This window comes from Bufo gargarizans, chromosome 3, assembly GCF_014858855.1.
Source record: "Bufo gargarizans isolate SCDJY-AF-19 chromosome 3, ASM1485885v1, whole genome shotgun sequence".
NCBI classification, from domain to species: domain Eukaryota; kingdom Metazoa; phylum Chordata; class Amphibia; order Anura; family Bufonidae; genus Bufo; species Bufo gargarizans.
In genome coordinates this window covers 497498620-497642798 of record NC_058082.1, presented here as the reverse complement: position 1 = coordinate 497642798, position 144179 = coordinate 497498620, and the positions used below count along the sequence as shown (strand labels likewise).

At 44.1% G+C, this 144179-nt stretch overlaps 2 protein-coding genes across 2 annotated transcripts; both read left to right on the top strand.

Moving 5' to 3' along the window:
* The first annotated feature begins 37599 nt into the window (after window positions 1–37599).
* Window positions 37600–63784, top strand: PRPF8 (pre-mRNA processing factor 8). Its single transcript, XM_044283872.1, has 43 exons — window positions 37600–37727; window positions 42790–42900; window positions 42996–43164; window positions 43280–43444; window positions 46002–46220; window positions 46500–46712; window positions 46805–46930; window positions 47016–47121; window positions 47828–48018; window positions 48110–48229; window positions 48327–48516; window positions 48606–48725; window positions 48856–48990; window positions 49084–49213; window positions 50241–50437; window positions 50576–50782; window positions 51213–51376; window positions 51473–51599; window positions 52132–52324; window positions 52465–52652; window positions 52778–53016; window positions 53098–53244; window positions 53344–53554; window positions 53634–53750; window positions 54744–54991; window positions 55436–55615; window positions 55698–55833; window positions 55917–56086; window positions 56736–56865; window positions 56954–57100; window positions 57536–57696; window positions 57887–58078; window positions 58198–58435; window positions 58547–58675; window positions 58842–58955; window positions 59363–59536; window positions 59663–59856; window positions 60379–60618; window positions 61623–61764; window positions 62494–62634; window positions 62731–62870; window positions 63085–63287; window positions 63377–63784. Exons 2-43 carry the CDS (start codon window positions 42801–42803, stop codon window positions 63529–63531), a joined length of 7008 nt encoding a protein of 2335 aa, XP_044139807.1. The 5' UTR covers window positions 37600–37727; window positions 42790–42800; the 3' UTR covers window positions 63532–63784.
* Window positions 63785–95284: 31500 nt separating this feature from the next.
* Window positions 95285–143051, top strand: LOC122932522 (Rab interacting lysosomal protein). The gene is made up of 8 exons (XM_044286988.1): window positions 95285–95601; window positions 111694–111817; window positions 113286–113407; window positions 122166–122360; window positions 133800–133960; window positions 135588–135710; window positions 139970–140050; window positions 141137–143051. Exons 1-8 carry the CDS (start codon window positions 95326–95328, stop codon window positions 141246–141248), a joined length of 1194 nt encoding a protein of 397 aa, XP_044142923.1. The 5' UTR covers window positions 95285–95325; the 3' UTR covers window positions 141249–143051.
* The last annotated feature ends 1128 nt before the right edge of the window (window positions 143052–144179 follow it).

Here is a 144179-nt window from a genome sequence, read left to right as displayed (position 1 = left end):
GTAGTCGACGATACAATCGGGCTTGAGGACCGTTGCCGCGGTACCTCGCACAGGGACTGGGGTGGTGCCGTTACCGTGGATTGTGGACAGCATAAGGACATCCCTCTTGTCCTTATACCTGACCAGCAACAGGTTTCCACTGGTAAGTGCACGGGTCTCACCCCTGGGGATAGGTACCTGGAGGGGGTAGGCAGGGAGGCCGCGCTGATTTTTCCGCACGGTCCCACAAGCGAACGTAGATCTGGCGGCAAGGGACCTGAACAAGGGAATGCTGGTATAAAAGTTATCCACGTACAAGTGGTAACCATTATCCAGCAGTGGGTACATAAGGTCCCACACGAGTTTCCCGCTAACACCCAGAGTGGGGGGACATTCTGGGGGTTGAATACGGGAATCTCGCCCCTCGTACACACGAAATTTGTAAGTGTACCCTGAGGTACTCTCACAAATTTTGTATAGCTTCACGCCATACCTCGCTCGCTTTGTGGGAATATATTGGCGGAAACTGAGTCTCCCCTTGAACGCAATGAGCGACTCATCAACCGCGACCTCCCTTCCAGGTACGTAGGCCTGCTGAAATGTGGCCCCAAAGTGATCGATGACAGGCCGTATCTTATACAGCCGGTCATAGGCAGGATCACCTCGGGGTGGACATGCTGCATTATCGGAATAATGCAGACATTTCCAGATGGCCTCAAACCGGGAGCGTGTCATGACCATACTGTACAGTGGGGTCTGGTACAGGACGTCCCCACTCCAGTATTGCCTGACACTGGGTTTTTGGACTAGACCCATATGCAGCACGAGGCCCCAAAATGTCCTCATTTCGGCTGCACTGACCGGCGTCCAGCCACCGGGTCTAGCCAAAACTGAGCCTGGGTTTTGAGCGACGAACTGTTGGGCGTACAGATTCGTCTGCTCCACCATCAAATTCACCAGTGGGTTACTGAAAAAAAAACTAAAATAGTCAATTTCAGTAAACCCCACTGTGGGAATCTGGATTCCAGGATTGCCAGCGAAATCCGGAATCTCAGGCTCAAAGTCCACTGGGGGACACCAGCTAAGTTCATCAGCAGGGGTCTCCGGTGAACTTATTTGGTGGGCCGGGAAACCAGTACGAACCCCAGGGCGGCTCGTACTAGGGTGGGCCACAGGATCCCTAGCATGTGCGGCCCCTGGCTCCGCCTGGCGGCGTCTCCGCCGCCTTGGTGGCTCATCGTCATCCGATGATGATGAGGAGGATGCTGATGATAAGAGGAATGTGGGGTCATCCTCATCCTCACTGGGGCTCTCGGAGTCGGAGGCAATCTGGGCATATGCCTCCTCGGCCGAGAACACCCGGCGGGCCATGGGTGTGTGTGCGTGTAGGTGTGCGTGTGTGTAAAACTTTATTATATGTGCGTGTGTGTGGGGGCAACGGGTGTTCGCGTACTAAAAAAAGGAAAAAAGGGCAAGTGTTAGGAAAAAAAAAAAGTTGCTGATTAGCGGTACAACGCTGATCAGCGGTGGGGCAGGCGATGCGCTAACAGTGGACGGACGCTAAAAAGTGCCGACCAGTCAGCGAACGCAGAAAAAAAAGTGGTGGTGAGGGGGCTAGTGGTGGTGGTGGGGGGGGGGGGGTTGGGGGGAGTGGTGGGGGGATGGGTGGAGGGGGTGGGGGGGCTGGTGGTGGTGGGGGGCTGGTAGGGGGGGGCAAGTGGCAGGGGGGGTCTGGGGTCTGATAGATGGATCAAAAAAAGTTTTGTGTAAAAGTTAAAAGTTTTTTTTTTTGTTTTTTTTTTCCTAACTAACTTTTCCCTTCTTTCCCTGCCTAACGATGCCTCTCCCTCACTGACCCTAACCTACCTGGGTGGCGATGGGTGCAGGAGGGTGATGGATGGCGATTAGGGGGACACAGGAGCTGGTGCTGGACGATGCTGCCGGGTGCTCGTGCAGAACAGGAAGAGGAGGGGAGAGAGGAGCGCAGGAAGTTTGAATCTCGCGCCTCTCTCCCCTGCACCAATCAGCACCCTGGACAGCAGTGTTCAGCACCAGGGCCAGCACCGCCTCCTCAAATCCTCGGACTGCGATTGGTGGTGTATAATTACGCCACCGATCGCAGTCTTTTTCCGGTTCATCGGGTCACCGGACACCCGAATGGACTGGAAACGCAGAAAACCGCAGGTCTGAATTGACCTGCGGTTTTCTGCGATCGCCGATACGGGGGGGTCAAATGACCCCCCCCTGCGTTGTTACGGGATGCCGGCTGAATGATTTCAGCCGAAATCCCGTTCCGATTAACCCCCGCGGCGCCGGAATGCCGATTTTAAGTCAGGACGTACCGGTACGCCCTTGGTCCTTAAGGACTCGGGAAATAGGGCGTACCGGTACGCCCTGTGTCCTTAAGGGGTTAAACCACACATGTAATATAAAAAAAATAGACTTTAATACACATAATCATATCAAAACAATATATCACAGAGGCACATCATAAAATCCGCAGGTGAGAACTGTAGAGCCAAAATCCCGCCACACACAGATACTATCAGCCTATATTGCATGTACAACATATAATCACAGTTGCAAGCCAGTGTGTGTCAGGCCCACACAGACTGTATTGTGGCCACTGGCTAGTGGCTAGGCCTCCGCTCATACCGTTACAGGGTGTCACTCACTCAAATACATTGCAAATAAAAAAAATTATATTTAATATTTTTCTGTGATATAATCACAGTTGGAAAGCCCGTGTGTGTCAGACCCACACAGACTGTATTGTGGCCAGTGGCTAGGCCTCCACTCATACCGTTAGAGGGTGTCGGTACAACTGCTTTGCGAAGGCACATGATCTCACATCACAAACGCCAATGGGATCAACACATGAGTACAAGCAGCACACAAACTCAAAGTCACCATCCTCCTCCTGGTCCAGCATCTTCAGCCACGTCAACCACTGCTGTCCTCCTTGCCCCCTCTCAACCACCCGCCACTCCGCCTCTCACCTTCAGCAGTTCCATCTCATCTGCCCACAGTCAGGAGTCTGTAAAGGAAATGTTTGAGCATAAGAAGCCAATGTCACAGAGTCACCCCCTTGCCTTGCGTCTGAAAGCTGGCTTGACAGAACTCTTAGCCCACCAGCTTTTACCATACTAGCTGGTGGAGTCTGAGGCCTTCAAAAAATTTGTCGCTATTGGGACACCACAGTGGAAGGTACCCGGGTGAATTTTTTTTTCAAAAAAGGCAATCCCAAACCTCTACTCAGTGATTGAAAAGGAAGTCATGGCATCTCTGGCATACAGTGTTGGGGCAAGGGTCCATCTGACCACTGATACCTGGTCTGCAAAGCACGGTCAGGGCAGGTATATCACCTACACTGCGCATTGGGTCAACCTGCTGACGGCTGCCAAGCATGGAATGCGTGGCTCTGCAGCAGAGTTGGTGACACCGCCACGACTTGCAGGCAGGCCTACTGCCACCTCCTCTACTCTTCCTACTCCATCCTCTTCCATAACCTCCTCGGCTGAGTCCTCTTCTGCTGCGGCGTCTGGCTGCACATCAACTGAATCCCCCCAGCAACCCAGGGGCTATTCCACATCCCGGATATGACAGTGTCACGTTGTCTTGGGGTTGACTTGCCTGAAAGCAGAGAGCCACACCGGACCAGCACTCCTGTCCGCCCTTAACACACAGGTGGATCAGTGGCTGACCCCGCACCAACTGGAGATCGGCAAAGTGGTGTGTGACAATGGAAGCAATTTGTTGGCGGCATTGAATTTGGGCAAGTTGTCACATGTGCCGTGCATGGCACATGTCTTGAATCTCATCGTACAACACTTTGTGTCTAAGTACCCAGGCTTACAGAACATCCTCAAGCAGGCCAGGAAGGTGTGTGGCCATTTCAGGCGTTCCTACACGACCATGGCGCACTTTTCAGACAGTCAGCGCCGAAACAACATGCCAGTTAGGCGCTTGAATTGCGACAGCCCGACACGTCGGAATTCAACACTCCTAATGTTCGACCGCCTGCTCCAACAAGAAAAAGCCGTCAACGAGTATTTGTATGACCGGGGTGCTAGGACAGCCTCTGCGGAGCTGGGAATTTTTTTGCCACGTTACTGAACGCTCATGCGCAATACCTGTAGGCTCATGCGTCCTTTTGAGGAGGTGACAAACCTAGTCAGTCGCACCGAAGGCACTATCAGCGACCTCATCCAATTTGTTTTCTTCCTGGAGCGTGCCCTGCAAAGAGTGCTGGATCAGGCTGTAGATGAGCGTGAAGAGGAAGAGTTGTGGTCACCATCACCACCAGAAACAGCCTTGTCATCATCGCTTGCCGGACCTGCGGCAACGCTGGAAGAGGAGTATGAGGAAGAGGAGTCAGAGGAGGAATGTGGCTTTGAGGAGGAGGAAGACCAACCACAGCAGGCATCCCAGGGTGCTCGTTGTTGTCACCTATCTGGCACCCGTGGTGTTGTACGTGGCTGGGGGAAGAACAGACCATCAATGACATCAGTGAGGATGAGGAACGGGAAATGAGTAGCTCGGCATCCAACCTTGTGCAAATGGGGTCTTTTTATGCTGTCATGTCTGTTGAGGGACCCTCGTATAAAAAGGATGAAGGAGAACGACCTGTACTGGGTGGCCACGGATGTCACAGCACAACGGGAATCTAACAGGGGAAGAGGTGAAAGTAATCCTCTGCCTACCACGACCACGGCGGCAAGGACAGGACGCTTTACAGATGTGTTGTTGATGGAGGACATGCAGAGCTTTTTCAGTCCTACACATCGCCACAGCCTTTCTGGATACAGCCTTAGAGAACGACTCGACCGACAGGTAGCAGACTACCTCGCCTTAACTACAGATATCGACACTCTGAGGAGCGATGAACCCCTTGACTACTGGGTGTGCAGGCTTGACCTGTGGCCTGAACTATCCCAGTTTGCGATAGAACCTCTGGCCTGCCCCACTTCAAGTGTCCTGTCAGAAAGGACCTTCAGTGCAGCAGGAGGCATTGTCACTGACAAAAGAAGTCGCCTTGGTCAAAAAAGTGTTGATTGCCTCACCTTCATTAAGATGAATGAGGCATGGATCCCGAAGGGACTGACAGTGGGGGATACGTTTGACTAACAAAAGGCCTGATGACATGCCTTGGCCTCAAAATGGTCCCCAGGCTGCTGTATCTAATGTCTGCATACCGGATGAGAATTCTCCGCCACAAACTAGGGTTCAAGTCGCAATGTTTTAGTCACCGTTCTGCCTTGAAAACATGAATTTTTCCGGCCGCTGCTACAACAGCGGCTGCAACAATGACATTATTTTTCAGGCATGTGTACATGCTTAATTTTTCTGGCCTCTGGTGCTACACTGTGGCTGCAACAAAAAAAAAAGGCACATACAAGTGTCAATTCCCCTTCATGATCGTTACCTTGTTGTGGTGAAGGGGCTTGCGTATCACAATGAAGCGATCATCACCTCTATGAGTGTGTTGGCAATGTTGCCACACCCCAGATGATAAGGCCGTTGCTTCATTATGATCAGACCAAAAGCGATCGGCTGGATAATTTTTTATAGAAAAAACATTAATTTTTTTTTTTTTTTTTTTTTAAGTGGTATGGGTTTTTAATAAATAAAATAAAAAAATCATAATAAAGTCTCTTAATAGTTTATTAGAAATAATGCAGACAATTAAAAAAATCCCCATCAATTCCAATACAAAGCAAGTACAGAGCTCAGAACTAAATTATTTCAGGATGTCGTAATGGTTCGTTAATTCGACAATGGTTAATCAATTCGACACACGTCCCCGGATAGGGGATGTAACAGGGATTAAACCGATAGGAATAGTACTAGTTAAGACACCACTCATATAGGGTGTCACAGCACATTGCTCCGTGCACGCGCAGTGCCCCAACTTGGGAGTAAGAGGACCGACCAAGCTGCTTTTTCCATTTCCCGGTTCCTAAAATCAATTCAGTTTGGCGTATCAGAGTTTAGTCCGTCACTGTGAAGGCAGTCGAAGGTACCCGGCCTTTTTTTTTTTTTTTTCACAAAAGGCAATCCCTGATATGGGACGTAACAGGATTAAACCGATGAGAATAGTACTACAGAAAATACCACTCATATCGGGTGTGACAGTAAATTGCATGGCGCAGACGCAGTGACCGTGGATTCAAACAAAGGGGAGGGAGCCAGCGTTTTTTTAACCATCTCCCCGTTCGAAAAATCTATTTAATAAATGGATCCCAGATTGGGGACCATACAGAGATTAAACTGATGAGAATAGTACTACAGAAAATACCACTTATATCGGGTGTGACAGTAAATTGCACGGCGCAGACGCAGTGACCGTGGCGTGGATTCAAACAAAGGGGAGGGAGCCAGCAGTTTTTTAACCATCTCCCCGTTAAAAAAATCAATTCAATTCACCTTTAGGGGACCCTTGGTGTTGTACGTGGCTGGGTGAAAGAAGAAACCTTCAATAACATCAACGGGACATGGCTAGCTTGGTATCCAACCTTGTGCAAATGGGGAGTTTCCGGTTGGACAAATGGACTGTTTGCGGTTGTTTGCGGTGCATTAAAAGGGGAGTTTGGTCTGTCAATGTCTGTGAAGCGGGCGTAACCCTTACACTATCTCACACGAATAAATACTAATGTGTACGTTCACTGTATATATAATAATTACTGCCTGAAGAACGTATTTAAAAGAAAATAATAAATTATTTATTAGTCTCAGGTTAAAACGGAAAAATCTGTATATCACTTTACGTGACTATCAGGCTCCAGACTAAACCAGCTAGTACGTAGGTGCCAGTAATTACTGGAAAGGGAGTCAGGATACGGTTCTTATATTTGAACCAGGCACAGGTATATAGTTAGAGCAGTCCTGCCTAGCATGAATTATAGAATAGCTATGAGTGAGTAATGAGCTGGGTGCCAGGGCAAACCAGCATGAAGCATCCACCCGGTATAATAAGAATAGTGGACGCTCACTCAGCCGCCTATAACAGCCTACCCAATCGTGCAGTATAACACTGGGTCTCGGTATCAGACCGCATTCACACTAGCAAGTCAGCAGTAGTGCTGCTTGGCATTGAATCTACACCCTGCCTGAGGAACCGTGTCCTAATTCAAGATCAACGGCTCAACGCGTTTCAATGTGGAACCATACGCCACATATCATCAGGAGCGATAATCTCTAAGTAGAGGTAGCCTGTAGAGCAGAGGTACGTAGCCTCACACTTTTGCGTGTCAAGGCTCCGGCGCTGTGATGGCCGTACACGACCGCTCAAACGCCGGGATGATATCAGGTAAGCTCCGCCTATGCAAGGGGGGTGTGTGCTGGTTCTGCGCGAATCATCAGGAGGCGCGTCATCCAACATACGCCCCCTGTTCCGCCCAGAACCCACGTCATAACACACGCCTCCCTACATGTATAGGGGGAATTGAAGATTGCGGCTCAAGTTATGTCACATAAACGCCTCATTCCGGTGTCAATATAATCGGGGATCAAGACAGGTGACAAAATAGTATATGTGCACATGTGTGTCAATCGTAAAACCATATATAGGAAAAAGCACAAGCCCGAAATAGACGCTATGTCTCCATTTTATTGCAAGTCGATCACAAAACCTGTACATTGTAGCTGATACCAAACACAATGACCAAAGTGAGGTTAAGGGAAAGACAAGCAAAGAAGAACAACAGTGCCCGTTCAGTATATGTATGAAACTCAAAATCCGTGGACATATCTGTAGATATGAAATATATCTGGTCTAAATGAAGCACGCATATGAAATCGCCTCATTCAAGCCTTTAGGCTGGATAGTTTGTAGCTTAAAGATCCACATAGCTTCTTTGCGGAGTAGTGGTGCATCCACGTCTCCGCCACGTGTGGATCTATTGTGTAAGACAATCCCTTGAACCCGCAACAACACATCTGGGTTACCGTCATGTGTCTCACGCACATGACGAGATAGCGTAGTATCCCGTGCGTTGCGGATATCTGATAGATGTTCGCCAAATCTCCTCCTGAGTTCACGTTTGGTCTTGCCAACGTATTGTAGGCCACATTTGCAGGTGATCAGATAGACCAGACCCACCGAGGTACATCTAAAAAAAGGACCGGATATTATATTTCTCTCCAGTAGAAGAACTGGTAAAGAAGGCTCCTTTATTGATGTACTTACAAATAATGCAAGAACCACAGGGGAAATTGCCTTTTGCTGTATTTTTCAACCAAGTTTCAGGCGTAGGGCGTGTGTATAGACTGTGCACCAATCGATCATGTAGATTGGAGCCACGTCTGTACGTAACTGATGGACGATCATGTATAGATGATCCAATATCTGGATCCGACTGGAGAATGGACCAATGGTTTTCCAGGATTTCACGGACCAGGCGGTGGGCCTTGTCAAAATTAGCTAGGATACGTGGGGCCGAATCAATATTAGTCCTGATTTTAGGGACCAGTAGATCGCCCCGATTCGCACTCATGGCATGATGATATGCCTTCTTCAAAGTATGTGCTGGGTATCCTCTATTTTTGAACCTGCATTTTAGATCTGATGCTGCGGCCTTGAATTCACCAAGTTCAGAACAATTCCTCCTGGCCCTGAGGTATTGTCCCTTCGAAATACCGCTTCTCAAGGCCAGGGGGTGTCCACTCTCCCAATGTAGGAGACTATTAGTGGAGGTTTGTTTTCTGAAGAGTTTGGTGGTAATTCTCCTGTCCCTACCTATAGAGATGGTCAGGTCAAGAAACGTAATCTGGCTCTCTTGCATTTCCGATGTAAAAAAGAGGCCGACCATATTGGTATTGAGGGTCTCCACAAATTCCAGAAATCCAGTTTTGGTACCATTCCACAGTATCAATACATCATCCAGATATCTAATCCATAACTGGATACAGGATGTGTATTGTTCCATCATACCATTTCCCTCTCCCACCAGCCCAGGAAGAGGTTTGGGGCACAGGGACTGCCCATCGCAACCCCCCTGAGCTGGTGGTATGACGCCCGTGTGAAAGAGGCCTTAGGATTTCACAGGCCATTGTTTACAGATTTTGATTTCAAACTACTTTGCACGCATTTGGGCCCCTAAAATGCCAGGGCAGTATAACTACCCCACAAGTGACCCCATTTTGGAAAGAAGACACCCCAAGGTATTCCGTGAGGGGCATGGCGAGTTCCTAGAATTTTGTATTTTTTGTCACAAGTTAGCGGAAAATGATGCTTTTTTTTTCTTCTTAAAGTCTCATATTCCACTAACTTGTGACAAAAAATAAAAACTTCCATGAACTCACTCTGCCCATCACAAAATACCTTGGGGTGTCTTCTTTCCAAAATGGGGTCACTTGTGGGGTAGTTATACTGCCCTAGCATTTTAGGGGCCCAAATGCGTGCAAAGTAGTTTGAAATCAAAATCTGTAAAAAAAAATGGCCTGTGAAATCCAAAAGGTGCTCTTTGGAATGTGGGCCCCTTTGCCCACCTAGGCTGCAAAAAAGTGTCACACATGTGGTATTGCCGTACTCAGAAGAAGTTGGGGAATGCGTTTTGGGGTGTCATTTTACATATACCCATGCTGGGTGAGATAAATATCTTGGTCAAATGCCAACTTTGTATAAAAAATGGGAAAAGTTGTGTTTTGCCAAGATATTTATCTCACCCAGCATGGATATATGTAAAATGACACCCCAAAACACATTCTCCAACTTCTCCTGAGTACGGCGATACCACATGTGTGACACTTTTTTGCAGCGTAGGTGGGCAAAGGGGCCCACATTCCAAAGAGCACCTTTCGGATTTCACAGTCCATTTTTTACAGATTTTGATTTCAAACTACTTCGCATGCATTTGGGCCCCTAAAATGCTAGGGCAGTATAACTACCCCACAAGTGACCCCATTTTGGAAAGAAGACACCCCAAGGTATTTCATGATTGGCATAGTGAGTTCATGGAAGTTTTTATTTTTTGTCACAAGTTAGTGGAATATGAGACTTTGTAAGGAAAAAATAAATAAAAAATTCATCATTTTCCGCTAACTTGTGACAAAAAAAAAAGTTCTATGAACTCACTATGCCCATCAGCGAATACCTTAGGTTGTCTACTTTCCGAAATGGGGTCATTTGTGGGGGTTTTCTACTGTCTGGGCATTCTAGAACCTCAGGAAACATGACAGGTGCTCAGAAAGTCAGAGCTGCTTCAAAAAGCGGAAATTCACATTTTTGTACCATAGTTTGTAAACGCTATAACTTTTACCCAAACCAATTTTCTTTTTTACCCAAACATTTTTTTTTTTTTATCAAAGACATGTAGAACAATAAATTTAGAGAAAAATGTATATATAGATGTCTTTTTTAAAAATAACTAAGGGCAACGTAAATAAGTGACTGATTCGCTTAGCACAATGATGGGTCACTTTCTTTAACCCCTTAAGGACACATGACGTACCGGTACGGCATGTTTCCCGAGTCCTTAAGGACACATGACGTACCGGTACGTCATGGCTTTAAATAGCGATGCCGGCGCCGCGGGGGTTAATCGGAACGGGATGCCGGCTGAAATCATTCAGCCGGCATCCTGTAACAATGCAGGGGGGGGGGGGTCATTTGACCCCCCCGCATCGACGATCGCAGAAAACCGCAGGTCAAATCAGACCTGCGGTTTTCTGCGTTTCCGGTCCATTCGGGTGTCCTGTGACCCGATGAACCGGAAAAAGACTGCGATCGGTGGCGTAATTTTACACCACCAATCGCAGTCCGAGGATTTGCAGAGGCGGAGCTGGCCCTGGTGCTGAACGCCGCTGTCCAGGGTGCTGATTGGTGCAGGGGAGAGAGGCGCGAGATTCAAACTTCCTGCGCTCCTCTCTCCCCTCCTCTTCCTGTCCAGCACCCTGACCGTGCAGCATCGTCCAGCACCAGCTCCTGTGTCCCCCTAATCGGCATCCATCACCCTCCTGCACCCATCGCCACCCAGGTAGGTTAGGGTCAGTGAGGGAGAGGCACCTTTAGGCAGGGATAGAAGGGAAAAGTTAAAAAAAAAAAAAAAAAAGCACATTTATTCCAAACTTTTTTTTTTTCAGCTACCAGACCCCAGACCCCCCTGCCACTTGCCCCCCCCCGCATCCCCCCCACCACCAGCCCCCCCCCCTCACCACCAGCCCCCCCCCCCCCACCAGACCCTTCCCCCACCACCACTTTTTTTTTTTTCTGCGTGCGCTGACTGGCCGGCACTTTTTAGCGTCCGTCCACTGTTAGCGCATCGCCCGCCCCACCACCCCACCGACCGCTGATCAGTGTTGAACCGCTGATCAGCAAGTTTGAACTTTTTTTTTTTTTTTCTAACACTTGCCCATTTTTTTTGCCTGGAATTTTTAGTACGTGAACACCCGTGCCCCCACACACACGCACATAGAATAAAGGTTTACACGCACGCACATACACACGCACACACACACACCCATGGCCCGCCCCAGTGAGGATGAGGATGACCCCACGTTCCTTTTGTCATCCGCATCCTCCTCATCATCATCGGATGACGATGAGCCACCAAGGCAGCGGAGACGCCGCCAGGCGGAGCCAGGGGCCACACATGCTAGGGATCCTGTGGCCCACCCTAGTACGAGCCGCCCTGGGGTTCGTACTGGTTTCCCGGCCCACCAAATAAGTTCACCGGAGCCCCCTGCCGATGAACTTAGCTGGTGTCCCCCAGTGGACTTTGAGCCTGAGATTCCGGATTTCGCTGGCAATCCTGGAATCCAGATTCCCACAGTGGGGTTTACTGAAATAGACTTTTTTACTTTTTTTTTCAGTAACCCACTGGTGAATCTGATGGTGGAGCAGACGAATCTGTACGCCCAACAGTTCGTCACTCAAAACCCGGGCTCATTTTTGGCTAGACCCGGTGGCTGGACGCCGGTCAGTGCAGCCGAGATGAGGACATTTTGGGGCCTCGTGCTGCATATGGGTCTAGTGCAAAAACCCAGTGTCAGGCTGTACTGGAGTGGGGACGTCCTATACCAGACCCCACTGTACAGTACGGCCATGACACGCTCCCGGTTTGAGGCCATCCGGAAATGTCTGCATTATTCCGATAATGCAGCATGTCCCCCCCGAAGTGATCCTGCCTATGACCGGCTGTACAAGATACGGCCGGTCATCGATCACTTTGGGGCCACATTTCAGCAGGCCTACGTACCTGGAAGGGAGGTCGCGGTTGATGAGTCTCTCGTTGCGTTCAAGGGGAGACTCAGTTTCCGCCAATACATTCCCACAAAGCGGGCGAGGTATGGCGTGAAGCTATACAAAATTTGTGAGAGTACCTCAGGGTACACTTACAAATTTCGTGTGTACGAGGGGCGAGATTCCCGGATTCAACCACCAGAATGTCCCCCCACTCTGGGTGTTACCGGGAAACTCGTGTGGGACCTTATGTACCCACTGCTGGATAAGGGTTACCACTTGTACGTGGACAACTTTTATACCAGCATTCCCTTGTTCAGGTCCCTTGCCGCCAGATCCACGTTCGCTTGTGGGACCGTGCGGAAGAATCAACGCGGCCTCCCTGCCCACCCCCTCCAGGTACCTATCCCCAGGGGTGAGACCCGTGCCCTTACCAGTGGAAGCCTGTTGCTGGTCAGGTATAAGGACAAGAGGGATGTCCTTATGCTGTCCACAATCCACGGTAACAGCACCACCCCAGTCTCTGTGCGAGGTACCACGGCAACGGTCCTCAAGCCCGATTGTATCGTCGCCTACAATCGGTATATGGGAGGAGTTGATCTCTCTGATCAAGTCCTCAAGCCATATAATGCCATGCGCAAAACCCGGGCATGGTACAAAAAAGTTGCGGTCTACATGGTGCAGGTTGCCATGTACAACTCTTTTGTACTATCCCGAAGCGCTGGCAGCACAGGGACATTCCTCCAATTCTATGAGGCAGTCCTCAAAGACCTGATCTTTTCGGACCGGGAAAGAGCAGGCCGGAGTACCTCGGGAACTGGAGGCGCCCGGATCGTCCCTGGCCAACACTTTCCAGGTGTGGTCCCCCATACTGGAAAGAAGGGACGAACCCAAAAAAGATGCAGAGTGTGTCACAAGAGGGGGATACGGAAGGACACCACTACTCAGTGTGACACTTGCCCCGATCATCCGGGCCTCTGCGTTATCGATTGCTTCAGGGAGTATCACACTTCCATGGAGTACTAAATTTTTATAATCTCCAACAGTCCCCTAGAGAACATAAAACACTATGTCTCTCAGACTTTGGAGACACAGAAACCATTTTTTTTCCCCAAAAAAATATTAGTTTTAGTGCAGGCATCCTCAAACTGCGGCCCTCCAGATGTTGTAAAACTATAACTCCCAGCATGCCCAGACAACCTACAGCCATCAGCAGGGCATGGTGGGAATTGTAGTTTTACAACATCTGGAGGGCCGCAGTTTTAGGATGCCTGCTTAGTGTCTCCAAAGTCTGAGAGCCATACATATTGGGCATCGTCGCGTGCGTAAAAGTCGTCGCTATAAAAATAACATTTGACCAAACCCCTCGGATGAACGGTGTTAAAAATATAAAATAAAAACGGTGCCAAAACACCAATTTTTGGGCAAAATTTCCATTTGAATCCTTTTTTTCCAGTAATAAAGCAAGGGTTAACAGCCAAAAAAAACTCAATATTTATGGCCCTGATTCTGTAGTTTGCAGAAACACCCCATATGTGGTCGTAAATGGCTATATAGCCGCACGGCAGGGCATAGAACGAAGGGAACTCCATATGGTTTCTGGAAGGCAGATTTTGATGGACAGTTTTTTTTTTTGACACCATGTCCCATTAGAAGCCCCCCCTGATGTAGCCTAGACTAGAAACTCCAAAAAAGTGACCCCATCTAAGAAACTACACCCCTCAAGGTATTCAAAAGTTACTTTATAAACTTTGTTAACCCTTTAGGTGTTCCACAAAACTAAATAGCAAATGTAGAAAAATTTTAGAATTTTATTTTTTTGTTACCTTGCCTCAAAAAAGTGTAATATAGAGCAACCAAAAATCATATTTACCCCTAAAATAGTACCAAAACAACAACCACCTTATCCATTGTTTCCTAGATGGGGTCACTTTTATGGAGTTTCTACTCTAGGGGTGCATCAGGGGGCTTGAAAGGGTACATGGTGTAAATAAACCAGTCCAGCAAAATCTGCCTTCCAAAAACCGTATGGCGTTCCCCTTCTTCTATGTCCTGCCGTTTAGCCAAATAGTAGTTTACGACCACATTTGGGGTGTTTCTGCAAACTACAGAATCAGGGCAACCCATTTTGAGTTTTGTTTGGCTGTTAACCCATTTTTTTCAGTAATAAAGTAAGGGTTAAAATGGAAAATTTTCCAAAAAATAGAAATTTCTAAATTGTTTCTCCATCTGCCATTAACTCTTGTGGAACACCTAAAGGGTAAACAAAGTTTGTAAACCCAGTTTTGAATACCTTGAGGGGTGTACTTTCTTAGATGGAGTCACTTTTTTGAAATTTTTATTCTAGGGGTACAACAGGGGGCTTCAAATGGGACATGGTATAAACAAAACCAGTCCTGTAAAATCTGCCTTCCAAAACCCATATGGTGTTCCCCTCCTTCTATGTCCTCCCGTTCGGCCAAACAGTAGTTTACGACCACATATGGGGTGTTTTTGCAAACTACAGAATCAGGGCAACCCATTTAGAGTTTTGTTTGGCAGTTAACCCTTGTTTTACTCCTGGAAAAAATTGATTATATTGGAAAATTTTCCAAAAAATAGAAATTTCTAAATTGTTTCTCCATCTGCCAATAACTCTTGTGGAACACCTAAAGGGTTAACAAAGTTTGTAAACCCAGTTTTGAATACCTTGAGGGGTGTACTTTCTTAGATGGAGTCACTTTTTTGAAATTTCTATTCTAGGGGTGCAACAGGGGGCTTCAAATGGGACATGGTATAAACAAAACCAGTCCTGCAAAATCTGCCTTCCAAAACCCATATGGCGTTCCCCTCTTTCTACGTGCTCCCGTTTGGCCAAACAGTAGTTTACGACCACATATGGGGTGTTTCTGCAAACTACAGAATCAGGGCAACCCATTTTGAGTTTTGTTTGGCAGTTAACCCTTGTTTTTTTCCTGGAAAAAATTGATTATATTGGAAAATTTTCCAAAAAATCTAAATTCTAAAAATGTATGTCCATTTGCCATGAAGTGTTGTGGAAGACCTAAAGGGTTAACAAAGTTTGTAAAAACAGTTTTGAATACCTTGAGGGGTGTAGTTTCTAGAATGGGGTCATTTTTGGGTGGTTTCTATTATGTAAGCCTCACAAAGTGACTTCAAACCTGAACTGGTCCATAAAAAGTGGGATTTTGAAGATTTCTGAAAATTTCAAAATTTGCTTCTAAACTTCTAAGCCTTGTAACATCCCCAAAAAATAAAATATCATTCCCAAAATGCTACAAACATGAAGTAGACATATTGGGAATGTAAAGTCATCACAATTTTTGGGGGTATTACTATGTATTACAGAAGTAGAGAAACTGAAACTTTGAAATTTGCAAATTTTTCAAAATTTTTGGTAAATATGGTATTTTTTTATGCAAAAAAATTAACTTTTTTGACCCAATTTTAGCAGTGTCATGAAGTACAATATGCGACGAAAAAACAATCTCAGAACGGCCTGGGTAAGTCAAAGCGTTTTAAAGTTATCAGCACTTAAAGTGACAGTGGTCAGATTTGCAAAAAATGGCCTGGTCCTTAAGGTGAAATAGGGCTGTGTCCTTAAGGGGTTAATTGACCCAGTCTGCCAACATCATGTATTGAAAACCTCCAGCTGATAATGATGAGTCATGAATATTCATGAGCTCCTGACTCTCCCCGCCCACCTGCTGTTGAGTGACAGTTTGTTTCCATATGAACCAGCAGCAGGTGGGCAGGGGAGTGGCTATAGCTCTGAATTAAATATACGCTGGACTCAATGACATCACGCCGGACTCGAATCAGCTCATTAGCATGCGGCATGTGGCATCTTTGTGTGTATATTATGAGGTAACCATCGGTCACACCAGTAAGTGAATACATCTAAGGTACTTTTTAGTAGTTAATGATTGTATATAATTAGTTAGATTATAATCAAATATCCACATGACAGGTTCCATTTAAGGACTTGGCCATTTTTTGCAAATCTGACCAGTGTCACTTTAAGTGCTGATAACTTTAAAACACTTTGACTTATCAAGGCCATTCTGAGATTGTTTTTTCGTCACATATTGTACTTCATGACACTGGTAAAATGAAGTCAAAAAAATTAATTTTTTTGCATAATAAAATACCTAATTTACCAAAAATTTGGAAAAATGTGCAAATTTCTGAGTTTCAGTTTCTCTACTTCTGTAATACATAGTAATACCCCCAAAAATTGTGATGACTTAACATTCCCCATATGTCTACTTCATGTTTAAATTATTTTGGGAATGATATTTTATTTTTTGGGGGCTTAGAAGTTTAGAAGCAAATCTTGAAATTTTTCTGAAATTTACAAAAACCCAATTTTTAGGGACCACTACAGGTCTGAAGTCACTTTGTGAGGCTTACATAATAGAAACCGCCCAAAAATGACCCCATTCTATAAACTACACCCCTCAAGGTATTCAAAACTGATTTTACAAACTTCGTTAACCCGTTAACCCTTTAGGTGTTGCACAAGAGTTATTGGCAAATGGGGATGAAACTTGAGAATTTAATTTTTTTGCCTAATTTTCAATTTTAACCCATTTTTTCCACTAACAAAGCAAGGGTTAACAGCCAAACAAGCCCCCTGATGCACCCCTAGAGTAGAAACTCCATAAAAGTGACCCCATCTAAGAAACTACACCCTCAAGGTATTCAAAACTGATTTTACAAACTTTGTTAACCCTTTAGGTGTTCCACAAGAATTAATGGAAAATAGAGATACAATTTAAAAATTTCACTTTTTTGGCAGATTTTCCATTTTAATATTTTTTTTCCAGTTACAAAGCAAGGGTTAACAGCCAAACAAAACTCAATATTTATGGCTCTGATTCTGTAGTTTACAGAAACACCCCATATGTGGTCGTAAACTGCTGTACGGGCACATGGCAGGGCGCAGAAGGAAAGGAATGCCATACGGTATTTGGAAGCCAGATTTTGCTGGATCGGTTTTTTGACACCATGTCACATTTGAAGCCCCCCTGATGCACCCCTAGAGTAGAAACTCCAAAAAAGTGACCCCATTTTAGAAACTACGGGATAGGGTGGCAGTATTGTTTGTACTAGTTTAGGGTACATATGATTTTTGGTTGCTCTATATTACACTTTTTGTGAGGCAAAGTAACAAGAAATAGCTGTTTTGGCACTGTTTTTTTTTGGGGGGGGGGTTATTTTAGATCATGTGGTATTTTTATAGAGCAGGTTGTCACGGACGCAGCCATACCTAATATGAATACAATTTTTTTATTTATGTAAGTTTTACACAATGATTTCAATTTTGAAACAAAAAAAATTATGTTTTAGTGTCTCCCTAGTCTGAGAGCCATAGTTTTTTCAGTTTTTGGGCAATTATCTTGGGTAGGGTATGATTTTTGCTAGATGAGATGGCGGTTTGATTGGCACTATTTTGGGGTGCGTATGACTTTTTGATCGCTGACTATTACACTTTTTGTGATGTAAGGTGACAAAAAAATTGCTTTTTTAACAGTTTTTTGGGGGGGGGTTACGGTATTCCCCTGAGGGGTTAGGTCATGTGATATATTTATATAGCAGGTTATCACGGACGCGGCGTTACTTAATATGCATACTTTCTTTTTATTTATGTAAGTTTTACACAATTATTTCATTTTTGAAACAAAAAAAAATCATGTTTTAGTGTCTCCATATTCTGAGAGCCATAGTTTTTTCAGTTTTTGGGCAATATCTTAGGTAGGGTCTCACACTTAAAAAGTAGTGAAAAGAAAGCTCTGTATTCCTTTTCACTAGGACCCCAACCCTGCTAACCACTGAGCCACCATGCTGCCCATCTTCTCCTCTCCCATTGAAGAGCCGACCATCCTTACTGTCAAGACTCTTGCCAACAGAGATGTAGCTCTAGGTTTCCGAGAAAACAAACCTCTCATTCCTATGTCAGTTCTTTTACCTCCCTGATCTCCCACTACCTCTCCGGTGCGATATTTGGTACAGGTAGTATGTCATAAAATACTAATTGTGAGGCCCTTGCCCAGAGCTTACCACTCAAGTCCCTGAAATCAAGTTTGAAAACTTGCAATGTGTGTATATTCGGTACATGTATGCTGAGTATATTACATGGAGCTGCACTGCAACTTTCAAGATGCAGGTGATGTTTTTGTAATATAGTGATTAAGAAGTCACCAGGGGCCACCATGAGGCACAATTAAGTGCCTCTAAAAGGCACTTCATTGTAGCACCGTGTATGGTGGTAGGTCCGCACTCTTTGTAACATATTCTAGTTCGTTCTTGTTCTCTCAACTGTCAGGACACACAACATTGAACAGTGCTGACATCTCGACCATAAGGCGTATAGTGATCTGCTGGAGTGGTAAATCAAGGTCTCTCAATTCAAGGATTCTGTCCCTCTCGGTTTGTGACAAGTGGCTATAACTGGGACATCGACGAACAGGAGACATCACACAATCATCCTACATGACTTGATCCAATTTTTTATGTTTCCTGTGGCTGAAAAAACTTTAAATTTGGCTTTTATGCCCCTCCCACATGCCACAGATTGGAGCTAGGTGCATGAAAATTTGATCATATGTAGATAGACAGTGTGGGAATTTGCTATGGTAGACAGGGTGTGCGGACGCAGTACAAAGGCAAATTACTTGTTCTTAAATCAAACTTCTGTATTTATTCACACATTAAGCAAAAACAAATTGTCACTTTGCAGTCTTGGTGTTAGTTCACACACAATGGAAAGTCCACATAGCAAAAATCACCTTGTTTGGCAGTTCTGCATCCAGCAGCCCATAGCAGGCTTTTAGGGGGCCTGTTTCCCTTACAGACGGATCTCAGCCCTCCAGCACGGCAAATAAGGCACAAAGGATATTGATCCTGTTTGTGATGCAAATTTTAGTTGCAGTCTGCCAGTTTGCAGGGGTAAAAGCCTCAGATCCCAGCACACACACCTCCTGAACTCCACTGTCAGACTGAGGTAATCCTCCTCACCTGGCAGTGCTGGCTGGTTTTTAGGCCTGGCAAAACCCGGCCTGGAACATGGGGAGTAGTCACCCACCCAGCACTTTGACTACTCCCAGTAAGAGCCGTCCCGGATCAGCTATGCAGCCACACTTAATATAATTAAGTATTAATATAATATTAATATAATATATTAATTAATATTAATATAATATTTTTATGTCTAAGCAACTGCTGTTTAGACATAAAAACTGGTTCTTACTCCACCGAGGCCAGGAACCTCGGTGACACGTACCTATCATCCATGATGATTCCTTGTACCTTCTTACAACAGATATAGGAAAAAGAGCCATGTGGCATTGCTTGTAATAATCACCCCAGTGTTGTACCACATTATTCAGCAATTATGACGGAGCAATATAAAATAATAATCATAATCTACAGTAATTGACTGGTTTGTTTTTTACTCCAGACACTTAAGATAATTTTCTCAGAAGAAGACCTTGGAGTGTAATTAACATTAGCACAATGGACTTGTATTCAGATATCGTTTGGCATCTTTGTACAGGTTTTCTCCAGTTAGGGACCCTGACAATAGATGTTACTTGTATTCACATAGACCCTCCTCTGCTCTGTCAAGGAATTGTATAAGACTGGATTACACGGAAATTCCAGCGACATGTTCTGCATACTTGTGTGGGCCTTGATCTATTCAGAAGAGAACAGAAAACAACAGAACAATCATTGGAGGAGGCCGTCATCTAATAAGGGTGAAGCCTTATGTACTGTATGATGTACAGTATGATGGAGAAACCATCACCTTTCCATTCTTTGTGACTAGACAGCTTTTACTTTGAGGGTTGCAGTCTTTGTCATATGGGTATGTGCTGCCCCTGTGGTTATTAGGATTGCCTGCACTGGTACACAGTAACAAACTTCCAGCTGAGAGAGCAGGAATTTTTTTCAGTCTCTGAATGCAATTATGTTACTCACCTGGCCCATTTGAAGAACTGTGTTCTAGCGGGTGGCTGTGGCTCCCACTGGAAGATTAATGCTGTTGCAACCGGATGCTTTCTCTTCTCCAGGTCTTCACCATGGCCCTGATGCTTTGGATCCATGGTGGCACTGGTTTGGTAAGGCAACCAGTGCCTGAAGATGAAATCAGGCCTTGTGGCCTACTTAAAGGGGTCATCCTGCTACATCTTGCTAAATGCCAAAGGTGTTTGAGGTTCATTCCTGTCCTGGCTCCCGTTCTTTGCGCTACAATTCCTGATTTGACTTCTAAATGACCCTGATCCTGGCCTTGTTTCTGGATATTGCCTTTGTGTCATCCCTTGTATGGCTTGTCTGGTATCTGTTGTTTTAAGGTACGGCTACATGCCGACACTGGTTGCAGCCAGGATTGCAAGGGCATTACAATGTAGTGGAGATCCCTTTTTGAAATCCACTCCTGGTTTTAGCTTCCAGCACTGCATGCAGAAACCTCACCGTGTGGCCGTACCCTAACTATCTCAACCAAAACAATCAGGTGTTGGCATTAGCCCCTTCATTATCCTATTGTAGCCATATTTACCATACATAGCCATGGACACCAATAACTTTCAGAGAGGATCTATTTTAATTTAAGAAATATGTATTCACCAATGTAGCATGATAATGTTGGAACATTTGTTTGTAAAACTTTGCATATGGTTTATGCCCCTTAGTTCAGTAGTTTTCGAGGTTGACAAACCTACAGAAGTGTACTTAGTTAGCACACCACTCGTCACTGCTTATCACAAACACAAGTTTGACAGATGGGGTCCCTGCTGATCTTGAGAACGGAGGTCCTGTGTTCTCCAATTCAAATGGATCGCTGGTTTGGCAGGCTGACGAGTGCTTGTAATTAGAGATACTGTGGGCAGCTCTGAATCAGGTATTGCCGCAATTGCCTAGTATGGCCGCTAGGTGTCACCATTTCACACAGAACCTGATCAGCACACTGAAGCTTTAGGCAGAAGATATGTCATCACTAGGGTTGAGTGAACCCGAACTGTAAAGTTCGGGTTCGTACCGAACTTTAGAGTTTTTTTGTACCCGGACCCGAACATTTTCGTTAAAGTGATTTAATGGCGCTTGTTGAAAGACTGCAGGGCAGCCAATCAACAAGCGTTTAACTCGTGTGCCCATAGAAGCCATCACAGCCATGCCTACTAATGGCATGGCTGTGATTGGCCAAGTGCAGCATGTGACCCAGCCTCTATATAAGCTGGAGTCACGTAGCGCTGCACGTCACTCTGCTGTTACTAGTTGTAGGGATAGGATGCTGCTGCTGTGAGGGAGAGATTAGGAAAGACTCTGCCTTTGGTGTAAAGTCTGCGATCTACAGCGTCTGTCTGTTAGTTAGGTGGGTGTCGGCGGCCATTTTGTGCAACAGCAGTGCACCAGCACAGCAGATGTACCAGGGACAATCATTTAATCCTGTTCTTGTAGTTCAGTGGCCGACATATACCCATTTTTAAAGTGCACCTGCACTGCATATGTGCCAGGGGAAAGGAATATAATACCATCTGTGAGTTCAGGGACCCAGGGGGTGACATTTCCCCATTTCTTTTCTGTAAAGTACCCCTGTGCTGCATTTCTGAGAATGAAATATAATCAGCTAAATCCATCTGTTCCATTGTGGGGTGACATATTTTAATTTTTTGTTGTAAAGTACCTCTGAGGCCTGCACATGTGACAGGCAGGCACAAACATTCAGCAAATCCATCTGTTCCATTGTAGGGGTGACATATCCACAATTATTTAAGTAAAAAAAACTGTGCTTAATTTGTGAGATTGAAATATAATCTCAGTTAAATCCATCTGTTTCATTTATGATTAAAGAAACCCTTTTTTGGGCAATAAAGTACCTTTTTGCCATTTCTGACAGTCCAAAAAAAACGCCAAATACTGCAGTTACATTTTTTGCTGAAAAATTCTAATTTTTGTTGCTAGAAAGTACATTTGCGGCCTACGCTGTGTTCCTGTCAGTCAAATAAAACCATGAAATACTGCTGTTACATTTTTGGACTTCAAATTCCCATTTTGGGGTGTAAAGTACCTCTGAGGCCTGCACATGTGACAGGCAGGCACATAAATTCAGCAAATCCATCTGTTCCATTGTAGGGGTGACATAGCCAACATTTTTTATGTAAAAAAAACCCTGTGCTTCATTTGTGAGAGTGAAATATAATCTCAGTTAAATCCATCTGTTTCACTTAGGGTTAAGAACTTTTTGGGGTGCAATAAAGTACCTTTTTGCACTGTGCAGCATTTCTGGTAGTTACAGAAATACAGTTAAATCCATCTGTTTCATTGTGTGTGAGAAAAAAATGTTGTTTTTTTTTGCAATAAAGTACCTTTGCTGCCTGCACTGCATATTAGACCGGGCAATAAGTAAAAAAAAAACTCGTCTGTTCCATTGTTGGGTGACATTGAGCCATTTTTCCCATTAAAAAAAACCCTGCTCTGCCTATGTGACAAGGACCTAAATTTCTAAAATTCGTCTGTTCCATTGTTGGGTGGCATTAACCCATTTTGGCCGTCAAAAAAACCCTGCTCTGCATTGTTCACAAGGAACTTCATTTAATAAAAACGTCTGTTACTTCGGTGGGTGACCGCAAAAAATGAGGAGAGCGTAAAACAAGGGACGTGGCCGTGGTCATGGTGCTACTGGTGTTGGTGGAGCTCGTGTTGCAGGGATAGGACATAGTCGATCTGTGCCAGCTACACACCCAAGTGAAACACTTTCCTCAGGTGCGAGTAGGCAACTGAACCTTCAGCGTTATTTGGTAGGCCTGAATGCGGCTTTACGAATGGTGAGGCCAGAACAAGCACAGGCGTTAGTAGATTGGGTGGCTGACAGTGCCTCCAGTTCCTTCACATTTTCTCCCACCCAGTCCCCTGCTGAAAGCTCAGAGTTGGCACCTACAGCCCATGGCCATCTGTCCTTCAACTCACCCCCTTGCAAATCAGGCAAGCAGTGTGAGCCCCAAGTCATGCAGCAGTCTCTTCTGCTTTTTGATGACTCTGTAAGCAGGGTTTCCCAGGGCCATCCACCTATCCCTGCCCCAGAAGTGGAAGATATTGAGTGCGCTGATGCCCAACCACTTATGTTTCAAGAAGAGAACATGGGAGGACCATCAGAGCATGTCTCGGATGATGACGAAACACAGGTGCAAACTTCTGGGGCTTTCGAAAGTGTGCAGACCGACAAGGAGGGCAGGGGTGAAGACTGGGTGGAAGATGATGTGGAGGACGATGAGGTCCTCGACCCCATATGGAATCAAGGTCATGCGAGTGACTTGTGCAGTTTGGAGGAAGAAGTGGTGGTCACACAGAGGCACCGCACAGCAAAAGAGGGAGCAGGGTGCAAAAGCGTCTGTTACATTCTTGGGTGACATTTTACCAGTTTTGCCGTGAATAAACCCCTGCTCTGCATAGGTGACAGGGACCTAAATGTCTAAAAATCGTCTGTTAAATTGTTGGGTGACATTTTACCATTTTTGCCGTATACAAACCCCTCCTCTGCATAGGTGACAGGGACCTAAATTTCTAAAATTTGTGTGTTACATTGATGGTTGACATTAACCCATTTTTGCTGGTGAAAAACCCCTGCTCTGCATTGCTGACAGGGAACTAAATTTAGTAAAAACGCCTGTTACTGGTAGACGCGCTGCTGATGGCATTCCTACCTAACAGCGGGGGCTCAGTAGAAGCACGAAGGCTGAGGAGGAGGAAGAGGTCGCCAACGCAGCTGGGACACCGCCAGCACCTCAGAAGGCAGGGTTAGCATGGCCGAAATGTGGAACGTCTTAGCAGGAGGCAGCATTTCAGCAACATGGTGGTTTCTCATTGTTTTATTTTTTATATTTCCCAATGTTTTGGGGTCTACCCAAATTTAAACAAAAAAATAATAATAATAAAATAAAAAACAAAAAGCAGTGTAGGCTACCTCCACCGCCTCCTCAACCTCCTACTCCATATGGACCTCCTCCTCCTAGAGCAAGATTATTATTTTTTATTTTTACGTATTTTATGTTATTTTAAGTAATTTCCCTATCCACATTTGTTTGCAGAGCACTTACCATGCTCTTAACCACATTTTGCTGCCTTTTGCACCCCTTTAGCCTTTTCCATGACTTTTTAGAGCCATTTTAGTGCTCCAAAATTTTTTGCGAAGTTCGCCCGAACCCGTCGAACCCGAACTTCCAGGTGTCCGCTCAACTCTAGTCATCACTTCTAAATGCCAATTTACCTGGACAATTAGAAAATAGTCAATTCAGACATCAGTCTGCTCACCGGTATTACATGCTAAGAACCAAGTATTGTCAACCAATGTCTGTAGTTTACTCCCTGTCTTTCCTGCAGGCTAAGTACAGTAGATGACTGTTAGGGCTCATGCATAGGCTGTCCGTGGCTGTATTGCAGACCGCAATTGGCGGGTTGACTTGAATGGGTCTGCAATCTGGAAGATACGCAGTGCAGAGTGGAGGCATGTATCGGAAACCCACAGAAGCGCTTCACAGGGCTTCTGATACATATGTGCATCCACAACACAGGGCACAGATGCTCGTCTGCATGAGCCCTTATTAATATGGATCCTCAGACAACAAGCATTAAAGGGAACATGTTGACATGAAAATGCAGTGTAAGCTGCTGGCAGCATGTCATAGAGCAGGAGGAGCGGAGCAGATTGATATATAGTTTTATGGGAAAAGGTTCAGTACAACTTGTATATTAGTCATGTAAATTCCTGCTCATTCTGGGCTTTGAAGTCAAGCAGACGGTCCTATCAGTGACTGACAGCTTTCCCTCCATGACTGTGTATACAGAATAGAGCTGTTGCTATAGTATGATTATTTTAAACATAATTAAATCTTAGGTATACCTAGGGTGCAATATTTGTTATAAAATCTAGATGACTACAGAGGAGGCGTCATGTATCTAGACAAATAAATATTTATGCCTTCGTTTTCCCGCCTGGAGCATCCTAATTGCATCCAGATGCATACTATGAGGATATATACGTCACTCTTTGCTAAACCACGTCACAATCCTATTGGCTCATAAAATGTAAGATTTAGAGCATTGCAGACATGGTTAGATCCTTTGTTTAGGAATCATAAAAAAAATTCTACCATGACACTGTCAACCACTGTGATAAGACCACATCCTTGACTTCAAAGCCCAGAATGAGTAGGAATTTAAATGTATAAAAGACAAGTTATACTGAATCTTTTCCCACAGAACTATATATATATATATATATATATATATATACAATACTCACAAAAAGTTAGGGATATTTGGCTTGTGGGTGAAATTTCAGGATGAACCTAAAATGCACTCTAACCTTTACAGGTGAACTTTATGTGACCTTATCTAAACTTTTGAATGTACATGTCCAACTGTTCAGTGTTTCAGTACTTTTTGCACAACTTGCTGTTCTCTAACAAGGAGCTTAACGGCAAAATTCACAACAGGTGTTTGATCCATGAATCGCCCAATAAATTTCCTGGTTCAATTAGAATTGGTATTTATACAGTTCTCCTCATCATGCTGTTCACATTTTGACATCATGAGACCAAGACGACACCTAACAATCGATCAACAGTACCTCGCCGTTCCGAGGCTTCAAGCAGGAGGTTCTCATACAGAAGTGGCCACTGAGCTTAGAAGTGTCACAGAGTGTCATCAGATGGTTGCAACAGAGATACAGAGAGACTGGAAGAGTCACAAAAGGTATAGAAGTGGACGTCCTTTGGCCACATCCCACACTGATGACCACTTCATTGTGAACAATGTCCTGTGGAACCAGATGATGAATGCCACAGAAGGGGAGAGAGGCACCCAAGTGTCACGTCAGACCATTCAAAACCATTAACATCAGTGTGATCTGCGTGCTAGGCGACCTGCAAGGGTATCTGACCACAGGCGTCATCATCTTGCATGGGCCAGAGAGCATCTACGCTGGACAAAGGACAAGTGGGTCTCAGTGCTGTTCACTAATAAAAGTCGATTCACGCTAGGCTTGGGCGATATACCGGTATCACAATATACCGCGGTATTAAAAAAACTGTGATATGGCGATATCGCTGTTTCCTAAATACCGCAGTATTTTGTGACGTCATAGAAGCAGTCATGTGCGCTGACCGCTTCTAAATCTGCGTCCGCGGCCGCCCGCCCCAGCATGAACCGATACTGGACATTTGCAGAGTACTTGTATTCGTGCAAATGTCCCCAATACCACTGCCGATACCTGCTGGCCGCTTGCGGCGGTGCTCTCAGCAGTTCGGCCGGCGTGGGGGAAGGAATTCTGTGACTCGCATTCCTGGCACCTGACCTCTGAGAGGACGCTGTGATCCGTGCAATTAACCCCTCAGGTGTGGCACCTGAGAGGTTGATTGGGGGGATCACAGCGTCCTCTCAGAGGTCGGGTGCCGGGAATGTTCTTCAGTCTCTGCATTGGTGGCAGTGGGCAGTGCGCCCCCCCCCCTCCCTCCCCAGTATTAATCATTGGTGGCAGTGGGCAGTTCCGATCGGAGTCCCAGCAGTGTAATGCTGGGGCTCCGATCGGTTACCATGGCAGCCAGGATGCTACTGAAGTCCTGGCTGCCATGGTATGTTAGTGAGCAGCATTATACGTGGCAGTGGCCGCCGGTCGCTCCTTCTTCTCATAGGTCTGTGCGGCTCATTGCTAATGCTATAAGCATTAGCAATAGCCACACAGACAGAAGAAGGAGCGACCGGCGGCCACGGCGTACGTGAGTATAATGCTGATAAATGACATACCATGGCAGCCAGGACTTCAGTAGCGTCCTGGCTGCCATGGTAACCAATCGGAGCCCCAGCATTACACTGCTGGGACTCCGATCGGAACTGCCCACTGCTACCAATGATGGGGGGGAGGGGGACCCTGTGGCCACTGCCACCAATGATTACTGGGGGGGTTGAGTTACCAGAGGGGGCTAATAAGAGGGAGAGGCTGGGAGGCACATGAGAGGCTGATCAGAGGCTGGGGGGCTGATCAGAAGCTGGGGGCACATGAGAGGCTGGGGGGCTGATCAGAGGCTGGGGGCTGTTTTTTGGACTTTTGGTTGGTCAGTGGTCACAAAATAAATGTGTTATCGGGACATCCCTACTATAAACCACTCGTTCTGGTACAGAATTAACCCTGTAATGTTTTTGTTGTTACTAGAAGTCAATTGACTAGTTACAGATACCCGAAATGGTGAAAAATGACTTATTTAAGTATAACAATTAACGTCTCCTTGTGGCTGATGGCTGTCCCCATACAGTATAATGTCTCCTTGTGGCTGCCTCCATACAGTATAACGCCTCCTTGTGGCTGCCCCATACAGTGTAACGTCTCCTTGTGGCTGCCCCATACAGTGTAACGTCTCCTTGGGGCTGCCCCCATACAGTTGTCAACTAATATTAACCGGACAGAATGATATTAAAAAAACGGACCCCCAAGGAGTCATAAAATTCACCAAAAAATGAAGCTGACTTTCGTGTATATGAAAATCCAAAAATCTTTATTGTAAATATAAATGAACAGTACATACATGTATTATAAAACAGGCAGCACAAGGCGGGTCACACAAATGAGGAGCAGGACCCAAGGAGAGGCCGGGAAATCAGTGCACGAAAATACAGGGAGAAAGAATACTAGCTGAAAGAGCATTCCTCAGATCCTCATGGCATCAACGCCCCAAACACAATGCAAGAGAGGCAATTGTAGAGACTGAGGTTAAGATGGAAGGAACACCGAGAGATCTTTGCACCATTCAGGGTATGTTTAATTGTGTTCCTTCCATCTTAACCTCAGTCTCTACAATTGCCTCTCTTGCTGTCACGACCCTTGGTCATGGTCGTGACTCCTTGGGTGCCGCATGCTGTTGCCCGCGGTTTTCCGTTGTCAACCGCAGCTGGGAGCACTTCGTTGTTGCCTCAGGTGCGGTTGCCGCGGACAATAGGCATGTGTGGTTGCCCTTGACAACGTGTTTTTGTGTGCACTCCCTTTGTCTGTTTGTTGTGCACGAGGTGGTGTTTGTATGCACTTGGACTCCTTCCTTCACCTGCGGTTGTCCGCGGCAACGTCTGGTGATGTTTGCATGCTGTGGAAGTGTCTCGGCCCGTTGGCTGTTCTTGAGGACACGGTTGCCACGCATGCCGTTGCCGTCGGAGACAGGTGAGTGAGTTTGTGTGCTTTCCCCTTTATGTGTGTTTTCCCTTCTGTGGTGTAGGAAGGGTTAACTCCCTTCCCAGTGTGTCTGTGAGTCACTGGGTGTGTCTGACCGTGGGTGTGGCCACCTGGCCTATAAAGCCTCAGTCCCTGGCTTGGTTCAGTAGGTTGCTCTCAGCCATGCTGGCTGGAGCAGCCTCCTGTCTCCTCCATCTGCTTGGTGGGGACCATCCTTCTGTTCATACTGTCACGGCTGGCGGTGGGGGAAACCCCCAGCCGTGCGGTGCCAGGAGATGATAGGGTTACCCCTAGGAGGTGACCTGCTCCCTAACTCTGTGGTCCCGGCCAAGGGGTAACCCTATCATCTCCTGGCACCGCACGGCTGGGGGTTTCCCCCACCGCCAGCCGTGACACTTGCATTGTGTTTGGGGCGTTGATGCCATGAGGATCTGAGGTATGCTCTTTCCAGCCCTCACAGTAGCTCCACAGCCTTCTCACAGCTTTTCCTTGGCCAGTGACATCATGTTCATCGGTCCTGTGGCCAAGTCATTGGGATGGAGCTGCAATATCAAGCACGGCCACTATCAAACATATAGAGGGAGGGAAGTCTAGCTGGGTTTAATGTGACCCCAATTGAACAAATCCCAAGTCACTTATATAAGGACACCCAGTACATTAGATGTAGAGAAATGTACAGGATTTTTAAATTGAATAGTTTGAATCCCTATGGTCTTATCGAAGCATTTGAGATTAATTCATAGAAGCTAACACTTTTAAAGGGGTATTCTCATCTAAATGATCACTGTTAAATCTGTTAATGATTTAACTGAGATTATTTTTCTAAATATATTTAATTAACTAATTCCCACCCCTTAGAAGAAAATAAACATATACAGTACAGACCAAAAGTTTGCACACACCTTCTCATTCAAAGAGTTTTCTTTATTTTCATGACTATGAAAATTGTAGATTCACACTGAAGGCATCAAAACTATGAATTAACACATGTGGAATTATATACATAACAAAAAAGTGTGAAACAACTGAAAATATGTCAAATTCTAGGTTCTTCAAAGTAGCCACTTTTTGCTTTGATTACTGCTTTGCACACTCTGGGCATTCTCTTGATGAGCTTCAAGAGGTAGTCACCTGAAATGGTCTTCCAACAGTCTTGAAGGAGTTCCCAGAGATGCTTAGCACTTGTTGGCCCTTTTGCCTTCACTCTGCAGTCCAGCTCACCCCAAACCATCTCGATTGGGTTCAGGTCCGGTGACTCTCCTTCATGGTCAAATAGCCCTTACACAGCCTGGAGGTGTGTTTGGGGTCATTGGGTTGTTGAAAAATAAATGATGGTCCAACTAAACGCAAACCGGATGGAATATGATGCCGCTGCAAGATGCTGTGGTAGCCATGCTGGTTCAGTATGCCTTTAATTTTGAATAAATCCCCAACAGTGTCACCAGCAAACCTCCCCCACACCATCACACCTCCTCCATGCTTCACGGTGGGAACCAGGCATGTAGAGTTCATCCGTTCACCTTTTCTGCGTCGCACAAAGACACGGTGGTTGGAACCAAAGATCTCAAATTTGGACTCATCAGACCAAAGCACAGATTCCCACTGGTCTAATGTCCATTCCTTGTGTTCTTTAGCCCAAACAAGTCTCTTCTGCTTGTTGCCTCTCCTTAGCAGTGGTTTCCTAGCAGATATTCTACCATGAAGGCCTGATTCACACAGTCTCCTCTTAACAGTTGTTCTAGAGATGTGTCTGCTGCTAGAACTCTGGGTGGCATTGACCTGGTCTCTAATCTGAGCCGCTATTAACCTGCGATTTCTGAGGCTGGTGACTCAGATGAACTTATCCTCCGCAGCAGAGGTGAATCTTGGTCTTCCTTTCCTGGGGCGGTCCGCATGTGAGCCAGTTTCTTTGTAGCGCTTGATGGTTTTTGTGACTGCACTTGGGGACACTTTAAAAGTTTTCCCAATTTTTCGGACTGACTGACCTTCATTTCTTAAAGTAATGACGGCCACTCGTTTTTCTTTACTTAGCTGCTTTTTTCTTGCCATAATACAAATTCTAACAGTCTATTCAGTAGGACTATCGGCTGTGTATCCACCTGACTTTTCCACAATGCAACTGATGGTCCCAACCCCATTTATAAGACAAGAAATCCCACTTATTAAACCTGACAGGGCACACCTGTGAAGTGAAGACCATTTCAGGTGACTACCTCTTGAAGCTCATCAAGAGAATGCCAAGAGTGTGCAAAGCAGTAATCAAAGCAAATGGTGGCTACTTTGAAGAACCTAGAATATGACATATTTTCAGTTGTTTCACACTTTTTTGTTATGTAAATAATTCCACATGTGTTAATCCATAGTTTTGATGCCTTCAATGTGAATCTACAATTTTCATGAAAATAAAGAAAACTCTTTGAATGAGAAGGTGTGTCCAAACTTTTGGTCTGTACTGTACTTACCTGACTTGTTTTCCGTCTCCCCTGGTTACAGCCACCGCTCTTCTCAGGAATCGCGGTGGCCGCGCTTGCGCAGATGACTTCTTCTCTTCTCCCGGCCGGCCGCGCACAGTCCCAAAAGCGCACACGAGGCTGTGCACGCGCTATGGTAATTTCTTCCTGGCCAGTATAGTATAATTACCAGGAAGAAGTCACCAGGGCGCATGCCCAGCCTCGGCGTGCACGTTCAGTCCAGGGCGCGGCCCGGCCGGGAGAAGACTTCAATCAAGATGGAGCCCGCCCCTTGCCGAGTGCTGAAACCAGGAACTGGACAGCGCGCCGGGAGCAGGTAAGTATGAACTGGCGTGTTGATAATACCCCTTTAAGTCTGGATAAAATGAATATTTGATATTTTATGTATTTACTACCTCTTTTTCCAGATGTACGTTTAGTAATAATCCCAATATATTCATCGTCATAATATTTCTACAATAATTTTATGTGAATTATATGTATGTATTTGATGTATATTACATTTCCCTCTTCGTCCTCCGGCAGCACACCATGGGTTAACCCGACCTCGTTAGCTCCTTGGACCGCCCACCTAGTTAGACAATCAGAGATTAATTAGATAGACAGTACCTATATAGCCGGTCATCTAGCAGCATCCCCTTGTGTTTTTTCTTTGTCCTTCAGCGGACTGGCCGGCAGACTTGCGGCCAGTTGGACTGTTGGACTTTGCCCACCCGGTTTGAAATTCTTCTGTACGCCATGTATGATCCCTGGCGTTTTCTCCTCCATTACAGGCAGTAACGAGGGACCGACGCTGGGCGTCTGACGTCACAGGAAGTTCCGGTTTGGGCGCCAAATTTGAATTATTTGAGCTATGGTAAGCCTCTAGCTCACTGCCCTCGTGCCTGGCAGCTGAGCTTTTGCGTTCTTAGGGTAAATTGCCTGTCCTGTGTCAGGCAGCCTTCTTCCCCTGCAATTTTAAAGACTGTATTTTATTTATTTCTTTTGCAGATGTCCAGCTCCAGCAGTAAGAGGTCTAGAAAGACCAAACACAGGCTCTGCCGTTCTTGTGAACAACCCCTTCCTGATAAATGCTTGGAGGACTTGTGTGTTGACTGCTTGGAGAGCTCCCCTTTAAGGTCCGCAAAAAAACCTAAGAAACAGGTTTTATGCATTTCTTGTATCCAACAGCTCCCAGAGGATGCTTTGTCTAACATTTGCAAGAACTGTTCTCATTCTGATGAAGTATCAGATTCAGATACCAGAAAACTGATGTCCTTACTCAAGGCTTTTTTAGAGAAGTCTAGTAAGAAAAAGCAGAAGACAAAGCGTTATATTTCTCCATCTTCATCCGATCAATCTTCCCGGTCTGAAGGAGAAGTATCGTCAAATTTTTGTTTAATAAAAACAATGCTAACCTCCTTATTAAAGAGGTCAAGAACATTATGGAGTCCAAGAAAGAGAAACCCTCTGAGCAGAATGAAGAGAACCTGTTCTACTTCCCTAAAAAGAAGGCTACGGTTTTTCCCAGCCATCCAGTGCTGAACTCTATTATGCACAAGGAATGGGAACATCCTATCGGAAAGATCAACCTGGGATCCAGATTCAGGGCAGCTTATAAGACAGATCCGGCTGAATCCACAAGCTGGGAAGCCCCCGCTAGAGTAGATCCTTCCGTTACAAGGCTTGCAAAGAAGTCCTTCTTTCCCAGCGATGACTCCTCCTTACTAAAGGACCATATGGACACGAAGATAAAGAGCTGCCTCATCCTCCTCTCTGCTCTTGTCAGAGATTATGAAGGGGCACACGATCATTTCGCTTGCACAGGGAGCGCTGAACATGAGGAGGCTTGGATAATTTTGTGCTTTATCAAGGCCATCTGCATTGGAATGACAGTGATGTTTTTGATCCAGGTGCATCAAACCTTCAGCTGATGTGGAACACATATTTGATCCGGCCTTCAATACCTGTGGCTTCAGCACTGATATGAGGGCAACTTTGATACCTTTGGTTAACCTGCAACGGTGCTGTACTTGAAGCTGATTAGGGTTTATTCTGCTCTCCACTGCTATACCATGCATAGCGATTATTTGATTATCTAACCTGGTGTTGCGCCAGTATATCCTGCTACATCAGTCATTGACATATTATAAATTTATATTATACTGAACTAATATACTTACCTCCTGATGATCCCACAGTGTTAACGAGGGGGAAATGCGTTGAGGGTTGTTTGGGTGGTTGACCATACGGTTAACCCTGATTATATGTGTATATTTGTAATTTACCTTGTTTATAGCATCCAGTATCCGTGAACATATATCCCTGCATTAATCTGGGGGCATATTATATTTTATCGATACCTTAGGCTCTTAGGGATATGCAGGGCTGACATTAGCCTAGGAACATAGACAGGGGGTCCTCCCTGGGCTGAGTCTTTAAAAAAAAAGGGTAAGTGAAGGGACAACTTATTCCCCCTTCCCCACTATCATTGTGACTCACCTGGATGCTGTCAATTAGACCTATCAATATAGTAACTATTTTTTGAGTATTTTTCTTGAATATCTTAAAGGTCCTTTAAGGGTCCTTTTTTAATGAATATCAATAAAATTGTGATTTTAGGGGTTTCTTTGCTGGAACTTACATGAATTTTCAACCCCATTATATAATTGTGACAAAATTTAGCTGGAACAAATTGTCAGAGATTATGACCCTGAATACAGCTGATAAGATCTTCAGCTGAATCTCTGTGGGAATGGAGTTCATGAGGAGACATGAAGTACAGAGAGGACAAACTATGGTAATGGAGACTGCAAACGAGAGCTGCTGCTCATTGGCCACATCTGCTCATGAACTCCATTCCTACAGAGATTCAGCTAAAGTTCAGCTGTATCCAGGATCATAATCCCTGACAAGTAGAGCAGAGAGGAGGATGAGGCAGCTCTTTAGCTCAGTGTTGTGAAGTAACTTGTCCTGCTGTGTGATTAGGACAGGTTTTGTGTGCACTAATGAGACAGCGGCCATTTTGTTTCTCCTAATGATTGCTCCCTAGTCATTATGACTAATGTAAGATATTTGGGAACATATTTATAATGAAGTAATATTTAAGTATTTTCATTTTCTTAATTCCCGGAGAACCCCTTTAAAGCAAAAATGTCATGGCCAAATGTTACATACTGGTCAACAGGTATTTATAATCAAGGAGGTTGTCCTATGTATATGTCATGAATGGTCACGTTTGGTGAAGACTGGAGGAACTTTGCAGGCGATCCACTTATATGCTACTAAATAGTTTATTATACTGGGATACCACTTGAATCCTCCAGCGACAGCCCTGGTCCGTGCTTTGGTGCCACTCCAGCCCCCTTTGGGACTCAAGTGACAGCGACCTCAGACGTGCTATCGTGTTTATTTGCTATATCTGCTTTATTTAAATATATAATATACTCTATAATGCTCCGATGCAGTTCATCCATGACTCCCCCCGCCGACTTGGGGTAGCGGGTTCACTAGTGGACCCCTATTCCCACTTTGGTGGGTTTTGTCACGGAGCGGATGTGCTGTCATTTCTGGACAGAGGGGTGTATGCGGTTGGAATGGCCGTGCCGCCCCCCTGTGACAGATATCACATTTGGAGACCGGCGCTCACCCGCAGGTTCTCCGTCTGTTGACTAGCCTTATCTGCTTTATACTGCGGGCCTTGGACACTGTACATGTGTCCGGCAAAACTGTACAGGGCATCGGCCGGCCTGTATGGGCATGAGCATGCGCCTTGGTGTAAAGTCCGTCAGCGGCCATTTTTGATGTGGTTCCCCTACTCTTGGTAACTAGTATGCGTCTCACGAGAGCGCATAGGAGCGGCGCAAGCGCCGTCTGTTCTTCCAGACGCCAGAAGATTCCACCAGGTCTCCATGGTTCAACGTGATCCATTCAAAGATTTTTAAAGTTTTAATTGATTCGTGATTGTTACACACTGTGCACACTCTACCATATTTGATTGTCAATCATGTATGCTTATGGATTCTTCACTGTACAATGACGATATGTATTACACATGATCATGTTCACAAATCATATGGGATTCAACTATGGCGATAGATGAATTGTATTTTTCACCACTGTCATAGTCTTCATGCATTTGCACTTTAATGTTTATTATCAATTTGCAATTATGAAATTGTTTGCACTATATATGTATGCCAATTTGCACATGTTATTCAGCTGGACAAAGGCTCCAATGAGAGAGCTGAAACGTTGCTGTCTGATGGGTGAATAAACCGTCCACGTTCTCTTCATCACAATTTGGAGTGCTGTCTTTTTTGTAAATGAGGCTAGTAAGGAGTCCAAGGGGCTGTTACCAACGTTTCTGGAACCTAGCCACGCCCACTGTGCAGGAGCCCAGCACCACCCCACATCCTCCCAATCTCCTCATTGCTCCCCCGGCTTCACAAAGTTAGAGCGCTGTAATCTCGCAGCTAGCACATGCGCAGTTCGCTCTCTGAGGCTGATGCCAGCACAGGGAAGGAACTAGGGCTTTTTTTCTCAGAGAAAAGGTGGTGGAACTCACCACCCCTCCCCTGGCCACGCCCCTACCCACCCCTAGGACCGCCCCCAAAACCGCCCCTTTAGAGGAAGGAGCACTATGCCGGCACTGACATGCGGCGTACTCGCGCATCGCGAGATTACGGCGCTCTAATTTTGTGACGTCGGGGGAGAAAGGAGGAGATTCGGAGGATGCGGGTGATGAAACCGCCCTAAATTAGGGCATTTAAGATACACTCTGGTGTTCCAAATCAATGTACCCCCAGGGGGTTAATATCCACGCGTGGTTGAGAGACTAGACACTGACACAGAAGTTGGTCAAAGCAATCTCTAACTTTTATTACATGGGGTAAGCATATATACATCTTCAGAAGAGGGCAGTCTTTCACTGAGGCTTAAACATTGTTTCATTGGTCAAAAAGGAAGAAGAGGTAAGAGAGAGGAGATAGCACCCTGGCTTCTGCGCACTGGGTCCTACTTTGGAATGTGTACTAATGTAAACATCTGGTTACCATTGCCATTTTGTAATGGAGTTTATTCTAACAAGAATACTGCCTACGTCATATGTGACACTTCAAAGAGGTGCTTCTCTATAGGCAGTGAATAATATATACATATCATCGAGCCATATAATTGGCTTATGCACTCCTTCACAGTCTATATAGCTCCCTTGTTGGGACGCCTGTACAAGGATGAGAAAACAGACACCTCTCACAGCACAGCCCTTTGCCCCCCCTCTCTTCTCCAATCTTGAAACAAAGAGGGGGGTGGGTGGGCACTTGGAAGTAGAAAAAGTTAACTTATTACAATCCTAGATATACAAAATATTGAATAAAATTCACACATCTTTAACACGGGGCTGTGCTGGGCTCCTTCACAGTGGGCGTGGTTGGGTTCCTGAAAGGTTGGTAACAGCCCCTTGGGCTCCTTACTTGCCTTATATATATATATATATATATATATATATATAAAATCTTTTTTTTTACAAAATAAAAGCACACAGAGCTATAGGGACCGGGTATTGCGGATGTGCTAGTGGCCATGTCCTCAGCTTTATAGGCAAAACCAAGGTAACAGGTTCCCTTTAACCCTTTAAGGACACAGGGCGCCCTATTTCCCGAGTCATTAAGGACTCAAGGCGTACCGGTACGTCCTAAGTTTAAATAGTGATTCCGGCACCCCAGGAGTTAATCTGAACAGAATGCCGGCTGAAATCATTCAGCCGGCATCCTGTCACAACGTGTCGGCGATCGCAGCAAACCGCAGGTCAATTCAGACCTGTGGTTTGCTGCGCTTTTTGCAGTTTCTGACCCCAGCGGTCCCTGACCGCGGGGATCAGAAACTTTAGAGTGCCTAAAATCAAGATTTTGAACCCCCCCCTGCACCCCTGCATGATTTGATGCCGGCGGGTGGTGCGGGGGGGGGGGGGGGGTCAAAGGCGGTGAGGGCGTTGCGGGAGACCAGCCCGCCTCCCCTTGAAAATTTGTTGGCGTCTAGTGGGTATACCATGGTATCAGCACATTGCTGACACTCTGGTATAAACGACTGACATTGCGCCTGCACAGATTGAAGATAGGTACGGCCGCCAGATATTGAATGCAAACAGGCAGGGCCAGCAGAGAACGATTCCGTTCCCTGGCCCTGTCAATCACAATGGGGAGGGGGCGTCATTAGGATCGGAGGATGCGGCTGCTACCAGCAAGTAGCCGCCCTACTTGCTGGTAGCAAGGTAATTTGCATATTTTAAAAATAGCTTTTTATCAAATTCTACTGAACCAAAATGATTATTTAACTTATGTATTCAGAGCTCGCAGTATAGGGATTATTAGTAAACAAAACAAAAAACGGTTTAGTGGGCTGACAGAAGCCCTTTAAGGGGTTAAATAGAAAGGAGGACATTGTGAATCCTCCAACTAGCACCCGCCTTTTGGCCACCTCTCTGCTGTACTGTCCAGACCAGACTTCTCCAGCCTATAGCTCTCAAATTACTGCTGCTAAACTACAACTCCCAGCATGCCATGCGGATTAATTTTGCAGGACAGCCATCCCGGAAGGTCACTGGTGCAGAGACAGCCGCACAGTCAACCTACCAATAGGATTGCAGGCAGAAAATAGTACACAAATCAGACACAACCTAACCCAGAGAACACAGGCCGCGCCTCTTTCCGATTTCGTCATTTCCTGGCACGGAAGCGCGCTGTGATCCTATTGGTTGAGCAGTTGGCGTGCTGACGTCGAGTGGCTTCTTTCTACATCCGGGTCACCATACGTATCGTGTGCGCTGCGTTGTGATCCGCAGTCGTAGTTGTTCGGGTGGTGGATCTGCACGATAAGCACTGAGGAGGCGGCGGAGCAGGTTGGTGCCGCAGCAGAAAGCGCTGCCGTTTTATTCTTAGGCGATCTAAACTTTGCCGCTGTTTGTTCCTGGGCATGTGTGGGCAGAGGCTTCAGGCCTAAAGTGCGGGATTCATTGGGTGTCCGCATCCTGTCGTCCGTGCGGCTTCACAATCGCACCGTATAGTTTCCCATGGATATTCCGGCACGTACTATGTGATCGCTGCTGTATAGCGCTCTGGGCCGGGTTTCCTCACCTTCCGTTCATCAGAGTCGGAGCCGGGCGGCAGTACTCCAGCATGGCTGCTGCACAGGGTCCGTGCAATGTGTTGTTGCTGGTGGCTATAAGAAGCAGCTGATCAGAGGGGGAGGGGTGCAGGCTGTGGGATCCCCCCGACCTTATACTGAGGTCCTATCCTGGGGAGACACCATCAATATTCTAGGTGCTGGAAACCCCCTTTAAAGGTGTATCTAATCTTGGCGGTGCAAGTGGCAGTGAGGCAGTTTAAAAAAAAATACCGCTGTGATGGTTTGGCTGGGGATGAGAGAAATTTTGTTTTCAAGTTCAGCGTACAAGGTTCGGGATATCTAAGAATTCCAGTATGGATTCCGCTACCACGAACCATAAGTTATGAATCCATAACGGAATTCTTAGATATCCCGAACCTGATCCTTGTACGCCGAACCTGAAAACAGAAATAAGCTCATCCCTAGCTGTGGCCATATACCTCTGCAGCCAGTCGCTGGTCTCCGTGGTATACAGCTTGAGGCCACTGATTAGCTGCAGTGGTCCTGTGCGGCATACGGTTACCCCACTGTAAGCAGAACGTTGTCGCAGCCTGGCAGAGAAGATACAGTGCTGGGTTAGACAGATCTCTGGGAAGGGGAGTGTAACGTTGTAGTCCCATGAAGACAATTTTTATCTCCTGTCCACAGGATAGGGAATAAGTGTCTGATTGTCGGGGGGGGGGGGGGGGGGCGGCGCGCGCAGCCGATCACGAGAATTAGGGGCCTGTGTTCCTTGTTTGAATGAAGTGCCCCTTTGCTCAATTCAACTGTACAATGGCTCAGCTTTCTCCGGCAAGTCTATAGCGTGCATGACATGCCCACTGCTCCATTCATACGGGAGAACAGGCACTTGTGATCAGTGTGGGCACCAGTGGTCAGACCTTCAATGATCACATGTCCCCGTCCCCCCCTAAGAATAAGTTCTTTGTGAGGCAACCCCCTTTTAAAAAATAATAAATGTTTGTGTATAATTTAACGACCTCCCCGCTGTTTGCCCCCCCCCCCCCCCCCCCTAAAAATAATGGGAACTTGGATAACCACTTAAAGGGGTTATCCAACCCCTGAAATGCCTAGGCACCACATACAGGTTATACTCACCCAGCACCCGTGTCGCTCTTGGTGGGGGGGGTGATCAATAGCAAGATGTGACGGCTGCGAGCCTCTGCGTTGCTAGGCAGGCTCATTCCCAAAGGATAGGGCATCATTTAAAAAAATAATCTTGAAAACACTCTAACACAGCTTTAGTTAAAGGGGTACTCATGAGATATCTCCACCAGGAAGCGTGTCCAACCAGCCACTCCATTCATTGGGGGGGCACCACGTGGTATCAAGCTTCTGTTGTGATTGGTGGGGGTTTCAGCGGAAGGACCCCCGCTAATTTAATAGTTAGGGGATAACTTTATATAACCTGAATGGGGATGTGGACTAGCTGTGGGCAGATGTGGTGCTGTTCCTGGAAGTAAGCATCCGTGTTTTTCTAATCCCATGCAACTCCTTTAAGGGTAGTTTCTGAACAGCATATTCATTCTGGGAAACGGGCTCCCGACCTGAACGCTGCTCTTGTTAAGTGACCTTGCAACATTATAATTTATGATTTTGTGAATTCTAAGGCTACTTTCACACTAGCGTTCGATCGGATCCGTCTGCATTATATTGGCAAAAAAAAGCTAAGTGTGAAATTAGCCTGAGCGGATCCGTCCAGACTTTTACATTGAAAGTCAATGGGGGACGGATCAGTTTGAAGATTGAGCCATATTGTGGCATCTTCAAACGGATCCGTCCCCATTGACTTACATTGTAAGTCTGGACGGATCCGCACGGCCAGGCGGACACCCGAACGCTGCAAGCAGCGTTCAGGTGTCCACCTGCTGAGCGGAGGCTGAACGCCGCCAGACTGATGCAGTCTGAGCGGATCCGCATCCATTAAGACTGCATCAGGGCTGGACGGAAGCGTTCGGGTCCGCTCGTGAGCCCCTTCAAACGGAGCTCACGAGCGGACAGCCGAACGCTAGTGTGAAACTAGCCTAAGGCAGTGACTGCAGTTCAGTAGATCGGCGATGAGACTGAAATTAACAACATCATGAATCATTATAATGTTGGGAGATTACCTCTTAGGAGCAGCGTTCAGGTCGGTGAAATACTGCTCACAAATGGAGCCTGTTTCCTGGACATGTGAAACTAGCCTAAGGGTACTTTCACACCTGTGGCAGAGGATTCCGGCAGGCAGTTCAGTCGCCGGATCCGGCAATCTGGACACAAACAGATGCATTTGTGAGACGTTTCCGGTATTTATTTTTCTCGTTTTTAAAGGTCTGCGCAGGTCTGGATCCGTTTTGCTGGAACGCTTGGGGCTGGCTCCGGCATTAGCGCATTTCAATCTAAATCAATGCCGGATCCGGCATTCTGGCAAGTGTTCCGTTTTTTTGGACTGGAGAGAGAACTGCAGCATGCTGCGGTATTTTCTCCAGACAAAAAACGTAAAAGGGACTGAACTGATGCATCCTGAACGGATTGCTCTCCATTAGGGCTGCACGATATGGGAATTTTGTGCGATTGCGATTAGGCCCCTAAAAATTGCGATAACGGTATGCGATGCAATATTTTAAGGGAATTGTGCTAGAGGTCTATTTCAGTGTTTCCCAACCAGTGTGCCTCCAGCTGTTACAAAACTACAACTCCCAGCATGCCCACACAGCCAAAGGCTGTGTGGGCATGCTGGGAGTTGTAGTTTTGCAACAGCTGGAGGCACGCTGGTTGGGAAACACTGGTCTATTTGCTTGGATTTTCAAGGCAAAAGCACATTCAAATTACTGATAATGCTGACATGTAGTTATGCTTAACTCAAGAACTGAAATGCAAAGTGTTTTTCAAAATAAAACATCTTTTACTAAATTAAGGGCTCTTTCACACTTGCGTTGTCCGGATCCGGCGTGTACTCCATTTGCCGGATCCGGGAAAAACGCAAGTGAACTGAAAGCATTTGAAGACTGATCAGTCTTCAAAATGCGTTCAGTGTTACTATGGCATCCAGGACGCTATTAAAGTCCTGGTTGCCATAGTAGTAGTGGGGAGCAGGGGAGCAATATACTTACCGTCCGTGCGGCTCCCGGGGCGCTCCAGAATGACGTCAGAGCGCCCCATGCGCATGGATGACTTGTCCATGCGATCACGTCATGCATGCGTGTGGGGCGCCCTGACGTCACTCTGAAGCGCCCCGGGAGCCGCACGGACGGTAAGTATACTGCTCCCCCGCTCCCCACTACACTTTACCATGGCTGCCGGGACGCTAAACGTCGGATCCGGCAATGCGCCGGATCCGGATTAATGCCTTTCAATGGGCATTCATTTCGGATCCGGCGTTGCGGCAAGTCTTCAGGATTTTTGGCTGGAGCAAAAAGCGCAGCATGCTGCGGTATTTTCTCCGGCCAAAAAACGTTCCGTTCCTGAACTGAAGACATCCTGATGCATCCTGAACGGATTTCTCTCCATTCAAAATGCATTGGGATAATCCTGATCAGGATTCTTCCGGCATAGAGCCCCGACGACGGAACTCTATGCCGGAAGAAAAGAACGCAGGTGTGAAAGAGCCCTAAATAACATATTTGCATTACTGCAAAAAGTACAAAATACTAAACTTGCCATTTTCTTAATAGCACTGCACAGAACAGATAAATAGAATAAATAGAAGAACATTTGTTCATTAAAATAACGACTTGCCTCCAGCCCCTCCTCCCTTCCCGCACTGTAACTGATGTATCGCCGGCCGCGCTGTGCAGTATAGCGGCCGGCGATACATCCGTGCCAACCATGTAAAAAGTCAACCATCACTTTATAAGGCGCACTGTCTTATAAAGCGAAAAATATGGTAATATAATTGCAGCATTTTTGGGTTGGCGATTGCGATTAATTGCAATTGCTTTGGCGATATATTGTGCAGGCCTACTCTCCATTCAGAATGCATTAGGATAATGTATCAGTTTTATTACTGTATTGAGCCCCTGTGACTGAACTCAACACCGGAAAAGGAAAAACGCTAGTGTGACAGTACCCCAAGTCTAACAATTCTGTCTTCAGATATTACTCCACTTTCTATACCACTCTGCAACACATTTTGAGACTTTTTGGAGTCCCACTTGTTAATTCTGACAAATCCCTTGACAGGCTAACCACATCTACTTCCCCATCCACGTTTTTAAGAAACAGTCACTTGTGAAAAAATTAAATATAACATTTTTTTTTTTTTGCACAAATAACCCCAAAAATGTCACAATGGGCTGCACGGTGGCTCAGCGGTTAGCACTGGTATCCTGCAGCACTGGGGTCCTAGGTTTGAATCCGACCATGGACAACATCTGCATGGAGTTTGCATGTTCTGCCTGTGTTTGCGCGGGTGTTGCGGTTTCCTCCGACAAGCCAAAGACACACTGATAGGGACCTTAGCTTGTGAGCTCCATTGGGGACAGCCCGATGCTAATGTCTGTAAAGCGCTGCACAATATAGTAGCGCCATATAAGTGAGTAAAATAAATAAAGCCCTATTTTGTTACTTCCGGGATTTTGGGATAGGTCATCAGTATCTGATTGTGGGGGTCTGACACCTGGGTCCCTTCTTGAGAAGGCACTAGCACTCCTGTGAGTGCGGCTATGCTTGGTATCGTGCTCAGCCTCATTCACTTCTATGGGGCTGAGATGCACCTAGGCCATGGATAAGGATAAGTCATCGGGAAAAAAACTCCCGGAAAACCACTTTAATGCCATTCTCTTGACCTAGGTCTGTTTTTCCTTTTTGTCTTTCAGCTTGAAACACCATGGCTGGGGTGTTTCCATACAGGCCTGGGGTACCCCCAATGCCTGGCCCCCCACCAGTAGCACCCGATTACATGTCTGAAGAGAAGTTGCAGGAGAAAGGTGAGAATGAACTATTGATGGACTGTTTGTCTACTTTGGTGTGAAAAAATTTTTCCCCCTAAATCCTCTATTTCCTCCCTAATGTACTTCAATAGCCCGGAAATGGCAGCAGCTACAGGCCAAGCGTTATGCAGAGAAAAGGAAATTTGGGTTTGTGGATGCCCAGAAAGAGGACATGCCTCCGGAACATGTTCGTAAAATCATCCGTGACCATGGAGACATGACCAACAGAAAGTTCCGGCATGATAAGAGAGTCTATCTTGGGTAAGCGGGTAGCGAATGGTTAGCTAGTGTATTTGGAGAAATACCTTTTATACATTAGGAGATTTGTAATTTTGCATTATATTAATGTATGGTATGTATTTTTATTTTTTTTCAGAGCTTTGAAATACATGCCTCACGCAGTGCTGAAATTGCTGGAAAACATGCCCATGCCATGGGAGCAGATCAGAGATGTGCCAGTGCTGTATCACATTACAGGAGCCATTTCATTTGTCAATGAGATTCCTTGGGTTATTGAGCCGGTCTACATATCACAATGGGGGTAAGAAGTGGTTAGCCCTCGAGCAGCGGTTTTCTTTGGGAATGAATATGAAGGCCATAAAGCTAAATTATATACAGTATATATCTTTTGTTTGCTTTAACCACATGGTTTGCAAGGTATGACTGTTCACTTATCTCATCAGCTACATCTGCTTTCATCTCAGGCAGATCACCGTAGCATACCCTATGTATGTTGGTATCGCTCTTCCTCATGTAGAAATCTATGCTCGTTTATGGTTGTCACAATACCAGAATTTACACTTCAAAACTTTGCATTTGGTGGGTACTATCTCTCCTTGGGAAGAGCACCTTAAAGGGAACCTATCAGCGGGATTTTGTGTATAGAGCTGAGGACATGGGCTGTTAGATGGCCACTAGCACATCTGCAATACCCAGTCCCCATAGCTCTGTGTGCTTTTATTGTGTAAAAAAAACTATTTGATACATATGAAAATTAACCTGAGATGAGTCCTGTCCCTGACTCATCTCACATACAGGACTCCTCTCGGGTAATTTGCATATGTATCAAATTGTTTTTTTTACACCATAAAAGCACACAGAGCTATGGGGGGACTGGATATTGCGGATGTGCTAGTAGCGATCTAGCAACCCATGTCTTCAGCTCTATGCACAAAATCCTGGTGACGGGTTCCCTTTTAAAGAGGACCTTTCACCTCTCGACATTCCTATTTTAATAGCTACTTGCATTCCCCATGTAATAACAATTCTGGAGCATCTATTATTATGTCTCTATGTTGTACCGTTCCTTTTATTATTTCTACTAGAAGGTATGAATCAATTGGTGTTAGCCTTCAGTAAGGGTACGGGGGGGGTACCTGCACAGACTGACTCTATCCAATCCCATCCCCAACTTATCTCCCCTCTGTACCCTTACTGCAGACTGTTAGCAATTATTAATAACTTCTAGCAGGAATAATAAAGGAATGGCACAACATAGAGTAATAAGAATAGATGCTCCAGAATTGTTGTTACATGGGGAATGCATGGAGCTATTAAACAGACCTGTCAGGAGGAACATTGACTTAGCTGCCTTACATCTGGTGGTATTAGAGGCAGAGCTTGTTAAGAGCTCATTTGCATCCCTTTCTTCCCAAAACTAAGTTAACTATCACCATACTCGATACCAAATCAAAACTTTGGGGCACATTAATTAAGGCCTGCGTTTTAGACGCCATTCTTAATAAAGCCCTGACTGGCCAGCGCCTCTATGTAACTTTGGCTCCACCGCTGCTTCTAAATGTAAGACCGCTTCCTTGCTATCTTACCATTAGACCATTTTCTACACCTAAAACAGGTAAATGAGATGGCCCGGCATGCCACGCCCACTTTTTTTTGGACCTTATGCGTGTGGGGGAAAATGCATTCAGACAAGTGCTCTGGAATTTTGGGCGGAGAAAATATAGCAGCATGCTGCGGTATTTTCTCCGTCCAAAAACCTGTACGTGACTGAACTGAAGACATCCTGATGCATGCTGAACGGAATGCTCTACATTCAGAATGCATTGGGATAAAACTGATAATATATATATTATTCAGATATTGAGCCCCTAGGATGAACTCAATACCATGAAAGTACCCTAATAGTACCTCCTCACATAATGGGCAGCATGCGGTTAGTGCTGTGTGGAGTGCATGATTGGGTTACTTGCTACGAATGTAAGGCACATGGTATATCAATTTGGACCTCCCATGTGCCTCATATTAAAGGGGTTATCCAATATCATAAACGAGCCCCTGACACGGAATATACTTGCGCCACTCCTGGTTCCCGCATCGCCGCTGCTTCTCCCTGTAAACGGATGAAAACATTTGGGGGGGGGGCAGTAAATGGCAGGAGGGGACAAACACCCCCCCTCCCCCCAGCATCACCTGCGATGCTAGGGAGGCTTGTCCCCGCCTGCCATTGGCTGCTCCCCCGACACCGGATGTTTTTATCCATGTACAGGGAGAAGCAGCGACGCAAAGTGGGGTAGGTATATTCTGTGTGAGGGGGTCTGTTTGATATTGGATAACCCCTTTAGTAGTAAGTAACCTCATCAAGTAGCTCCTGTTACCTACTATGTGAGGAGGTACTTGATGGGGTCAGTTACTATTACTGTAAGGCACATGGAGGTACTAAAGTAATAATACCATGTGCCTCGCAATAAAAATTGACCTCCGTCATATGGCAACATAGGGGTTAATGAGTCCTCTATATTGCTGGCTGGTCACAGTGCGTTTCATCAGAAGCAAGAGGAACCCTCCGCTTGTGTGTCACACCATTCTCCTTCCTCAGTCCGCATTTTAATTGGTGGCAGTGGCTGGCTGTGTCACAGTGGAAAGGGAAGGATGCACTCCTTCCTTCTCCATGTGGGCTGCTGATGGGAACATGGTATGTATTTTGCGTGCCATGTTTTCTCATCTGAACTTCTACACAATAGCGCAATCAAGGTATCAAAAGTGTTCATATATTGATACCCGGTGCCACCCTATGCTAGTTACACTGGATTTTTCAGTATTTAACTTGTTGGACTATGATTTTCCTTATTTTCTCACAGGTCCATGTGGATTATGATGAGAAGAGAAAAGAGGGATAGACGGCACTTCAAACGCATGAGGTTTCCTCCTTTTGATGATGAGGAACCACCGCTGGATTATGCTGATAACATCCTCGATGTGGAGCCTCTGGAAGCCATTCAACTAGAGCTGGACAATGAAGAAGATGCTCCTGTCATGGACTGGTTCTATGATCATCAGCCACTACGGGACAACAGAAAGTAAGACTCATTCAGTCTCATCTACTGGAACTTAGAGGAGATTCCTCAAAACTGGTGTGAAGGAAAACTGGCTTAGTTACCTATTGCAACCAGATTCCACCTTTCATTTTCCAAAGTATCTAAAAAAAACATGACTGAAACAATCTAATTGGTTGCTATGGACAACTAAGCCAGTTTCCTTTACACACTGTTGATAGATCTCCCCCTTTTTAAATGTTTAATCTGAGGTTTGCAATTGTTAAATCTTAAATAATCCTTTTTTGGGGGGTTTCCTTACAGATATGTAAATGGTACAACATACCAGCGTTGGCAGTTCACTCTTCCAATGATGTCTACACTGTACCGCCTGGCCAATCAACTGCTCACAGATCTGGTAGATGATAACTACTTCTATCTGTTTGACTTGAAAGCTTTCTTCACCTCCAAGGCACTTAATATGGCGATTCCTGGTGGTCCCAAATTTGAGCCTTTGGTTCGAGACATTAACTTGCAGTAAGTGAAAGCTTGTTTACCGCTGAGGTTTTCACTTTCTGTCTTTTGCTTTTTGTACGATTGCCTGTTTGTTTTTTCCACCTAATCTTCAGGGATGAAGACTGGAATGAATTCAATGACATCAATAAAATCATTATTCGCCAGCCGATCCGCACAGAATACAAGATTGCATTCCCTTATCTGTACAACAATCTGCCTCATCACGTGCATTTGACTTGGTAAGATGCCATCCCACGTGTTATGTGACGTTTCGATCGATTCAGTGAATAAGCTGCTAACCTTGTTCTTTTGGCATACCTGCAGGTACCACACACCAAACGTGGTATTCATTAAAACAGAGGATCCTGACCTTCCAGCCTTCTACTTTGATCCCCTCATTAACCCCATTTCACACAGACACTCTGTAAAGGTAAGCCACCTCAAATGTTAATTTAAAGGGCATCTGTCAGCAGATTTGTGCCTATAAAACTGGCTGACCTGTTACATGTGCGCTTGGTTCCATGTTCCTATGTGCCTGCATTGCTGGGAAATTTTATTTTAATATATGCAGATGCGCCTCTAGGAGCAATGGAGGCATTGCCGTTACACCTCCACTTTGACAGAGCCAGGTGTGATAATTTTCTCAGTAATGCAGGCACATAAGGACATGGGACCAACACAGATGTCTTCAGCTGCCAAGTGCACATGTAACCGGTCAGCCAGTGTCATAGATACAAATCTGCTGACTGATGCCCTTTAATTTCTGATGTTTATCATAACCTGGTCATTTCAGTGAACTTGTCTTCTCAGTTATAGTTACCATGCTGCTGTTGCTGGTAAATTTTACAATTCATCTATAGTTAGGTACCTGTTATAAAGCAGACCCCCCACTGCTTTAACAATGGCAGCTTGAAACAGTTTAGCCCTGTGCCACTTAGGCTAGTAGCTCAGAAATTGTCCCCCAAGCCTTACAAAGGTCCTATATAAATGCGTGGGCTCATTGTGTTCTTGTTCTCTGGTCATTACTTTCGCTATAACTTTGGCTTTGATCAGTTTTCCGCTGTGTTTTTATAACTTTATCGCAAGTTTTTCATAATGCACATATGTTGAGCATTTATTTTTATTTTTGTCCTCAGAGCCTAGAACCTTTACCGGAGGATGACGAAGAGTTTGAGCTCCCTGAATATGTTGAGCCTTTCCTCAAAGATACACCTCTATATTCAGACAACACGGCCAATGGCATTGCATTACTTTGGGCTCCCCGTCCTTTCAATCTCCGGTCTGGTAGAACACGGCGGGCTGTTGACATCCCACTTGTAAAGAACTGGTAAGTGTGTGACGCTTGTAGGATCTGATTTGTATCTCAAAATGTTAATCATAATACATGTTATACAATAAAAATAATTATTAATCCTCAGGTATCGTGAGCATTGTCCTGCCGGCCAGCCAGTGAAGGTTAGAGTGTCTTACCAAAAACTTCTGAAATATTACGTCCTCAATGCTCTCAAGCACAGGCCACCCAAAGCGCAGAAGAAGAGGTATGCAAATCAGTTTTCTATTAATGTAATGGACTTAAATTGTTTAATTTTTATTTTATCCCTGCCCTCATCATCAATATACCAATTGTATTTTCAGGTATCTTTTCCGTTCATTCAAAGCCACAAAGTTCTTCCAGTCCACGAAACTAGACTGGGTGGAAGTCGGTCTACAGGTGTGTCGGCAGGGCTACAACATGTTAAACCTGTTGATCCACAGAAAAAACCTGAACTATCTTCATTTGGACTACAATTTCAATTTGAAACCTGTGAAAACCCTGACCACAAAGGTAGGTTCTCAAGAACTTTTTTTTTTTATCTTTAGAAGCTAGGAATAGAAGTTTTAGTTAGATTTTATTTTTATTTTTTTTCTGTATAGGAACGTAAGAAGTCTCGGTTTGGCAACGCTTTTCATTTGTGCCGAGAAGTTCTACGTCTGACCAAACTTGTTGTGGACAGCCATGTGCAATACAGGTTGGGAAATGTGGACGCATTCCAGGTAAATATTCAATTTCTGCTCATACTAATTGTTTAGCTGTGAACGCTAGAAGAGGTTTCATATAATGTTAGTAACCCATGATGGTGTCAGTCAGAATTATTATATAAAATATTTGTGCTTTTATTAACAGCTGTCAGATGGTTTGCAGTACATCTTTGCCCATGTTGGGCAGCTCACTGGCATGTACAGATACAAGTATAAACTCATGAGACAAATCCGAATGTGCAAAGACTTGAAGCATCTCATCTACTACCGGTTTAATACAGTGAGTGCTGCTCTTAAGGGGAATATTCGCCAGAATGATTTTCTATTAGTGTTAGAATTAAACTTTTTTTTTTTCTTCTTTCTCTGTGTTTAGGGCCCTGTTGGAAAAGGACCTGGTTGTGGCTTTTGGGCAGCAGGCTGGAGAGTCTGGCTGTTCTTCATGCGTGGAATCACCCCTTTGCTGGAAAGATGGCTTGGAAATCTGCTCGCCAGGCAATTTGAGGGCAAGTCATTAGGCCACCTTGTATATGTGACTTGTATTTTATGTACTTTTGCGCCACACTCAAAAGTACTAGTAAGAAATGTTATTGGCTGACCAGATAATAAAAATTGCAGGCTTTCAGGAAACTGGTAATTCATGGAGACTAGCACAACAATTAAGATGTATCTAATAAGATGATCCATCGTTTAGGTACCAAAATTAATAGAAAAAGACAGAGGGCCTCATTTATCAAAATTGTCTGGCAGAAAAATGGTCTTAGTTGCCCATAGCAACCAATCAGAGCTCCCCTTTCATTACTTAAAATGTTCTGAAAAAAATTAAAGGGGACCTCTAGTTGCTACAGGCAACTAAGACAGTTTTCCTGTTCCAAGTAGAGGGCCAATAAATGTAATTATTTAGCCCATTCACCACATTAGGCACACCCTATGCCAGGTGTTTAAAGATGGCACTTGCTCAGCATTATGAGTGGGCCCCACAGTTTTAGAGAGCAGGCACCTGTGATTAGCAATAACGCAGATCACAAACCTTTTTATCCCATCGATTGTGACCACGGCACCTTGCATCTATTTTCCGTGAGCGCTGCACTCCAGGGCCTGAACGGAGATTGAGGGAGATGTTTGGTTTCTATGGCTGCCTCGGCCTTCTGAAGGCTTGCCATAGCAAAGCTCCTAGTGAGCCTTGCTTCTGGCAGGGCTTAATAGGGAGTGCACTAAATCTTCCATAGACTGCCTCCAAATGGCTATGTGAACTTCAAAATAATAGTTATGGCTCCAGGAAGGCATGAATTAAAAAAAACTAAAGTGAAAAACCAGAAGATCACTGCAGCATGAAGGGATTAATAGTCCAAAGTTCTGAGTGAATTTTTGGCCCAAAATGGTTAAGTATATCTAATATTGTAGTGGATTATAAATCCTGGTCTGAGACTTCAGTCATTTTTGTCAGCTTGCTTTGTATGCTTGTGTGGTGTGTATTTTTTATTTTTATTTTTTTTAAATTAATTGACTTCTTTTGTGGTGGTGGTCTTTTAGGTCGACACTCTAAAGGAGTAGCAAAAACTGTGACTAAACAAAGAGTAGAGTCTCACTTTGATCTGGAACTCAGAGCAGCTGTCATGCATGACATCCTGGACATGATGCCAGAAGGCATCAAGCAGAACAAGGCTAGGACCATTTTGCAGCACTTGAGTGAAGCTTGGAGATGCTGGAAGGCAAACATTCCTTGGAAAGTGAGTGGAAAATAGTTTAAAAATAATAATTCCAGATTACTGTAAATGTGCAAAAGCCTCAATGTTCATAGTGTGTGTTTTTTCTTTTCTTACAATGGTTATGTATTTAACTGCATTTATTGATATGAATTCTTCTAGGTGCCAGGTCTACCTACACCCATTGAGAATATGATTCTGCGTTATGTGAAGGCTAAAGCTGACTGGTGGACAAATACTGCTCATTACAACAGAGAGCGCATTCGCCGTGGTGCAACTGTGGACAAAACAGTTTGCAAAAAGAATCTGGGCAGATTGACACGACTTTACCTGAAGGCAGAGCAAGAGAGGCAGCACAACTACCTGAAAGTGAGCACTTGCCCTTAATTTATAAATGTATACATTTTTCTAATGGTACTTTATTATATGTTGCTTACTGGACCCGTACTGCGCTCCTGAAGCAGTTATCTGCTTCTTGGACTTCAAGGATCATGTGCAGTACATTGTGCACGTGATCCTAGCCTAGTTACACCCTACAGCACATGCATCAGAATAAATCTCTTGCAAGCACTGTGGCGAGAGATTAAGTCTCACACATGTGATGTGGCTTGTAACCAGGCTAGTATCACATGCACAATGTACGGCTCATGATCCCTGAAGTGCAGGGAGCATATTAAAAAAAAAAAAAACGGGAGCGCATTATTTGCTCAGTAGGCAATATTTAAGTACCAATACATTTCTATTGGATAGCCCCTTTTAAATGTGTCCTGTCTTTGCTAATCTTTATCTTGCTTTGCAGGATGGGCCGTACATTACTGCAGAAGAGGCTGTAGCTGTGTACACCACAACCGTCCACTGGCTGGAGAGCAGGAGGTTTTCTCCTATTCCATTTCCTCCTCTCTCATACAAGCATGATACCAAACTGCTCATCCTGGCCTTGGAGAGGCTAAAAGAGGCATACAGGTAAATGACCATAGGGATGTATTACTTAAAAAAAATAATAATAATGTATTTGTAATTTTTGGGGGAGACTTTATAATTGCGTTCCCTCCGTGTTAGTGTGAAGTCCCGTCTCAATCAGTCCCAAAGAGAAGAACTGGGCTTAATTGAACAAGCGTATGACAATCCTCATGAAGCCTTGTCTAGGATCAAGCGTCACTTGCTTACTCAAAGAGCCTTCAAGGAGGTAATGTTAAATTTTTATTTTTAAATCATTGGGCAAAAAATATCAGCATACCAGGGTAAAATGTTGCATTTGCGCTGAACTCGCCAGCCATGTTCTTGTGCTATGAGTTTCCTGTCCTGAATCTGGTAACTGTCAACATCTTTTTGTTTGGGCAGCTAATAAATATCCCATTTTGTCTTTATTTTATCCCTTTTGTAACTGTGGAATCTAGTGTTATTCTGAAACCCAGTGGGGAAGATTTACTAATTCTGTAGGTGGGGTAAATTTAGGCTGTCTAGGCCTGCACCATATTTATTACAGTGGCTCAGGCTGTATGATAAATTTGGTGCATGGCTAGGTACTTTTTGTCTAGATTTGTGGCAATTATTTGTTGCCTTAGTTTGAGACCAAATTTGTGTCGCAATTCTGGTGCATAATATGTCCTAGCCCTTTCTTGTGAAGCCAAATCTCCTTGGCACAATAGACACAGATAATTTCTTTAAATCTAGATGTGCTATTTATGCTGAAATCATGGTAAATGTGTTCTTTCTAGGTGGGAATCGAATTCATGGATCTTTACAGTCACTTGGTTCCAGTTTATGACGTGGAGCCCCTTGAGAAGATCACAGATGCTTACCTGGATCAGTACCTCTGGTATGAAGCTGACAAAAGGCGTCTTTTCCCTCCTTGGATCAAGCCTGCTGATACAGAGCCACCTCCATTGCTTGTGTACAAATGGTGCCAAGGTATGGTAACTGCTAGTTTGCATGAGTACCTAAGAAAATAAAGTTTATTTGTTACTATTGCACTGTACATTCCAGATAATATTTTTTTTTTATTATTTCATTGCCGTAATGTTATCCTTTTATGAAACTCTGCGTTTTAGGCATTAATAACCTGCAAGATGTGTGGGATACCACTGAAGGAGAGTGCAATGTGATGCTGGAATCGCGGTTTGAGAAGATGTATGAGAAAATTGACTTGACACTGCTGAATCGTCTCCTGCGTCTGATTGTGGATCACAATATTGCTGATTACATGACTGCAAAGAATAACGTGGTGATCAATTACAAAGTAAGGCCTGAATACAGAGATCTTGCAGATTTTAATTACTTTTGTGGTCATATAGTTAAGATTAAGTAGCGTAGATTTAATCTTACAGTTTTGACATCTCGTGAATGATTGTTTGATTTGTGCAGGACATGAATCACACCAACTCCTACGGCATAATCCGTGGTCTGCAATTTGCTTCCTTTGTTGTACAATACTATGGATTGGTGATGGACCTGTTGGTTCTGGGATTGCACAGAGCCAGTGAGATGGCTGGTCCACCTCAGATGCCAAATGACTTCCTGAGCTTCCAAGACGTGGCCACAGAATCCGCTCATCCTATCCGCTTGTATTGCAGATACATTGATCGCATCCATATTTTTTTCCGGTGAGTGTGGTGTTCAGTGGTTTTAATAAGATCTGCTTAGACCTTCGTTCTTAAGTGGCTAACGTGTCCTTTTACCTCCAGGTTTTCAGCAGATGAGGCCAGAGATCTCATTCAGAGATACCTTACTGAGCATCCGGATCCCAATAATGAGAACATTGTGGGCTACAATAACAAGAAATGTTGGCCACGAGATGCCAGGATGCGTCTCATGAAGCATGATGTCAATCTGTAAGTTTTGTTGTGGGTCTTTATTTTTTTTTACATTTATTTTTTTCCTCTCTCTTTGCTGTAATTTATTCACCAAACTTTTTTGTATTTTATTTCTAGTGGTCGTGCTGTTTTCTGGGATATCAAGAACCGTTTGCCTCGCTCTGTCACAACTGTACAATGGGAAAACAGTTTTGTGTCTGTGTACAGCAAAGACAATCCTAACCTGTTGTTCAACATGTGTGGCTTTGAATGCCGAATTCTTCCCAAGTGTCGTACAAGCTATGAGGAATTCACTCATAAGGATGGGGTCTGGAATTTACAGAATGAGGTAAGCAAAGTTGTTAGGTATGAGTACAGTTGGCAGGTTTATTCTAGGAACCAATTTACTGAGGACTTTGCTTTTGTAGGTGACCAAAGAACGGACTGCCCAGTGTTTCTTGCGGGTGGATGATGAATCTATGCAGAGATTCCACAACAGAGTGCGTCAGATTCTCATGGCATCAGGTTCAACAACATTTACCAAGGTTAGTGTTTAACTGTATAAAATTTCAACTTTGCCGTTTGCAATAAGTGCTGTATGCACAAAATTCTCCCTAGCAGCTTTATTAGTTAACTGTCTAGTATACTGTCCATTACATGGGACTAGGAGAAAAGTATTCTGCTTTTATTACTCTTGTGTGTTGGAATGTCTTTGTACAGATGTCTGCATCTTAAAGGGGTTTTCCAAGTTTTTATTTTCAAATAACCTCCAGGTAGGGCAAATCATAAAATGGTAAAGGAACATTTACTCGCCTATTTTATCCTCTGCCGTGCCAGCTTCTTCCCTCCTGGCTTTGTTTGGCTACAGTGATCACATGCTATATACTTCACATACGTTATTGGAGCCACTCTGATTGCTACACCGTTGACACTTTATCCTTTGTTGCAATCATCCACATAGTTCGACACGGGACATCAATACTCCCATATATTGGTGTAACCGGACCTCTATGGGCTCCTCTGTAGAGTATCAAAAATCACACAATAGTGAGGTACCTTCGATATAGTTAAAATCAGTGATTCTATTATACTCACAAACAGAATAAAATTGCCAGCATATCATAAAATCAGTTTCTCGTCACATCCCCATGCTGGGCTTATAGAAATAGCCGAGCAGGTCATGAGCTCTGCTGTTTCTTTAACTCCCATTCTAGTGAAATGGAGCTACTTAAACAGCATAGCAGAATAGTTTACACTGCTTCTGTAACTCTCATTCACCACAATGGGAGTTAAGGAAACAGCGTAGCTCCGGCTTGCTCAACTATTTCTGTAAGCCCAGCTACCTGGGGTTGACACTTAGTCCCATCACACAGTGGAAACAGCAAAATGGGACAACCTCTCTAAACCAAATTTAATATATAGATTTTTTTTTTAATTAAATTTGGGTTCAGGTTTTACTTGGGTATTAAAATACCTGAATGTGTGGAAGTTACAAAATTTAAAATGTCTTTCACTGATCATTGCAATGTCTGTCTTAGATTGTGAACAAGTGGAACACCGCATTGATTGGTCTGATGACTTACTTCCGGGAGGCCGTGGTAAATACTCAGGAGCTGCTCGATCTTTTGGTGAAATGTGAGAACAAAATTCAAACCAGAATTAAGATTGGGCTGAACTCCAAAATGCCAAGTCGGTTCCCACCTGTGGTCTTCTACACTCCCAAGGAGCTTGGTGGTTTAGGGATGTTGTCTATGGGACACGTGCTTATCCCACAATCTGACCTCAGGTAATAAAATAATAACAAGCTATTAAAGGCTATAAACACTTTTTTTTTTTTTTTGTTATTGTATTTTACTCATTTTGGGCTAAATCATTTTTTCAATTGGTCTTTTATTAGAAATTTTGAGCCGTTCAGTCACGAAGAGTTAACTAGCTGAGTGAATCGTACTTTGTGCCGGTCATTTAAAAAAAAATTATTGCTAAAAGGTCATAAGCACTTACTTAAGCCACATTCTAAGAAATGAGCTATACCTTTTTATATATAAGTTCAGAGTAAAGAGCCCATGGGGCGAGCTGTCTGACAGAACAGAGAAAATTCTTATCCTGCTACTAGATAAACTCAAGGTTACACAAAGACAGTGGTTTAAAATTATTAATAAAGACAAATTGACAAAGATTTTTAATCCGAATCATATTCATTTTCTTTCCCTCTTTTACTTCATTTATTTAGGTGGTCAAAACAGACAGATGTTGGAATCACCCATTTCCGCTCTGGTATGAGTCATGAAGAGGATCAGCTTATCCCTAACTTGTATCGCTACATCCAGCCATGGGAGAGTGAGTTTATTGATTCTCAAAGAGTTTGGGCTGAATATGCTCTGAAGAGGCAGGAAGCCATTGCTCAGAACAGGTACTTTTTAAACCTTCCATAGTTCTACAGGCACACATTTTGTGGCTGCAGTTTGAGTTGATTTGATGTACTTTTATTTCAGGCGGCTTACCCTGGAGGACTTGGAGGATTCATGGGATAGGGGTATCCCACGTATCAACACACTTTTCCAGAAGGACAGGCACACTTTGGCTTATGACAAAGGCTGGAGAGTCCGTACGGATTTCAAACAATACCAGGTAATGTATAATGAAGTTCTCTTTATTTTGGCTGTTTTTGCATAGTGCATGCAGTCTTATCACCATGGCCCCTTCATCCTCAGGTATTGAAACAGAATCCATTCTGGTGGACACATCAAAGACACGATGGGAAACTCTGGAATCTGAATAACTACCGCACAGACATGATCCAGGCCCTTGGAGGAGTGGAAGGCATCCTGGAACATACATTGTTTAAGGGCACTTACTTCCCGACTTGGGAGGGTCTCTTCTGGTAGGAAATCTTCATTTCTTTACAAAATACTTCAAATCTATAATTGCAGTTATGCAGGAAATATATTTATTTTTTAATCAGCAGTGAAGCAACGTTCCATTCAATTTTGTCACCTCGCTAAGTGCTCAATTCCTCTACTCCTCCTTAAAGGGGGGGTTACAACATGCAAACTATTCATAGTCCGTTCTCCCTTTACTCCCTCCCTGGCTATTGAGAATGACTTCACGTTCAAACCTGAGGGCACAACTACACTGCAATATTTGTCGTGTGACATCCGAATTGGATTTTTCTGCGAGCGTCGTAGCATGTCGCAGTGCGACACCATAGACTATCATTATAATAATGGTCGCGTGACAAAATGTCGTTGTGTAGCCCTAGCCTAAATCTTCGGGGATCGATTGTTTTCCCCACAGCATCATTCTTTGACACCCAACTGCAGGGCACTGCAGCCTGCTCAATTCACCGACATGTGGTGCCCTTCTGTACAGTGGATGGCCAGGGGACTATGATTGCCTTGTAAACATAGTTCCCTTTTTGTATTTGCCAATTTTACCATTTGTATAAATGGTTAATATGCAGCTTCAGTGTCGTGTACATAAAATATTTCTGCTCTTCAGAGCCTAATGTTTTTTTATACTTCTGTTACCAGGGAAAAAGCCAGTGGCTTTGAAGAGTCGATGAAGTGGAAGAAACTGACCAATGCCCAGAGGTCTGGTCTGAATCAGATTCCCAACAGAAGATTTACTTTGTGGTGGTCACCCACAATCAACAGAGCCAATGTAAGTTTGTAAGCAATGTAATAATGAATGTTAAAGTACCCATGATTGCTGGCTTTAAGATGTTTAACAGTTTGCATCTGCGTTCTAGGTGTATGTTGGATTCCAGGTGCAATTGGATTTGACTGGCATTTTCATGCATGGCAAAATTCCAACACTAAAGATCTCGTTGATTCAGATATTCAGGGCCCACTTGTGGCAGAAGATCCATGAAAGCATTGTCATGGATCTGTGTCAGGTAAGTCAGACTAACACTTAAAGGGGTTTTCTGGGTATATAACATTGATATAAAATTTAACCATGACTGAGCAAAACCCACTCCAAAGCTCAAACAAGTCCCTGTTCCCTGCTTTGAAGGAGATCGCTATAGACAAGATTGTGGCACTTGGAGCTTTTTAAGTAGAGAACAGAAAAATGCATAATTGTAAAGGATGTCTAGTGGCAGAGCTGTGCCTGGTAAGCAATGAAGACATGCACTGCTATCCTGAGCAGCACCTACCCTGTCACTTAACTGACCGGTGTTGGTGCCGGCAGTCAGGCCCCCAAAGTTTTCTTAAGAAAGGCCAGAATCAAAGTCCTTGAAAACCCTTTTTAAGATGTCTTCTACCATTTTGTTAAATGCTCCATTGTGAAACTTACCATATTGACTTTTCCTATTACTGTTGTGTTTCAGGTATTTGATCAAGAGCTTGATGCCCTAGAAATTGAAACTGTTCAGAAGGAAACCATCCACCCCAGGAAGTCGTATAAGATGAATTCATCTTGTGCAGATATCCTGCTCTTTGCTTCCTACAAGTGGAATGTGTCTCGGCCATCTTTGCTTGCCGATTCAAAGTATGTAGTTTTTTATTTTTTTCCCTCTCGGGATGAGTGGCAATTCCACTCATCCCTTTCACTTCCATTGAGAGAAGCTGCAGTACCATAAGCAACTCATGGAACAGCGTGGTGCTGTTTCTTGAAGCAGCCATGGTTTGTTTGTTTTTGGATCCAGTACAGCCTCTTTACCTTTTGTTTGTTCTTGCAGGGATGTGATGGACAGCACCACAACACAGAAGTACTGGATTGATATCCAGTTGAGGTGGGGAGACTATGACTCTCATGATATTGAGCGATATGCTCGTGCCAAGTTCTTGGACTACACTACGGATAACATGAGTATTTACCCATCACCCACTGGTGTCCTGATTGCCATAGACCTGGCCTATAACCTCCACAGGTAAGAAAAGATTGCTGACTTTTATTTTTTATTTTTTTTATTTTCACATTTTGCACACAAACCATCCTTAAGTGTTACCGTGTGGGGGTGTAACGGAAAGATTCACTTTTTATTGCTAGTGCCTATGGAAACTGGTTCCCTGGAGGAAAACCTCTGATACAGCAAGCTATGGCCAAGATCATGAAAGCTAACCCTGCTTTGTATGTGCTGCGTGAGCGCATCCGTAAAGGACTGCAGTTGTATTCTTCAGAGCCAACTGAGCCATATTTGTCCTCCCAGAACTACGGTGAACTCTTCTCCAATCAGATCATCTGGTTTGTGGATGATACCAATGTGTACAGAGTAACCATTCACAAGGTACAGCATGTTCCACGATTCTTCTAAATTTGTATGGCCTTAGAGCTAAAGGCATGAAATAGAAAATATCTGCTGTTTTCTTAACATTGTCTATTACTGTTTCTATTTTAGACCTTTGAAGGCAACTTGACAACCAAACCTATCAATGGAGCAATTTTCATCTTTAACCCAAGGACAGGGCAGCTTTTCCTGAAGATTATTCACACATCTGTGTGGGCAGGACAGAAGCGATTGGGTCAGGTATGTCGTAAAGTAATAAACCTGGCAAAATGATGTCCCCCAAAAGTGTTTGAAAATGATCTATGCACATTGAGGTCAAAGCCCTGAATGTCTTGCTTCCCATAATACATTGTCCCATGTACTGCCATTTTAAATAAAAATTGACTTTACCATTTATCCTTTGTAGCTCGCCAAGTGGAAAACTGCAGAAGAAGTTGCTGCTTTGATCCGTTCACTGCCTGTAGAGGAGCAGCCCAAGCAAATTATTGTCACCAGGAAGGGCATGTTGGATCCTCTTGAGGTGAGACATCTGATATTTGTGGGGGGTTTTCCCCAGTACATTTTGTAAAAGTTATTAAAGGGGTTTTAAAGGATTTTAGTATTGATGACCTAACCGATGGGGGTCCGACGTCTGGCACCCCCACTGATCAGCTGTTTGAAGAGAAGCTGCCTTCCATTGTTTGTTGAGATATCGACAGCGAGCAAGAAGCCGTCCCAATCACTTCTATGGGACAGCTCCTTCCTATTTAAAGTGTATAGGAAAGATTGGCCTTCTCTTCAACAAGCTGATCGGTGCGGGTGTCGGACCCCCGCCACTCTGATATTGATGACCTATGCTGAGGAATTCATCTATTAAAATCCTAAAAAAAAAAAAAATAACGATTTGTTTGTGAACTTATCTGATGTTACTCCTTGTTTGAACCTTAGGTACATTTACTGGACTTCCCTAACATTGTCATCAAAGGATCTGAGCTGCAGTTGCCCTTCCAGGCCTGTCTGAAAGTGGAGAAGTTTGGAGACCTGATATTGAAGGCCACAGAGCCACAAATGGTTCTCTTCAATCTCTATGATGATTGGCTGAAGACAATCTCTTCATACACGGTACTTAGGACTACTTCTGTTGGCATTTATTCAAAAAGGACTGAATGTGGCAGAGAATGTCATACTGTAGCATGGGATAGTAGATGAAAGTTTTCACAGCTCTGATTCTTGTCACTTGTTTTTCAGGCATTCTCTCGGCTCATTTTGATCCTGAGAGCACTGCATGTGAATAATGACCGTGCAAAGGTGATCCTAAAGCCAGACAAGACTACAATTACTGAGCCTCACCATATCTGGCCCACACTAACTGATGAGGAATGGATTAAGGTAGAAGTTCAGCTAAAGGATCTGATCTTGGCAGACTATGGCAAGAAGAACAAGTAAGAACAATATTCTTAACATTTTTTATTTTCAAGTATGGGTTGCTGCTTGATGTCCATTCACATTGGATTAATGCCCGACGAACCTGGCTGACGGCTATCTAATGTGTATGGACAACTTTAGGTTAAGTTCACACAGTGTTTGTTAGAGGAGGATTTGAGGCAGATTTTCTTGCATGGTTTTCATCAAAGCCAGATCCAGCAGGAAGGAGAAGTCCAATTCCTTTCGAATCTGCCTCAAAACCTGCACCAAAAACTGTGTGAACTTACCCTTATATCTTATCTAAAACATAAAAGGGTTTGACACCTTTACCTGCCTCCCCTGACAGGTAAGCCATCAGATGCCTGACAATATGTACAATCCTACAATGGTATAACAATGTATAAGAACACCTGAGCATTGCTTTATTATCTGCGTCCAGATGAGTCTAAAGGAGACCTGGAATTTTACTGTTGGTTGTACTTTTGGAGTCTCTTGGATGACCTGTTTTTAACCAAAATGCATCACCCTTCTCTCTTCAGTGTAAATGTGGCCTCTTTAACACAGTCTGAAATCAGAGATATCATATTGGGTATGGAAATATCTGCCCCATCCCAGCAGAGGCAACAGATTGCAGAGATTGAGAAGCAGACAAAAGAACAATCTCAGCTCACTGCAACTCAGACGCGTACAGTGAACAAGCATGGAGATGAAATCATCACCTCTACCACCAGCAACTATGAGACCCAGACCTTCTCTTCTAAGACAGAGTGGCGTGTCAGGTAAAGATTTGTAGATCTTGTAACTTTGCATTGAAACTCTTGTAGCGGTTTTGCTTGGTTGCAGTTGTAAGTGCACTTGCCATGCTGGAATGCTGCTGGCCCTTATGTAATATAACTGTAGTGTAACAGATCTGAAAGCGGAACTAGTCTCCTCCAGTGTGACTGGACCCTGCTTTAATTGCATTTATGCATAGCTAGCGGTTTGCTTGGGGGGGGGGGGGGGGTCATATGTTTTTGATTAGTTTGGATCTGATTTTTGGTGGATATTACAAGCTCTGTCTGTTTTATATCATATAGCTGCATGTGATGATCATTTTTCTGTGTGTTTAAAAAAAAAAAAAAAAGCAGCTGACTTACAATTTCATAGACTTGGTTTTTACACTTTTTTGTTATTTATTTATTTTTGTGTTGAGTGGGCTTTATTCATAGTTTAGGTAGGATTTCCAGTACACAGAAATCCAGGCCTTATGCGGAGGTCTAGAGTGAGCTGATAAGCTGTGATATCATCTATTGTTAGATCTTGTGTTATCTTTATAGAGGTGTTATTTGTCATTGTATTTCTGCCTGTGGTGCTAATAATAATGGCTACTGGAAAGTTACCTGTACAGAACAGGAAATTGTGACCTATTAGGCCTAGTGGCCATTTTATTTTTTAACTATAGATAGTGACATGGGAAAAAAAAAGTGCCAAATATGAAAAACAACGTAAAAAAACGTGATTTAAACAATAGCTCATTTCTCATGATGTGCTTTCTTTTAAATGGAGCCCCAAGGTCCTCCACCTCGCCTGTGTCTAAGGCATTTCATCCAGCTAAACCTGAATCCTGCTTTGTACTGTTGTGAGGCAAGAACATAAACTGCTGTCTACAGGTGTCTCACCAGTTTTGGATACAAATGTGTGTCCTCCTAGGCAAACCATAGTAAATGCCTGCTTAAATATGGATCAGGCAGCCAGTACTGGTATAACAATATGGTTCTTATCTTGATTTTATTTTTTTATACAGAGCAATTTCTGCTGCAAACCTTCACCTTCGAACCAACCACATCTATGTGTCATCTGATGATATCAAGGAGACTGGTTACACTTACATCTTGCCCAAGAACGTGTTGAAGAAATTCATCTGCATTTCTGACCTGCGAGCTCAGGTACGTGCTACCACCAGATAGACTTGACTATTGAAATTGGAGCTCTTCATGTATCCTAACCAGATCATAACTTTACTTATGGGACATACCAAGGGGTTAAACAGGCTTTTATTTCTAGCAGTAGTTCATAATCAATCCATAAATAAACCTAAAATCTTTGCCTAAATGTAATCGATAGAGATTTCAAGACTGGCATCCCCATACTCCAGTCTTGTGGGCTGGAATGAGATGCACTTAATTTAAGAGGCATGTTTTTGAAACTCCTGTGTTAATGAAATAAGTGCATCTCTGGCCTTCCATGTACAAGAAAGTTAACAATCTATACCAGCTTGGGGGCTGGTGTAGACTTGAGCTGTAACTTAAAACAATTTTTGCTGTAAGTCCCGTTGGGCTTCTCCAGACTAGAAATGTGTCAAGAAGCTCAAAAAGTCGCATATTGTGGTGCAACAGTACATGTGCCGCTTGCAACTTTTTGAAGCCACAAAGTGGCAATTACGAACTCTCCAATGACTTTATTTTTTAGAGAACCATTTTATGCTTCAGTATGTTTTTGCTGTATAATGGGTGCTGTCTTTGTTGTGGCAAGTTACATAAATGTGAGTACTGGGTCAATTGTAATACAGCAGAACAGATGTCAGTCCTCCTGATTTATTTCTATAAATGATTTCTTTTGTAACTGTGTCCTGTTGTATAACTTTATATCTGTTTGGACCTTTTTATCATTTAAAGATTGCTGGCTATCTGTATGGTGTGAGCCCGCCTGATAACCCTCAAGTGAAGGAAATCCGCTGCATTGTGATGGTGCCACAGTGGGGAACTCACCAGACTGTTCACTTGCCAAATCAACTGCCTCAACATGAGTATCTAAAGGTAAATTCAAGGTTCAGGGCACTGCTTATTTTGTGTTTCTTTGGGGTTTTTCCCCCTTTTTATTAATGATTTTTCATTAATTTTGCATTTTTTCAGGAAATGGAACCATTAGGATGGGTGCACACACAACCAAATGAGTCTCCTCAGCTGTCACCACAAGATGTCACCACTCATGCTAAAGTCATGGCAGACAATCCAGCTTGGGATGGAGAGAAAACTATAATTATAACCTGCAGGTAACTAGATGTGAATTCCCTTTTTGTAGTCTTTGATACATTCAATTAATTGTGTGGGTAAATATAATATGGTTAGTCATTTTATGGAAAGGCCATTTGTAGTTTTTCCACTTGTTCTTCCTGCCCCCCCCCCTTTTTTTTTTTTTTTCCCCTGCCTTTTTGAAGCATAATAGAATTGCGGTGTTTCTGACATGACTACGCATTGTCTCCTCAGCTTCACTCCTGGATCCTGCACCTTGACCGCTTACAAGCTTACACCCAGTGGTTATGAGTGGGGAAGGCAGAACACTGATAAAGGGAACAATCCTAAAGGCTATCTACCTTCTCATTATGAAAGAGTGCAGATGCTGCTGTCTGATCGTTTCCTTGGCTTCTTCATGGTACCAGCTCAGGCATCTTGGAACTACAACTTTATGGGTAAGTTTTCGTACTTGCACGATCTTTCTGTTCAGTGGAAATGTAAGTTATTAAAGGTTTTATTCAACTTTTGTCTCTTTAACACCTAGGTGTCAGACATGATCCCAACATGAAGTATGAACTACAACTTGCTAACCCCAAGGAATTTTATCATGAGGTTCATCGCCCATCGCACTTTTTGAACTTCGCCTTGTTGCAGGAAGGAGAGGTGTACTCTGCTGACCGTGAAGACTTGTACGGATAGTCGGTACATCAGATACATCAGGACTTGGTGGCTGTTGATATTCAACATGGGACTTTTTATGCACATGTTCAGAATTCTACACCTTCAGTTTGTCTTGCAGCTCTTGTCTATTTGCTTCCATAATTGAGTCTTTGTTAGGTAGCCCGGCTGCAACTGTGTAGGAATTGTATGAACCTATATTGTCGATATCTTTGCAAAAAGTATTGTGCATTGTAGTTGACACTTGATTTAATAAAAGGTGTTTTTTTTTTTATAAATGTTTATAAAAAGCTTTCTGTACGCCATTCAGATGAAAGTCAGTGCACGAGACTTGATAAGGAAGAAGCCAGACTTTGTCGCTTTACATACCACAACAATGCATACACAAAAGACACTAACAATTCAGAACTAAAATTTCCACTTTTGGTTTTTGTCATCTCACTGGACTTCTGCAGTTTTTTGATAAATGAAAATACTTTGGAAAGTCCCATCAGTTATCTCTAATGTGTGATACACAAGGTGCAAAATATTTCATGTATTTTCAATGACGTGGATGGAGTTAAGGTAACATTTCAGTTTTCCTCACTGACATCTTCGTGAAAGCCAGTCCTATAACATGGCTGAAGAAAAATGTGATTTTGTACAGATGTTTCAACTAGGGATCGACCGATATTTATTTGATTTTTATTTTTTTGAGCCCATACCGATAACTTGTGAACTTTCTGGCCAATAGCCGATTAATTTATACCGATATTCTGTGCATTTTTCATTTTTGAAAAGAAAAAGAAAATAGTTTGGACTTTTTGGACGTGGAAATATGTGATATTTTTATTTATATATTGAAAGTCTATTGAAACGTGATGTGGTACAGATTCCCCTGTCCAGGCCCCCCACCCCTTCCTCGTCGGATAAACCGAGAAAGTACTTGTTCTCTAGTGAAGATTTAGATCCTCTCCTAACTGCCATAAGACATACAATGGCAGTTGAAGAGGAGGAACAGGCTCGTACCATACAGGATGAAATGTTTGGAGGCCTGAGAGCAAAAAAGTTAACTTTTCCCCGTAAATACTTCCATTACTAAAGATGGCTGCATCCTTCATGGCAGACTCCTCAGCTGAATCCATCCGGTTTGCAGCAAGAAATGACTCTCTAACAAGCAAGGCAGGCACTTTGGCTTAAATCGTGGACAGGAGATATGGCTTCCAAAAATAAATTGTGGCAATCCTCTTCTCTAGTTCATACCTGTTCGGTCCAGTCTTGGACTCCATCCTAGAAAGTGCAGCCGATAAGAAAAAAGACTTTCCAGAGGAGAAATCTAAAAAGACCGCTTTCGGAGGCCCTCTTAACAGTTCACAAGTACAATACCAAGAGGTAAAGGGAAGACTGGTAGATGGAGCTACCCAAAAAGAGGAAGAGGAAGGGGAAGAGGTTTCCTCTTCAACACAAATGCCGGGAAACAATGACTCCAAGCCGGTGGGAGGGAGACTCTATTTCTGGCAAACCTGGATGCGAGTCACCCAGAACCAGTGGATCATAGGTTCCATTTGAGAGGGATTCAAAAAAGAATTTTGTCCTCCTCCCTAGAAATTTCTAATCATGGAGTCTCTAACAACTTCTCAGCAATATCAACTTCTGGCAGATATTCAAAAACTGGAAGATCTAGGTGCGATAACTCGGGTACCTCACTCACAAAAATTCACAGGTTGGTGGGTAGTAGATCACAGATTCAACATGGAATCAATAAGATCAACAATCCCACTAATTGCTCCAGGGGCATTCTTACGCCCCATAGACTTGAAGGATGCATACTACCACATCCCAATACATCCTCAACACCAGCAATATCTAAGATTTTCAATCAAACAGAAGACAGAAGTTTTCCAATGCCTGCCATTTGGAATATCCTCGGCTCCACACACATTCACGAAGGTGGTCACAAAAGTTATGGCCTATCTAAGACAATACCAAATAAAAATACCGTACTCAGACTATTTCCTTCTCATCCCAGAATCAAGACAGTGTCTGGAAGACCACATTCAACAGACTTTAGCCTTGTTCAAAGACCTGGGATTGATTATAAATTACAAAAAATCTGACCTGTATCCGGACACCAAGAAAAAAAATTCTAAGGGACTTATCTAGATTCAATAGAACATTCCTTTCTTCCAGAAACAAAACGGGGAAGTATAAGAGAATAAAATCCTTCTGTCACGATGTGCTCTGTGCGTGGTTCCAGGAGGCGGGGACGTCCAAGGCGTGTTCGCGTCATCTGTGCACCAGGCGTTGCCCGTTCCTGTGGTAACCACACTGGGGCTGAGTGCCAAGCTGATTGCTCGGCTATATTGGAACTCAGGAGTTATGTGACGCTGGCCACGTCACATGACTCCACTAGCGCCCTATTTAAACTGCTGGCCACAGATTGCCTGTTATTGAGGTCCTTCCTGCGATATTACTTACCTGGTTTGTTTGTCCTGCTTCTCTTTTGATTACCTGTCTGTCTCATCCCTTGGTCTTGGCGTTTCCCCCCTGGTTCTGACTTCGGCTTCTCCTGATGATCCTCCGCTTGCTCCTCTGGTACCGTGCTGCTCTCTTGGTTTCTGACTCTGCTTGTTTGACTTCTCTGTTGCATGTATTTTATGTTTTCTCTGCACTTATCCTAGCTGAGGGCTTGTCGACCAGTTGTCCCTTGTCACTAGGACTTGCGAGGCAAGTAGGAAGGGACAGGGGTGCTGGTTGAGCTCAGTGGTCACTCACCCTGTCGTCGCCCCCCCCCCCCCCCCCCTTTCAAGAAGAAGAAAATTCATACAGTTAGAGAAACTATGTAGATCCTGGGTCTAATGACGTCTTGCATATCAATTGTGCCTTGGGCTCCATACCACTAAAGAGCCTTACAAGACGCGGTGCTCTCATCCTGGGACAGAGACCACCACTCCCTCAACTCAAAAGTAATCCTGCCAAGGAAAGTGATAAACTCCCTGTCCTGGTGGACGAACCCGGAAAACCTGAAAAAAGGGACTCCCTGGAACATGTTACCGGCCATAGTGATTACCACAGATGGGAGCCAGAGTGGCTGGGGAGCCCATCTGAAAGATCACTTCTTTCAAGGGGAATGGTTCTTTCTGGACAGTCTGAGATCCTCGAATTTAAGACAATTGAAGGAGGTACTGGAAACGGTGAAGACGGAAAATTCTTACCGGGATTTTGCTTTCCTTGAGTCCAGAGGCAGCACAGAATGGGTTAACTTCGTCGTCATCTTTTTCCAGGACCGCCCACCTAGAACATAATAAACAATCAATGAATTAACTCTCCTATAAAATGCCTACTCCCACAATGCCTCCTTGTGTTTAAAAGAATAGACTCCGACAAATAGTGGATTCCAAAAAAAAAGAATTTATTAGGGAGGGTATACTTGTGGTGCCTCCGGACTCAAGGAAAGTAAAATCCCGGTAAGAATTTTCCCTTTCCCGTTTCGTCCTCCGGCAGCACAGAATGGGATTTTTATAGATCTCAAAGGGGGGTAGTTTCAGAAAGAGCTGCCGACAACACTCCAGTGCCAAAGGCTGAGCTCCTAGCGTTGATGTCCAGACGGTAGTGTTTCACGAAGATGAGAGATGAAGACCAGGATGCCGCATTGCAAATCTCTTATATCGGAACCTGCGCCATCTCTGCCCAGGAAGTGGCTGTGGCTCTGGTGGAGTGCGCTCTGATGGGGAAAGGAGGAGGTATAGCCTTAAGAGAATAAGCTTTCAGAATCGTGGACTTTATCCATCTTGCAAGGGTATCTTTGGAAGGAGAGAGACCTTTCCTTGGGCCAGAGAAAAGAATAAACAGGTTTTCACTGCTTCTGAATTCTCCTGTTCTTTGGAGATAGATTTTTTTTTTAATGCTCTCTTCACATCCAAGGTATGGCAGAGACTCTGTTGTTCATCAAGAGGATCCGGACAGAATACAGGAAGGAATGCTTCCCTGTTTTTGTTTCCTGAAGATGGGACCTTGGGCATGAAAAATTGCATGGTGCGGAGCAGAATTCCATCTGGAAGGAAACTCAAGTATGGAAACTTGGACGACAAGGCTTGGAGTTCCCCCAGTCTCTTTGCAGAAGTGATCGCTGTGAGAAAGAGTGCTTTGTAAGAGAGCCACTTGAGGTCAGCCTCTTCCAATGGTTCAAATGGAGAAAGGGTCAGTCTTTTCAGAACCAAGGAAAGATCCCAGACCGGAAACGGATCCCTATGCGTAGGATTAAGTCTTCTGACCGCTTTAAAAAATCTCACGATCAACGGATGATGGAGGTATTTATTTTCAGTCATGGAATTAATAGCGGTCATATGTGACCTTAGGGTATTGGGCTTTAGCCCTTTCTGGAATCCATCTTGAAGAAACTGAAGGATGGAGGAAACCTTAATAAGTTTCATAGCCAGTCTCAGACATCCAGGATAAAAACCTTCTCCAGACTTTAGCATATTTTCTATTCGTAGAGTCTTTCCTTGAAGAAAGTAGAGTATTAACAACTGATTGAGAGAGGCCTTTTTTTCCTCTAATCTATTTCTTTCAGCCTCCAAGCAGTAAGGTGTAGACGGCCCAGACTCTGGTGACGCAATCCATTCTGAATCAGAAGATCCGGACGTGGAGGAAGTTTCCAGAAGTGGCCTTTGGACAGCTGAAACAGGAGAGGGAACCACGACCTCCTCGGCCAAAAAGGAGCTATAATTATGGCTTGAGGTTTCTCCTCTACTATTTTCCTCAGGACTCTCGGGATAAGGGGAACTGGAGGGAAGATGTAGACCGACAGGTGTCTCCAATTCATGGAGAATGCATCTATCACAGTGGGGTTGTCGTGACTGTTTAGAGAACAGAATCTGTCCAGCTTCTTGTTTTTTGCTGACGCCATCAGATCCCAGGTCGGTGTCCCCCATCTGGATATGATCTGTTGAAAGATGATTGGGTTGAGCTCCCAGTCGGCTTGATTGATCGTCTTCCTGCTCAGATGGTCCGCTCGAGTATTGTAGCAAGCTCTGATATGCATTACTTTTAATTACAGCAGATGTAATTCTGCCCACTTGAATATTTTTTTGCATAGCCTCAGAAGACGAGAGCTTCTTGTTCCACCTTGCTTGTTCAAATAAAATACAGTCGGCAGGTTGTCTGACCGGATCAACACAGGCTTCCCTGATACATAGGTTTTGAACCAGTGAAGGGCTAGCAGGACTGCTTTCATCTCTTTGTAGTTGGAGGATTGTTTCCTTTCCTTGGAAGACCGGAGACCCTGCACCCATTTGTCCTGGAGGTGAGCCCCCCATCCTCGACCGGAAGCATCTGTGGTGATGATCACTGGGGGTAAGAAACCAGAAATTCTTTCCTATAGTCAAATGGCTCGTGCGTAGCCATCTGAGGCTCTGGATAGTAGAGGGTCTCATCTTCATTCTTGCGTCCAATTTGAATTTGTTCCGACGCCAGGCACGTGGCATATCTTGTTGCAGCTCTCGGCTGTGAATATTCGCCCAGGGAACAGCATCTGAGACTGACGTGAGATGGCCAAATGTCTTCATCACTCTGCGGATTGATGGGGAATGAAGCGACATCAATATTTTTATTTCCTTCTTCAGAGTCCCTACTTTCCCAAGGGGGAGATAGAGCTTCATAGCCCTTGTGTCTATTGTGAATCCCAAGAAGGTCTTGGAGGTAGCTGGGACGATATCCGACTTTTCCCAATTCACTAGGAATCCCACCGATTGTAGGAGTTCTATAGTCTTCCTTAGATGCAAATGAAGTAGGACTTCCGATTCTGCTGCAATTAGCCAGTCGTCCAGGTAGGGAAATATCTGAATCCCCTGGAGGCGCAGTGTCACTGCAATTACCACAGCTATCTTCGTAAAGACTCTTGGGGCTGAGCATAGACCAAATGGCAGGGCCTTGAACTGGTAGTGGAGTGTCACCCCATTCCTCTTGATGGCCACTCTTAAGAATTTTCTCGACTCTTGACTTATCGGGACATGGAGGTACGCGTCCTTTAGGTCTAGAGACGCCATAAACAACTTTCCCCCTGAGAACGGCAGTGATGGATCTTATTGTCTCCATTTTGAAGTGAATTTTCTTCATATAATGGTTCAGGTAGCGGAGGTCTATAATCAACCGACTTTTGCCATCTCTTTTTGGAATACAGAAGATCCTGGAGTATACCCCCGAATTTTTATGAGACTTTGGAACTTCCTCCAGAACTCCTTTGCCCAGGAACTCGTTTAGTAGTAGAAAGACGTGTGGATTTTCTCCTTTGCTGAGTACAAATCTGTTTCTTGGTATATGATCGAGTTCCAGTCGATAACCTCTTCCTATAATCTCTAGGACCCAGATGTCTGAAGTGATGTGACACCAGTTCTCGTAGAAGAGAGACAACCGACCTCCTACTTTCTGCCCTCTGGCGTCAGAACTCGGATTTTGGGGGTCTGGTGTCCTCTCCCTTTCTCTTGGACTTTTCTGAGGAGGTCCAGGCTCTTCGATCAGATCTTCCCCGTCCAGACCGTCCTCTGAAGCTTGATCTTCTTGAATCTTGTCCCCTATAGGGACGAAAAAACCTGGTCTTGTCCCTGCGTCTGGGTTGCGGAAAGTTCAAGGCCTTATCTTCCTTATTAGCCTCCAGCAGTTTATCTAACTGTGATCCAAACAGCTTCCCAGGTTCAAAGGGGAGGGCACACAGGTTGTTTTTCAAAGAGGAGTCACCAGACCAAATCTTCAGCCAGAGAGATCTACGGATCGAGTTGGCTAACGCCATGTTCTTGGCACAAAATCGTATTGTGTCAACCGGGAAATCACAGAGAAATTCTGCCGCTGACTTGAGTGTAGGTAATTGCTTGAGAAGCTCTTCTCTTGATACTCCATCTTCAATATCCCTGCCCAGGTGACTGAGCCACACTCTAAGAGCTCGAGCAACAGGAACGCTCGCCATTGCTGCTTTATTAAGAGAAGCAAGATATGTATGTTGTCTTTTGAGGAGACCATCAGCCTTTTTTTCCATAGGATCCTTCAACAAGGATGAATCGTCAGAAGGAAAAAATGATCTTTTAGCCAATTTAGCTACAGCCGGGTCCACTTTAGCCGGGGTACCCCAGGAGGATGATTCCACTGGATCCGTCTTGTATACACTTCTGAATCTGGAACCTAGGTTTATTCTTCCTACCGGATGTTCCCACTCTTTAGGCATTACTGCATCCAAGACTGGGTGCCCAGGGAATACTGACTCCTTCTTTTTAGGAAAATAAAAAAGATCCTCTTCATTATGTTTTCTGCATTTTTCTTTATTGGTCTCCATAATATTCTTGACCTCTTTAATCAGCTGATTTGTGTCAGCCTTATCAAATAAAAAATTATCCTCCATAACTGGAGAATCAGAAAATGAGGAGATCTCTCCTTCGGAGCGTGATGATTTCTCGGACGAGGATGGGGAACGTGGTCTCCTCTTGGTACCTTTCTTCTTTGCCTTGGATTTTTTAAGGAAGGATTTAAAGAGGGAAACCATCTTGCTCGTCTCATCGTCAGAAGACTCATCAGCGTGAGAACATTGCTCACAGATATTGGTGGCGTGGTTATCCGGTAGGGGCTGGAGACAAGAAATACAGACGGGGGAGCTGGCTCTCAGTTTTTTTCTTGACGGGGAGGGTTCCTGGGTATCCTGATGGCACCTTATGCACAGGTCCTGAGGAAAGTCATCCGGAAGTGGCTGTTCGCATGATTGGCACATCCTTTGCCTACTCTTGCGGGAACACTTTTCCCCTCTGCCGGACGTACTGGACATCTGAATAGAAAAAAGCTGATTTATTAGGAATTTTAAATATTGAGCAGGGTAAAGGACTAGGTTTTCACATTTAACAAAAGGTTTGCCTGACAATAGGACAGGCCTATACCTTTAAAAACGCTAGAGCTCAGCTGCCAGGCACACAGGCACCGGAGCTCTGCAAAACTGCTCTTTTTAAATTCAAATTTGGCGCCAGACCAGGAGGGAGGCCGCTTCTGATGACGTCAGACGCTCTGCCTGCATCTGCGTTCCACATGCGTTCCATGAACCAGGAAGTGCGGCCATCGGAATTGTGAAGACTTCAGACCCCGATCAAGTCAGGCGCTAGCGGTCAGGTCAGGAATATATGGCTATCTCCATACTGCCATCGGAGCGCTCACTGCAGGTACTTGCGGCTCCTCTTGTTAAATTTCAAACCCCGATCAAAACCGGGCGCTAGCGGGTCAGGTATGGAGCCAGGAACACATGGCTATCCCCATACTGAGGCCTCTGAACCTTGTCACAACAAGGTATAACGGCCGGACGATAGGTGGGCTTCATCCTCAGATGAGGACAAAAAAAAACCACAAGGAGGCATTGTGGGAGTAGGCATTTTATAGGAGAGTTAATTCATTGATTAATTGTTAACTAATATGTTCTAGGTGGGCGGTCCTGGAAAAAGATGACGCCAAAATAACCCATTCTGTGCTGCCGGAGGACGAAACGGGAAAGCAGAGCATCTACTTCTCGGCCATCATATCAAAATACTATCAGACAATATGACCATGATCTGCTACATGAAGCGCCAAGGGGGAACAAGGAACCCTCTCCTTCGGAAACTGACAGATCAGATATTTTGTGGGCAGAAAAGAAGATTCTTTCCATCTCGGCCATTCATCTAAAGGGAACACTCAACTGCACGGCAGACTTCCTGAGCTGACACAGACTCAACCCAGGAGAATGGAGGCTCAGCAGGGAAGTATTTCAACCGATTTGTCACAGATGGGGCTGTCCACAAATAGACCTTTTTGCGTCGAAGGAGAATTCCCAGCTGGATTGTTTCTTCTCTCTCAATCCAAGAGACTATCCATTGGAAGTAGATGCTCTAGCTTAGGAGTGGACTATGGATCTAGGATACGCCTTTCCCCCATTACCCCTGATTCTGGCAGTTTTGAAAAAACTCAAATTTTGATAGCGCCAGACTGGCCCAAGAGAGAGAGATGAGAGAGATGTTGATTGGGGAGCCGATATCCCTTCCAAAAAGACAAGACCTTCTCCTTCAAGGTCCTCTAAAACATCCGAACCTCGGAAAATTGAAATTAACAGCCTGGATCCTGAGAGGCAGACCCTGAGAAAAAAGGGCCTCTCGGACAAGGTAATATCTACATTACGAAAGAACCGCAAACCGATAACTTCAGCATTATATAACAAAATATGGATGAAATTTTCATCATGGTTGCCCTTTTTCATCCAGAGGTCTCCTCACCTTCGATAGGCTGTATTCTGGATGTCTTTCAGAAGGGATTTGATTTGGAACTGAAACCTAGTACCCTTAAAGTCCAGATTTCTGCTCTGAGCTGTTTTCTAGACATCCCTTTGACAGATCACAGGTGGATAAAAAGATTTATTAAGGCAGTGTCTAGGATGAGACCTACTCTCAGGCAGTGTTAGCCTGGGATTTAAACATAGTTCTAAATGGCTTTTACAGCCCTCCTTTTGAACCGATCGATCAAATATCAGATAAAATGCTGTCCCTTAAAACAGTATTCCTGTTAGCCATAACTACAGCTTGCAGAATAGGTGAAATACAATCCATTTCAATTAGAGAGCCATATTTAAAAATACTGGACGATCGAATAATTCTAAACATGGATCCGTCTTTCTTACCTAAAGTTGTTTCTCCCTTCCATAGAGATCAAGAAATGATGCTGCCTTCATTTTGTGCCTCCCCCAAAAATATACAGGAGGAACAATTCCATTGTCTGGATGTGAGAAGATCAATTCTGGGCTTATCTTTAAAGGACAAGTTCATGGAGAAAATCATCTAATCTATTTGTCTCGTTTGGAGGAAGAAACAAAGGCAATAAAGTCTCGAAACAGACTCTAGCACGGTGGATCAAAGAAACCTACAGTCGGCAGAAGTTAGCCTGCCCATTATTTAGCCCACTCAACCAGGGCCATGGCAGCTTCATGGGCAGAGAAGGCTGAGGCATCAATTGATCAAATTTGCAGTGCCGCAACATGGTCTAGCTTCTTGACCTTTGTGAAACATTATAGACTAGATTATCTTACCAACCAAGACCTGGCATTCCGACGAAAGGTCCTCCAGGCGGTGGTCCCCCCTAGTTATGTGTAAGCTGGTAGTTCTCCAGTAGGTGCTGTCATGGAGGGTCATCCTGGAAACTAAGATTTAGTTTTACCGATAAATGGTTTTCCAGTAGTCTGACATGACAGCACCCTGTATAACCCCCCCTCCCCCTCCCTAATTTCTTTATGATTTGGATCTGTATTTAGTATCAATTTGATGGTAATCATTGAGTGTCCCAATAAATATGTTGGATCCTATCTGGTGTACTAAGTTGAAAAACACTGGAGAGGGGGGTGGGGAGGGGCCTTTTAACCTCTCTCGCTTCGTGTCCCTACAGGGTCCAATGGGGACATCCTCCAGTCCAGTGGGTGCTGTCATGTTGGACTCCTGGAAAACCATTTACCAGTAAGACTACCGTATTTTTCGCCGCCAAAAGTGGGGGGAAAATGCCCCTGCATCTTATGGGGCGAATGCTTCCATTTTACATCGCAGTCTGCGATGTGTGAGCGGGGAGAGAGGAGGCCCGGTGCAGTCACTGTACTCTTACACCGGGCCCCGCAGCTCACTGAAGTATTTCTAGACGGTAATCCTTAAAGGGCTTCTGTCACCCCACTAAAGTGATTATTTTTTTTTTGGGCTAGTGAAATTAGTTATATTGCGATATATGACAATATAATTGTGTTACTTACTTTGATCCAGCAGTTTCTGCAAAAAACGAAGTTTTATCATATGTAAATTCGGTCTCTACCAGCAAGTAGGGCGGCTACTTGCTGGTAGCTGCTGCAGAAATCCGCCCCCTCGTCGTGTTGATTGACAGGGCCAGCCGGGATCTCCTCCTCCGGCCAGCCCTGTCGGCATTTCAAAAATCGCGCGCCTGTGTTGATTCGGCGCAGGCGCTCTGAGATGAGGAGGCTCGTCTCCTCAGAAGTCCCTCAGTGCGCCTGCGCCGATGACATCACCGAAATAGAAGACGTCATCGGCGCAGGCCCACTGAGGGAGTGCTGAGGAGACGAGCCTCCTCATCTCAGAGCGCCTGCGCCGAATCAACACAGGCGCGCGATTTTTGAAATGCCGACAGGGCTGGCCGGAGGAGGAGATCCCGGCTGGCCCTGTCAATCAACACGACGAGGGGGCGGGTTTCTGCAGCAGCTACCAGCAAGTAGCCGCCCTACTTGCTGGTAGAGACTGAATTTACATATTATAAAACTTCGTTTTTTGCAGAAACTGCTGGATCAAAGTAAGTAACACAATTATATTGTCATATATCGCAATATAACTAATTTCACTAGCCCAAAAAAAAAAAATCACTTTAGTGGGGTGACAGAAGCCCTTTAACCTGTTAGTTAAACTTAATAACGCTGCGTTCTCCCCTGTTCCCCTGTATCAGTACAGCACTTGTAGCTGGTCTACTGGTAGTATTCCTTTCCTGGGTGTGAATATCACTTCCCGCTATTCAGACTTGTACGCGGAAAATTTTAAAAATATTCCATATAATGTTAAGGATCTTATTAAAAAAAAAAGGGGAAGAAGGGTGGGGAAAAAAAAAGGGGGGGGGAGGGGAAAGGATGGGGGGGGAAAAAGGGAAGAGAATGGCCCCAAAGCGACGGTCAGTGGATTCCTCTGTAACAAAGCTGGGGTCTAAGACTCCAGAAAATAAAATTGGTACGTTTTTGAAATCGCCCTTCCAAAATGAAAAGAACACAGTTAAAACGAAACTCTCTGGCAATTTGAAGAAATCTGTTAAAACTCCCCAAACTGATGAACTGTCCGAGGATGGATCAGCAGAGGCAGGTCAGGAGGCAGGAGAGGAAAGTCTCTCAGCTCAAACGCGAATTGAACACGACCCTTCAGTTTTGAATACAATTCTTTGTGCCATGGAAAATAACGGCACATTAGTGCAAGGGATGTCCACTCAATTGGGTTCAGTGCAGAGTGACATTTCTCTAATAAGAGAAGATCTGGTAAAGATCCGTGACCGAATCCTCAATGTTGAAAAAACAGTTGATTCTTTGCAAACCGATATGGACATGTTAAAATCCAAAACCCTGTTTCTTGCTTCAGAAAATCAATCACTACAAAATAAGCTGGAGGATCTGGAAAACAGGTCAAGGCGAAACAACGTTCGCATATCTGGTTTTCCAGAAGGAGTTGAAGGCCGACATCTAGAGGAACAACTTAAAGATGTGGTCTTGAACAACCTGGGTAGTCATTTCTCCTCTATGTTTCAAATAGAAAGAGCCCACCGAATCCCAGGAGGGAAATCTATTCCAGGGAGGCCGCCGCGTGCAATTTTAATGAAATTACTATTGTCCCTTGACAGAGATATGATATTGAGAAGAGCAAGAGAATGCACACCTATTGAATATCAGGGCACCAAATTACTCTTTTTTCCTGACTTTGCTCGGCAGACCCAGGAAAAGAGAAGAAATTTCATAGAGATAAAGAAACGCTTGGCGTCTAAGGATATCAAATACTGTCTACAGTATCCAGCGAAACTAAGAGTGATCCATAACGGGACTTCTAAATTTTTTGAAAAACCACAACAAGTGTTAGATTGGATGGAGCAAATGGGCATATGAAATTGTACAATATTATGATGGAGGGGCTAGTGTGGGGAGAACGGCCGGAGGTTAGAGGTTCGCTGACTAGACCGGGCGGATCAACGGAGAGGGGGGGGGGGGGGTGGGAGGGGATGGGGAGAGGGAACCCACCTTGCAGGTATGTTTTTTTTTTTGTCTTGTGCTTTTCTCTTTGTTGTGATTGATGTCCACTAGAATTGTATCTTGGAATGTTAGAGGGCTTGGGGAAAGGGTTAAAAGGCAAGCTATTATGGATGCATTAAAAAGATACTTTCCAGCAATTATTTGTATAGTAGAAACTCATCTTACTAAAGAAACTGTGTCCTGTCTGACAACGGGATGGTATTCTCAATCTTACCACTCCACCTTTAACGGTTCCTCTAGGGGCGTCTCAGTTCTGATTCACAACTCCGTAGACTTTAGCAATTCCCGGAGATGGAGGGCTGCGCTGGCCAGATACTTCACCTAGAAACATAAATACCTGTTTCCAGTAATCAGTGATAACTGGGCATGTCCACAGGACGTGGAGTAGGGAACCTACATTTCCACACCCCCTCCAGCACATAGGGGAAGATGTAGGGTAAATAACATGCAATCTCTCAGGCGTATAATACCAATTTAGAAGCGTTTTTACCCCAGCTTCATAATGTGTGACACACTTGAAGTTAGAGGTCAGAAAGCCTATAGCAGAAGACCATTCAGCCGTAGAATATGAGCTGCCCAACACACTCTCCCATCTCTGGAATGATTTAGATTTGACAAATTCAGACTTATCCCCCATGCAGTCATATATGCGCCCTGTCGCCCCTTTTTTCAGCAAGTTTTGGAAGCAGTAGAGTTGAATTATCCCTTTGTGCGTAGAAGGGGGTTTAGCAACGATTGATGACAAGAGATGTTTAACCCTAAGATAATTAAATATTTCGCCTGATGGAAGCTGAAACGTCTGTTGGACCGTAGCAAATGGGAGGACCCCTGCAGAGCTAATGATTTGGGAGACCTTCTCAATTCCCTGTTTCCGCCACTTCTGAAGACTTATATCTCTCAATATCCACTCCAAGGAGCAGATGTCAAAGTGGGAGAACAGGGTGTCCCTAGAATCTGTATAGGAACTATGAAAGTGCAACCAAATTCTCCCCACATGTCTCACGGTTTGTAGGGAGACATCAGGGACCTTCCTACTCCATAATATGCTAATCAACCAGTCTTTCAAGGAACCCCCTTTAATCGAATGAGATTCTATTTGATGCCAGGCTTTGTCACACTCTATATTCCACCATTCCCTGGCTAACGACAGGCCAATGGCTCTATGGTAATCGCTAATGCAAGGTAAACCCAGTCCTCCTGCTTTTTTCCGTAAGAAGAGCTGCTTTTGGGCAATCCGGGGCTTAGATGATTTCCAAACATATTTGGACAATGCTGCCTGCGCTTTGTGGAAGAACAGATCCGGGACCGGAATAGGAAGAGCTCTAAATACGTATATCAATTTAGGTAATGTCATCATCTGAAACGCTGCCACTCTACCAACCCAGGATATCTCCCTCATGGAGTATTGGGAGAAGTCAGTTGCCATGGTGTCGAGGAGAGGTTCATAGTTCAATTTGTACAAATGCACACAGGGGAACGTCAACTTAATTCCCAAGTATGGAAGCTCATTTTCCTGCCAATCTAGGGTAAAACTGGACCGTAGCAATCTATCTTCTTCTCTGGAAATATTAAGCAACAGGGCTTGGGATTTGGAATTGTTAATTTTATAGTACGAAAGAGTGCCAAAGTGTGATATCAAATCCAAAGCTGAATCTAGTGACTGAAGGGGGTCTGAGAGAGTAAGGATAATGTCATCAGCATATAGTGATATCCTGTGGTCCCTCCCTCCCACGACTACCCCCTGTATACTAGATGAGCGTCGGATATGTTGGGCTAAAGGCTCAAGAGCCAGTATAAAGAGGAGGGGTGACAACGGGCATCCCTGACGCGAGCCGTTAGTAATCTGGAAAGGAGCAGATACTACTCCATTGACCCATACGCTAGCTGAAGGGGAGGCATACAAGCTATAGAAGGCGTTCAAAATGCTACCCTTGAACCCCATTCTACCAAGGACTGAGAATGTGAATGACCAGTGAAGACGGTCAAACGCCTTCTCCGCATCCAGGGTCACTGCTACCATAGAGAGGCTATTCCGTTCAACATGTTCAAAGAGATCAATCAGTCGTCTAGTGTTATCTGACGGCACCCGGCCCTTAACAAACCCCGTCTGATCATCTTTAATTAAAGAAGGGTCCCTCACTGACCTTAGTGGAGCATTCAGTGTCCAAGCGCGGCCTCTGCTTCTGAGGGCTGCTGGAGGGTGACATCTCGCTCCGGCATGCAGCGGCGCCATCACGTGTCTCCATGTTCCCCGGAGTTCCTAGATCGCTCGGAGTTGGTGGGAGCGAGGGGAACTCTGCCTCTGTCAGGGAGAAGGCATCGGGCTCAAGCAAAGGCGACGGAGATCTGGAAGCGCTCCTGGGCGATGCGCTGCCCCGAGGAGACGATGCGCGGGTTCCGGCGCGGGAGCCTGCGCCATCTTTGGCCGGGCCCCGTTCAAAGAAACTGTCCAGATTGCCGCTGAGCAGTCTAGGCAACTGCCTTTTTGATTTCCCCATGGCTTCCTGGATAGTGTCCAGCTTCTTTGCCGGCGAGGATGCGGAAATGGCAGCGGTCCTAGCTGAAGGGAGCTGCTTTTCAGTCGCCGAGGTGCAGGAGCCGTTCGTTCAAGCGGCCATTCTTCTCAGCGGCCAAGCCACGCCCCGAGGGGGGTCTTTATAAGCTAGATTGCTGCAGCAAAGAGAACATTTAAGAAAACAGAGGAGGAACTGGCTGCACTCACAATTGAGCGATTTACCAGTCAACCCACCAAATATAATAGGGAAGAGATGCAGAAGGCTAGCTGCTCTTTGGAGAAATACGTAATCGAGAAAGCAAACCACAGAGTTTTCTTTAAGGGTTTAAAGTATTTCTTGGAGTCTGGACGCCCTGGTAAGCTCTTAGCCAGAATAATTACACAACAAGACAAGATAAACAAATCTATTCTTTCGATTCGCAACGCAGAAGGGGAAACTATAACCGATTCAGAAGGAATTAGGGATACCTTTTTACAATACTTTGTTTAGACATATAGATCCTCTCCTGGTTTGTCATCTGACCTGGCGTTGCGATTCTTGGAGAAAATTCCACTTTTGACCCTAAATGAAGCTCAAATAGAATATCTGGAAGAGGAGCTTTCTCTCTCGGAGCTGCGGGAGGCTCTGGGGTCTATCTCGGGGAACTCATCGACAGGGTTAGACGGCCTTCCATACGAATTTTACCGCAAGTACAGTGAGGTGATTCTTCCTCAGATGTTAGAGGTTTTTTCTCAAGCAATACAGGGAGGGGGTTTACCATGTTCTATGATGGAGGCTCTCATTGTCTTAATTCCTAAAAAGGATAAAGACCCGGTAGAATTGAGCTCCTATAGACCAATTTCTTTATTAAACACTGATGCTAAGTTACTATCAAAAGTTTTGGCTAGGAGGCTTTCTCGGGTTATATCCACCATCATTCACCCAGATCAAAATGGCTTTATGCCAAAAAGGGGCACTCATCACAACCTGCACAGGTTATTTATGAATATTCAGTCCCCTAGGTGCGGCGCCCGCTCCATCCTGTCGTTGGATGCTACCAAAGCCTTCGACAGGGTGGAGTGGACTTTTCTCTGGGAGGTGATGAAAAAAATTGGCTTTGGCCCAAGATTTATGGCGATGGTTCAGTTATTATACAACTCTCCAGTTGCCAGGATTAGGATCAATGATACGATGACAGAGAGTTTTACTTTAGGAAGAGGCACCCGTCAAGGCTGTCCCCTTTCCCCCCTTTTATTTAATATTTACATTGAACCTTTAGCAGCTAGTATAAGGCAGGACTCGAAGGTGGTCGGTTTTGGCATAATGGGGAAGCATGATCGTGTATCCCTCTACGCAGATGACATCCTGGTTTTTATCCATCAAACAGAAACCACTCTTCCTCGCATAATAGCCCTGGATGGTTTTTTTTCCCGATCCGTCTGGCTTGGAGATCAACTGGGAGAAGACCGTTCTCCTCCCTATAGACGAGTTGCGAGGTGATTAGGACAACCAGTTAACGATCTCTGATTCAATAAAGTACCTGGGGATAACAGTTTCTGCCAAACCTCAGGAATACCTACAACTTAATCTGATTCCCTTGCTGATAAAGTTGAGGGCTAAAACTAAGATATGGCAAAAAATTCTGCCTGCAAGAGCGGACAGAATTTCATTAATAAAAATGGTAGTGCTGCCCCAGGTTCTTTACGTCCTGCGCAACTCGCCTGTATGGATCGCAGATAAGTACTTTAGATTGATAGAGCGGATGCTTAACGATTTATTATGGGGGAGGAAGCGCGTGAGACTGAAGGTACTCTATTTCTCTATGCCCTACAATCGGGGAGGTCTTAACCTCCCCTATTTTAGGGGCTACTTTGTGGCCTCCCAACGCCTTTTTAACGACTGGGAAAATAGCCATTTCTGCAGCAAAGTGGTGAAAGACTCAGGTTTTTCAGATTTTTTTACCGTACTGGAGTCTGACTATTTACTAAACACACAGATCGGGTATACACTCTTCTGCAGAATGGTTACAAAGACTTGGCTGGCTATAAGGAGTTGGTGTGGAGTTAAGGCATCACTCATCTGCACCCCATTATGGCATAACTCAAAGCTTTTGAATTTAAATGATTTAAGTTGCCATCAGTATTGGAGGACCAAAAATGTTCAGTACCTACATCAAGTGGTCAATGGCGGACAAATTTTGCCCCTCATGGAGTTAAAGCAAAGGGCAAATCTAGGTGAGGTGGCTTGGTATGCATACTTTCAATTGAGGTCAGCACTTTCTAGCACTTCTAATAGTCACTTTTTTACTATAGATACTCCTGAATTTTTACATGATTTAATTTGTAAGAAAGTTGTCACGAGAGTTAAAGTATCACATTGCTATAGACACTTAATGAAAAAAAATTCTTGGATGTTCCCTCCCCAGGGTACTGCTTTGGAATGTCCCATGGTCTCCTGTGTCATCCAATGATTTGAGTGAGAAAATAGGATTTATTTTGTGCTTACCTGTAAAATCCTTTTCTTGCTGAGTACATTGGGGAACACAGCACCCACCCAGTAAGTACATTGCTAATTCTTTTTGGTGGGTCCCACCTGTTCTTGGTTCTGACCCATCTCCAACTCTCTTTTATACAATTAGTTTCTGCTGGCTGCTCCTACTCCATTTGTACAAACTGATTAGCTCAGTGTATGCAGGAGGGATATAGCTGAGAGAAGGAGCTGGCACTTTTTTTTGCCTTGTGTCCCCTCCTAGTGGCAGCATCAGCTATACCCATGGTCTCCTGTGTCCTCCAATGAACTTGGCGAGAAAAGGATTTTACAGGTAAGCACAAAAAAATCCTATTAGGAGGTGATGCTAAGTGTGCGCATGTGCACTGGGAATTTGTGGGGCCCTGGCATTAGACAGTGTAATTGCCTTGTTTCTCCTCTCTATTTGATTTGTTCTCCAGCCTTCCAATCGCCAGTCACAGTACAGTATTTGGATCATGGCTGGACCATGTAATGAAAGTGCACATTCTGGTGTTAGGACTACCATTAAGTGTTGTCTCTGTCACAGCTTCACAATTGTTGCATACTCCAGTCAGCCACACTGCTCTATTATACAGATGGAGTCTTCTACTCTGCACGCTATATTTGTCATGGCTGCGCCCTTATTGCATGCACCGGTCACCTTCCTTTCCCTCTTCTATATGTGAGATAATGGTGCTGTTGATCATACATTATGCTACCTTTAGTCACCAGGCCACCGCATTAGCTGAGTCAACGTCGTAGGATTATCCCTGACATGACCATTAAGCATAGTAATTCTTTGGTTTGGCCTGCAGGGCTTGTTCTCCAGTCTCCCTGTAGAATTTCTCTTTTTATTCTTCTAATGCACCTGTTTTTAGGGCGCCCAGCGCTATTCAATCTGAAGTGTCATCCACCAGCCTACTAGCGTGCAGTCTGTTCACTGATATTATGGAGCGGCGATTGGAAGTGCTATCTGCAACTCTCCTTTCCATGGTAGTGTGCTTGGGGGGTATTCGGTCATGCAGCACCCATTCTTCCCAGGATCCCCATTAGATATTCCTCCTTTCCATGGTTTTGTTTTGCCTTTGGGTTAAACGATCAGGTTATCTCTGCAGTATCTCTAGTCCTTTTTGGCATCTCTACTGCAGTCATTTCTGTTATTAATGGCCTGTTTGGTCTCTTCCATTTGACAGGCGCCTGTGGCTCACTCTCATTCATCCTAGGATGTGTTGTGAGTTCTGCTCATTCTTCTCCCAGACCTCTTGGTCTCTCGGCCTTTAGGTTGACTTTTCTTTCCGCTTTCCATGCCATGGCCAAGAGCCACTTTAAATCTGGGTGCAAAATGTGACCTACGCATTTTGTAAGTCAGTTTCCTGACTTACTGGAGTACAGGCTTAAAGGAGTCAGTTGTTCGCTACTCAAGTGAATGGAAGCAATGCTGCTTTTGTAGTGGCTTTTTAATACATTTTCATGCTCTAGTTCTGGCGCTTTTTGCAGACATTTTAATATAGACTTTTCTATGGGGAAAAAATATATGACATATATATACAGTATATATATATATATATATATTACACTCACCGGTAATCAGGTTTCCTGGAAGTCTCCATGACAGCACGTCCTAAGATTGACTTCCTCTGATAGGACAGGAAAAAACACAGAGAGGTTTAAAAACCCCACCCCTTCCCCTCATCGCCAGTGTTTTTTTACGGAACCAGGAAAAAGGGGCAGAACATAAATTAATAAAAAATTATCAACAAAAGGGTGCATGAAGGGCTCCGATATCTTCCTGACAGGAATATATTGGCAAAAGTCTCAGCCTTTAATATCTACTTGTATGACTAGCCAGTATAGTCAGTGGTATATCCGTTTGATGCAATGTTTTTGTGATATATGATTGTATTTTCATCCGCACAATGCCTTGTTGTGTATGGGATGCCTTAGTGGTGCATGTGGACCGCGCCGACATCCTCCATTGTATGCATTTTTTGCTGGGGATAGTCGTCTGCTGCGGTCCACATGCGGTGGGACTGCTCCCCCAATGTAAAACACGCTACAGTGTTCGGGGTTTGAACAGTTCCTCCATATTTGCCACGATATTTTTGTGTTTTTGTTTGATATGCAGTGTATGTGCCTTTACTTGGCACTTAAAGGGAGTCTTTCACCTAAAATGACCATTATACACCACAAACATCATGATATCCATTGCATTCCCCATATTATAATCTTACCTTTCATATTGCTGTCCGTCGCCTATTCTCTCTTAAAAACGCTTTTATTCCATATGCTAATTAGGTTCTGAAGGTGCCCAGGGGCGGCGTTTATGCGGCCGGTGCCCAGGCTCCACGGCGCTGTTCAAATCAAACCCCTCCCCTTTCACCCCTCTGGCCCGCCCTCGGTTCTTCAGATACCATCCTCCAGTCAATGACAAATCCGGCGCCTGCGCACTCCATTACCCACTAGGGCAGAGGCAGCAGAGCGTTTAATCCGCATGCGCCGGCCCGTACATCCCGATCTAGCCGGCTGAAGTAAACTGCCAAAATATCGGGATGTACGGGCCGGCACATGCGCATTAAACGCTCTGCTGCCTCTGCCCTAGTGGGTAATGGAGTGCGCAGGCGCAGGCGCCGGATTTGTCATTGACTGGAGGATGGTATCTTAAGAACCGAGGGCGGGCCAGAGGGGTGAAAGGGGAGGGGTTTGATTTGAACAGCGCCGTGGAGCCTGGGCAACGGCCGCATTTAGCCATCGAGTTCGACATATCCATCTTCGCCTTCCTCTCATACCATAGATCATAATTTTCCCTGGCCTCTCGCCACTTTAATTTAGTCTGGTCTGATGGTTTAGTCAGAAGTTCAGTATAGGCCGAACGAAGTAGTCGACTATGTCGTCAGTTCAAGCGCCACTTTCCTCTTAAGCCCCCGCGTGTAAGCCATTATGCGTCCTCTCAGTACCGCCTTCGCTGCATCCCAATATATGGACGGTGACTCCTGATATGAGCTGTTGTCTCCCTTATATTCCCAATACCAACCCCTAAGAAGGTCAGCGAAGTTCTCACCCTGATAAAGGAATGAAGGAAAGCGCCATATAATGTTGGAACCCCTGTGTTGCTGTTCCGCTATAATTATAGATATGGGGGCGTGGTCAGATATGATCAAATCATGAATTTTGGTTTCTATGATTCTATTGATTAAGTTACCCGAAGTAAGAAGGTAGTCAATTCGCGACCACGAGTCATGGGGGTTTGAGTAGAATGTGTATTCCCTACTATCTGGATTCATAAGTCGCCAGGAGTCAATCAGTGCCGTATCCTCCATAAACTTTGCCAAAACCCCCTCAGTTGTGGGTAATCGCTCACTAGATTTCCGTGAGGATTTCCTGTCTTCCCTCAGGGAGGCTACGGCATTGAGGTCTCCCCCCACCAGCTTATTGGCTGACGCGTCCTTGGCTATCAACCCAGCCAAATTGGTAAAGAAGGGCCTATTATCCCCGTTGGGGGCGTAAACATTGTAGATCATGAACTCATCTTTCCCTAGCGAGATTCTCGCTGTGCACCATCTCCCCTCGCCATCACATGACCAGTCCAGGACAGTAGAAGACAGATTCTTATGCAATAAAATCATCACCCCAGCTTTACGATTGACCGCAGCAGAACCCACTACATTGCCCACCCACGCTTTCTTCATTCTGACATAATCCTCCTCTGTCAAATGGGTCTCCTGTAGGAGGGCTATATCAGTGCGAAGATTTTTCAAGTGCCGAAGTATTTGGTTGCGCTTTTGAGGAAACTATTCTCATGGAGGTTTCCACTGGACGGTTAAGCGCAAACGAAAGCGGGGAGAGGCAGACATCCTATAATTGAGTGCAACGTTAATACTTCCCTTAATCCCTTCGGAGTAACAAAAAAAAAAAAGTAACAAGAAACATTCGGGCTCTAGGCCCTGTAAATGACCCTAAAGGCCATAGTTGGTCTCTTTGAGACTTCACTTTTTTCCCCATGTGGAAGCGAGCGATCGTGGAGTTATGATCACTACTCTCCCCAACCACCTTACAACATGAATTATAAATTCAACTTAAAACCGAGCAGAGCATATGAATAATGATGTGGCACGGCATGTCTTGTCAGCGGGTCTACCTCCCGGGGCGCCGGGAAACCGGGGCCCCAGGGATCAGAGGGAAAACTAAAATCCCTGCAGGAGCGAAGTCGCCCCCAGCCTCCCTTGCCCGAAAGGCAGACCCAAACAACCTACCAATTCTTGCAATCTGCAGTCTATGGTGACCTCTGGGCCCACGAGACTAGACACTGTAGGTAGTCACATCAGGAAGGTCTTCAACTGAGCAGAACATATGAACAATTATGTGACACGGCATGTCATGACAGCGGATCCACCTCCCAGGTCCGGGAAACCAGGGCCCCAGGGATTGGAGGAACAGCTAACATCCCTGCAGGAGCGAAATCGCCCACGGCCTCCCTTAACCAAAAGGCTGACCCCACAACATACCTGTGGAAAGTAGAAACCACCTTAGGTAGAAAATTGGGATCTAATTTGAATATGAGCTTATCTTCAAAAACTCTAAGGAAGGGCTCCTGGATTGATAAAGCCTGAAGCTCACAAATTCTTCTTGCAGAGGATATTGCCACTAAGAAAATGGTCTTAAGAGTAAGCCACTTAATAGTCAGGGAGTCTAGAGGATCCAATGGAGAATCTGACAAACCTGTAAGAACAGTATTCAGGTTCCATGGAGCGACCATATTTTTTATTCTGGGTTTCAATCTATCAGCCGCTTTTAAAAACCTAGACACCCAGGAGACCTCATAAAGACTAGTGTTATATAGGGCACCTAATGTGGAAACCTGTACCTTAAGGGTATTCGGGGAGAGACCCATATCCAAACCATTCTGGAGAAATTCCAGGATGAGAGGGATTTTGGGGGTAGATTGGTTAAACCTAACATCACACCAGAATGCAAATTTTTTCCAAACCTTAAGATATGTCATAGAGGTATTGGATATTTTACTGAGCAAAAAAGGGTATTTACAACCCTCTGTGATAGACCTAGACCTAAGAAGATGGACTGTTCAGTAACCAGGCTGACGGCTTGAGAAGACTGGGGTTCGGATCAGAGATTAGACCCTGCATTAGACCCTTCCTCGGGGAGAACAGGATTGGATCTTCCTGGCTGAGGGATTTTAACCTCTTCCGGACACAGGGCGTACTTAAGGACACAGGGCGTACATGTACACCCTGTGTATTTTCGATCACTGCCGTGCAGCTGGCGGTGGTCGCAACCCGGTGCCTGCTCAAATCATTGAGCAGGCACCTAGGCTAAATGCGTGGGGGGTCCCATGACCCCCCCATGTCAGCGATCGCAGCAAACCGCAGGTCAATTCAGACCTGCGGTTTGCTGCGCTTTCTGCAGTTTCTGATCCCCGGGGTCCCAGACATCAGACCCACTGGATCTTCAAGAGCCAAGTGGGTCTGGGTCAAAAAAAATTGAAAAAAATGTAAAAATCTAAAAACACATTTATCACTGAAAAAATGAAAAAAACTAAATTCCCTACACATGTTATATATCACCACGTCCGTAACGACCTGATCTATAAAACGGTCATGTTACTTTACTCGAACGGTGAACGCCATAAAAAAAAAAAAAACTATGAAGAAATTGAAATTTTGACCACCTTACTTCCCAAAAAAGGTAATAAAAGTGATCAAAAAAGTCATATGTACGCCAAATCAATAGTACCAATAAAACCGTCACCTCATCCCACAAAAAATGAGACCCTACCTAAGATAATCGCCTATCTTATGGCTCTCAGAATATGGAGACACTAAAACTTGATTTTTTTTGTTTCAAAAATGAAATAATTGTGTAAAACTTACATAAATAAAAAAAAGTATACATATTAGGTATCGCCACGTCTGTAATAACCTGCTCTATAAAAATATCACATGACCTAACCCCTCAGGTGAATACCGTAAAAAAAAATTCAAGATTTGCTTCTAAACTTCTAAGCCTTGTAACATCCCCCAAAAAAAAAAAAAACGGGTAAAAAGCTATTTTTGGACACCTTACTTCACAAAAAGTGTAATAGCAAACGATCAAAAAGTCATACGCACCCCAAAATAGTGCCATTAAAACCGTCATCTCATCCCGCAAAAATCATACCATACCCAAGATAATCGACCAAAAACTGAAAAAACTATGGCTCTCAGAATATGGAGACTCTAAAACTTGATTTTTTTGTTTCAAAAATGAAATCACTGTGTAAAACTTACATGAATAAAAAAAATTGTATACATATTAGGTATCGCCGCGTCCGTGACAACCTGCTCTATTAAAATATTACATGATCTAACCTGTCAGATGAATGTTGAAAATAACAAAAAATAAAAACGGTGCCAAAACAGCTATTTCTTGTTACCTTGCCTCATAAAAAGTGTAATATAGAGCAACCAAAAATCATATGTACCCTAAACTAGTACCAACAATACTGCCACCCTACCCCGTAGTTTCTAAAATGGGGTCAATTTTTTTGAGTTTCTACTCTAGGGGTGCATCAGGGGGGCTTCAAATGGGACATTGTGTCAAAAAAAAACGGTCCAGCAAAATCTGCCTTCCAAAACCGTATGGCATCCCTTTCCTTCTGCACCCTGCCGTGTGCCCGTACAGCGGTTTACGACCACATATCGGGTGTTTCTGTAAACTACAGAATCAGAGCCATAAATATTGAGTTTTGTTTGGCTGTTAACCCTTGCTTTGTAACTGAAAAAAAATATTAAAATGGAAAATCTGCCAAAAAAGTGAAATTTGGAAATTGTATCTCTATTTTTTATTAAATCTTGTGGAACACCTAAAGGGTTAACAAAGTTTGTAAAATCAGTTTGAATACCTTGAGGGGTGTAGTTTCTTAGGTGGGTCATTTTTATGGAGTTTCTACTCTAGGGGTGCATCAGGGGGCTTCAAATAGGACATGGTGTCAAAAAAACCAGTCCAGCAAAATCTGCCTTCCAAAACCATACGGCGCACCTTTCCCTCTACGCCCTACTGTGTGCCCGTACAGTAGTTTACGGCCACATATGGGGTGTTTCTGCAAACTAGAGAATCGGGGCAATAAATATAGCATTTTGTTTAGCTGTTAACCCTTGCTTTGTTACTGGAAAAAATGGATTAAAATGGAAAATTTGCCCAAAAATTGAAATTCTCAAATTTCATCTCCATTTGCCAATAACTCTTGTGCAACACCTAAAGGGTTAACAAAGTTTGTAAAATCAGTTTGGAATACCTTGAGGGGTGTAGTTTCTTAGATGGGGTCACTTTTATGGAGTTTCTAATCTAGGGGTGCATCAGGGGGGCTTCAAATGGGACATGGTGTAAAAAAAAAACTGTCTAGCAAAATCTTCCTTCCAAAAACCAAACGGCGCACCTTTCACTCTACGCCCCGCTGTGTGGCCGTACAGTAGTTTACGGACACATATGGGGTGTTTCTGTAAATGGAAGAGTCAGGGCAATAAAGATACAGTCTTGTTTGGCTGTTAACCCTTGCTTTGTTAGTGTAAAAAATGGGTTAAAATGGAAAATTAGGCAAAAAATGAAATTCTCAAATTTCATTCCCATTTGCCAATAACTCTTGTGCAACACCTAAAGGGTTAACGAAGTTTGTAAAATCAGTTTTGAATACCTTGAGGGGTGTTGTTTATAGAATGGGGTCATTTTTGGGTGGTTTCTATTATGTAAGCCTCGCAAAGTGACTTCAGACCTGTAGTTGTCCCTAAAAATAGGGTTTTTGTAAATTTCTGAAAAATTTCAAGATTTGCTTCTAAACTTCTAAGCCTTGTAGCATCCACAAAAAAATAAAATATCATTCCCAAAATAATTCAAACATGAAGTAGACATATGGGGAATGTAAAGTCATCACAATTTTTGGGGGTATTACTATGTATTACAGAAGTAGAGAAACTGAAACTTTTAGGTAAATTTGGTATTTTTTTATGCAAAAAAATTAACTTTTTTGACCCAATTTTAGCAGTGTCATGAAGTACAATATGTGACGAAAAAACAATCTCAGAATGGCCTGGGTAAGTCAAAGCGTTTTAAAGTTATCAGCACTTAAAGTGACACTGGTCAGATTTGCAATAAATGGCCTGGTCCTAAGGTATAATAAGGCTGTGTCCTTAAGGGGTTAAGAGACCGAACCAGTCCCTTCTGGGCCAAAAGGGGATGACCTGGATTAGGACACATATTTCGGATTGGAATTTCTGCAGGACCTTTGGGATCATCGGGATTGGGGGAAAGGCGTAAACGTGTCCCGATGTCCAGTCCTGAGTGAAGGTGTCTACTGCCACACAGGGATCCCTTGGATTGAGCAAGAAGTAATGCAGTACTTTGTGGTCTCTTCTTGAGGCGAACAGATCTAGACTCGGAATTCCCCATTGATTTTGGATCCTCTGAAAGGCCGACTGGGATAGGGACCATTTGCCTGGATCCAGTCTCTGACGACTGAGAAAGTCCGCCTAAAGATTGAGATTTAGAGAACCCTTCAGGTGTACCGCAGCCAGAGATTTTAGGTTCTTCTCTGCCCATAGAAAAATCTGTTTTGAGAGATTCCAAAGGTGTCCATGCCTTGTACCTCCCTGATGCTGGATGAAGGCTACAGCTGTGGAATTGTTGAGTGGACTAGTACATGACTGTTCTTGGATTGGGTCTGAGGTGCTTTGAGGCCTTCCCATATATCCCGAAGTTCTTTGTAGTTGGATGACATCCTCTCCTGAGCCCTGAGTCCCCTGAAAGGAACCTGTGGCAGTAAGGTCACCCCAGCACCAGGAACTGGTGTCCATTGTCAACAATAGCACTTGCTCCTGGCTCCAAGAGACTCCTGACTCTAGATTCCTGTCTCTGAGCCACCACTGTAAGGAGGTCTTTACCTCTTTGGTTACAGACATCCTCTGGTCTAGGGTTAACTGAGATCTGTTCCATTTACTGAGGATGAGGTCCTGTAGAGGCCTCATGTGTAATTGGGCCCAGACATCAGCTGGAATGCAAGAAGATAGACGACCTAAAACCTTAAAGGGATTCTGTCACCAGGATTAACGATATGTAGATATTTATATGTGCCCATTAGTCTTCATGCAGTGTTTACAATGATCCCTCTGTTTATGCTCTGTGTGCCTTATAGTCTTATAAAAAGAGATCATATTCATATGTAAATCACCTCTGTCAGGAGCCCAAGGGGTTGTCCCACGATCTCCTGGAGCCCAGCCGCACCCATCGATCCGGAGCCCAGCACCGCCTACTACTTAATTTATCCTGACGTCATGTAATCTCTGCTCCGTAGTCTCGCGCAGGCGCAGTGGACACTGTAGTCTGCACCAGTGTGGACTACTGGCACTGGCTTGAACTTGTCCACTGCGCATGCGCCGGCTCCCTGCGCACCCCGATCGGACCGGAAAAGACTCTTTCTCTGCGCAAGTCGGTCCTAGGCGGAGGAATCTTCTGGCAGCAATTTTGACCGACTTGCGCAGAGAAAGAAAGTATTTTCCGGTCTGATCGGGATGCGCAGGGAGCTAGCGCATGAACAGTGGAGAAGTTGAAGCTGGTGCCAGTAGTCCGCACGGGCGCAGACTACAGTGTCCACTGCGCCTGCGCGAGACTACGGAGCAGAGATTACATGACGTCAGGATAGTGCAGTGAATAAATTAAGTAGTAGGCGGTGCTGGGCTCCGGATCGATGGGCGGTGCTGGGCTCCAGGAGATCGTGGGACAACCCCTTGGGCTCCTGACAGAGGTGATTTACATATGAATAAGATCGCTTTTTATTTTTATAAGAATATAAGGCACACAGACCATAAACAGAGGGATCATTGTAAACACTGCATGAAGACTAATGGGCACAAATAAATATCTACATATTGTTAATCCTGGTGACAGAATCCCTTTAATGGCTTGTCTGATCGATCAAACGGGCTTTCTTAAGAATTGTTGGATCCCTAACTTTAGATCCTGGAGCTTCGGAGATGGAAGAAAGGATTTTTGGACAGAATCCAGGAGGATGCCTAAAAATATTCTTTGATGGTTTGGGATAAGATTGGATTTCTCCCAGTTGACTATCCAGCCAGGTTCTGAAGGTAAGAGAGGACCTCCTGAAGATGAGATTGTAGGAGATCCGACGTTTCTGCTATAACTTACAGATCATCCAGATATGGAATAATTAATATTCCCTTTTGGCTTAGAGAGGCCACTACTTCTGCCATAATCTTAGAGAAGACGCGAGGAGCAGAAGATATTCTGAAAGGGAGACAGTTGAATTGAAAGTGATGAATTTTCTCTTTTAGCTTCACTGCAAACCTCAGATATTTTCTGGATAGGGGAAGAATTGGGACATGAAAATAGGCGTCCTTAAGGTATATTGTGCCATCATAGCCCCTTTTTGATGAGTTTCACGGCGGATTTGACAGTTTTCATTTTGAACTTGCAATAGGTTATGCGTCTGTTTAGTGGCTTCGGATTTATAATGGTCCGGAATTTGCTGTTCGATTTTCGAACCAGGAACAATGAGGAATAGTGACCCTGTCACGGATGAGAATGGGGGAAACCCTCAACCGTGCAATGTCAATAGGATAAGGGTATCTGCTAGGCCAGGACCACAGGATCAGGGAGCAGGTCACCTCCTAGCGCGTCCCTAATTCTGACCCTGACTCCTAACCGTATGAGCCAACCCAGATGGTAGGGGGGCTCATACTCCGAAACCTAGGATCCCTACTACCCCTCAGGAAATCCCTGAACTAGGAGCAGGGTAAGACTAACTGTTCCTCCTAGACACTGACGAACAGGAGTCTCACTGGCCAAGGAGCAAGGAGAGGGGAAACATATACAGCATATGGATATGGCAGGTGAGTTAAACCAGTAATACACCTACCTGCCACAGGCACGCTGACTGGACCCCGTGCACAAGTACTGATGTCCACACAGGTCACAGCACACACACAAATCACACAGGTATCCAGGACACCCATAGCTGCAATAAATATAAAGAGCATGAAAACATCTTCTTAACATCATACATATATTTTTTATGACCACAAGGGCGGCCCTCACTGGATAGATGGCATAAGAGACCAGGAGGATGACTCCAGCATAAAGCATGGCTGGAGTACCCCTCAGCTACAGGCATCCAGCAGGAGCTAAATAGCCCAAGCAGCCACACCCACACACACATACTAGGAAAGGAGTTAACCCTTCCAACACCAGACAAGGTAAGTGTCACTTGAAGGGGAAATGCACACACAACTAAATCCCGTGCAAACCAAACATGGAAAGTGAACACATACAAACACACGTTGCTAGATGCAACCGCATGCCTTGACAGCGAACCGCCTGGCAACCAGCTCAGGCTGCTACACTGCCAACAACATGTTGCCAGCGGCAACCACACGTGAGACAACATACTAACTGCCCTCACCTGTGGTAGACAACAATCAGACCGCTGACAACTGCATGCGACACAAAGAGTCACGACCAAACCATAGTCGTGACAGACCCCTTCTTCTTCCCCAGTTGGGAACACTCTCTATTGCCCTTAGGCATAATAATTCCCTTATGCCTTCGGACAAAGAGGACCTCTGAGGCCAGGGGAGTTGGGTTATCATGATTTTTTGTGGGGGAAGAGAATCCAACTCTATAGCATAACAGTTTTTTACGATACTGATTATATATCATATATGGGTCTGTGATGACTTGCTCCCAGGAATTTATGAAGGAGCTGAGTCTTCCTTCAACACGAATGGCGCCATTGCTTGGAAGAGAAGGAAGGATCTCCCTTGTTGGGGTTAAAAAGAAAATGCCTTCCTTTTCCGCCCTTGGCATAGCTCCACCTTTCCGATTTCCCCTTATCTGATCTGGTATCCTGCTGTTGTTTACAAAAAAACTGCCTTCTACTTTTGGATCGGACTTCGGAAAAACCTTTCTTTTGGTCTGTAGCATTTTCTAAGATCGTATCCAGATCAGGGCCAAACACATACTGCCGTTGGAACGGTAAGGATATCAATTTGTTTTTAGAGATAATATCACTGGACCAGGCCTTCAACCACAGGACTCTTCTGATGTTGTTAGAGAGTACTGCTGTACGGCCAGAAAGTCTCACAGACTCTGCAGAGGCATCTGCCAGGAAATGAGTGGCCTTTAAGCAGGGGAAGGCTATCCAAGATCTGCTCTCTTGGGGTCTTGTTAATTAAGTGAAGCTCTAATTGCTTCAGCCACTCCCTTGCTGCAGCGCTGGCCAATCGCAGCGCACAGCTCATAGCCTGGGAGTCCCAGGCTATGAGCTGTGCTCTGCGATTGGCCAGCGCTGCAGCAAGGGACACGCCTAATACAAATCCGTCCAGTACAACAGAGGGAGCTGCAGACACCGGAGCCTATACCGGGCTGAACGGAGCGGCGCCCAGACATACTAGTAAGTGCAGGGGGACCCCTGGGCGCCGCTCTGCCCACTGATATAGTTAGTTTTTAAACTAGTGAAAGGTCCTCTTTAAACACTAGGCATGCGCCACAGTGACGTCATGACGCTAAACCATGCCACCTCGGCTTCTGACGTCATCACCCGGCGGCTGGAGGGAAGTGCGTTCTAGCGTCGCTCCAGCTGCCTTTCCACTCTGCATTAAGCCCTCCTGGACCGCCGCAGAAGGGAGCTTCGCCGTGGGGCGCCATACAATAAAGGGGCACGGGTGCAGACCACACAGCAGGAGGGAAGAGCCGGAACCGACCTCTGGTCTGCAGAGCAAGATGATCCAGGTATCGAAATAGGCTAGGAACCCAAAGAGCTCTCAGTACCTCTCTGGACTTCCTTCCTTGACAGGACAGGAAAAAAACACTGGCGATAAGGGGAAGAGGTGGGGTTTTTAAACCTCTCTGTGTTTTTCCTGTCCTATCAGAGGAAGTCAATCTCAGGATGTGCTGTCAAAAATAAATATATACCTGTATATATAGATAGATATATTATATGAAAGTCAGGTAAATCTTAAGTAGAAGAGAGGCATACAACAAAATTGCTATGCAATGCAACTGACAAAGTCAGGATAGATTCAACACATCAAAGTCTTTTGGGTTTTTACAGCCCTCTGAAGTTCCTATAATTGGACTTTACTTTCATTACTAATAAAAATAAATCAGAAAAAAATAATAATTTCATGATGCTTTTTACAAACCAACAAGAAAACGATGTTTTGCAGGAGCTTAGGATGTATGCAGACGGTGTGTATTACATACTGATTTTCCACATGGATTTTCAGCGGAATATCTGCAGTGTAAGGGCCATTCCCACAGCCGAATTTGTCTTCTGACTTTTAGTGTGGATCATGCTCCAAAATTCCAGCAATGATAATGTACACAGTGCACAAATTTTAAATGCCGAAATTTGATTTTTTATATCTGCAGAATGTCAATCATGAGGCTTTTCTGGTAAGATCTTGGGCAAATCTACGTCCAAATCGTCAACAAGATCCGGATTTGCAGATTTTAGTACAGAAAAGCAGCAAAAACTGCACAAAAACCACAAACTACAGTGCTGTGTGAATGTACCCTTATAGTATGTTCACATGTTGCTGAAACATTGCAGATTTTCTGCTGGATATCAAATGGTGCGTTTTTTTATGTTGCAGAACTGCTGCCGATTTCCCTTTTTTCATTGGAATGAAATATCTACAGCGCATCAGTTATATGTGGGTGATTTCCCACGCCATTTTTTTTAATTAAGAAACGCTGTTATAGGAACCTCTGTGACCCAGTTTCCAGCCTGCGGTAATCCCTGCTGCCAGCCTCGGCTGTACATGAAGCACTCCGGACAGGGCGCGTACTGCGCCCCCTGGTGCACTGGAGGAACAAGGCGAGAGCAAGCAGTGGGCGGGTCTGTAGTTGTGGGTGGCATCACGAGGCGTTCAGTTAGTGGGTGTCCTCGTATTTGTGGGCGGGGTTACGAGTCTGACTAGCCTCCAGCTTGACAGCTGTGGAGGCAGCAGCGGGATGGAGGCTCCAGGGCGAGTGTGGCTGCGGGCCACGGGCTCTCTGTCGCTGGACGATGTGTACAGCATGGCGAAGAGCCTGGGCTCTGAACTGCAGAAACTGACCGAGCAGTACGGGCCGGACTCGGTGTCCGGGGTGGTCCCGCAGGTGGTGCGCGTCCTGGAGCTGCTGGAGGGCTTTGCGGCAACCGAGAGGGAACGGGGCCCCCCGGAGCATGAGCTGCTGATCCGGGCCGTGCAGAGCATGCATATAGGCAGAGAGGAGCGACCTGCACCGGTAAGTCCTATGGCCTGCTGGTGCACCACCAATGGGGCAAGAGGGCGGCATCAGAGAGGCTAGGTGCACCCCTGGGGGCAACTACAAGTACCAGCAGGCAGTGCTGTCCTGGAGAATGGGAGTTGATGCTCTCAGATGCCTGATGACACTCTATAACCTCACCATTCATAGTAATCCTGCCATCAGTAACTGCTACAGTATACAAATGTCACAATGCGCCATGCGGTGATCAGTGGTTCCCTGATGATCAGACCATAGCGATTGTTATCTCCTGTGTCCCAGACATGTCATACTATGAGCTTCCCAGCCCCCTAAACTGAAAGCTGCTCCCCTGCAAATCTAAAACGGTTAGCTTTCAGTTATAGCCCCACAGATGACGGTCCCTGCCTTGTCCTGTTGTCACAGCTTGTACCATTGTGGACGGTGTGCGTCCACCGCAGCACCGGACAAGTCACTGGGCAGCTATGATGATGTCGGCCGACGACCAGCGGAGCACAGTTTGTAGCCTGTGTTCACACATAGCAGAAATGCTGCAGATTTCCCTTCCGCTTTGGCGTAGTTGTTGCAAAGTGAGATTTTACAAAACGTCATCCACGTGCCGCGTAAGATTTCTGTGTGTGGGTTATTAATCGGTGACATGTCAAATGAAATGTCCGATTTTTTTTTTTTTTTTTTTTAAATTTTTTTTAGTTTTGCAGATCACTTAATCTAGTTTGCCACATTACATAATTGTCACATTCAGACAGAACAGGGATGAAAGGGGTTATCCCTCCGAAATTATTTAGCACCTCTCCACAGGTGTTAAATATTGGAGGGGCCCAACCACGGAGTACCTGAGAACAAGAGGTCCCCCGTGTCAGTCGGCCACTCCATTCACTTAGATGAGTCATCCATACCCGACCGTCCTCTATTGGAAAATCTTGGGAAAAGAAAGCTCAGGCATGTCAGATTTCCAGCAGTGAGTAGCCTGGCCCTGGCTTATTCTCCATTGAAAACACATGCATGCTCGGCTGGGGATGCATGTTTATTGAGAAATCAGAAGGAATAGATATCTATAAAATGTATGGACAGCTGTAGTGACCGGTGTTGAGCGAACTTGTGTTTTAAGTTCGGCGTCCAAGGTTCGGGTTATCGAAGAATCCCGTTATGGATTCCGCTACCACGGACCATAACTGAATTCTATGACGGCATGCACTACGGAAGCCTATAAGATAAGAGAAGTCTATGCTGCCAATAGACTCTATTATAACGGAATGCCTCTTATAAGCTTCTGTGGGGGAATGCCATCATGGAATTCTGTTATGGTCCATGGTAGCGGAAACCATAACGGGATTCTCTGATAAATGTTTCCATGTCTAATGACTTTAGCAGGTTTGCCACTCATCCGGAAAACAGTGGCTTGTCACCATAGACGACGTTATGACGTGTGTATGCTCGTCCGTGGACTTGTCCCACTCAAAAACAGTGATGGTTCAATTAGAATTGCATTCCATATTTCCCATAGTACATATAATAGTTATCTTGTTGTCTGATATTCATGCTTAATCAGTGGTTAAGAAGAATCGTGACCTGCATGCGGGTCTTAAAGGGGTTATCTGGTAGTAGTCCAGTAAAGGGGTTGTCTCACTTCAGCATATAGCATTTATTATGTAGAGGAAGTTTAATTCAAGCGATTTACTAATGTATTGTTATTATCCATATTGCTTCCATTGCTGGCTGGATTCATTTTTCCTTCATATTATGTACTACTCGTTTCCATGGTTATGACCACCCTGCAATCCAGCAGCAGTGGCGGTGCTTGCACACTATAGGAAAAAGCACTAGCCTATGTGCGTTCCCACTGTTCAGGCCACCAGAGAGGCCAGCGGTTTTTCCTATAGTGTGCAGGCACGACCACTACTGATTGCAGGGTGGTCATAACCATGGAAACGAGCAGTGTATTATGTTATGTAAATGTAAATCCAGCCAGCAAAAGAAGCAATATGGACAATAACAATATATTAGTAATTGGCTTGTATTATAACATTTATTATGTAAAGGAAGTTATGTGGAAGCGAGACAACCCCTTTAAATTTTGTGGGACCTACAAAAACCGCTGTTTGCTCACCTGGATGCTCCTCTTCTTGAGATTGAAGATGCTATGTGCCTCTGCCTGACCTTACTTCTACAGGATCATAGTGACATAAAGCTGGGCGTGTGATCCTGTAGAAGTAAGGCCAATGCCGTGTGCTCCTGCAATCCCAGAACAGAGGATCACACTGGCACACTAGCGTGATTCCCACAATGGACTCGCCCGTGTGAAACAGTCCTAAGAGTTCTGGATCTCGTATGACTTTCACTTCTGGAGTTGCACAAGTAAGGAGGTCACAGATAAAAATGGGCTACGTGATGGAAAGTAAGAGGAAGTGAACCTAGTGCTGAACCACACGGCGTGTGTGCCATTATCCCGTCAGAATAATATCCCATTACCGAAATAAAAAGAATTGACCTATTTATATTTCCTGCCAGCTTCCCACTGATGCCAATCCTTATAATTAGCTGCCAGAGGCATCTGGAATATAGTCGGCTTGGCTTACAGTAATGTACTGACGCAGGACTGGCTCCGACACTGGAGAACAGGTGGTAAATGAGGCTGTGACCCCCACAGTCTGAGGTTCCGGTATTTAGGTGGATTTCCACGGCGCAGTTATTAGGAACTGCTCGTTCCCGCCAGTCTGCCCCTGTAAGTGTGCAGCAGATCATTCATCAGGTGAAATGATCGCTTGTGCAGGCACTTGAATGATCATTTCTGGGCAGCAGATCTTGCTGTATAAACAGCGATCTGCTGCCCAGAAACAATGCAGCTGTATGAGGACAAGCGATCGGCATGTTCTCTTACTGTGGAGGTGATCCCCACACGTAAATGGAGTGCTTCACCCGCGCTGAGCGAGTAGCCGACTGTCCGATAGGAACGCTTCCTTCATGATGATATGCTGCCCAATCCACCTGCAGATGGGGCTGAAGATTGTCGGATGGGGAAGCATTCCATCCTGGCAATCGCCTGCTAGTCAGTGGAGGAGACCGCTGCTATTACATGCAGTGATCTCTTCCACGATGTGGGGAGGAGCGATCGCTAATACCATCGCTGCCGGCAGCAGACTGTGATTAGACAGCATGATCTGCCACCAGCAAAAGATGATTTTTCAGCCTGCTTAAAAATTGCGATTCCCTGATGAAGAAGCGTTTGCTCATTCCTCAGGTATTCGGCGGCAGTATTACACAGGCAGAGCCTACGATTGCTTGTTAGCAATGATCTGCCCGATGATCTGCAGGGGTAATACAGGCCTAAGTCATTGATCTTTATGTAATGTTATTGCATTGGTAATAACCTTCAAACATATTTGATCGATTAAACAAATCCCATGTTGGCATTAAATTTGCATTGAGCGCCTATCTTTTTGGGGGTCAGTCTGTTGAGGTCTAGTAGTTCCTACTGCTTGGCTACTAAGAAATTCTAAAGTTAAAAGTCCAACTAACTGAAATCTTGCAATAGCAAAATGTATTGGAAAGTTCAGCATGTCGGTACTCTAAATGCCAGCACAGAAGTGAAAGACTGTTGAAATCAGTCACACTATGGTGCCCTCAGTAAGGGAAATCTCCTGGTGGCCTGATGCCAGGGGGTCACCTGAGCCCTCCTAAAGCTGCCGAGTATGTAACAATCTGACGCTCTCAGCATTAACGATGGGAGCATTACGTACTTATATACCCAGCCAAGTACACAGGTGCCTTCCTTAATTCAACTGTGCCACCATTATCAAGATGGTGATACGGTTAAATACTGCGGATGGCACAGGAGCGCGTGGCCTCATGCCCAACTGTTCACCCTAATAGACACTAGATATGATGCCTATACAGGACACAGACATCTTAGACCACAGGCCGGAAGAGGCAGGTGGTATGGCTGACATCACTTACTTTTGTTTGCCCCACCTTCTGTAAATCTGGATGGGCCATTTCCGGGGCTCTGTTCTCTATATAGGTGTGGGACCCGCACCTATCAGACAATGGGGGCATAACCTAGCGATATGCCCCCATTGTCTGAGATGGGAAAACTCCTTTAACACCTCATATCTGAGAGCTCTGAGGATAGCCTGCACGAATACATTGTAACAACAGTCTCTTCTGTGTAAGGCCTGTTTCACACTTGCCTTGTGGCTTTCTGGTTTTGAGATCTGGTAAAGGATCTCAAAACTGGAATTAAATTGCTCCATGCCATAATTCATCCGGATGCATCTGTTTCGGACAGATCCGGTTGTATTAAATTTAAACTGAACAATCCGGTATGAAAATCAAGTCAATCGTTGCTGGATCCATTTTTTCGCTAAAAAAAAAAAAAAACGGATCCGAAATCATTGACTTACATTGATTTTCATGCCGGATCCTGTTCCGTTTGGCAGCTTGCAGTGGTTTTGTGTCTCAAAACTGGAAAGCCACAACGCAAGTGTGAAACAGGCCTAAGCTAAGCTGGTTTGCTCAGCATCAGAATGTTTCTTCCCAAAAATAAGCAGAAATCTTAAATGATGAGGAATTGAAACCCAAAATATCATAACATTTTCAGATTTTGAATACAGAGATCAAGTGCTGGAATTATGGCCAAAACGTTCAAAGCCAACATCCCTATTCCCACAGTCAGATGATAGCCGCGGATCAGGCAACAGTCCGTGACTATGTAATGGTTGCACCAGCAGATCTCTGCTCTAATAGAAGAGGGACAATCAGATGTCTAAATGGGATATTTTAAATTTTGGATAAATGCCCCCTAATTTACATTTTATTTTATTTATAAATACCGAAACTAAAGTGGTGAAATTCTTCTCGCATGATATTTGCTTACCTGGGATTGTCGGTGACGTTAAGCATACTCGTGCACTTCACTGCTCTGTGTAAATGGACTTTATGAACTTTTATGACTGAAAAACAGAAAGTAGAAGCCAAATAGCACAAAGTTCAACAAGCACTAAATGCCGCCTTGTGGTGGGTATGTGCCAATAAAAAGATGTCCACCCTCACCACTACTGGATGTTTTGCAGAATGCTGACCACTATGTGCAGTAGGCGCCCTAGAACTTAAAGGGGTTATCCAAGAATATAAAATTCTCCCCCATATGCCCGGGCCCCCCCCACACTGAATATACTTGCGCTGCCCCTGGTCCCCGCACCGCCGCTGCTTCTCCCTGTGCGCGGATGAAAACATCCATTGTAGGGGGAGGGGGGGGGGGGAGCAGCCAATGACAAATGGGGACGAGCCTCCCTAGTGTCACCAGCGATGCTAGGGAGGCTCGTCCCGCCTGCCTTTGGCAAGGATGGCGTAAAAATGAAGCGTGCAACAAAATTTGTCGCAGCCACTTTTCTTACACCAAAAACGGACCGATTTCTTGCCGAATAATACATCCCACTCCTTATTATGTGCCATTGTCGCACGATAATGAATGATGTTTATTCACTTCACCTGTCAGTTGTTTTTTTTGTTATGGCTGAGCGATGTTTTCCACGGCAGCTTCTCGTTTTCTTTGTGCAGTTTTCGGTATCTGTTCCTTTTCTGCCAACTGACACTGACTTAATGGAGTTCAATAGAAAACACTTGAGAGGATCAGTCGTCACGCCTGTTAACTCTCTGTGTGGCTATCTCTGGCAGTCTCATAGTGTCTGTGTGGCAGTCTAATATCTCTGGCAGTCTCATAGAGTAGCAGTGGCATGTGTGATTGCCGCCCCATTTAAATGGGGAGCACAGGACCCCTGTTCTTGTGCTCAGCGGTTTCACTAGTAGTCAGACCCCTGGCAATCAGACACTTATCTCCTATCCTAAGTATGTGGAATTGAACAACCCCTGAGTGAAGCTGATGTAGGGAATCCTATTAAGAATTACGCAGACTGAGAACATAGGAAGGAATTAGCCTTTAAGGGCTCGTTCACACAAACGTGTGAAGCCTGCAAATTGAAATGAATGGGTCCGCATCCGTGATGCGGAATGGCCACAGAACGGTGCCCGTGTATTACAGATCCGCAATACAGCAACGGGCATCACACAAGCCCTTAGTGTGTACATACTAGTACGGTATATTAGAATACCATTGAAAGGTTTATTTATTTCAGTAATTCGGTTCAAAAAGTGAAACTCATATATTCTATAGATTTATTAGACACAGGGTGATCTATCTCAAGCATTTATTTCTTTTAATATTGATGATTATGGCTTACAGCTACTGAAAACCCCAAAGTCTATATCTTAGAAAATTAGAATAAGACCAATACATTTTTTTATTTTTTTTAATCTAGAAATGTTGGCCTACTGAAAAGTATGAACAGTATATGCACCCACCGCCATATTGTAAATTGGAAAAGTACGAAGTAAATTTAATATAATTTTTTAAAACAGTTAAAGCCGAAATATCCCTAATGAATCATGATTCATATACACATTTCCATAGCTTGGTCATGTCTCCACCAATTCAGGTTAGAATCAGATACCATATACATGATATTAACAAAAAATACCAAAATTATAAAGTCACTTAAAAAATTGAAAATTCATAAATAATTATGGCTTTCTCATGGGTGGTATAGCTACAGAACAGTATGTCCAGTTCCGTATATTAAGTTGATGGCTTTCTATAAAAACATCCACCTTGTAAAGGAGATTACAGCAACACATCTGATTTCAAAATGGTATTATGTCAGTTTTTTACATTGAGTAAGGCTACTTTCACACTTGCGTTCGGGGCTCCGCTTGTGAGTTCCGTTTGAAGGCTCTCACAAGCGGCCCCGAACGGATCCGTCCAGCCCTAATGCATTCTGAGTGGATACGGATCTGCTCAGAATGCATCAGTCTGGCACAGTTTGTCCTCCGCTCCGCTCAGCAGGCGGACACCTGAACGCTGCTTGCGGCGTTCGGGTGTCCGCCTGGCTGTGCAGAGGCAAACAGATCCGTCCAGACTTACAATGTAAGTCAATGGGGACCGATCCGTTTGAAGTTGACACAATATGGCTCAATTTTCAAACGGATCCGTCCCCCATTGACTTTCAATGTAAAGTCAAAACGGATCCGTTTGCACTATCATGAACAAATGGTAATGCAAACGGATCCGTTCTGAACGGAGCCACCGCCTGCATTAATATGAGCGGATCCGTTCAGAACGGATCCGATCGAACGCTAGTGTGAAAGTAGCCTAAGATATTAAGGGATGTTAAAAGATTCTTCTATGTGAAGTTGTGCAGTTCCAGAATATATCACTATATAGCTGATAATAGCCAATATCCAAATTAATATAACGATGTTAGTATTGCAGCTATATTATATTAATTCTCAGTATATGCACCCAATACTTGGTCAGGGCTCCTTTAGGTTTAGGTCATGTGAGTTTGCTGGCCAATCAAGAATAGCAATACCATGGTTATTAACCATGTACTGGTACTTTTGGCAGTGTGGGAAGGTGCCAAGTCCTACTGGAAAATGAAATCAGCTTATCCATGAAGTGCTCTATAATTTTCTGGTAGATGGCTGCACTGACTTCGGACTTGATATAGCACAGTGGACCACCTCCAGCATATGACATGACTCCCCAAACCATCACTGACTGTGGAAGTTTCACACTGGACCTCAAGCAGCTTGGATTATGTGCCTCTCCACTCTTTCCTCCAGACTCGGGGACCTTGATATCCAAATGAAACGCAAAACTTACTTTCATCTCAGAACAGAACTTTGGACGACTGAGCAACAGTCCAGTGCTTTTTTTTCTCCTTGGCCCAGATAAGAAGCTTCTGACAACTCTGGGTCATGAGTGGCTTGACACAAGGAATGCAATAGTTGGAGCCCATGTCCTGGATGCATCCATGTGTAGTAGGTCATGAAGCACCGACTCCAGCCACAGTCCACTCCTTGTGAATCTCCCCCTAAATTCTTGAATGGCCTTTTCTGACAACCCGTTCAAGGCTGCGGTTATCCCTTTGCACACCTTTTTCTACCACACTTTTTCCTTCCACTCAACTCTCAATTAATATGCTTGGATACAGCACTCTGTGAACAGCCAGCCTCTTTAGCAATGACCTTTTGTGGCTTACCCTTCCTTGTGGAGGGTGTCAATGACTGTCTGTCTGTCTTCTGGACAACTGTCAAGTTAGCAGTCTTCCCCGTTGTGTAGCCTATTGAAGCAGACTGAGGGACCATTTAAAGGCTCAGAAAACCTTTGCAGGTGTTTTATGCTGATTAGAGTGTGACACCTTGGGGGAGATTTATCAAAACTGGTGTAAAGGAAAACTGGCTAAGTTTAATCTGATTAGTTACTATCAGGTATGAGCGAATCTACTTCGGATGAAACCTCAAGTCAATTCGCATAAAACTTTGTTCCAATACTGTACGGAGCAGGAGCTCCGTACGGTATTAAAATGTATTGGCTCAGATGAGCCGAACTTATTGCGTCGAAAGTCTTGCAAGACTTCGTTCATAAATTAATTTCTACTGTAAAAAAACATTTCCTGAACTCTGGTTTAGTTCCAAGGTACCACTTGGAACCGAACCAGAGTTCGGGATAATTTTTATTTATTTTTTTAAAGTAGAAATTACTTCGAGTCAATACATTCTAATACTGTATGGAGCTCCGGCTCATCCCTAGTTACTATGGGCAACTAAGCTAGTTTTCCTTTACACCACGTTTAAGAAATCTCCCCCTATAGGTCTAAAATATTGAGCTTTTTCACAATATTCTAAATTTCTGAGATACTGACGTTTGGGTTTTCATAGCTGTAAACCATAATCCTAAACAGTTGAAATGGATCACTCTCTGTGTAATGCATCTACACAGTGAGTTTCACTTTTTGAATTATTGATTAACTTTTTGATTATGTTCTAATTTATTGAGATGCACTAGTATATTCCCCTGTTATGCCTTAGTAAAAAGATTGCCCCAAAGCCTTGACCAGAACCTGCCCTTTAATAGACTAATAAATGCCAGAGGATATATACACGTGACTATGAGGGCTCATGCACACGGCCGTATGTATTTTGTGGTCTGCAAAACACAGATCTTTTATTTTTGTGACTCTATTGTAACAATGCCTATCCTTGTCCACAAAACAGACAAGAATAGGACATGTTCTATTTTTTTTTTTTTTTGTGGAACGGACTTGCGGACGTACAGAAAGGTAACGCACATGGAATTTTTTATTTTTTTTTCCAGTAGAAAATTAGTTTTGTAGAAAATCAGATTTGTAATTCAGTGGTGAATTTCCAGAAGTTTTTACAAGCATTTTAGAAGAATTTTTGGTTGAGGTTTCTCTGCTTCTCCATTGACTGATATGGAACTCTAAATGAAATTTACTTCCCAGAAGTAACATGTCACTTCTCACTTTTCAGCTGCTAAGGCCTCATGCACACGACCGTTGTTTTGATCCGCATCCGAGCTGCAGTTTTTGCGGCTTGGATATGGACCCATTTACTTCAATGGGGCCACAAAAAATGCGGACAGCACACAGTGTGCTGTCTACATCTGTTGCTCCGTTCTGCAGTCCGCAAAAAAATATAACCTGTCCTATTCTTGTCCATTTTGCGGACAAGAATAAGCAGTTATATCTATGGCTTTTTGTGCCGTTCCGCAAATTGCAGAACGCACACGGATGCTATCCGTGTTTTGCGGACCGCAAAACGCACAACGGTCGTGTGCATGAGGCCTAACTCGGAGGCAGAGTTTAGCCGCTTGAACCTTTCCTAAGGGTGTGTTCACATGAGTGTGTCCACGACAAAATTCATGGTTTTCATTTTTTATGGTGCAGACCTGCTCTTAGTTTAGCGCCACTGAATGGAGCAAAGCTATGAGCAGACTCCCTCTGCGGCTTTGCAAGTGGTCCGCATGGTGACTACGCCAAGAATGTACTTGTAAATTCCTCACACGATCCGGAAAACCGTGCTGCAAAAATCCTTGGCTGCACGAAGTATGGCGCGGCTTCCCATTGAGTTTCGGCACAGAATCCGCCCAGAACACTCCATCTAAACCCTAAATGTTACTCTTTAAGTAGGTCTTATGTTCTTTAGCCATAACGAAGTGTTCATCTAGAAGTGTTGCCCCTTCCCCTTGCTTACTCTGCGGTAAAGTGGAGGTAAATACAGAATTATGGGGGAACAGCTGTTGCCACTGGAGTTTCCCTTTAACGTTTTCTAGTTTGCCTATTCTAGGATCTATTTATTTATCCATGGTGAAAGAAGGTTGAATGGAAATTGTATTTGTGAAAAATGCATCTGAAGCTGACAGAAGTGAAGGGGAAAGCCCTGCCGACTCCCCTCCCTTCTTTACATAAGGGCGCAGTTACACTAGGGATTTTCCTGAAAAGAAACATTTGATACCATTCTTATTGTGAGAAGTTCCTCAAAAATATTCTGCACGGTGGCGCGTCCATCTGTTGTCCTGTATTACTACTTTACTATCTGAGCATTTCTGTCGTTCTGGAAGATGCTGATCCTAGGGTCAGAAGGGAGTCTGCTGCCAGCTCATGGTCTTCTAGGTCTCTGGTTTTATTCCAGTGTTTGTCTGCTTGCTTCGTTCTTTCCAAGTAATCTGGATTAGGACGAATGCACACGGCCATGTTCCACGGCCAAGAGCGGTCCGTGGTATGCCGGGCTGGATTCCTGTTCAGAGCAGGAGCGCACGGCGTCATTGGTTGCTATGACGCCGTGCGCTTCATGCCGCCGCTGCTGTACAGTAATACACTCGTATAGATCATACCAGTGTATTACTGTCGTGCAGCGGCGGCATGAAGAGCACGGCGTCATAGCAACCAATGATGCCGTGCGCTCCTGCCATCAATATATACCCTGAAACCCTGCTGATCAGTTGTCTGCAGTAGCTCTGGCACCTCCACTATAGCTCCATCCACTGTGTACCCTGGACGTAGCTTATTATTGCAGTATTGCTCCCACAGAGTGCTGCAGTAACCAGCTCTGTCCACCGCACAATGGGTGGAGCTGTGTAGCTCTGGGTCCTGACCTCCACCAGAACATCTGATCAGCGTGCTCGTCGGACCCCCACCAATCACATATTATTGGTCTGTCCTGAGGATAGGCCTTCAAGATAAGGCCTCTTTCACATGAACGTATTTTTTTTTTTTTTTTCGTTCCTTTTTTGTGTTTTTTCCATTTGCGTTCCCTATGCGGAACCATTCATTTCAATGGTTCCACAAAAAAAATGGGAGTTACTCCGTGTGCATTCCGTTTCTGTATTTCCGTATATCCGTTCCGCTAAAAGATAGAACTTGTCCTATTATTGTCCGCAAATAACGTTCCGTCACTCCATTTAAGTCAATGGGTCAGCAAAAAGTACGGAATGCATACAGAACACATCCGTATGTCATCTGCTTTTTGCGGATCCATGCCCCTTTTGCCCATGTGTTTACTGTTTACAAACATTACAGTAATGATTTACACTTGTGCGTTGCGTGAAAATCGCAGCAAGCTCTATATTGTGCGTTTTTCACGCACATAGGCCCCATAGAAGTGAATAGGGCTGCGTGAAAATCGCAAGCATCCGCAAGCAAGTGCGGATGCGGTGCGATTTTCATGCACGGTTGCAAGGAGACGATCGGGATGGGGACCCGATCTTTATTACATGGTTATAAGGGAAAATAATAGCATTCTGAATACAGAATGCATAGTACAATAGCGCTGGAGGGGTTAAAAAAAAATAATAATAATAATTTAACTCTCCTTAATCCACTTGTTCGCGCAGCCCGCATCTCTTCTGTCTTCTTCTGTGAGGAATAGGACCTTTTTGATGACGTCACTGCGTTCATCACATGGTCCGTCACATGATCCATCACAATCCGCATCCGGACCTTATTCGGACACGCTCGTGTGAAAGAGGCCTACAGGATTTCCATGGTGTCTGTTCTAGATGATAAAATGTGTCACGATATTTCAGCAATTCTTGTGAAGAGCTGCTTGCATGTTTGTGCTGTTCTATGTGAGTTCTCCAATAGAAAAACATAAGGGGAATTTCTTTAAATCAATTTTGCTTGTGTTTTTGTTGCTGTAATGTGCACAAGATTTATTAAATGTTGCATAATGTTAGATTTTTTTTATTTTTTTTTATTAGTTTTATGTATCTTTAAAAAAAATAACACTTTCATCTAGAGATGTTACCCCCTGGAGTTACATAGTTAATACGGCTGAAAAAAGTCCATCAAGTTCAACCAATGGAACTTGTCAGCCTGATAGCGAATCGTACCTTCTTTCCCACCCACTTTTCAAATGTGGCAAGAGCAGCGTAAAATTATAAAGTTGCAGATTTACACACAAAAACGTCATGTGTCAAAATGCGTTTTTAATTTTATTTATTCTTTGTTAAGGGACTTTATAAATTCCCCCTTTAGTGCCCCCATCCCCTGCACAGCTTACAGCCGTCGTCAGTTTACTGCTCTTCACGTTTTTCCTTCTTTTGCAGTTTCACTTTCCTTTCTCTGATCTGAGCGGCCAAGCGACTAAAGATCACTTCTAGCAGCAGGAAACATTTGCAGGCGTACTGCTCGTCGCCTTGGTTACATTAGGGTACTTTCACACTTGAGGCAGATGATTCCGGCAGGCAGTTCCGTTGCATTTGTCATCCGGAAAAACGGATCCTGTATAAAAAAAAAATTGCATTTTTAAAGGTCTGCGCAGACGGGAAAGCTGGGTCCGTTTTGCCGGAACACTTAATGCTGGATCCAGCACTAATACACTTCAATGTAAATTATTGCCGGATCCGGCATTCCGGCAAGTGATCATTATTTTTGGCCGGAGAGATAACCGCAGCATGCTGCGGTATTTTCTCCGTCCAAAAAACGTAGGAGGGCCTGAACTGATGCATCCTGAACGGATTGCTCTCCATTCAGAATGTATTAGGATAAAGCTGATCATTTTTTTCCGGTATTGACCCCCTGTGACGGAACTCAACACCGGAAAACAAAAACGCTAGTGTGAAAGTACCCTTAGAGCGCATTCACACGCTACGGATTTTGTTGCACAGTTTTGTTCAGTGGCAAGCATATGGATTTCTGCTAGCCCCATTCAGGTGGATGGAAATGATTTTTCCATCATGGAATTTCCGCGACTGAAAATCAGTTCCATTCATCTGTATGGGGTTTGCAGAAATCCAATGAATAAAACGGACTTTCAGTGGAAAATTGTGCAACAAAATCTACAGTGTGTGAAGGCGTCCTAATTGAAATGTGTAATGTCTGGTATTGCAGCTCAGCTTTTTTATTATTATTATTATTATTATTATTATTATTATTTATTATTAATAATTTTTTTTTTTTTTATCTTCACCCATTACACAGACACGTCCTCCCGACCCTCTTAGATGTGTGTGTGTATGTATGTATGTATATGTGTGTGTGTATATATATATATATATATATATATATATATATATATATATATATATATATATATATATATATATATATAATTTTGTCTGTACAGTAAGCAGGTGGCAGTGGATTGTGTCCTTTGTTATTGGGGACATGATCTCCACCACTTCCCCTCTAGATATGACTTGCGTGTAATACTTGTCGTGCAGTTCAGCGAGGTTATCAGCCGATGACCGTCTGCTGGGAAAATACTCTGCGCTCCTATTGCTTGCTCGTCCACTTCCTTGTAAATGATTAGCTTTCCTACAATCCAACAGCATGCTGTATTCTGTAATCTTATCTCCAGACAATTCAGCATCCTTATGGGAAATCATATGATTCCCATCCTCGTACAGGCTGATTTCATTACAGGGATAATACTGGGCTGCATTCACATGACAGTGAAAAATGATGTCTGTTAAAAACTGCAAAATTATACCTTTTTAACAGACGTTTTTTTCACTGATGCCGGGCATTAAAAACAGTCCCCATCAATCTTTTGGGGGCTGTTGGTCCGTGAACATGTTCTGTTTTTTGAGGTCTTATATTCACTGGCTGTCAAAAAAAACGGCCATATCAATAACCCCATAGACTTTTTCATTTTTCTTCAAACGGATTTGTGAAGGCCATTAAAAAAAAAAAAGGTCTGTTTTTCACTGTCATGTGAATGTAGACTTCTCTTTATGATTCAGTGTTTTCTTGCATATTTTAGGCTTTGTTTCCCAATTTTCCAAAGTCAGGATAGGTCATCAATATTTGATAAGTGGGTCTCCATCTCCCGGCACCCCTTCAGATCAGGTATTTAATGACACGAGCGCTGGAGCCTTTTCACAGCTTACCAAGCACAGTGCCGTATATTGTACAGTGACTCTGCTTTGCTATTCACTTGGATGGGACTGAGCTGCACAAAATTCATGTGACCAATGGACCTGACGTCCGAGACGAGAAAGAGATGGACAGTGGTGCTGAGAGTCTAATGACTTATCCTCAGGAGACTAAACAGCTATACTCTATAGACTAAACCGCTATAAAAATATAATGCAAAGGGCTCATTTTTTTTATCTGATCCGCATATTTTGTGGGTCAGACCCATTCAGTTCATTGGGGCCGTTACAGATGCAGACAGCTGCCACATCCGTGTGTCTGTTCCGTGGCCCCGCAAAACAATAGAAGGTCCTATTGTCTATTATTGGACAAGGATAGGACAGCTCTACAGAGGTCAGGAGGTTCTGCTCCGTGAAATGCGGAAAGCACACAGCTGATTTCCAAGTTTTGCGGACCTCAAAACGGCCTATGGTCGTGTACATGTGGCCTTAATCTGATGGAAAAACGAATGGAGGTGTAAGCATAGCCACTATTGTTGTTGTCACGATTGTTATGCGGTATTTTATGTAGTTGCGTCTTTTTTTATGATGTAGGGTCATCATGGGCATTCCCAAGTTCTTTTTTTTCACCCACTTAAATCGTTAAGAGATAATAAGGTTGGGTGTTCCAGGGACTTGGACATAATGTATGGTATTTACTCTGATTCACATTTTCTCATACTTTTTTCTCCTTCTTGGCTGGCCTTGATCTTACAGTATTCACCTAATGAGCTCTTTACATCCCCACTGAAAATGTTATCTGCTTACACCAGTGGCCAGCAACCTCTGGCAGGCCTACGCTTGTGAAACTACAACTCCCAGCATGTACAGTTTATTACTCCACTTTATAGCGCTGATATATTATACAGTGCTTTACAGATATATTCATTGCTTGCTGTGCCCAGTAGAACTCAGTCTAAATTCCCTAACTATATGTTTTATGGAGTGTGGGAGGAAATCGGAGACCCACACAAACACGTGGAGAACATGCATATTCCCTGCAGATGCTGTCCTTGGTCAGATTCGAGCTTAGTACCTGAGAGCTAAGTCTTTCAGCAGAAGCTTGGGATTGTGTGACTCCCAGCAGTCTAACCCTGACAGCGTATTGCATTCACTAATGTGCATGGATAAAATTATTCTACCTTTCTTCAAGGGCCAGACTACGACCACCCATAATATTAAAACCACCTGGCTAGTATTGTGTAGATCTCTCTCATGCCACCACAGTTGCTTAGCTATTCTTGACGCAACCTTATAAGTGAATGGAGAATGGTAGCATTTGTAGTTGCAGTTTCACAACAGCTGGAGTGCCACAAGTTGCTAACCCCTGGCTTACACATCAGGGGCCATCTATGCTCTTTGCAGTATATATGGACCACGTACACGGAACTCAGAGTAAGGGTCCATTCACACATCCGCAAAATTGGTCCGGATCCGTTCCGCAATGTTGCGGAACCGGATCCGGACCCATTCATTTTCAATAGGGCCGCAAAAGATGCGGACAGCACAGTGTGCAGTCCGCATCCGCACTTTCGTTCCACATTGGCTCTTCATAAAAATAGAACATGTCCTATTCTTGTCCGCAGACACGGACAAGAAAAGGCATTTCTATTTAAAGTGCCGGCCATGTGCGGTCCATAAAATGCAGAACGCACATGGCCGGTGTCCGTGTTTTGCTGATCCGAAATTTGGGGCCCGCAAAACACTTGCGGACATGTGAATGGACCCTTACTATGTACACTGCTGTATTCAGATCAGTTTATTATGAGACCGGTTCTATAAACTGTGTTTTTTGTTTTTTGCTCTGTACTTCTGCACAGGATCTAGAGCAGAAGCTGCTGGAAGCTCAGAGAAAAGAACATGACCTTCAGAACCAGCTGTCCCAACTTACTGAAGAGAACCAGAAACTCTTGGTCCAAATGACAGAGACAAAATCCCAGGGAGGTAGGGTTAGTTTATCAGCTCTGTAATATTTAATTGTACAATAAAATGCCAGTCACAGTATGTTTTGTTATTAAATATGTTTTAATATACAATATTATTAATAAAGCAGGAAAACGGATATGTCAAAGGCTGATACAAAAAGGAGATGCGTTATTGTTGACATGCCGTGTGTCCACTGCAGTCAGTTAGTGGTCACAGTGGTGACTTCAGTTATGTCTCTGTTTAGGAGTGACATGGTGTGTAAACACATGACCACTGCCTGTGCCAATGATATTGTGTGGCAATTGTCTGCAGTGGTCACATCCAGTGTCAGGATAACGTCTGTGGAGCTGGATAAATAGACTGGTGATGGGTTTGGGTGCAAGGGTTGTTAAAGTTCCAAAGAGCAAGATTCACAGACCATTGCCAGCAGTATTGGCACCATTACGGTACGTGTTAAAGATACCAGTTCTGTCAACAGCAACATGTTGACCGTTTCCATCTAAAAGTTTTATTACTCTGCAATACATTTTTGTCTGCAGATTTCTGTCATCTGCAAAGACGTTAGGTTCTCAGTGTGCAGTTAAGCTCATGATGGTCCTAGAGCCAGCAAACAATATCCTATACAAGCATCACACCCAAAATGTGGCCTAGTAAAGCATTGCTGTAAACCAGTAGAGGACATGATGAAATCTACGTTTTGTGGAACCTGAACTGATTGATCCACAAGGGCAGACACATGTAAACACAGCAGCAATTTATTTTTGCATGCCCCTTTTTAAGATCTTTTAGTGCTCCCTTGAGAGTGGTTGCAGCACATTTTCTTGCTTCATGGCATCTATATAAAGAATCGGTGCAGCCATTGAAATGAATGGGCTCCCAGAGCGACTCGCAAGTTTATATGACTCCAGATTTCCCCAAAATGTTGTCATGTTGGAGTTTTTTTTTTTTTTTTTTTTGTGATTCTACAGTCGTGGCAACTTGTGAGATGTGCTATGATCCCATTCAATGTAATGCCTGAACTGCTACATGTCAATCTCTGGGCATGCAATGGGTATCTCTGTCAAGGTACTGTGGAGCCGCATCCTTCAGCTGCCCGTGCAACACGACATAAGTCATCTGATGTGGTCAAATGTGATCATTTTGGCCAACCATGTTTTGTTAAAAACAATTGTATGCCATGAGCTGAATTCAGCCGATCATTTGCCATCTTTTTAAAGTCTAGAGGGGTCTTAGCCGGCTCCCTGATCATCCAGTTTGGTCTACTATATTCATGGTGGGATCATTTCATGAATGATCCCATGGAAGAACGATCTTCTGGTTGATACTTTTCTTACCCGTATAGCAAGCTTTACTTACCAGTCTTCATTTCTAGGATCTACATGCAGCCGTACATATAATAATATTATTATTTTAATTTTTTTGTCTGTCCATGTGAATATAAGAATTGTTGGTCAACTGGATAACTAATTGTATGTGTTCCCTTAAGAATGTGCAGCAAGGGAAGAGCGAGATCTGATGCTCAAGTTGAAAGTAGTTGTGGACAGACAGAGGGACGAAATCCGATCCTTGACACATGAGATCCAGCAGAAGAACAGAGACACAGAAGCGGTAAGAGCCTAATTAAGACTTCACTCTAAAGTCTCTCATCTTCACTTTATTGACCACTTTGAGGGTGTGCTCCTTCATGGGCGAGCCAGCGATGTGGCTAATTATTTTCATTCTGCACATTTTAGCTTTGTAGTGACATTGCCACGCACTGAATCAGTGACACAAGTCATCATGGAATGTATTTATCTGGCTAATAAACACACGCACTTGTCAAAATGTACACTTGGTATACGATGATCCTAATACGCTGTGATAATTAGGGTCAGGCTAGTTGCAAAGACAAATATTCTCTAGCTTGACTAACAGAACAGTGAGAGAAGAGGTTTGATGGGTAGGACATGATGTAAATGATGTAGATTATTAGGATTAGTAGAACCGCTCGTGTCTTTGCAGACAACACTAAAGGCCCCTTTACACAGGTCAGTTTTGAAGGCGATTGTCAGGAGGGGAAGCGTTCCTTCCCGACATGCACCTGCTCGTTTGCGGAGGAGACGGCTGCTATTACATGCAGCGATCTCCTCCACAGTGTGGGGAGGAGTGACCACTAATGCCATCACTCGTACCCATACAGACTCGTTTGCCGGCAGCAGGTGCTGTTTACACAGCGCGATCTGCTGCCGGCAAACAATGATATTTGTGACTGCACTTTTACACCGCCAGATAATCGCTAACAAGCATTCCCATGAACGCATGTCAGCGATCATCTGACCGAGAATCGGCCCTTGTAAAGGGACCTTTAGCTGTGAAGTGTAATACCGCAATGGATTAGAGTTTACAGGTTACAGATTTATTGTTTTGGCATCTATGTGGTAAAGCGGAGATTACATGTTTATTACAGTGGGAGAGCGGTCTGGGCAACAGCTTATCTTCTGCAGGAACAATGGATCAGACAAGGTGAAATCCTTCCTGCCTGATCCCATTTCTGGTTTTGCACTACAAGAGATCCCCAATCACATAAGATCATCAGCCAATCCTGTCCAAATTGGCTGGCTTTTTTTTTTTTTCCTCAGGATTTTAATACTGATGACCTATCCTCGGGATACGTCATCAATATTAGATCGGCTGGGGTCTGACACCTGGCACCCCCGTTGATCAGCTGGTTGAAGAGAAGGCCACTCTTTAAGACATGCTGTATGAGGTGAAGATGGTGTAAGAGTGTAAAAAGATGCGGTCTGTGTGCATTCCACATTTTTTTTCGGGTGCCATTGCAAATAAATTGTGGCTTGACCACACGGAATCGGTCACACACAGATGACATGTGCTGTACTCTAGCTGTGAAAGTGAAGGCCCCTGGCTGCCCCGGTATTTGATGTAGATACACCAAGGTGGAATCCTCCACATACATAGAACACAAGGTGGAGGCAGTCTAGTGACTTGTTCACATGGCCATTTCCTCAGGCTGTTCCTGGCCTTCTCCACTAGGGTGCAGGACAGGATTCTGCAGACAGCAGAATCCCCTGTATTTGGGCATTTGCATGGATGCCCCCACCAGGAAATTTCACTGTAGAGTCTAAGGCTTTTTGACCCACACAAGACAGTAGGCCTAGGTACACAAAAAAAACAAAAAAAAAAAAAAAAAAAAAAAAAACAAAACATTTTTCTTTCACGGATCCATGTTCCCGATCTGAGAATCTCACTGCTGAAAGCAGACAAAAAAAACATGCAAAGGAGAAAATCACCTGTGAAGATTCCAGTCTGATACAGTCACATGCTGCTGACACTTCCCATGCAGTTCACAATTTCAGAAATGCATAAAAAATTCTCTATATAAACACAGACTTCCTTTCCCAAGGTTTCTTAAGGATACAGCGTGATGGCTATAGGACCAGTATCCAGAAATAAATGAGATCTATACATCGACCAATGTTCTTTCTCTATTTTTGTGGACTGGTACAATGAAGGCTCTGTTCACAAGATTTCAGCCAAAGAAAAAACCCAGAATAGTTTAGGCTTACTAACCAGTGATGAATGAAGCGCCCTCACTCAGGACTCTTGTCTATGACAAAGAGCTTCTCTAATGCTGGAGGACCCTGCGCATCCATGCATTACAAGGACAGCCTATCGGTAATATTCAGAAGCGTGTAATGCAACATTTCTCCAGTGGTGGCACTGTGGGGATATTCAACACACGCTGCTGATCTTCATGCATAGATCGCTGGAACAAAAAGTGGTTTCCAAAGCAGACAACAGAAGTAAAGTAAAAATGAACAAAACAAGTAAGGGGAGGGACATCCCCCTGCTGCAAGGGCCGCATGGGAACGGCAGCAGGGACCCGACCTAGGGTATTTAAACCCTTCAGCGCGCGGTCAGAAGGATCCAAGCCAGCCTGCAAGCATCTGTGGATCCACTTATGGAAAACGCTATATCCCGGTCTGGTACCATGGAGGAAGAGGGTAGTCGGCGCACTGATGTCCAGGAGGGTCATGACGCCACACCGGTATTCCTGGTGGGGTAAGGGGGTCAATCCCCACCTTCAGTGTCTAATAGGGGCTTATTCTTTTATTTTATTTTTAGATTATTAAAGAGGGCCCTAGGAAAGCTAGCACTAAATCTAAACTAAGAGAGTGTGCTGTATGCAAGAAAAAACTCGCTCCTTCCTGGTCTAAGTTGGTATGTCAGCATTGTGTGAACAAGGTGGTAGAGGAGGAATCCCCGTCGCTACTTCAGAGTATCAAAGATGTTGTCAAATATGAAGTTTCCAATTCAATGACAATGTTTAAAAAGTGCCTCCCTTCCTCAGCCTCGGGCAAGCAGGGTCACTCTAATATTGTATCCGATTCAGAGTCTTCAGATGAGAATGAGCAAGGAGAGATCCTAGAAGATTTAAACTCTTCCTCAGATGAAGAAACCACGGGTAGACCGTTATTTTCCCCTGAGGATATGGATTCTCTGCTCAAGGCTATTAGAGCCACTATGAAGGTGGATGAATCTAGGGAACAAAAATCTATTCAAGATATAATGTTTGGTGACCTGGGGCACAAAAGATCAAGAGTCTTTCCGTTAAACGAAAATATAAAATATTTAATTCAGAAAGAGTGGAAAAAAACCTGACGTTTTATATCCCTAGAAATGTTAAAAGAAAATATCCTTTTGATGAGGACGGGTCCTCCTGGTGGGATAGGCCTCGTAAATTGGACGCCCCAATCGCCAAGATTTCTAAAAGGTCTGCTTTGCCTTTTGAGGACCTCGGTGCCTTTAAAAAATCTAATGGGAAGAAGTATACTTTAAAGTATGGGAGGTTTCTACACAGGCATTTAAACCAAATATTGCCATTACCTCTACTGCCAGGTCTTTAAAGTTATGGCTACAAGAGTTAGAATCTCATATCCAGAGTAAAACCTCCAGAGACCAGTTGCTAAGGGTGTTTCCTACCATCTTTAAAGCGGTGGGCTTAATTTCTGATTCTTCTGCGGATGCATTAAGATTAAATGCCAGGTCAGCAGCTCTATCTAATTCTGCTAGGATGGCCATTTGGCTTAAGGGGTGGTGTGGTGACACAGGTTCAAAAATGTGCCAGGGAGATCTCCTTTCTGGGTCTGTTTTGGACGACCTTTTAGAAAAGGCCTCTGACAACAAAAAAGGCTTTCCTGTTGCCAGACCCCCTAAAAGACAACCGTTTTTTCGCAGAAACGATTTCAATAGAACAGACAAAAAGCTGAATAATTGGAAAGAAAACAGAGGTAGGAAGGATAAGGGATTCCTCTTTAATACCCAGTCCACTTCAGGGCCCAAGGCTGGTCAACAATGACTGTCACTGTCCCATGGGGGGGAAGACTTTCTCTCTTTTCTCGGGCTTGGGAAAAAATCTTGGCAAGTCCTTGGATTATTGGTATTGTAAAAGACGGGTTTCGTCTAGAGTTTCTCTCCCCCGCCAGAAAGATTAAAAATTACAAATCTGGTTCCAAATTCTGTAAGAGACTTGGCACTAAGACAAGAAGTTTTTTTTTTCCCTTTTAAAGAAAAAGGTTCTTGTTCCTGTTCCAAACCAGAGAAGGGGAGGGTTTTTTATTCGTCCCTATTTCTTGTACTCTAGCCAGACGGCTCATTCAAAATGATTATAAACCTGAGCGACTTAAATCAGTACCTAACATACAAAAAATTCTGAATGGAATCCGTACAGTCTGCAATAAAACATCTCTTCAAAGACTGTCATGGCAATCATAGACATAAAGGAGGGGCCAGCTGTGGGGCCAACCTATTATCACATCCCAATTCATGCAGATTTTCAAAAATATCTGAGTGGCGGTGTCTATGGAAGGCAAAGTTCATCATTTACAATACAGAGCACTTACGTTTGGAATATCTTAGGCCCCCAGTTTTTTTTTTACGAAACTGATGGCAGAGGTTATGGCTCAAATAAGGAAAAGAGACATTTTGGTTATTCCTTATTTGGACGGTCTTCTAGTGGTGGCAGAATCGGAAAGCCTTCTAACCTCTCGTCTTCTAGAAGTAATAGAAATTCTAGCAAAGCTAGGATGGCAGATAATCTGGGAAAAGTCAAACCTGACCCCTTCCCAAAAATGTGTGTTTCTAGGACTGATTCTGGATTCTGTGAAGCAACTTTGCATCCTCCCTCAGCGCAAGATATCCCAAATAAGAGAAGTGCCTAAAAAAAAATAGAACTATCAGGCAAGGGATGGCAGTATTAGGCAGAATGACCTCCACGATACCTGCTCTTGGGCCCTGTTTTACTCCAGGAAGCTTTAATGGCAGATTCTAAAAGAGTGGCAGGGATCATTGTCCCCGTTGGATGCCCCACTTCCTCTCACCCCTCAGGTGATACAATCCTTAACCTGGTGGCTGGAACCTTCAAATCTGACTCTGGGCCTCCCTTGGGATCTACAGGAGCAAATAACCATCACCACAGATGCCAGTCTGACTGGGTGGGGGGCCTATTGTCAATGTCGGATTCGGCAGGGGGTGTGGAGTTCAACAGAGTCAGGATTCCCAGAATATGAGGGAGAGCTGTTCTATGGGCCTTAAGAGAATTCCTACCCAAAATACGAGGAAAGGGACTGAAAATCTTCAGACAGCGCCACGCTGGTATCCTACCTAAACAGGCAAGGAGGGACAAGGTCAGAAAATCTTATGTCCTTAGCCACAGACATTTTTTTTCTCGCATCATTCCTTATTTTTCTTTCATCAAGGCAGTACACTTAAAGGGAACAGAAAACAAGGTGGCAGATTATCTAAGCAGAAACCATTTGGATCAGGGAGAATGGTGTTTAAACCAAGAAGTCTTCAGTCAGATAGTTCAGCTGTGGGGCCAACCTCAAGTAGACCTTTTTGCAACCAGACAGAACAAAAAATACAACCTATTCTTTTCTCTAAATCCGAAAGATTTTCAGTCTGGGATAGACGCCTTCTCCCTTCGATGGCCGGATCAGCCTTTCCTCCTCTAAGACTACTTCCGAGGGTATTACAGAAGCTGAGGCAGGAACAGACAAGGCTCATTCTAATCGCCCCTTTCTGGCCAAGGAGAACGTGGTTCACTTGGTTCAGGAAGCTATCTCTTGCAGATCCCTGGATTCTTCAGGACAGGCAGGATCTGTTGTTTCAGGGTCCTGTCCTCCATCCGGAAATGAGAAACCTTTATCTAACAGCCTGGTATTTGAAGGGGAAATCCTAAAGCGTAGGGGTCTATCTAAGGAAGTTATATCTACCTTTTTATCATGTAGGGAAGAAGTAACCTCTACTATTTACCTCAGAGGTTGGAAGGCCTTCTTAAATTTTTCTAAATTGCCGGTCGATCCCTTGAGTTCTCTTCCTATGTCCAAAATTTTAGATTTTTTTTTTACAAAAGGGTCTTGATAAGAACCTAAGACTTGGCACCCTTAAAGTTCAAGTTTTTGCCCTTGGTGCTTTCTTTGATTTCCCTATTGCCAATCATTCGTGGATTAGAAGGTTCTTTAAAACGGTGATCAGATCTTCCGTTCCCCCGTGGGATCTTAATCTAGTTTTGTCTAGAATGATGGCGCCTCCTTTCGAACTTCTGCAGTATTTATCTATTAAAACATTGTCTTTCAAAACTGCTTTTCTGGTGGCTATCACCTCTGCCAGGCGTGTGGGTGAGATTTCTGCCTTTTCAGCCTCTCCTCCTTGGGCCTCATGTACACGACCGTTGTGTGTCTTGCAGTCTGTAAATTGCGGATCTGCAAAACATGGATGGTGTCCGCGTGCGTTCCGCAATTTGCGGAACGGCACTGACAGCCATTGATATAACTGCCTATTCTTGTCCGCAAAACGGACAAGAATAGGACAGGTTATTTTTTTTTGAGGACCACGGAACGGAGCGACAGATGCAGACAGCATACAGAGTGCTGTCCGCATCTTTTGCGGCCCCATTGAAGTAAATGGGTCCGCATCCAAGCCTCAAAAACTGCAGCTCGGATGCGGACCAAAACAGTGGTCGTGTGCATGACGCCCTATACTAACATCCTGGAGGACAGAGTGCTCATTAAACCAGATCCTTTGTTTCTACCTAAAGTGGTCTCCCTGTTTCATAGGACCCAAGACTTTGTTCTTCCATCCTTATGTCAATCCCCAAAGAACGAGAAAGCGAGGAGGTTCCATTGGCTAGACGTCAAAAGATGCCTCTCTGAATATCTGAAAGTCACTGGTCAATGGAGCAAATCTTCTAGACTTTTTGTACAGTTTGGTGGAAAAAACAAAGGTAATAAAGTTTCTTCTGGAACTTTTATCTAGATGGATAATGAGGCTATAGCTTTAGCCTATTCCTCAGCGGGGAAAACTCCCCCTTTGGGATTTGGTGCTCACTCAACCAGATCCATTTCTACTTCTTGGGCAGGGCTGATGCATCTCTAGCACAAATTTGTAGGACTGCTACCTGGAAGTCTCAATGTACTTTTTTTCATCAATACAGGTTGGATTTAGACTCTAAGGACCATTTATCTTTCGGCAGGAAGGTCTTGCAGGCAATAGTTCCCCCCCCCCCCCCGTTTCCCCTAAGCTAGTTACTATTCTAGTCTTCTCTCAAGGGTAGTGTCATGGGCGTAAGGAAAATTCAGGATTATATTACCGGTAATCGTTTTTCCATGAGCCCATGACTGCACCTGGGATTTATTCCCACCTTATGTTTTCAGCGAGTATATAATGCATATTAAAAAAAAGTTTGTGTTAGATGTGTTTTAGGACAAGTTCTCGCAATTAACTGGTGGTATAGGGGCAGAGCCCCTCCTTAGCTCTCCACGAAAGTTCCTGTCCTGGATGGAGGCAGTCTCTCAAGGGTGCGGTCATGGGTGTAGGGGAAATAGCACCTATAATGACTATAGATGGCATCCTCTGTTGAAGTACTAGTAAGGACTTTCTCCCTGAGAAGCACGTGGCCTTGTCATCCTGCCTGGCATGTGTGTATGCTATTTAAATGGCTACAGGATACGTTTATTGCCACCTACCCATGTGAGACAAGCAGTCTAAAAACAGAGCAAAGGTTTATGGTGACCTTCTGACACTGAGTGCAATAGATGGAGATTAGGTTTCAAAAGCTTCTCTTGGAACATTCAGTTTAGAAGAGCACCTGTCACCTGCTATCTGTTCTGTATGCATTATTTATACAGTATAGCAGTATGTAGTGCCGGCTGCCCATTTCTAGAACCAGTGTGTCATGGTGAGAGGCGTACACCACAGTTTATTTATGTGGCCCTCTGCTGTCAGGTTCTTTAAGGATGCTTATATTACCTTGTTTTATAGGACATAAAGGTGATAAGCTGGATGACGGTTGTCAGCATGACCGTTCTGTGACTCACACACAAGTGACAGATATATATATGGGAAAACCCCAGTACGTGTTAGGACATGAATTCTAGTTTTCCTTGTTGTTAATGTTTGTTTATCAAAGTTTTATTTTTTTATTTTTGTTTTAAGCATTATGTACATGTTTGTTAACCCTTAAAGAAGCGAGGTGTTTAGGCCCTTGATGCCCAGAGCATAATGCACTATTTGGAATGCTGCACTCATTCACACGTCAGTGATTTCCATTAGCGATTGTGATCCAAAACCAGGTGTGGCTGTAAACCCAGAACAGGTGCAGATCTTTCCCTTATACCTTGTGTCTCGGGAGGCTCCAATCCTGGTTTTGGCTCACAATCACTGATGGAAATCACTGACCAAAACACTGACTTGTGAATGAGGCTTAGGGTCCATTCACACGTCCGCAATTTCGTTCCGCATTTTGAGGAACGGAATTGCAGACCCATTAATTTCTATGGGGCCGCACGGTGTGCAGCCCGGCTCCGGACAAGAATAGGTATATTCTAGAAGTGCCGGCGATGTGCGGTCACATCAGTTAATTTATGTTGGCTGGGATTGGGTTCATTAATGTTTGATTCTTCTTTGTATTTCTTTGTTCGGTGTGTATTGTGTTTGGGTTTTGTTCGCAAAAATGATTGATCTCTCAGCCACATACATAAGGCACATCGTGGGAGTTGGACAGCGGAGACCCTCACTGGTGTTGCCGATGAGCCTGTCCACATTGTAAGTGCATGTCTAAAAAGTTAACTATAACCTGCTTGCTCATCCCCATTCCTTGTCCCTGTATATGAATACCCCCAACGTTCTGCAGATGCATCCAGAACACAGACAGACAGTGTCCTGCTCAGTGGGGCTGAATAACAACATGGCTGCAGGTTTGGCTATAGGAGCCTCTTGACCTGTACTGCTTCTTTACAGCTATTATGCTTCCTATAGCTAATTCATGGTCGCTGTGTGTGGCTGACGTTGAGTTCCTCTTGCATTACAGCTACAGGAGCAGCTGAACCGCTTCATGAATATGAATGAAGACTTGAGACGCAAAGTCTCTGTTGTCCATGCTCAGCTTAAAAGCTCCCTGCAGAGGAAGACAGACCTGGAGAACCTGCTGCAAGAAAGACAGAAGGAGATAGATGCCATGTTACAGAGGCTCTCTGTATCGCAAGCTGTCCCTGATAAAAATATGGTATGTGCTGGTACCGAGCAACAGCCTGTTGTAAATCAGACGGTAGGATTGCACATTGTGATGGGAAATTGTAGTCATGCCCAGTATAAAGCCATATGGAAATTTCGGTTCTATATTACATATCCCTCCAATGCAATAAGGCGTCTACTTAAAGGAGATCTCGGTGTTTATAATATTGATGACCTATCCTCAGGATAGGTCATCAATATCAGATCGGTAGACGCCCGACACCCAGCCTGAGGATAGGTCATCAATATCAGATCGGTAGACGTCCGACACCCAGCCTGAGGATAGGTCATCAATAACAAAAGCCCAGAGAACCCCTTTAAATACTGGTTTATTTCCCTGAATAAGAGAAACAAATGTGTCTTGCAGGTATGATACCTTTTTAATGACTAACAAAAATAGAAGGAATGATGTTACATAGCATGCTATAGAGACAACTTGGGGCTCTTCATCAGGCATAATATACCAAAGTGTCTGAAGAAACACCACCGTATATGCTAAAGAGCAGAGACATGGTGTGATAAATGGACATTTGAGAAACAAGAGCTTGGAGAATGAGTCATTAATTAGTTTACAGATAAGCAGTGTGAAAGTTTTATGGTCTCTAAATTGATGTTATCTCAGGAATCTGTCAGGTGGAACATGATGTCTGTGTTGCAGGCAGCATGTTATAGAGCAGGAGCAGCAGAGCAGATTGATTAAATAGTTTTATAGAAAAAGATGCAGTATAATCTGTATTTTAGTACATAACAATCAAAATATCTGCATCGGCCGCAAAAATCCCAGGACTCGCCAAGTCCACAATACACCAACACCAAATGACACAGGCCACTTTCAGTTTCATATGAGCAGAATCGGCAGGAATATGAATGAGTGAAATGCAAGTTTAGTGAATCTTTTCCCATAAAACTATATCTCACTGCTCAGCTCCTCCTGCTCTATAACATTCTGCCTGCAGACTGCACTGCATTTTCATGTTGACAGGTTCCCTTTAATTGTGTGGCAACGAGACCTCCTCCTTGCTTTAAATGGAACCTGTCCTCTTCAATTTGGCTATTAAATTTATCCTTTCTAAATCTTTATTGTGTTTTCCCAGTCATATAAATCCCAATTAGGATTAAATCTGCTGCCGATTTAACTAACTAACAATCTTTTCTTCACTTCCCGCCATCTATGCAAATGTGCATAAAAGAGTCATATCTTACGTCTTTCAGCCGAGAAGAGTCATATCTTCCCGGAGTCAAGCTCAACAGCCCCACCTCAGAAACTCCCCATATCGATGTAATCTTGCGCATTATTCTTAAAATTGAAAACGAGGTTGCGCTGGGATTGGAACGCAACCACATGAGCTACATAGTGCCCTGCGTAATGCTCAGTCCCTAATTCCTTCTGCAGAGAAGATAAGAATTAGACTAGTTTCACACTAGCGGCAGGGGAGTCCAGCAGGCTGTTCCGGCGGGTGAACAGCCTGTCAGATCCGTCCTGCCGATAGTTCACGTGTGTCCCCGGACTGCTGCTCCGTCCCCATCGACTATAATGGGGGCGGAGTTCTGGCGGCAGCACGGCGAGAGGCAGCCGGACTAAAAGTACTGCATGTTGTAGTTTTGGTCCGGCTGCCTCTCGCCGTATGCTGCCGCCGCCGGAGCTCGGCCCCCATCATAGTCAATGGGAACAGAGCGGCAGTCTGGGGGCACACGTAAACTAGCGGCAGGACGGATCCGACAGGCTGTTCACCCGCCGGAACAGCCTGCTGGACTCCCCTGCCGCTAGTGTGAAAGTAGCCTAAGGAGCCATGTGGCGAAACCAACCTCGCCACGGTGTTTTGGAGGGGGCTGTTTGCTAGCCTCCTGCCCCAGGATTATGGTCCCTTAAGTTATTGGGTCTTAAGGCACTTGGGACGGAGCCCTCTGTCCCTGGATTGCATCCTTTGCCTTACTTGCTTGGATGAAGCACATGGTGAGAACAATAGATGGCGGCCATTTCAGCTCACAGACACTGTTCTGACTTTCCAACACGGTGCTATTTTGCCTGTGTTTGGTGCACAGAGACCACTGCTAGACCCTCAAGACGGAGCCTTGTCTCGTTATTGGGGGGATTCCCTGTATGCTGTTAGAGACTGATTGCCAGGAGTGTAAGCCGACTGAATGCTTTTCCTGTTCGTCTGCTGACGGCTATTTGCGAGGTTCCAGTTTGGAGTGCTATTTTGTATCCAGTTCAGGAGGTTGGTGTTCTGCAGTAGCTGTGCCTGTCTCTCAGAAAGGGGCATATCGCCTAAACGGATTTTAACCCCTTGTCTGCTGAAACGGTCCGTTACAAGCCACTTCCTCAACTAATAAGTAAGTTTTCCCTATCTCATAGCGATTTACCCGTGGTCCTGATACCCAGTAATGTGTCCGCATGACTTTCGTTTGCCTATATTTCACTCAATCTGCTGGGCAAGGGCAATTGCTCATGCACGCAATTTCAGATGCGATTTCGAGGGAAGATGCAAAATATTGGCTGTCAATCAAAGTCTAGGGGGAGGAAAATAGGCGCTGATGGTGTGAGGGGAAATAATTGATTATGCTAATGAGCATAACGGCGGGAAAGCTTTAGGGGGCGATATATTAGGATATGGGGGTCCAGACCTTTAGTGCAAAGAATGAGATACACAACACTGGATGTAGAACATGTGACTGTCCCAGGAACCTTTATAGTCCTGATCTATGTTGGGGATTGAGGTCTTGTTACACTAAGCCTGATGAAGAGACCTAAGCGGTCTTCAAAGCTTTCTATGTAACATCATTGCTTCTATTTTTAAGGCGCATTTCACTGCGCCAATGAGCAGACAATTACCAGGATGGAAGCAGTCCTCAAAGACAATAGCCTGTGGAGGTGAAGCGCTGCATTTACATGCACAGATCACCTCCACTGTATGAGGACGAGTGATGGCTACTGCTATCTCTTGTCCTCATACAGATTAATTATTTCTGGGCAGCAGCAGATCCCTGCCTGGACGTCACGATCTGCTGTCCAGAAACAATAATTGAGATGCCTTAGGCCACAAACACACGACCGGATCAGTTTCTGCAGTCTGCAAATCTTGGATCCGCAGAATATTAATGCCAGCCATGTGCATCCCGCATTTACCCCAGCTGCAGTTCCTACACTATGTTACAAATGCCTATTCTTGTCCGCAAAACAGACAAGGATAGGACATGTTCTATTTTAGTTATTAACTTTTTTTTTTTTTTTTTTTTTTTTTTTTTTTTGCGGGGCCATGGAACAGATTCAACCCCTTCACACATTTGGACGTTCAGTCACGTCCAAACTGCTTACCAGGGCTGTGACACTATAAAGTGTCACAGCCCCGGAGTCAGGAATGCAGCCGCTGCCATCCTCGGAGAGAGACTGCTGTAACTTACAGCTGACACTCTGCTACAACAGCCGAAATCTGTGCTGGCACCGATCTCGGCCATTTAACCCCATAGATGCCGCAGTCAGTAGCCGCCTGCTGCATCCATGGGCTTGAGAGGGAGGGAGCTCCCTCTGTCTTCCACCAGGCCGCTGCTGCTGCGATGTCCGGGCTCCCATGTACCTAAGGCTGATCTGACCCTGAGGGTCTGATCAGCCTTAGTGTAAGTATAGCACTGACTAAACAATGCATTGCAATAGATGTATATTGCTATGCACTGTATAGCCATAAGGCCCATTGGATCTTTAAGATTCAAATAGGTCTTGATTAAAAAAAAAAAGTTGGTGTCAAATAAATAAATAAAAAAATTATTTAAATCAAAATAAAATAAAAATTGTCTTGTCATATCCATTCATTTGTCATAAAAAAAATTAAAAAAAACTACACATAATTGGTATCGCTGCATCAGTAACGATCTGATCTATAAAACTATCATGTTTTACCAATCTCGCGCGGTGAACGCCATAAAAAAAATAATGTAAAAAACAATGACGGAATTTCTGTTTTTGTCACCTCACCTTCACAAAAATATAAATAACAAGTGATCAAAAAGACATGTATACCCCCAAATGATACCAGCTACAAGCCCCCACACAGCTACATTGGTGAAAAAAAACACAAAAGTGATTTTATGATGAAAAAGTAGTAAAACATAAAAAATATATAAATTTGGTATCACCATAACTGTATCAACCCAAAAAATAAAATGATCACTTTGTATTTACTGTAAGAGGAACCCCATAAAAAAATTAAAAAAACACTGACAGAATTGCCATTTCACCTCCACAAAAAATGTTATAAAAAGTGATCAAAAAGACCTATATACCACAAAATGGTACCAAAGAAACCACAGCTCGCAAAAAACAAGCCCTCACACAGCTACATTAGTTAAAAAAATAAAATTGTTCTGGCTCCCTAAAAACAATTTCAGCAAATTACATGTTAGAAAATCCCGATGCCGCTCCTTCCCTTCTGAACGCTGCCATGTCCCCAAACAGTGGTTTACAACCACATATATGGTGTTGCCGTATTCAGGAAAAAATGCATAACAAATTGTGGGGTGCATTTTTTCCTGTTACCTCTTGTGAAAATAAAAAAATTTGGGACTAAAGCAACATTATATTGGAAATAAAAGTTCATTTTTTTTCATTTTCACAGCCATATGTTTCTAAATTCTATGATTGAAATTAATTCACTCATAGATTTATTCCTTGAGGGGTGCAGTTTGCAAAATGAGGTCACTTTCGGGGGTTTTCTTTCTACTGGTACCTCAGGGTCTCTTTAAATGTGACATGGCACCTGAAAACCATTCCAGCAAAATCTGCCCTCCATTAACAATATGGCGCTCTTTTCCTTCTGTGCCCTGCCGTGTGCCCATACAGCAGTTACGACCACATATGGGGTGTTTCAGTAAACTGCAGCATCAGGGTAATAAAGATTGAGGCTTGTTTGGCTGTTAACCCTTGTTGTGTTGCAGGAAACATTTATCAAAATTGATCAAATTGGAAAATCTGCACAAAATTTTTTTAACTTTTAAAATTACGCCTCCATTTTGCTTTAATTCTTGTGTTACTTCATAACTGAACTGGTCCTTTAACCTCCTCAGGACCGCCGTACGCAGGATTGCGTCCTGCCGGCGGTCCTGCTCTTCTGGGTGGACGCATATACGCGTCCTCCCGCGAGAGCCGAGATTTCCTGTGAACGCGCGCGCTCACAGGAACGGAAGGTAAGCGAGTGGATCTCCAGCCTGCCAGCGGCGATCGCTCGCTGGCAGGCTGGAGATCCGAATTTTTTAACCCCTAACAGGTACATTAGACGCTGTTTTCATAACAGCGTCTAATATACCTCCTACCTGGTCCTCTGGTGGTCCCTTTTGTTAGGATCGACCACCAGAGGACTCAGGTAGGTCAGTACAGTAGCACCAAACACCACACTACACTACACCCCCCCCCCCCCGTCACTTATTAACCCCTTATAAACCCCTTATCACCCATGATCACCCCATATAAACTCCCTGATCACCCCCCTGTCACTGATCACCGCCCTGTCATTGATCACCCCCCTGTCAGGCTCCGTTCAGACGTCCGTATGATTTTTACGGATCCATGGATACATGGATCGGATCCGCAAAAAGCATACGGACGTCTGAATGGAGCCTTACAGGGGGGTGATCAATGACAGGCGGGTGATCACCCATATACACTCCCTGATCACCCCCCTGTCATTGATCACCCCCCTGTCATTGATCACCCCCCTGTAAGGCTCCATTCAGACGTCCGCATGATTTTTACGGATCCATGGATACATGGATCGGATCCGCAAAACACATGCGGACGTCTGAATGGAGCCTTACAGGGGGTGATCAATGACAGGCGGGTGATCACCCATATACACTCCCTGATCACCCCCCTGTCATTGATAACCCCCCTGTAAGGCTCCATTCAGACGTCCGCATGTGTTTTGTGGATCTGATCCATGTATCCATGGATCCGTAAAAAATCATGCGGATGTCTGAATGGAGCCTTACAGGGGGGGTGATCAGTGACAGGGGGGTGATCACCCTGATCACCCCCTGTCATTGATAACCCCCCTGTAAGGCTCCATTCAGATGTCCGCATGTGTTTTGTGGATCCGATCCATGTATCCATGGATCCGTAAAAAATCATGCGGATGTCTGAATGGAGCCTTACAGGGGGGGTGATCAGTGACAGGGGGGTGATCAGGGAGTCTATATGGGTGATCACCCCCCTGTCATTGATCACCCCCCCCCTGGTAAGGCTCCATTCAGACATTTTTTTTTGGCACAAGTTAGCGGAAATTTTTTGTTTGTTTTTGTTTTTTCTTACTAAGTCTCATATTCTACTAACTTGTGTCAAAAAATAAAATCTCCCATGAACTCACCATACCCCTCACGGAATCCAAATGCGTAAACATTTTTAGACATTTATATTCCAGACTTCTTCTCACGCTTTAGGGCCCCTAAAAAGCCAGGGCAGTATAAATACCCCACATGTGACCCCATTTCGGAAAGAAGACACCCCAAGGTATTCCGTGAGAGGCATATTGAGTCCATGAAAGATTGAAATTTTTGTCCTAAGTTAGCGGAAAGTGAGACTTTGTGAGAAAAAAACAAAAAAAAATCAATATCCGCTAACTTATGCAAAAAAATAAAAATTCTAGGAACTCGCCATGCCCCTCATTGAATACCTTGGGGTGTCTTCTTTCCAAAGTGGGGTCACATGTGGGGTATTTATACTGCCCTGGCTTTTTAGGGGCCCGAAAGTGTGAGAAGAAATCTGGGATCCAAATGTCTAAAAATGCCCTCCTAAAAGGAATTTGGGCCCCTTTGCGCATCTAGGCTGCAAAAAAGTGTCACACATGTGGTATCGCCGTACTCAGGAGAAGTTGGGGAATGTGTTTTGGGGTGTCATTTTACATATACCCATGCTGGGTGAGAAAAATATCTTGGTCAAATGCCAACTTTGTATAAAAAAATGGGAAAAGTTGTCTTTTGCCAAGATATTTCTCTCACCCAGCATGGGTATATGTAAAATGACCCCCCAAAACACATTGCCCAACTTCTCCTGAGTACGGCGATACCACATGTGTGACACTTTTTTGCAGCCAAGGTGGGCAAAGGGGCACATATTCCAAAGTGCACCTTTCGGATTTCGCAGGCCATTTTTTACACATTTTGATTGCAAGGTACTTCTTACACATTTGGGCCCCTAAATTGCCAGGGCAGTATAACTACGCCACAAGTGACCCCATTTTGGAAAGAAGACACCCCAAGGTATTCCGTGAGGGGCACGGCGAGTTCCTAGAATTTTTTATTTTTTGTCACAAGTTAGCGGAAAATGATGATTTTTCTTTTTTTTTCTTTTTTCCTTACAAAGTCTCATATTCCACTAACTTGCGACAAAAAATAAAAAATTCTAGGAACTCGCCATGCCCCTCACGGAATACCTTGGGGTGTCTTCTTTCCAAAATGGGGTCACTTGTGGGGTAGTTATACTGCCCTGGCAATTTAGGGGCCCAAATGTGTGAGAAGAACTTTGCAATCAAAATCTGTAAAAAATGCCCTGCAAAATCCGAAAGGTGCACTTTGGAATATGTGCCCCTTTGCCCACCTTGGCAGCAAAAAAGTGTGACACATCTGGTATCGCCGTACTCAGGAGAAGTTGGGCAATGTGTTTTGGGGTGTCATTTTACATATACCCATGCTGGGTTTGAAAAATATCTTGGTCAAATGCCAACTTTGTATAAAAAAATGGGAAAAGTTGTCTTTTGCCAAGATATTTCTCTCACCCAGCATGGGTATATGTAAAATGACACCCCAAAACACATTCCCCAACTTCTCCTGAGTACGGCGATACCAGATGTGTGACACTTTTTTGATGCCAAGGTGGGCAAAGGGGCACATATTCCAAAGTGCACCTTTCGGATTTCACCGGTCATTTTTTACACATTTTGATTGCAAAGTTCTTCTCACACATTTGGGCCCCTAAATTGCCAGGGCAGTATAACTACGCCACAAGTGACCCCATTTTGGAAAGAAGACACCCCAAGGTATTCCGTGAGGGGCATGGCAAGTTTTTAGAATTTTTTATTTTTTGTCGCAAGTTAGTGGAATATGAGACTTTGTAAGAAAAAATAAAATCATCATCATTTTCCGCTAACTTGTGACAAAAAATAAAAAGTTCTATGAACTCACTATGCCCATCAGCGAATACCTTAGGGTGTCTACTTTCCGAAATGGGGTCATTTGTGGGGGTTTTCTACTGTTTGGGCATTGTAGAACCTCAGGAAACATGACAGGTGCTCAGAAAGTCAGAGCTGTTTCAAAAAGCGGAAATTCACATTTTTGTACCATAGTTTGTAAATGCTATAACTTTTACCCAAACCATTTTTTTTTTTTTGCCCAAACATTTTTTTTTATCAAAGACATGTAGAACAATAAATTTGGCGAAAAATTTATATATGGATGTCGTTTTTTTTTGCAAAATTTTACAGCTGAAAGTGAAAAATGTCATTTTTTTGCAAAAAAATCGTTACATTTTGATTAATAACAAAAAAAGTAAAAATGTCAGCAGCAATAAAATACCACCAAATGAAAGCTCCATTAGTGAGAAGAAAAGGAGGTAAAATTCATTTGGGTGGTAAGTTGCATGACCGAGCAATAAACGGTGAAAGGAGTGTAGTGCCGAAGTGTAAAAAGTGCTCTGGTCATGAAGGGGGTTTCACCTAGCGGGGCTGAAGTGGTTAAAAAAAAACTGGGTTTTGGCAATTTTCTTAAATAATTTAAAATTTGCTTCTAAACTTCTTCCTGAAATTTTTTTTTTTAAATAATGATGCAAACATAAAGTAGACATATGGAGAATATAAAGTAATAATATTTTATGAAGAATCACTATCCATCTTAAAAGCAGAGAAATTCTAGTTTTGAAAATGGCAAATTTTTCAGAATTTTCTGCGTATATATTTTTTTTTTTTTTTTTTTTTTTTTTTTTTTATGCATAAAAAAAAATGTAAAATGCATCAACTAAAATTAACCACTAACATAAAGTATGATGTGTCACAAGAAAACAATCTCGGAGTGGCTTGGATTAGTAAAAAGGGTTCCAAACTGTCTGCTGCTTGAAGGGGTTAAGGATGCAGACAACACAATCAAAAATGTGGATTGAATGCAGACCAGAAATACAGGCATGTGACTGGGAGCTTATAATTCTATTATCTAGCGGGTCATAAGCTCAGTCATTGCATTACCGTATGTCTTCTGTAGTATTCAACAGGGGCGGACTGGGAACTTAAAGTGGTCCTGGAAAAAATACTAAAAGTGGCCTTGTTTTGTAGGTGGTTTCAAATTGATGGAGGCAGGGCCAGCAATTCCAAATTGTGCCACATTATACCACCCCAACAGACCCAAGTCCATCACAAAATACTGCCGCCAGCAGCACAAAATACATTCCCAAAACCTCCACTGGCCGGCCATGAGGAGGGCCCAGGTGGCCCCCTGGGAAATTTCCCTGTAAGGTCTATGGCCAATCTGGTATTCAAGCAGGGGTAACAGTAAAAATAAAAACGGAGTGCTTCTTTAAAGCGAATGTTCTGCTTAATCTTTTGACATCTCACTAAAACATGTCAAAATCTTTAGAAATCTGCGAGCTGAGGCCTCCACAGATTATTAGACGTTGCTTGCAATGAAATCATTGAGACTCAGTGAGAATTTACATGCAAAATCACGGAGGGTACAATAAACTATAAAAAGTTCTAAAGATCTTGTAAATAATGGAGTGTTCATCTCTGGGGCCGCCCTCTGAGGGCATCCGATATGTTGGAGCATAAGGTAAATACTTTCTTGTTCTGGGCTCCAAAGCTGTGTACGTGTCCATCTACCTCACCCCCTCATGCACTGAGGTATGTACACTTGTGTCTTGTTCATGTACTCTACCAGTGGATCCACCTTTGACTCAGTGCATTATAAACTGATCCGATTACACAAGCGTCCGTCTAGCATTACGCCTTCGATTAAAACCTCAGGGTGTTTATAATTGGAAAGCAGTGATTCTCTGCTGCCATCTAGTGGTGGGAAACAAAAATGTAGCATGCAGGAAAAAGAGAACACTGGGGAAGATTTATCAAGACCGCAGCTTTCTGCGTTGCCAGAGGAGGCCTCATCATAAATTAGGCGCATCCTCCAACAGTCCGTGCGCCTAAACACAAATCTACAACTGCTCAGAGCAGTAGATTTCTTACTTAGGCCCCTTTCACACTTGCGTTGTCCGGATCCGGCATAGAGTTCCGTCGTCGGGGCTCTATGCCGGAAGAATCCTGATCAGGATTATCCTAATGCATTCTGAATGGAGAGAAATCCGTTCAGGATGTATCAGGATGTCTTCAGTTCCGTAACGGAACGTTTTTTGGCCGGAGAAAATACCGCAGCATGCTGTACTTTTTGCTCCGGCCAAAAATCCTGAACACTTGCCGCAAGGCCGGATCCGGAATTAATGCCCATTGAAAGGCATTGATCCGGATCCGGCCTTAAGCTAAACGTCGTTTCGGCGCATTGCCGGATACGACAGTTAGATTTTTCTCAATGGTTACCATGGCTGCCGGGACACTAAAGTCCTGGCAGCCATGGTAAAGTGTGGCGGGGAGCGGGGGAGCAGTATACTTACCGTCCGTGCGGCTCCCGGGGCGCTCCAGAGTGACGTCAGGGCGCCCCAGGCGCATGGAAGACGTGATCGCATGTACACGTCATCCATGCGCCTGGGGCGCGCTGACGTCACTCTGGAGCGCCCCGGGAGCCGCACGGACTGTAAGTATGCCGCTCCCCGCTCCTACTATGGCAACCAGGACTTTAATTGCGTCCTGGCTGCCATAGTAACACTGAAAGCATTTTGAAGACTGATCCGTCTTCAAATGCTTTCCGTACACTTGCGTTTTTCCGGATCCGGCGTGTACCTCCGGCAAGTGGAGTACACGCCGGATCCGGACAACGCAAGTGTGAAAGGGCCCTAAATTTACGCCAGAAAACTGGCGTAAGTGAAGATGAATTTGTCGGGCGGCTGGTCTTCCCACCCTTTCCACGCCCCTATAAGGAAAGTGGCGACGGCGGTGTAAAAGCCTAGAGATGCAACAGTTTAAAAAAAAAAAAAAGACAGTTAAAGTTGCAAACTGTTTGCAAATTTTAAACACTACTTTTCAGGCACAAGGGAGATGATAATTCTCCCCCACATGTGTGCAAATAAATAGAGCACATGTTCTATTAAACAAGTTACTTTTTTCCAAAGATGTCCTTATGCTGGACGTATAGATAATTAAAAAAAATAATATATACCTAATAAATAAATCGTTATATAATAATTTAAGCATTATTTTTACTTCAACCACGTTAGTTCGTATATGTTTTATGGTACGTTTATGCTGCCTCCTTTTCTCCAAACACATAGCTTATATGTACGGCATGTGACTTTCAGAATACATCTGAATGTAAATCTCTGGAACAAGATGGAAGTGATAAAACCCCATCAAACCAACCCTGTTTTACCAAGGAAGATGTGAAGCACATTGTACAGGAGAGGAATGAGCTGAAGACGAATCTGTTCCTGATAAATGAGGAGTTGCAGTATTATCACAGGTAATTAATTGCATAACTTTATAATCTCTCAATTTTATTGAAGATTTCAAAATACAAAAGTCAAAGAAACAAATACAAACCAGCTGAAAGATTCTATATGAAAATATACAGTAAACGCCAATCCCACTATGAGCTATGAAATACACATTGATGTAAAGAAGGTCTCAGTAGTAAAGCATGGAACTGCTTAACAGAATAAAGACATCCATGAAAACACAGACATTACACAATCACAGTCCATTAAGAATCACAAATTTACGAGAAAATGATCCAGGACCCCTATAGTTGTAAAGGTCAATTTGTATAACCTCAGATTATCACACCAGAACTGTTGCGTAGAAGGACATGACCATACAATATGAAGCAGAGAGCCTCTTTGTGCCTGGGGGTTGGTTGTCGAAAATAGTTGCGCATTAGAAATGGCCTCACTAGCGTTAGATAAACCCTGTGGAGCCAATTAGTCTGTATAAGCTGATCACTTAAACAAACTACCATGGACCTCCATGCAGAATCTATTTCTTTCAGTCGACGATCTTCCAAATCCTATAGATCTGCTTTCCACTTAGCTAAAGATTTCACCATTGAGGACTCCTGTTTAGTTAAAATTGTCCTGTAAAAGGCAGAGATCGGTTTTCTAAGATGAACCAACCTTGCCATAGCCTTGAGTGACAGTCCCGTTACCGAACTGGGTCCTGCATGTATCTATATAAACACAATTGTGGCACATTTAAATTCTTGCTGCAAATTAGCAAAGCAATGGGAAAAGTTCCCCCTTGTAGAATTGAATAAGATACTTCACCCCGTGTTGTGGCCAAAATCCCAAATTGGGCAAATGCTGCAATTCAAGCAGAGTTGGGTTTCTCCAGAGTGGTACATAAGAAGACTAAGTCTCTTGCACTCGCGGACCATGAAGATTAACAAAAGTGGTCCAACTCGCCACAGTAGCAACTATATTAGAGGTGTAACAAGGAGTCGCATGGACCCCTCCCCCTCTATATACAAAATTTGCCAGTGCCTCGTCCAACACCACAGCTGGGTTATTAGAATCTGTCCTTTTATTCATGAAGATACAATGAGAGCTGAACAGTGGTGTAATATATACATACATATTTGGAAGGGCTAAGCCTCTCCATTTAAAGGGGACTTTAAGTGCATCTCACAACTCTAGAGAAGGAGTCTATCAATGGCCCTAAAATGAGAGCTGGGAGTTTTAAATGGGATGCACCATAGAGCGAGAGCAATTTTGGTAGCAATACTATTTTGAATGATTATTATTACGACCCTCTGGGGATATAGGCAAGTGTTCCCACGCTATCAACTTATGGATCAAGTACTCCGTTGTGAAAACAACACTGAGCTGAATAAATTTACCCACATCCCTATATATCACTATTTCCAGATATGTGAATTGGTCCACTACTTAAAGTTGAGACTTTTGGAGAATTGGAGTCCTGAGCAGGCTCAGCTACGAAGCACAAGCGAGATGTAATCCCATATTGTCGAGAGAACCACTCCTTCCAACCTCATTGCCAAAATCTTTGCATCAATATTAAGAAGTGAAATAGGATGAATAACCATTTAAGACCGGGTCACTTTGTAACCTATATTTTCCTTACTGTTTGCTAAGGGAGCTTCTAAACGATGAGAGGATACCCAGCCTTTTGTTGCGTGGCATGAAATCTGCCATCCGGAAACAGAGGAAGAAAATTAAGGCCAAAATGCTGGGTATTATGGAGTCTCCTACTAGCAGGTTAGTGATTCCATTGTATGTCTTCTGTTCTGTTACTATTACATTCTGTGTAGCAGTGTTAGGTCTCTTTCACATGGGTGTCCCAGATTTGCTTGCGCGAGTAGGCACGCAATTGCAGTAAGTTTTGACTGCAATTGCGTTCCGATGTTCAGTTTTTTCCGCGCGAGTGCAATGCGTTTTGCACGCGCGTGAGAAAAAACTGAATGTGGTACCTAGACCCGAACCCGGACTTCACGGAGGTTTGGGTTTGGGATAGGTGTTCTATTAATTTTATTATTTTCCCTTTATAACATGGTTTACCTCACGCATTGCACCCGCGCGGAATTCTCGCTCGTGTGAAAGGGGCCTTAGTGACTAGGCTTCAAAGACCAATGCGTAAAAAACAAACTAAATTAGGAGCTGACGTTTTCAGGTGCATTTTTCAGGACGCACATTGTATTAGTCACATTCATTACAAGTCCGGTGGTTTTTGCCACTTTGTGGAGAAAAACAATACAGTAAAATTCTGATAATCTGGCATCCTCGGATGGCATTTATCATGTAGAGAAAGTTAATGCAAGGCACTTACTCATGTATCGTGATTGTCCATATTGCTTCCTTTGCTGGCTCGATTCATTTTTCCATCTCATTATACACTGCTCGTCTCTATGGTCACAAACACTCTGCAAACCACCAGAGGTGGTCGTGCTTACATACTATAGGAAAAAGCACCAGCCTCTGGTGGCCAAAACCACGCATAGAGGCCACAGCTTTTTCCTATAGTGTGCAAGCACTGCTGCGCTGGTGGAATGCAGAGTGGCCGTAACTGTGGAATAAGCAGTGTACAATGAGATCAATGAGATGGAAAATTGAATCAAGCCAGCAAAGGAGGCAATATAGACAATCACAATAATAAATGTCTTGTATTTACTTTCTTTACATAATAAATGTCATTTGCTGAAGTGAGACAACTCTTTTAAGGTTGCTAGATACTAGGAAATTTTTATAATATTGGAAGTTCACACACTTGCCTGAACCGCACCTTCCCCTGCACATATGCTTGATTATTATAATAAAGTAGTAGTAACTGTAAAGAGCAGTGATTGTGAATCTTTTAGAGACTGAGTTCCCAAACTCCAACCCAAAACCCACTTATTTATTGCAAAGTGCCAACACAGCAATTTAACCTGAATACCAATGTAGTATATCTTCCATGTACTTTATCATTTTAGCTTTAATAGCCTGCCTACATTCAATGTGCCGCCTGTGCTGTTCATAGCGTGCCCTGCGCTGATGAATGGCAGGAGAAGTCTAGGGCATATTTGTACGCCATAGACTTTTTCCAGGGTGCGGGTGCCCACAGAGAGGGCTCTAAGTGCCACCTTTGGCACCAGTCCCATATGTTCACCACCACTGGTAATAGGGCTAAGCACACTGCTGTAGGCCTCAGGACCAAAAGCAACATTTTTTAAATACACCTATTCAGTGTAGGCCATATACAAAGGCATAAAGTACTTTTATGGGTCTACGAAAAGTTCTTTGAGAAACAATAGGTTTGAATTTGGGAAATGTTGGAGCAGTAGACCTCCAATCTTTGCATAGGAAGAGTGGAATTTCCTTTTCCTTGAGTCCGAGGCAGCACCCAAGGTGTAATTCCATCTCTGCCTAAAGGACAGAACATAGGAAAGCAGTACATACACAGATAAATGGACCACCCCTATAAAACCCACCCATCCAGCAGAAAAGTATGAAATAACCAGCTCAATAACTGCTCAAGGTAATTTAATGGGAGGGAAAGTGGTGCTGCCTCAAACTCGTGCTGCCACTCGTTTAACATTTAGAAGATGCAAGACCTCTTCCTCCGCTTTGCGTTGATTTGCAAAATATGCAGGGAGAAAAATTTCGGAGAATGTACTTAAAAAAAAAAAAAATACAAAAAAAAACAGGAACAGCCTTGGGTAAGATCAGGCCGTTGAGTAGGATCTTCAGATATGGCTCTCTAGAGGAGAAAGCCTGCAATTCATTAACTTTTATTCTTAGGATCTTCAAAAAATGTTTGACAAGTGGAGGTCTAGACAGCTTAAAGGGGTTGTCTGGTAATATTTACTGATGACCTTTCCTCAGGATAGGTCATCAATATCAGATCAGTGGGAGTTAAACACCTGGGACTCCCGCCAATCAGCTGTCGGAGGAGTCAGGTTGCTCAGTGAGCTCTGCGGCCTCTTCCTGAGCCTTGTGATGTCATCGTACACTTGTCCCATGGCCTAGATGCCACTTGGCCCCATTCAAGTGCCTGATGCTGTGAAGAAGGCTCTTTTCAGAGTGATATCTGAAAGCTGTCGTTCTGGCTAGCTTGGCCACTGCAAGATCCATCTGAGGTGCAGCATCTCAGGAATCTGATACTTTTCCTTCCAGACGATAAGTCGATTTGAAGTGTGCCCTAAGATCATTCTTCCTTCTGAATTTTTCTGTTCCTCCCGAATTTTATTCACCACAGCATGAGAAGGAAACTCCTTTTATAGAAGTCTTAGAAAAGTAGGAGATCCACTGTTTTCCATCTTTTGGTATTTTAGAAGGTTCAACTTCCATCACAATCTTGACAGATAAATCCTCACATTGTTTTTCAAAATATGAACTGGAAGAAAAGGACAAACTTGATTGTTTAGAGTCCTAGTCTGAAGAGCAGGAGCTAGAGTGTACAAGTGTGGGCTTCTTGCTGGTCTTAAGGCCTGACTTTAATTCATCGAAGGTTTCTTGAAGCAAACTTTTAAAGCACTCCATGAAGCTCCTTGGATTTTCCTTGGAAGGTTCATCCACAGAAGGACAGTACTTTGCACAGATCTGATCAGGAACGGCTGTTCATAAGAACGGCATAATCTGTGCTTATATTTTCTTCGTCTTTAAACGGAGCTCCAGTCAATCCAGAACAGGAGGAGAAGGAAAGCACCTTTATACAGTGAAGCTCTGCTGTCTAGCATATCTGAGCCTTTGCGAGGCTAGCTCAGACTGACTTAATATAGAACCTGCATTCCCGCCCAGGCAGTAAACCACGAATGGGACCATATCCCTGAGTCACTTCACAATTGGGCAGGTAAGCAAATATACCTGAGTCAGAGCGTATCCATTACCAGCATAGGTGCCCCAGAAAGACACCAAAACCAGCAGAGAATCTCTCCGGAACCCAAAATAACTTGCATCTGGCCAGCATCCAGCACCTGGAACTTCACATACACACAGCGTCCCCGTGTAAACTATGTCACTTACTAGGAATTCAGCAAACAAAGGAAACACGCAAGCTGGGATGTGGACAAACTCTGCTTAAAATGCATCCGGGAGCAGTAGTAGAAAAACCACAATACCAGCAGTCAGAATAGGAGAGGACTGGGCTAGAGAACAACCAAAACCCCAACTGCTTTGTGAATAGAGATAAAACATAGTAAACATCCTGCCCCCTATACTTGCACACAAAAGTATCTCTACAAAATGAGAGAGAGCCTTCACACTATTAGGGTCCATTCCGCACCCATTCATTCTCTATGGGGCAGGAATGGATGTGGACAGCACATAGTGTGTTGGCCGCATTTCCGGAGCGCGCCCCGGAACTTCCAGTCAGCGGCTCCAAAAAAAAATAGAACATGTCCTATTCTTGTCCGCATTTGCGGACAAGAATAGGCAGTTCTATGGGGGTGCCGGCCAGGTGTCTTGCGGATCCGTAATATACTACGAACGTGTGAATGGACCCTAAAAGAAAACAGAAAGTTAATGTGCTGCAGGTAGAAATTCTACCTGTCCAGGCAGGATACAGTAAAAATGTAAACTGTTCAGCTGGATGGGCAGAGTTTTTTATAGGGGTGGTCTATAAAACTTTTTTTTTTGGTCCTCATCTGATCAGTTTTATGTTTTTTTTGTGGATCGCACACGGACCCATTAATTTCTATGGGTCTGCCAAAAAAATAAAGGACCGCACACCATGCGCCGTCCACATCCGTATGTTCCATTTTGCGGACAATAATAGGCATTGTTACAATGGGTCTGCAAACTAAAAAAAAACGGACGTCATCCATATTTTTGCGGCTCTGTTTTGTGGACCGCAAAATACATATGGTCGTGTGAATGTACCCTCTAGGCATAGATGGAATAAAACCCTGGGTGCGCCAAAGAACGATGAGGAAGCAAGAATTTTTTTAAATATAAATTTTTTTTTTGTTCATTAATCTTTTAATGATTTTTCAATTACATAATAATTGTATCCATGTTATGTTTGTTCCAATTTTCTGCAGTGATGATGAAAACACATGGACACAGACAACGGCAACAGACTGCGTGGACGCCAAGCCTCCAGACTCAAAAATCAAGAGTTTGTAAGTTTCCATTTCTTAACCATTTTGTGTAAAGATCCATTCAACAGCAAATTGTTCCTCCGATCAATGAGAAATAAATTGCTGAGTGTTCTATCTGAGCAGATGGTTAGATTTGCAGATCCAGTTAGTATAGGCACATCTAACCATCCAGTCCAGCTCGGAGCAGGTATTTAGCTGGTCACTTACAGGCTCTTTTTCCCTCACACGTTTGTATTGAGGAAGAACCCAATTCTCAAAGCTTTAGCTGAAGACTCATACAAGGAGAAAACAATTTCATAGCCTGCATAAGTATATCTTCGGTGAACGGTATAGGGTCACGTAGTAGAAACTTGACATTCATTTCACAAAACAGATCTCCTGGAATAGCAGATTCATTAATAATTTGCCTCTTTATGAGCTGAAACCATGTGGGTGACATGGGTGAGCAACCACAGAGATATACAGTTTCCTGTAGCCACTTTCTTCCCAATGCTACCAGCAGAATATAGGCTAACTGTGCCAGGAGGAGCAGTCCGTTTTATTTTATCAGGTATGGTTTCCTCACAGCATATGTAGTATGAAGGACGATGGAATATGGTAGGATGGACCAGTTTCCACACCATTTTTGCATTTTGTGTCTATGATCAGAACAAAAAAAGGGAAGTTTAAAGGGTGACTAGGTTATCATAAAACTTTTGCTCTGTCATAGAGACATATCTAAGGTTTTAATTGGTGGGATTCTAAATGCTGAGATCCCCATTGACCCCTAAAATGAGTAGAAAGGAGTGCTCACATAGTGCCTGCCGCAGGAGACCGACTCGAGACTGGCCCAAAGGCTTTGAGTCCAGTGAGGAGAGCAAGCACGATATGCCAGCGCTTCTCTCTCCTCATTTTAGCAATCAGTGGGGGTCTCTGCTCTCAGACCCCTACAGATCAAAGCCGTTGATAGGTCTTTTATGACACATCAAAAATTTTCTGAAAACTCTGTGACCCTTCAATGCTTCTTGAAGCTTATCTGTTCCTAAACTGGGGTGGGGTGCGTGCCACGACTGCTGTCCATGAACTTGGCCGCAAGCTGTTTAATCTGGCAGTATTTTGCTTTCACAGGTTTGGGATGTGGTATGGAAAACCAGAAGCTGAACCGGGCCCCTGGGAAATCATCAACGTGAAAGAACTCACTATGGTCGAGAAAGAAGAAAGAAGTTCTGACAATGTCTAAACCCCATCTTGTGGAACTCCCTACCACGTTGTACCGTCTGATGCTGATGACCTTTGTGAAGGGACAGTACATATCTGCAGTGTCACATAGCAGGCTCTGCACCCTCTGTAAAATGTATATTAATTGTCCCATAAAAAAGAACGCCAATATATTTTTCTAACACTATTTTTATTGACAATTCCTTTTATAATAGAATGCAATTTTTAAATGTGTGTGTATATATACAGGGTATTTTTCAGCTGTAAATTCTGTATAATTTATATCGGGATATTTGGAGTGTTTCTTAATCTTGAAGCACCAGAAAATAAATATTTCACGGTAATATTTAGTAGATGCTTCACGTTTCAAACAAGTGAAATGTTTTCATTATCTTCTATTAGGTAATTCATATACTATGAGTTTAAACATGGACATAAGGCACCCTTCAAATCGACCCTTTGGTTCAACTAAAAAAAATTCCCAATAACTGGGGAACGAACAGATTACTTACCTGATGACCTCCTTTTCATCTATTCAGCTGCAGATCCACCAGTTCCCGGACTCCTCTTCCATCATCCAGGATGGCCACACCATTTTTCAGACCACCTGATCCATGCTGTGTAGTTCAAGACACTGTTTGGTGCCCTTGGATTGGCTAGCACTGCGCACTTGAACAGTGCGGACTAATCCAAGAGTAGGGCTGGACAAGTAGGAAGTGTCTTGGACTACCAGTGCATGAGGTAGTGTAGAGGAGAAGTGGTGCAGCCATCTTGGATGGCAGAAGAGGAGCCCAGGAATTGACAGATCTGCAGTTAAAAAAAATGAAATGGAGAACACCATGTAAGTGCTCTGTTCATTACCCAGTTAATGTGAATATTTTTTTTCTGTAATCAGATGGTCACTTTAAATGTTTTACTTTTGGTGTGCTTGGTCTTTTATTTAGGTACGTCCACACGAGACAGATACACGGTGGATTTTCTGCAGTGTTTACAATAGCCATAAAGTGAGTGAAATTGTATGAAATCTCATCCACACAGTGTGGAAAAAAAATCTATGTCAATTTGTGCAGAAATTGTCGTGCGGTTTCTAAATCCACATCTTGTCAATTTTTATGCTGTGTTTTTTCACCACTGATTTAGTTGATTGAGACAAATTCCACAGAAAATCTGCAAAGGATATTTTCTTTTGCAAATTATGTTCTGTGTGGACGTACCCCTAACCAGCTATAGATCTACCAGGAATATTCTGAGGGCCGGGATTTTTCTACATTCTTATATTATCCCATAAAATGGTAATCAAATGCATGTAGATCACCAACTGCTCCATTTTGTAAAATGCTACGGAAGAGTGGCATAGACAACATTCAGATGGCAATATCGGAGGGACACTGTCTCCTGACATGTCGCACTACTGACTGACACTAGTTGCGTCATCAATACACCGCATTTACGCTGTAACAACCTGAAGGGAGGAAGCACTTCTGTTCTTTGTGTACATCCGGCAAGTACTGCTATATGTGGGAACGAAAAGAAGCCCAATATTTGGGTGGACACTGTCAGCAAGGAGGAGCGAAAAACTATTTGTTAAAAGATCCCCTCTCCATGGCATGAGCATGCTCAAAATACTGTGCAGTGATCAGCATGATGTGAGTTGTAGTCTTTGTCACAATCACTGAGCTAACTAGCTTAAAAATAGCTGCACTACCGGAATAATCCAGGCATATGCAGTCCTTTTTTCAAAAGCCTGAGAACGGCAATGCAGCATTTTCAGATGTCACTTTAAAGGGACACTGACAGGCCCAAAAACATATTATGGGTTATATATGACAGTATAGGTCTTATAAAGGGTATTAGAATAATCTAAGTATCCCCCCTGTCCACCTAATAAATACAATAATATGAAGTTTTATAACCTGCTTTCCTCTTGTTCAATCTGCCCAAGGGGCGGTGCTTCATATCAACTTGCGCCCAGCCAGCCTCGCCACAACTGCCGTTTGAAGCGCTGCCCAGCTCATCAATATTCACTGAGCTGGGCGGCTACTCTGAAGCGCTGTACTAGTGTCCCCGTCTATCTTCAGCGCATGCGCCTGGCACCCTCACTGGCCGGGATCGCATCGCGCGTCTGTTTTATGCGCATAAAGCAGACATGCGATCCCGGCCAGTGAGGGTGCCGGGCGCATGCGCTGAAGATAGACGGGGACACTAGTACAGCGCTTCAGAGTAGCCGCCCAGCTCAGTGAATATTGATGAGCTGGGCAGCGCTTCAAACGGCAGTTGTGGCGAGGCTGGCTGGGCGCAAGTTGATATGAAGCACCGCCCCTTGGGCAGATTGAACAAGAGGAAAGCAGGTTATAAAACTTCATATTATTGTATTTATTAGGTGGACAGGGGGGATACTTAGATGATTCTAATACCCTTTATAAGACCTGTACTGTCATATATAACCCATAATATGCTTTTTGGGCCTGTCAGTGTCCCTTTAAGGAGAATAAATTAAACAAATGTATTTTTTAAATGTAAAATTGTTAATAAGAGTATTATGTGGTCTGTTGTGTATTTTCTGAATGTTAATTTACGATTATTTGATGTAAATAATAAACTAAAAAGAGCATAAATTATAGCTGGGGCTTTTTGCTTGACAAAATAGAGAATTCCTATTCAACCTCATTTTACTAGTTGTCAGTGTCTCCGATTTATCATGGGATAAATTAAAGTGACCCTTAACTGGGCAACTAGCAGAACGCTCCCCTGGTGCCCTCCTTTTATATATTTTCTGCTGCGGTTCTGCCAATTCCCCTTTTGTCATCCAAGATGGCTGCACTGCTTCTTGAACTACTTGATGCCCTCTGTACATCGGTACGCCAAGAAACTTCCTGCCCTGCTCTTGCATTGGCCAGCACTGCTCATGTGAGCTGATGGCAACTGGAAGTGTTCTGGACTACTAAATGCACGG

Excerpts from the sequence above, each read along its gene's own strand:
- PRPF8 (XM_044283872.1), top strand. The coding sequence starts at position 42,801 with ATGGCTGGGGTGTTTCCATACAGGCCTGGGGTACCCCCAATGCCTGGC. Across the intron at positions 48,230-48,326 it reads CCCAAAGCGCAGAAGAAGAG|GTATCTTTTCCGTTCATTCA; the intron begins GTATGCAAATCA and ends TTGTATTTTCAG. Across the intron at positions 52,325-52,464 it reads TGTGTACAAATGGTGCCAAG|GCATTAATAACCTGCAAGAT; the intron begins GTATGGTAACTG and ends TCTGCGTTTTAG.
- LOC122932522 (XM_044286988.1), top strand. The coding sequence starts at position 95,326 with ATGGAGGCTCCAGGGCGAGTGTGGCTGCGGGCCACGGGCTCTCTGTCG. Across the intron at positions 95,602-111,693 it reads GAGAGGAGCGACCTGCACCG|GATCTAGAGCAGAAGCTGCT; the intron begins GTAAGTCCTATG and ends ACTTCTGCACAG. Across the intron at positions 133,961-135,587 it reads GAGTTGCAGTATTATCACAG|GGAGCTTCTAAACGATGAGA; the intron begins GTAATTAATTGC and ends CTGTTTGCTAAG.